The sequence below is a fragment of the Anser cygnoides genome, chromosome 3 (assembly GCF_040182565.1).
Source record: "Anser cygnoides isolate HZ-2024a breed goose chromosome 3, Taihu_goose_T2T_genome, whole genome shotgun sequence".
NCBI classification, from domain to species: Eukaryota; Metazoa; Chordata; class Aves; order Anseriformes; family Anatidae; genus Anser; species Anser cygnoides.
In genome coordinates, this window is record NC_089875.1 from 108,093,688 (window position 1) to 108,237,866 (window position 144,179).

Sequence of the window (144,179 nt, forward strand, 5' to 3'; positions counted from 1 at the left end):
CTTGAAAATCAAATTATTTTTTCCTTCCAAAGTATTCTTAATATTTAAAAAAACTGAAAACCAAGTGAAATGTCAACTTTTTTTTTTTTTTTTTAGTCAAAACAGTTAAAGCGATTTCAGTGTCTTTTAAATTGCTTTATTTTTTCCCTTTGTTTTTGCTTTAGTTCTTTTTGATGGGAGAAAAAGAAAAAAAAAAAAAAAAGGAAATCATTCTATTTCCCATGAAATAGAAAATCTGGTGTCTGCCCTGCTTTACTCCCATGGGAACAGCATAGCAGATGTACAAAAAGGATTAATGTTATATAACAGAAAAGTTTAACCAACACTAGACTACTAAGCTGTTCAGTAACTACCCTCATCTTAACTATCCCGTGCCATACAGCAGGGAGATGAGCCTGAAATATAAGCTGTCAGCCTAAGCATCTTTGAACAGGGGGTTCCAGAGTGCTGAAGCATGGTCTGGCAGTGGTATGTCTCTGTCAATAGATTAATACTGGGAAACTGGACAGCAATTGAGCTGTTATGTGCTGATGCATGAAAGTATGATTTTGTGCTGGAAATCAGATATTGGAGAAGATTGTCTTCATGTCCTTATCAATTAATGCCTAAAACAACCACAACAAAACGCATGAAAAGACTGAAGCCATGCAAATTCAATCAATTTATTTTTTCATAGAAATAAAACAGTAAATTGTTCAATGTAATGCACTCTGACTCCATCGTATTAATAATGTGTAGTTCCTGCATTGCCATTGAGCAGCTGGATCTGGGGATGTGCTTACTCTCAGCTTCGTAAACAGAGAAAAAAAAATAAGAAAAAAAAAAAAAAAGAAGAAGAAGAAGAAGAAAGATGGATTTAGGCATTTTTTTCCATCCCTCATTACTTGAATTACTGTTGCCCTGGGATTGGAAGGTGGGAGAGGACAGACTAAGATTTCAGAGACAAAGAAGTGAGTGCACTTGGCAGTGTAGAGTAGAGCAGGGGAATTTTTCTGTACAAATTCTGTTCCTTTCTTCCATCTTCTTGCAGGTCTGCTGTTTTCATCTGCAGGAGGATGTGTGCCTCCTCTGCTCTCACAGGCTGGATGTCGTTAAGCTCTGGTCAGTCCAGAGAATAAATGATTCTTTTGGTCTAGATTTTCACAAGAACAGCCAGGAGGTCTTTCAGGTTGAGGGGGAATGAAGTTGTTAAATCTGCTGCTGGTCACAAGTGCATTATTGATTTATCTGACTAATGCAATTCACCCTTTATTGTGTGAATAGGCACAGTGTGAATATTGTAGAATTCCCTCCTTTGACCTTGACATTAGATTGTGCAAGATTGTTTTGTCTCTTCACCCAGTTAACTTTTCTGTTTTCTTGGTGAGTTGTGAAGGCTGCCCATTAGCAACAAATGTGTTTGTATTTATGAAGAAGTTACTTGGGGACTCAGGTAACTCAGTAAGAAAAGTCCAGTACAGTTCATCAGCAAGACACCATTTTATAAATGTCTCCTTTTATGCCCTTACTGTATTCAAAAATGGCTGTACCATGAAAAGCTTTGTTATCTATTACCAGTGACCTGAGCCATCTTTCTCTGGTTCTGGCTGTAAGGTGTCCCTGGAAGAAATACAATCAGTAAAACTCTGTATCTTCCAGAGCAAGTCCATTTTCCTTGGAAGCAGGTTTCTAGTTTGTAAATAAAACTTCCTTCCCTAAAGGATGCATGTCTCTTCAGCCCTGGCTTGGAGGTGAATAGTCTCTCATAAATACAAAAGACAGATTCTTTTCTTATGTATCACTGGTCAATTTATCATTAAGTTCCTGTAGATGAAGCTAGTTTGAATCTCCAAGCTGTTTCCTGTAAAGCAAGAGGTAGGTTCGGTCACTGCCTGAAGTCTGTCATGGGAATTGAAGCTGAGCCAACAAGCAACCTTCACAGTGTTCTCGTCCTGGGAAAGTAAAACATGTCAGCGGAGGAGTTTAACAGATTTGTTGTCACAAACATCATTTTGAAACAGAAGGCGAGCTTGTCTCATAGTGCAGTTTGGGAGCCCCACGATTAATACTGCTGTTCAGCCAGCATGGGTGCTTATCCTCATGTACTACAGCATTTGATTGCTGGGCTGACACCAGGGGCCCTTGGTTAAAGGAGCAGTGTGCCTGGTCTTGGATAGGGCTGTTTGTGCAGTGCCTGCCACACGCACACTGTTTAAGCTGCTGTAACTCTGACCTCTGGAAAAGACCAAAAGCAAGAATCTCCTGTCCTCAGGTAGTACTCTGCAGCTCCCTTCAGCCTTCTCTGCAACATGAAGCATCTTCATACACTTTCATTGTGTCCTCTTCTGCAGCAGTTTCTCCCACCCCTGCACTGACTTCTCTCTGTCTACTTCAAGTGGCCTTTTTTGTTTTCTTTGCTCTGCCATAGGGGATTTCTATGTGGTTTGAATTTTCAGTGAGAACAGTTGGCTGTGGTGATGCTGGTTACTAATTTTCTTTCTTTCTTTCTTTCTTTCTTTCTTTCTTTCTTTCTTTCTTTCTTTCTTTCTTTCTTTCTTTCTTTCTTTCTTTCTTTTTCTTTTTTCTTTCTTTCTTTCTTTCTTTCTTTCTTTCTTTCTTTCTTTCTTTCTTTCTTCTTTCTTTCTTTCTTTCTTTCTTTCTCTTTCTTTCTTTCTTTCTTTCTTTCTTTCTTTCTTTCTTTCTTTCTTTCTCTTTCTTATTCTTTCTTATTCTCTCTCTCTCTTTTTTTTCCCCTCCAAATACAGTATTTCTATGAGGGGTTTATAAAATTAATAATTACTGGTGAGAAGTGAGGCCAAAAGGCAATGTATTGCATAAAGAATTTTTAAATTTAATTGAGTTGGTACACTAAGTATCTAAGTCATATAATTCCTTTTACCAGAGAAAGCAGTGATGGATGCTATAAAGGCATTAAGGAGGACTTTGGAGAAACTGACATAGTTAGAAAAAACCCTCAGGAGCATGGGAGAATTTAGGGAAGTCTTTGGGCCTCATATAGAGTGATGTGGGAACAAAAGGCTGAGAAGGAAATTAAATGATATGACATTAACACAGAGTAAGGAAAATTTACTTATATCAAGGTTGGAAAAGAAAGAAAGAAAAAGAAGGAAGGAAGGAAGGAAGGAAGGAAGGAAGGAAGGAAGGAAGGAAGGAAGGAAGGAAGGAAGGAAGGAAGGAAGGAAGGAAAGAAAAAAGAAAGAAAGAAAGAAAGAAAGAAAGAAAGAAAGAAAGAAAGAAAGAAAGAGAAAGAAAGAAAGAAAGAAAGAAAGAAAGAAAGAAAGAAAGAAAGAAAGAAAGAAAGAAAGAAAGAAAGAAAGAGAAAGAAAAAGAAAGGAAGAAAGGAAGAAAAAGAAAAAGAAAGAAAGAAAGGAAGAAAGGAAGAAAGGAAGAAAGGAAGAAAGGAAGAAAGGAAGAAAGGAAGAAAGGAAGGAAGGAAGGAAGGAAGGAAGAAAGAAAGAAAGAAAGAAAGAAAGAAAGAAAGAAAGAAAGAAAGAAAGAAAAAGAAAGGAAGAAAGAAAGGAAGAAAAAGAAAAAGAAAGAAAGAAAGAAAGAAAGAAAGAAAGAAAGAAAGAAAGAAAAAGAAAGAAAGAAAGAGAAAGAAAGAAAGAAAGAAAGAAAAAGAAAGAAAGAAAGAAAGAAAGAAAAAAGAAAAAGAAAGAAAGAAAGAAAGAAAGAAAGAAAGAAAGAAAGAAAGAAAGAAAGAAAGAAAGAAAGAAAGAAAGAAAGAAAGAAAGAAGAAAGAAAGAACTGCTAACAAAAGAGGAAATGTAGAGTGTAGGAGGGAACCTCTTTATCTTACCTTCTTGCATTCACAATTTGTTGAGGTTTGGAAGAGATGCCCAGGTCACTGATTTCCTACTCAGCATGTGATAGTTATATCATGGAGTTCTCTTCTCATTGTTCTTTCAATATTTGCTCTGTTCCTTAAGTCCACCAGAGCTATTGCTTCACATGAGAAATTAATAGATTAATTCTTGAAAGCTTAGTGACAAAAATGGTGAAAACTACAAGGAGATGTTCTCACTCTCATGAAGAAGACCTATTCTTTGCAGAATCCTTTCATCACTCTTTCACTTATTTTCAATTCACTGGGCCAATAATACTCATCATCCTCATTGCAAAAGACAATCACTATATTGTTAAAATAAGTATAATAATGGTTGTGTCATAAAAAAGACAGCATGAGGGAGGTGTATAGAAAATGCTCAAATTGTAGTTAGCAATAGCAATAAACACATGAAAAAATGGCAGCATTATTTCAAATTTAGGAGAGTTAGTATCCCCATTAAAAAGAGTCAGTCAAACCTAAAGCATTAGTAACCTGTATATTAGAGGTATGCCATTTTTGTTTTTCATATATATGTTCTTTTCCTAATACATTATTAAGAAACCAAATTCTGAAGTCCTTAACTCATTTTTTATTCACTTATCATTCAGACAAAACTCTAATCAACTTCAGTCAAGACCTTTCCCCAGCATGGTAGATGGGCTGTGTCATGTTTTACTGCCATCAGATGATAATAAAAAGTTACCACTGTAAAATATAATGAGGTAAAGGACATTTTATGCTCAATGATTTAATAACACTTTGAGCTTATATTGTGCCAGCCAGGCAAGGCTTCCAAAGTGTTTTACAAATGCTAGTGAATGCATTTGAAGAATGAGGTCTGTGATGAAGTAAATGAAAGGTTATTGCAGCTTTCCTGATAAACAGGCACTGTCAGGTTTAATAGACAAAACACTAGTCTCTTTTAAAGAAAGGCACACAAGGCCCAGGCATTTCTAGGTGTGCTGTGGTTCTGTTTCAATGTGGGCACATGATTACAAGCTTTGCACAGATTTCCTAATGCCCAGTCCTCTTCTACATTGATTGAGAAGCTATTATGTCTTAGAATGGTCTCTTATGCAGAATTTTCCTCCGTCTCCCACATTCCTTCAAGCTGTCTTTCTTGGTTCATTCGTTCATTCTTATCACTGATACACAGGGAGCAAAAACCCATTTCCAGCAATACAGGATGACCATCCGCTTAGTTTGAGGTAATGTTGGTCTCCTTTTCAGAACTACCAAATTATTTTTACTGTGTTTCAGCAAATTAAATTCAAGCAAAAATTAAAACATAAGGAAATATAGCACAGATATTGAGTTATTTCTACCCAAACTTGTTGATTTATTCTTATTATTTTTTATAGTTCTTTGAACAGAAGATGAAAATATCTGAGTCAGGAGCCTTCTGCTCACAGTGGAAGTGTTCAAAATGTAATCATAAAATTCTATTACACTGTCATTGTCTTTTCAGACCTTCTAGTCAGAGTAGCTTGCTTACCGTCAGAGATCAGAGATCACAGCCTGGTACAGCCACAGACTTACAATGAATGAAAGAACACATTAGTATTTGTTGAAGGCTAAAGCCAAGGCTTTTCTTTATTATGTATTACAGCAAGGTGCTTTAGGTGCACAGCTGCAATTGTAATAAGAAACTATCAGAGATGTGGTATCAGTTCTGAGTAATACAGAGATACCAAGCCCTACACAGTATGTTTGAGATGGAAAAGATCTACTATTTCAGAGAATCTATATCCATGCTGTGGTGAGATAATATATTTTTTCTGCCTAATCTTTTGTGGTGTCAACTTCCATTAAGGTGATTGTTAATCTCTTTGACTCCTACTCATTCACTCTCATGGCTTCATGGGACCTCCAGTCCCAACCAGCACAGATAGATCCCTTACATTCCAAAAACCTTTACCAAGAAAGACCCACGTACAATGCTCACTTTTGTCTTATAATCAAAGCATAGCCTAATATATCACACCAGATTTCATCTAATGTAGCCTGCCCATTTGTCTTTTCTGTGGCCTCCAGGCAATAGATGCCTGTGACTTCATTGTGTTTTTTTCCTTTTAGTCCTCTCTTTTGTTTCACCTCCAGGTCTTCCAGAGTTAATGTGTCACACCTCTTCTCCCCAGTGCCTTCCCTTTACTGAATTTCTTGCAGCAGTTGGTCTTTCCTGCTTACCCCTGGATCTGCCACGCTCAGAACTTTGTTTCCTCTGTTATCTGATCCTGAGGGTCTCCAGAGAAAATGTATTCAGTCTGTATTCTGTGTGTCACTGTCTTTTTCACAAAGCATTTTAACTTCTTCCTCACTGATTTCCAAGTTCACAGCCTTTGGCATCCACTTGTCTCTACATTTTGATTAGATGAGCTATGCTAAAAATCACGTTAATGTATGTATAAATTATATAAATAACTGTGCAGAAGCCCAAAGCTGTTCTGCTTCCTGTAAAAGACAGTATTTCAGTGAGTAGTAGGACATAAATGATAAAATTCACAATAGGTTTAAATTAAATTAAGACTGTTGTTAGTGAAATAAAATTATCTGTACAAGCAAAATCTAAAATCACAGCTCTTATTTTTCTAGAAATTCTGTAACAGTTTAGTTAAAAGTTTACTAGTTTACTGTTTTGTTGTTGTTGTATTTTTCTTATGTTTGTTTTTGTGTGCATGTACTGTTAATATTTTATAGTGATATTTCATTTATTTTATGTAAAAATATGTATTTTAAATTCCTTTTAGCAGTTGAGAGTATTTTATTGTGAGGCAGGAACTGATACACTCTCTGTTTCCTGAAAGGAACCTTCCAGTCCCAGAGTGACCCTTTGGTAGCTATTCTCAGCATTGGTGAGTCATTCATTAGAGCTTTTGAGTCATAGATGGTATCAGTTTCACATAGGCAACAGAATCACAACTGTACTTGCTATGTAAGAAATGAAAGTAGCAGTGGGAGATAAATTACTTCAGCAAAACTTCTCCCTTTTCTTGCTTTTCCACATCCTAATTTCATATCATCTTGAAGCCTGTGGACATTCATTATTGAAATGTATTTTGTCACCTGCAAGCTTTATTTTGATCAGCTTGATAGGAAAAAATCAAATTTATTGGGCTTGGTTATTCTGTAGCTGGAACAGATTTCTCCAGGCAAAGGGTATTTTACCATGACATTGAATGAGACCCTATTCCTTTGAGAGATTATAGTGAATAGTCAAAGGGTAAGTGAAGTGCTCTTTTTGGTAGAACTGATTCTGGGACAAAGTTCTGTCTATTCACGAGTCATAAAAGAGGTTAAGGTAAATCTATTTGTTAGATGAATCTTAAGCAATGAATGAATGACATTTTTATTAATTTCACTTCATTTATAGATTTGCCTGCAAGTGGCAACCTTTTCTACTTTTATTTAATGAAATGCACAGAAAAGATTCAGTATAAGTGAAATGAAATGTACAAATCCTCCTTTGGAAACAAATTTTGCTGTTCTTCAGTGCCAACCGCATTTCATGTTCAGAGTCTGTTACCTGTAAAGATGTCACCTTTTGCTCTTTTAGAATGAAAAACTCTTTTCTTTTTTTTTTTTTTTTTCAGAAACATCTCCTGGTTTCTGTGATGAACATAGTACCTACATTGAAGAAGAACTCTCCTACGTTTATTTATTTATTTTTTTTTTTTTTAAAGATTTCATCTTTAGTCTCCTCAAACAGAGATTCTGGTTTTAGTAAGCATAATTTTCATTTTAAAAGGATAGCCTATTAGCCTGTTGGGGGGATAAAAAGGATTGAAGTACATGATTGTTGCAGATCTGCAACAGTGAAACATAACGGCTGATGGACAGGTGCTTGCTTTTATGGTTTCTGGTACAGTGTCTGTACTTGGGCTCACTCTGCTGGGTTTGCAGGTGGCTGTGGTTTCAAAGGGGCTGTGGGAACAGGACTGAAATAATAAAGCACTCTTTTAGTGGGTGTTGCTCTCTGTAGACTGCTTACAGCAAGAAATTTGCCATTGTGTCCAGGTCTCAACAACACCTGGAATTTTCCAGAGAATATTTTTCCAAGAAAGTGCAGTTTCTACAAAAATCAGCATATTCTAGAAAATATTGTATATATGTTTTATTTATTTATTTATTTCCACCAGAGAAAATTGTGTTAAATATTAAATATTGTGTTTGGTTTAGCTTGTCCAAGGTGAATCAGAATTCACAATTTCTTGTTTTTTTTTTTTTTATTGGATACTCCTTTTCCAATAATATCAATAGTTGCACAAATAGGTGAACAAATAAAAATAGTTAAAATGCTTAATATGACGTTTGCTCAGGTGACAAAATTTTGGGGTCACCAATTTGTGTCTTCATTTTGGTTCCCTTTTGACATTATTTACAAGATCAAAACAAAGTCCATAGAGTTAGGAGCTTTGTAACCCTGTTTTCTCTGAGGATTTCCTTAGCTTGCTGAACACCTCTGCAGTAGTCCATGAAACTTGAGAGATTTCAAAAATATTTACAAGCCTATTGCAATGCTGGGAATGATATTGCTATTTTTCAGAGGAAAAAAATCCTATGATTGTGAGGAAAATGTGGAGAAAGACTAGCTGCTGCTGAAAATTTATGTCTGCAGCTTTACCTTTACTCTACTGCCTTTAGTTATGCAGTAGCAGTAACACTGCTTAGAAAATAGAGCAGCCATCTAAAATATGTCCATCTTTAACTTCTACACTGCTGTTAGGAGCATCTGCTTTGCTGTAGTGTGAATGAAGATAAATCATTAATTTAAATGGACCCTTAGACTCTAAACTTAATCTTTCTTATTGGCTCCTCAGAATATTTTCCCCCAGCCTAAAGCTTGCCTTCAGAAAACAAAAGCAGCCTCTCTTTGCAAATTCAACACTGGAACATCGCATTGGCTGGATCAAGGTTAGGCTGAAGAGAAACAAAGGTTTAACTGAGCACCTGATAAAGACTGTTCTTTGAAAAGCAGCTCACAATGGGGAAAAATAGGGAGCAGTAGATTATTTGTATGCCAGATGCAGTCTCTTTATGGACTTGATAGGAGCTGCACGCAGTTGTGTTTAAGCAAAGTTGAAGGGAGCTGTTCAGAGGGGATTTAATTGTGCTTCTTGAAAACTGGAAAGTGAAGAAAGAGCAGGGTTTACCAAGCGAGGGACAAATTCTGCCTTAACCAGCTCACATATAACCCTGTTGATGTTTAACAGCCACTCGTTCAAACTATTTCATTGAAACTGATGCAGATCTACTCTGTCTGAAAGCAAACTTATAAACATTTATCATTCAAATACATATTTTATACTTGATTCAAAAACCTCTGTAGTGAATGAAAACTTTTCCACTGATTATGAAGGACTATTTTTTTCAGGCTCTAAATGATAATTTCAACCCAGCAAATGATGGCTCCAGCTTTCTGTCCCATGTAGAGAGGATCAAGAAGGTCAATTTTGTTTCCCCTCTGAAAAAGAATTTTAATTAATTAACCAGAGTTTTAAAATATGGGAATGCTTTATAAAGTTCTGATTCAGAAGGCTTGTTCAGGTTTATCATGATGGAAAAAGCAACAACTAATGACACTAACAGGAGCTAGAGGTAGGCAAGTTGAAACAAAGAGAATGTAAAATTATTGCTAAGCAAGATGCACTTCTCAGCTGTGATGAGAACAGCCAGATTAGACATAATTCATATCTATGAATATTCCTTAATAAGTGAAGATGCAGAGATATTTTGAGAGCTGAAAAAGGCAAAAAGACCTGAGGTCCAGCTTTTCTAAAACACGCACACAGAAAGTCACAGTGTCAATCCATCTCTTCAGAAACAGAAAGGAGATCTAAAAACTATTCTGTAAACAGACTTACTTTCTGCCAATTTATTATTACTAAAATTGTTCTGTATCCAATCCATCTGTCTTAACTTCATGACAGAGAATAAAATAATCTTGAAGTTTAGAATCACTAAGTAGTCTATAATCACTCTACCTTTTGAACTTCCAGGTTTAAATCCTAACAGGATTTATATAAATATATAATCGCATTTAACAAAAAATAGAACTTGCTTCATGACGCAATGAGCATAGCTTTCATTTAAGAAAGCAGATTTTGTAGCCTACTAGATTCATTGTTATCAACACAATTAATGATTCAGAAACACATTAAAATCTTAGCCTGTATTGCCTTCATTGTACATAATTTAAAGTCTAATCTGTACTTGCTTTATGGAAGGTCAAAGATGCTCTGAAATAAAAAGTAAACTTTCAAAATTCCTGTATTTACTAAGAGAATGAAGAAAAAAATATTAAAAGAAAATTTTAAATAATTGAAAAAATGTTTCTGTTTGTTAACAGATAAAAATAATGCACTCAAAATGAACTCATCCTAAAGCATATCATCTTCATTTCCCCTGTCCTGATGGGGGTGATTCTGTCTATAGTAAACAAGATAATCCACCCTCTGTTGTTTGACTCTCCTTGGACTGGATGTACCATTTATCATGATGGAGATACCTGAGATACCACAGGTAAAGTTATGGAAGATGTTTTCAGTTAAACAGGTGTTATAAGCCTACTTTTTCTTAAAATAAACAAATGAAAGAATAACACAGAAACAAAACCCTAGGACTTAACAGTTTAGTAATATTTGCTTTCTCTCCTGTTTTGCAAAATGGCAGGTTAATACAGTAAAATAATCCCTCTTCCCCTCCCAAGCTTTTGTACTTGCATGCAATATATTGCATTTTTCTGCTAACTTGTAGCTACAACTTTGGACGCCTAATGAAGAAATTCTTGTAAGGGAAATCCCTGAATTACTTATATATGCAAGAAAGACTGTTTAAAGACAAGCAAAATGAATCTGTCTCCTGAGCTGTCTGTTTTTCTTTATTAAAGGTAAAAAAAAAAAAATGTAAAAAAAAAAGTAAAAAAAAAAAGTAGGCTTCTATTTGAAGAGAACTATTTCATTAGACATTTAAGAACAAGTTAAGGTACTTAAAAGTGACAGATTAGATTTTTTATTATTTTATTTTATTTTATATCACTATTTTGGAAGAAAAATTCTGGAATCTCCACCTTATCCATATCCTCTTCACCTGTTCTTCAAGACTCAGACATCTATAACTTTTATATAGATAAAGATTGTCTATATTATGGTTTGATATTTTTTTCCAGAAGGAAAAGAAATGCATAAACCAGTGTAGGATAGAAAAACAATCCTGCCTTGTTCAGGGTGAGGGGACTCCCTCCTTATTTAAATGTGCTATGCGACTTGAGAGGTCCAAGCCACATAGGAAAGCCAAGGCTCTTGAGTGAGTGGTACCTCCTGAGGGTAGCAGACACAGAACTGCTTTTAGATGGCTTTTTTGCTTAGTTGATTTGGGCTAGGCTGTAGAGCACTATGTGAGTGTGTAAAGATATTGGGCTGTCAACAGAGCAATACAATATTTATTAGGGAATCCTAATTCTCTGCAGCAGAAAAGAAGAAAGGCAGTACTACCTACTCACTTCTTCACGAGGGGAAAACTCCTTGAGCTACAAAAAAGGAGACCATGGATTTATATTAGTCAGATCTACTGACTTCGGCTTTTATTTTCATGCACTTAGCCACTTATACTAAATAAATCCATGCTTGCCTTCTTAGCTAGGAACATTCAAGTATGAACTGCTATCATATTTTATAAATAAGCTAAAGGAAAGGTCATGGATTGCCTCAGGAACAGAACCCAAGACCTAATGCAATAAGTTTTAATCTTAACAAATCATCCGTATGGCCTCAGATTGAATATGCTTTTCACAATAAATCTCTAGCTACTAATCCACACTTTTATTCTGCAGTCAAGGATAACTACCAAGACTCCTGATCTCTAGAATGACAATTAGGCAGGAGTTACATGATCTAGGCTGAATACCTGTACTGAGATCTCTTCTCACAACTGAGGGTGATAGAATAAAAGGTCTTCAAATAAATTTACCTTGTGAATAAAAACATCATAATTGCGTGGAAGTGTTTTTTTTTTTATATTTTCTTCTATTACATTTTATTTATTTTTGGTCACGTCATGAGAAATTATGCCAGAATACATAGTTCTGATACAAGAAATATTAGCGTCCAAAAATTACCAAAAAGCTAGTATTAAGGTACTTAATCTCCCTTCCTTGACCTGGCAATTTACTCACTGGTGTTTACTAAACTCATAAAGAAGAGAAAAAAAATCACTAACAAAAATATTTAGTGACACTAAAAGGTGCACGAGACACATCCTATGAACTCAGAACCTGAGAAATCAGATGTTGAAAAAGAAGTTTCCTGAACTCCTTGTCACTTTTTCATTGCCTGAAATGCTGTCAGCAACATTCCCTGAAAACACATGAACTTTCTACTTTCATCTACAACAAACAGAAAAAGAAACTTATTCCAGCTCACAGATTGGTTTATACAGTTCCTCAGGGTCTCAGGCTTGCTAAGGCATGATGCTTCTCAAGTACATAGAATAAGTGTGAGTCAGATAGACCCATCTGTTGATAAAAAGAGCATCTGAGGTCAGCCTTAAGACTTTGGAGTGTGTGTTAGATCAAGTTTTTGTTTATGTTACCAGAAGCTTTCTGGTAAATGATACAAATACCATATCAGACCATTTGCCAACGCATATTTGCTCATTGCAATATACCTTCTGGAGAAATATCCATTTTAAAATAACCTGAATCTATATATATATATATATTTTTTCCTTTTCCTGAATCTACTAATTCATTTTTAAATATGACAGGTGCCACACGAAGTGCTAGAGGTAGATGAGATAGTTGATGTTCCTGACAAAATTGGCTACATATAAGACTTCGGTAGAGTAATGATGTAAAAAGCGATGATTTGGCTAAACAAACAAACAATAAAAAAATAGACCAGAGATTCTGTGTGCATTTTAAACAAGTTAAATATTAGCATAAACATCTGTTGCTGTTCCTGTATTTATGCCTAAACACCTAAACAAAACTGGCTGAAGCAATGCAGTTTCAGAAAATATTGAAATGCCATGAGTGTGAGAAGAATGATTATCTCAAGCTATAAAACTGTCAGACAATTCTGGCAATGTAAGAAACTTAAAAAGATAGCCATTGGTTAAATCCTCAATAAGGTACAACTGCATCAACGTGCAATATGAAGAAATTGATTTTATTTTATGTTACGTCATATATAGTTCCTGAGGATTCAGTCTTAGAGTCAGTAAATGCTTTGGCTGAAGACAAGCATAGTCATATGAAGCTTTTGCGTTGTGTTATGTAAAAATAGGACAAAAAATGTATTAGCTGTTTTTGCAAAACAAAACAAAACAAAACAAAACTACCAATAATACAGAACTATAGTATTAATATAGTATTAATAAAAAAAGAAGAGGCAAAGAGGTTGATAGAGATGGAGAATTCTTTCCATGTGTAGGGAGACTAAACTGAATGCACCTCTTCTGTTTGGAAAGGGTAACTTAAAGGAACGTGAGATTTTCACAAGTTTATGAATATTATGGGGAACTGGGAAGACCTATAGGATTCCTTTCAGTACAGAAGCTCAGAACGACACACACACACAATAAAGTTATAAGGTAGCAAGTTTAAAATAAACAGAAGGAAATGCTTTTCCATATTGTTGCATAACCACACTGTGAGGTCATTTCCACAAGATGCTGTGGATGCCAAAAATATAAATGAATTTAAACAGGGTTTAGAGAAATGCATGGGAATGAATCCATAAGTAACCCAGATGCAATGTCTGGCTCAGGAAATATTTAAACTGATCACTGCTAGAGCTGAGGATAGATGGAGAGTTGGGCAGTTTATACATGCCTTGTTTTTTTCCACTTTTTCCTGTGTATTCACTATTTGCCAGAGTCTCTCTCAAATTCATTTCACCCTAGGAGGGGGAAGTGCCATGACTAAAAAAATTAAAGATATTGTCATGTGACTGTAGATATCTGAAGCGGACTTTGAATATTTTTATTCACAGAATCTATAGAAAATACACCGTTCGCGCATAAAGTAGAACTTACAAGCTTTTCCCTTCTATCTAGATAAATAGAAAAGCTGATTTTTCTCCCAGATCTGCTTCATACATGTCCCCTGTCGGTACCATAGGAGCAGTCTTTCTCCCTTTCATAGTCCGGTGACCAAGATGCTCAGGGTCACTGCAGGTATGGGCACAATAAGGCTCAGTGTTGTCCAGTGGGTACTGCTCCAGGACAATTCCAGTATCCTATGAAAGGGAATGTGACCAAAGGCCATTTGAGGAAGAATGGCATTTCATGAAAAGAAACTACGGTATCAATTACTGCTAAGATTAGCCAATGAAACTTATGTGGCTAGTCCAACACTCAGTTATAACCTACAGAAAATAACCATTTAGGCTCTTTCTGTAGCTGATAAAGAGACAAATGTGTTAAGGTTAGAAAGAGTGGTTTATTTCTTTTTCTCTGTTGATTATAGAAGGATCATAAATAATTAGTTTACAACTGGTTCACAGCATTTTATATAGCTAAAGTTAGACAGGATAAATGCAATCTGTAAGGTCTGACTTCTCAAGTGAACTCTCTTGTCAATGCAAAGGAATTTTCATCTCTGAATTCTGTGACAAATCCCAGGGGTGAATCTCCCTAAACATTTTGAATTCTTTTTTTTTTTTTTTTTCCTAAATGTGATTTTCTTTCTGAAGTGAATTAAGCTTTAGCCAAAGATAGTGGATTTCCAGCCCTACTAAGCCTTTTATTAATTCATGAACTAGATATAAAATAAACAGTAGCAATTTAATTCTTATCCGCTTATTGCTTCTTCAGGATCTCTTTGTGTACACGCCATCATCATCCTAATAGTTGTTCGGTCAGTGTGATGCATTCTTGCATTTGCATAAATGCTGAGGCTGACAATAAAGTTTAGTGCCAAGTGAGTTGGTGTTCTTGTAGTGTTAAACACTTCTCCAGTGATCTGAGACCACGCATTTCATTTCATGTGGGATATTGAACAATTAACATCTTTCAGTTGTTTAACCACCAGGACTGAGTATGAAGTGACAACTTAACGTCCCTTCATGAGCGAGTCATGATCTACTCAGCCCCCCAGTATATGCATTTTTAACATAACTGAATGTAATTATAACTGAGGATTTTGCATAAGAAGAAACTGTTTAGTATTCTACAATATGCCTCAGTTACAAATCTGATACTGAGTAGGGTATTTCACTCTCGAAACTCTACCTTACTCTCTATATGTATGTATATATATATATAATATATACAGTAAATATACAACATTTTAAATGGAGAAGTTAAGACTATAAATTGGAAGGACTACTGAAATCTGAAAAAGTTACTGAAAATTATTGTTTTATATGAGAAGAGATTGTAGGTCAAATCTCTCTTTACAAACTATTCAATATAGGAAGTTATCACATAAATTCATTCAACAAAGGAAAGAGAATGTATTGTCATTGCTTTCAGTCTCCACCCATACGTTTTCCCTATAAAGGTGATCAGATAAGCCTTTCAGACTTTCTAGAAATCTGGAGACCGTGTTACAAAAGTCTCAGATAATACTTATTGCCATTTTATGAATTCCAGAAGGTAAACAAAATTCTCTCTATATATGCAAAAGCTAGATGGACTAATAATATCTATATCATCACCAAGTTAGGTGCGTGTGTCGATCTGCTCGAGGGTAGGAAGGCTCTGCAGGAGGATCTGGATGGGCTGGACCGATGGGCTGAGGCCAACTGTATGAAGTTCAACAAGGCCAAGTGCCGGGTCCTGCACCTGGGGCGCAACAACCCCAAGCAGCGCTACAGGCTGGGAGATGAGTGGCTGTAAAGCTGCCTGGCAGAGAAGGACCTGGGAGTACTGGTTGATAGTCGGCTGAATATGAGGCAGCAGTGTGCTCAGGTGGCCAAGAAGGCCAACAGCATCCTGGCTTGCATAAGAAGCAGTGTGGCCAGCAGGGCTAGGGAAGTGATTGTCCCCCTGTACTCGGCTCTGGTGAGGCCGTGCCTCGAGTACTGTGTTCAGTTTTGGGCCCCTCACTACAAGAAGGACATGGAGGTGCTCGAGAGAGTCCAGAGAAGGGCAATGAAGCTGGTGAGGGGTCTGGAGAACAAGTCTTACGAGGAGCAGCTGAGGGAGCTGGGATTGTTCAGCCTGGAGAAGAGGAGGCTCAGGGGCAACCTTATCGCACTCTACAGGAACCTTAAAGGAGGCTGTAGCGAGGTGGGGATTGGTCTATTCTCCCACGTGCCTGGTGACAGGACGAGGGGGAATGGGTTAAAGTTGCACCAGGGGAGGTTTAAGTTGGATATTAGAAGGAACTTCCTTACTGAAAGGGTTGTTAGGCATTGGAATGGGCTGCCCAGGGAAGTGGTTGAGTCACCATCCCTGGAGGTCTTTAAGAGACATTTAGATGTTGAGCTTAGTGATATGGTTTAGTAAAGGACTTGTTAGCGTTAGATCAGAGGTTGGACTAGGTGATCTTGGAGGTCTCTTCCAACCTCGACAATTCTGTGATTCTGTGATCCTTTGAAAATTCTGTCCCCTTTTGTTGATTCACCACCTTCTCTCATTGCAAGATATTTATTTTTTATTTAATTATGTATTTTTAATTAACTCTTGATTTTGGTGTCGTGGCAGGAAAGGAGGCAGAAAGGGAAGATTTATCTGTTGAGAGTATCTCTCTTATGGGCACAAATACAGCATATCCTGAAGAAATCTTGCTGTCTTCCTCTGTTACTGTACTTAATAGGAGATACACTTAGAGAATAATATAGCTGAGGCACTAAGAGAATAATATATATTTATGTATATTGTATAATTCTTTTATGTAACTGTTTTTGTTGGCTGTCAGAATAATCTATAACGGAGAAACCAAGGCACTTTTTCGAGAAGTGACTTTCTCAAGATCCCACAGTGGCCCTTTGCGTAAACCAAAGTTGGAATTCCTCCTCAGAGCCAACCTTGTCTTCTCTCAACTGAAGACTTCTTACTTCTTGTCTTCAAAATATTTTTTCTTATTCTAACACATATATGTAAAGCATGCTTATTTGTTCTTTGTATTTTGAATCCTGATTTAGAGTTGTTGTTGCACAAAGGAGGTGCTGGTAATTTTCTCTGTTATTTCAAAGACAAGACCCTATTTTCTTCTGTTGTTGGCTGAAGCTTCACAATCAAACATTTCTTCCTTCAGCTTTTGAAGGAAAATTAAAAGAAGCTCTTGCCCTGCAGTTATTGGCAGCTGCTGCAGTGGTTAATTACCCGTGTTTCAGGCTCAGATTTACTGTACAGCTTAATCAGCATTTCTCCGGACTTGTGTAATCTAGGAATGGTTTTATGAAGAATGGCAAAAGTATACATACAGGGTCACAAAAAACCACTGTGTGGATGAATGTGATGTCACTGTCACCATTCTAAAGCTCTGAGTGGAAACGGAGATCCCCATTGTCCACTGTGACAAAGACACAGATTCTTTCAAACTTTTTGTTTTAATTTAGCCTGGAATTGCAATGAGTGAGCTGTGCCAAGGTGAGTACTGGAAAACTATTTGCCTCTCCTTTTGCTCCTAGGTAGAGGTTTGGGCTATGAAGACCCTCATTGTGCGTGAGTTATTTCACTCTGATTATCTTTGTGCAGTGAATGAAATATTAGCTCTGTGATGAAACATACATGTGGTTTCAGCAATGTTTTTGTCCATAGGTTGCTTCTGATGGGTAGCCCAAACCACATAAACACCAGGTTTGCTCCCTCAAACATTTTGACCCCTCCAGCCCATCAGTATTCCTTCAGGACCGCAACATATCTGTGGCCAACTTCACACATATATACAAATATAAAAGTATACAAAACTCACTCGGGTTAGTTGTGACACAGCCCTCACATTGTTGTAGGCATTTTGAAGTTAAATATAAGAAAACAAATTAGTAGTTCTGTCTCAGGGTTACAGATTTAATTTTGTGCTAGTAAAGTCAATAACACAGAGATAAGTCCAGATATCATCTATACTGTTAAAGTAGTAGAATTAGTCACCTCCACAATTTCATTTAGGCCAGCTAGTGCTATTCAGACTCAATTCCCAGTACCTAGTCTGGATGATCTCACAGTATTTTATAGCAGAAAAGCTTTGAAAATTAAAGATTTGGTCATCCCTCAAGGTCAAGGAATGGAATTTGGGACTGTTTGGGTTACTGAGCTGTATCCAGAGGTGCAACATGAGATGCACAGAAGAATCTGGTCAAAGGTCTGGTCTGATCCAGAGAGCCCATGTGGACACAAGACACCCTGAGCCAACAGGAATGGGCACCAGGCATCATTGTGTGAAGCAAATGACTTCAGCACTGTACATAGTTGTCCAGGGTGCTTAGGCCTATCTTCAGAACAGCCTGGATGAGATTTTCAAGGGGATGAGATTTTCAAGGGGAAGTCATGGATTATAGTGAATTAGGTGCTCCAAGGACAGGCTTTGGAAGTTTGTGCAGTCTCTGTTTATCCTGCCCGCGCTTTACAGTACTCAGGTGTGTGCCAGAAGGAGATGTGGATCTTGCCTGCAGCAGGGGAAACAGAGGTCTGCAGGAGGCCTGAAAAACAGGGTGTGGTGACTTACTGCAGTGCTGAGGTGTGTATCATTAACTACAGCTGGGAGATTTAAACAGGTCTCACATTGTTGTGGGTCTGGAGAAAGAGATTCTCTTTCAGGGGAGTGTTAATAGCTCCACATCCCTGGATTAAATGGCATAGGATAGCATCGTGTGGAGGCAAAACACCCTCTAAACACATCAGTGCAAGCAAGAAAGCCTTGCTTGCATGGGTACTGTAGTCATGAGGCAGCTTTCTCTGTGCATTTAATCTGTATGTGAAAAATATCAACTGAAAACTGTGGCAACAGGAATGTGTAGTGTATAATTTCACCCAAGCAAAGCTGGAAAACTACAGATCAGGTTATATAGGGTTTGGTTTAGTATTGAAAGCCTAACATTGTACATGAATATGTAATTAAATATGTAATTAGGTTTTCTTTTTAAAAAATACCAACATTTTGATGTTTTCTAGAGAGGAGGAATTAATTTTTGTTCAATTACTAACACAGTTTTCTTTCATTTTGTCAAAATGTTGTGTTTTCATAATTTAAATTAATCTCTTTCCGTGTACTAGATATGATGCACTGTGCTTTGTTTTAATTATAATGCAGCTGGCTGACTTTAATAGTTAGCTACAATATGCAATTCACAATGAAAAGCAACAAAATGATAAATTCAAATTAAATATAAAATAATTTAATCCTTTTTTACCAAAAGTTGGATGTTGTTATTCAAATTTTTTATTCTGATAAAACTGTAGTTTGATAGTAAATCATTCTATTATTTTTTCCCATTCTTATTGCAAATATAATGGATTTAAAGTGAACTAGTAGGAATCTACAGCATATAAAACATTCTTTACAATTTCTCAACCAATTTGTTCTTTTTTAGATCTGTGGAGAGGAACTATTTCATCCATAATTCTGAAGAGACATTTGGAGGTAAAATGACTTACCATAAAGTAGCATAGAACCATAGAACTGGAAGAAGACAGTAGCAATGACAGATACTTTCCCTCCCGCTTGTTTAACTCAGAGCTCAAGAGCAGGTACACGATGTTCCGAGGTATTGCAAAAACTCATTAGTTCTCTATAAGAAAAGTTTGCCCTGGAGTTCAGAGTTATTATCCTTGAAGCTAACGATGTGAGTTGAAATTCTATGCAGCTTCAGTGCAGCATGTCTCTACATTTACTGTGTCACCTCAGCTGAACCCTTTTGGCTCTGAGAGCCTTGCTGTAGCCCGTCAGCAAAATTACAGGTTATGGTGAACAAATGCTTCAAGTTCTTGGGTAATTTCTGGATTAATCAATGGAAATTTTTACAGCTCTAGTATTTTCCTGATGAAAGGATGATTATTTTTCCAATTTTGCTTGAACAAATGGATAGCACAGACTCCAAGATCAGAGTGTAAACACACTTATATTTCTATAGCTCAAAATTTTATTCATTCACAGGAGTGCTGTCCATTGAATTCCACAATCTCTCACCAAACCTTCAATTACTACTGGCATTGGACAGCAGGTAATATGCTCTTTGCTTGCAGGTGCAATATGCTGACTGCCATTTATAACACTTTACCCCACAAGAATCATTTATTTGGACGGTAATGCCCTCATCTTGTTCCAGTTACCCATTTGTGCTAGAGATCTGTGAAACCTAGATGTATATAATGTAATTATTGATAAAAGAGGCAGATGCATATGCAATGGACCACATTTTGTGAGGCTCATTCTTGTCTGTGAAGCAGCTGAGAGATATTAAATGGCCTCCATCCGATGTTGCCGGCTAGTGCTAAAGTCTTTTATTCACTGCAAAGCACTAGAAGCGCGTGATAGAGATGGCTTAGATTAATCTCTTTGGCTAGTCCTGTAGGGCAGAGCATCTCCCTGAGGAAATGATTTTCCTGGGAGGCACATGATCCCTTCACCATTCATTCAGGGGTAGCACAGTTTCATATTGCCCCAAGCATAAAGTTGATCCCATTGAGACCAATATGACTCCTATCTAAGTAGCCATGTACATTCCTCATGATGAAACCAACACCCAGTTAAAACACTTCCATACAAAAACCCACTCATATCACTACAAAATTCAGAGCTAGACTGATATTTAAAATGTCCCTGTAGGAATTATATTAATTGTTTTCAACTTCCCTACATAAGAGAAGAATCCAGATATGAAATTCAGACTCAGATCCTTCACCACATTATAAATCCACAGTTTGGTTATAAATCAAATCTCTCAATAATTTAGCATCTTTGTATTTAGATTAAGTGCTACTCCTATTCTGTTGTATGGGTGACTCAAAACTGGGAAATAGTCAGATGATATTGTGTACCAGAATAAAATCAAAGTCTTATAGGATACATTTGATCAAAATCCAAGATTTCTAAACCTTGTTATAAACTTAATCAAGGTCAACTGCATGTATACAATCTGCAATTTCAATTTGAAATTTAATTCATAGCCTGAACAGAAGTTGTCATTTTATATTAGGAACTAGGCTATTTATGTTATTTTGTATGTAAAAGTACTAATGGAAGAAATCCAAATTTATGGCTTGAGATAGGAATATAGTATATGGATTTATGATGGTAATGTCAGGGGGAACATCCTGGGCTTAGTGGTAATTTCTGAGCCATGTAACGGGCTCTAAAGTGATCTGCAGTCCACACCGCAAGCTCTTGCCTGAAAGCATGCTTGCTACTTGAATCCAATTTTCATACTTCTAAATTATACAAAATATAGTGAATCTTCAGACAAAGTGCAATGAATTTAGCAATGACAGATAGACTGTTAAATAGGCTCATATGAAATGCAGAGGACCTTACTTCATCTTTCCCATTCCTGAAATGGCCTTGGAAGCATGAATAACTAAATCTAAAACTGTGTATTTCCTCCAAATTCTCATTGAAATGTAGGAACAGGTTGGAGGGCTGTGGAAACCCAGGGACTTCACATGAACTTAGGAAATTAAGGGCAAAGCTACTGCTTGTGCTGTGCTTCAGTTTTGTCACTGTAAAGGGCTGAGGAACTGGGCCCTACCTTGTATGTAAGCACTGTTGGGGTGGCCATGTCAGATGTAGTTTTGTTAGCTACACAAACTGAGGAAGAAAGGTGGAAGAGGGGGAAGAGTATTAGCTGAATTTCACAGAACGTCCATTGCAGCAGCCTCATGTTCTGTCTGAGAGTGCTTATCTTCCCCAGTGGGTTTAGTGTCCTGAATAGTGTATGAATGGAAGTTCCCACTAAGCCAAGTTCCTCTTCTAGCACATCTCTGTACTTGGTGTTTCCTGTTCTTTGGCTCTACAGGATTCCTAGTACACAGAACAGAAATACTGGCTAACTTCAGAGAAGCTTAGATTCTCTGTGCAGTCCAAAGCCTAGCATTCTCTGCATTGTTCAGGAGAGCTTCATTTTCTGCATCGATTGCACAGGGAGTTCAGATCACTAGTCTCAGCTTTTTCTTTTGTTGTGCTGGAGCTAAGCACCTATCTGGTGAAATTACATACCTAAAACAAGCAGGCTGCTTATGGCCTTGGTTTCTGCACTGCTTTGAATAACTTTCTTTTTCCTTATAAATAATATATTAAACTTTGAAAAATTTAGTCTAGTTACTTGAAGCATCATTTCCTTTACCTCAGAGAAAAAGACATTTTTGTATGCTTTGAGAAAGAACCAATCTCAGATATGGGAGAGAAGAGCTGTTGCTGAATGATAGCACTGTTCCAGGTGTAAAGCTAAGCTCTAAGACACAGAATGCTCACTTGTATCACACCCCATATCAACTTTTATGAGTCCCAGAGGAATGTACAAGAACACACAGATGATCTATACAATTCCCAGGTTACAGAATAAAAACATGCATATTGCTGTCATCCTAAAAAGCATGTCAGACAGAACTACTCCAAGGAAGATAACTACGTGGGGTGAAGACGTGAAGCAGCACTGCAACAGACTCCTGATCTCTGTTGGCAGATGCTTCATAAAATCTTCCCTTTTTGGCATGATCCAGTGAAAGGGGATCTTCCTTTTACCTGTGGGCTGTAAGCATTCCCCTTCTTTAAGAAATACATTTACTAAAGTAGCAGACTTGTGCAGTGTCTCAGGAACGTGGACAATAAATCAAGAGGATTGGAAGCATTGCCAATTTAGGAAATTATCAAAAGGAAGTATCAGAAGCTAATGTAATTGGTTATAATCCTTTTGTCATGGTCAACACATAAATCTCACAGCAGAGGTCATAACTAGTGTTAAGTACACTGTCAAAGAAGGAACACAGTGGGGGAGAGTTTGTGATTTTATCCAACTGCCACCTGCTGAGGAGATAAATCCCAAAGTGCGGGAGACTAATGTGAAGACTGAATGTCAGCTATAACAAATTTTGACTGAGTTATTAAAATAAGCTGTCTTATACATAGACCAAGACTGTCACTGTAATCTTGCCATGTCACCTAAGGTGTTGAAGCCTACAACCACTGTATGTATTGTTTTTTCTTGGTCAACATTGTTTGCAATTCCTTTGTTTCCGCCCTTGTAAACTTCTTCTACCAAAAGAGCTGTAAAATTGGAACCAGACTGAAGTAGAGGGTCTTCTCAAGTACCAGTGTCTTGAATGCTGATCTTATTTTGATCCTTAAGATTAGACTGCTGTTGAGGACAACCAACAAGATGTTAAACCTTCCAGTGTTAGGCTTCTTTTTGGTGCCTGTGTTTCATGAGTATGCAGCAAAATTGTTCTTACAGTGACCTGACTGATCCACAACTTTGTTTCATGTCATGTTGTCTCCAGGGAAACTAAAGGGAATGAAGCATTGTAGCAAAAGCTTCTAAGCAAATAGACATATTTCTTTAGCATCCTTCAGCACTGGCTCTGAAATTAGCAGATACTGGGTAATTTTCCTTCACAGAAATAAAAACTGATGCATTTCTTGTAATTTAGTTTCAGAAGCTGTTGGATAGCTGTGATGAAGGCACTAATTTGGTCCAGACTAACAATTTGACAGGTGTATGCTGTTTCCCATCTAATGACAAGAGCCACTAGCTGTAGTTGTCCATCTGACAGAGCCAGTGAATCAACTCAGTTATGTATTCAAAGTGTGAAAGCAGACTAGTGTTAACTCAACTGTTGAACCAGCAGCTGCCTCATGACTTTTATGTATTAGTCTCTGATGATAGGAAGCAGTGATAATGATTGGCCACAGACCTGATGACCTCCCTGGAAAGAAGAAAACTGTACTGTACATTTATCATTTACAAGGACAAAGTTTTCTGTTCCATGATAGAGTTCCTCTAACTTTGCAACAAAATAAGATGACACATCAGTTTCCTTTCAATAATGCAAAGCAGACAAAACGTCAGCTCACTGACTTCTCTAGATAAATGGAGAAAGTCCAGCATGGTGCATATATAGAATTTGGTTCACACTTTTCATTTTTGGTACCATCAATGTTGTGAGATAACCATATATCCAGCTTCTGTTATTGTTATTGCCTCATCAGTCAATGCTTTAGTTACTTATGTCATTCCAGTAACTTCACCAGAACTTTGATTACATTTAAATTACTTGGCAGTGTATATCATGCATATGCAAAAATTTCCGATTGCTCATAGACACACTAAAATGAGCTGGCACCATGGAAAGTGACAGTTGTAGGGACCATATTTCACAAAAGATTTTATATATCAAGCAAAAAAAAGCAGAGGCTGTCTAATTAAATAGTTTAAGTCGAATAAATCATTTAAACGTATTAATAGGGAATCAGATTAAGTTTCTATGAATTTGCAGATTCATAACAGTTTCCATACTAGGGGAGTCATGTAGAAAATACGATAGAGAAGATCATGTTATTCTTTATATTTTAATCTTGTCAAAATTTCATATAAAATTAAAACAAAAGGAGTTTACACTTTGTGAAATTAGATGGCAATGGTGTTCAGTAACTCGTTAAACCAGCAAGACCAGCCACTTGGGTACAAACTACAATATGCAGCTATTCATGCTCAAGTTTTTAAAATTAATTTAAATTTCTTGTAATATACTGACAACAATTGAATTACATGATGGAGATTTTTCTTGCTTTGAACTACAAAAGCTCTTTTGGGTTGTGTGCATATTCAGTTGGGGGTGGTGGAAGATGAGTGAAAAACATTGTAGAAACACAGAAAAAATATGTAAATTTGCATTTTCCCATAAGGATTGAGGATCCAAACCATGAGACATTCCAATGCCACACACTGGGGTGGTGGCACAGGAGGAGTCATAGTTTGATCCTTAGCCATAGTCATTCTGATCTGGCTCTGTTAGCTCTTTAATTGAGGCATTGTCTCAGGTTAAAACAGATTGTAATAGCTATACCCAAATGCTATAGGACTGTCAAAGTTAAAAGGGTGGGTACTATTTCCCTCTCAGCTTCATCACGCATTCATAAAACACATTTTGTAAGTCTGCTATATCATTAAAGAGCATGCAACTGTATCAGTAGCAGGAAAAGGATAGAGATTCAGCCCCTAACGGGATACTTTAACTAAGTAAAGACTACGCAGGGTTTATTTTTATAATGAACATCTGTTTGTCATTCACTTATTGTTTTCCCCCAACCCCAGTATGATCAGACTTTTGCAAATGGGACAATAAGGCATTTTTTATTTTTTTTTCAACCAAGGTCTTTTCCCAGACAGCCTCAGAAAGGATAAGGGGCAGTCTCAGTAGCTGTCACATTAACTTGGGGTACTTCTGGACCATTTTAGCTGAGATGATCTGTAGTCTTTCTTTAGAGAGAATGTGTTCAAATAAAAGTCCAGTTCTACTTCTCCCTTGCTTCTCCCCCACCATTAAAATGAAAATAAATAAAATTAAATAATAAAATAGCATAACCTGTGGATAATCCATGGGGTGGAGTATTTTGTGCTTATGCAGTATATAAGGACAGCACCCATGGGACCTGTTCAGAATGGGATTGAGCTTTTTGCTGATTTATATTCCACTATACATTTCCTCATCACAAGGTGATGCCAAAATAGCTCAAGTACCTGAAATACTGTGGGCATCTGATTATATACAGGAGTCTCTTTGCCTGTGGTCACTTCTACATGACCCACTAATGCAGTGAAAGCACAGTGTTACTTTCTGTAAAGCACAGAAAGGCTTATATCTTCTGTATGTTTATTCTATTTTTTCTTTTGCTGTTTATTCATGACAGTGGCTCGGAAATTATGCAGTATTCTAATTATCACAATTGTGTCCAAAAGAAGCATTTCTATTACCAGTACCTCAATTTCAGTATTTGGACCACAGGATACCATTTAACTGCAGCTGTTGAAATTGGCTGAATTTTTACAATACCAACTGCTGAAGCTATAGTATGACTATGTTAATCCTACCATTTATATTAGCACAAAAGTAATTGAATACTAAAGCTGCTCAATTTGCATTACAAAATCATTTCAGTAAAATAATAGCAAGTATGAATCTTTATTCTTATGACATCAAATAAAACTGGCCTTTTGTGCATAAGATTTATTTCAAAATAGAATTAACCATGAAGAGTTCTACAGGGAATTCTTGCCTTTTTTCATATGAGTTTTAAGCAGCATTTTCCGAGGCAGGAATCAATATGGATAATATTACAATTCAGATGGGCAAAATAAACAAGTATAATTTCCTTTAATCACCTATGAATATGCATAAACAAAATATCTCCTGTGTGGTTTAGATATCAGAGGCTTATTGCTCGTGTAAGAAAGCTTTAAAAAAAAAAAAAAACAAAACACAAAAGCAAAACATACACACACACACACAAAAAAATGAGGGAAAGTCAGTGGGTTGAGAATAGACAAATCCTTCATCCCAAGTATATTAAATGGCAAGAAAATTTAGGTACCATGCAAATATTCCATGAAGCCCACAAGATTTGTTAATTTTTTTTTTTCAACATCAGTCAAGACAGCATCCTGGACAACTGTTACAATAGTCCAGAACAAACAAGGAAACACAGAGAATGGCATGTTTATTTTCCAATATTTATAGAATGACTTGGATAACTTTGGCCGAGGAAGAACAAATCCATCTCAATAACTATTACACAGCAAATAAAACTGCACAAGCAACTCCTTGGTGTAAAGGCTAATTGCAAGCACTGTTCTACAAGGAAAAGGAAACAAGCCACCTCAAAAGCAGTGGGATAAGAAAGGCTCACAATAATGCTTAGGTCATATAGTTAGCAAATGTTAACAGATGCATCTATTATTAAGAAGAGTCTGATTCTCAACTGGACATCGGTTTCCTTATTCTACCAGAGTAACAAGAGAAGCTTTATTTGAAATAAGATTGAGCTCCTGAATGGTATAAGGGTCTGTTTACTTACATGGGCAAATTGCCATCTCAAGAACAGGCAGCTCATCTAAGCTGCAGTACCTGCCTACATGTGCTCATCAAAAACAAATTCACCCAACTTAACCAGGGACAGATGTGAAGGCTGACATATGACAACGTTACCCCCATTTGCTGAGAAAATGCATAAATCCTGATGTGAGTATTCAGCCAACAAGAGGTAACTCATAAGTGGTGCCCAATGACAGGAGAAGAGGCAATGGGCATAAACTGGGACACAGAAGGTTCTGTCTGAACACCAGGAAGCACTTTCTTTACTGTGAAGGTGATGGAGCACTAACACAGGTTGCTCAGAGAGGTTGCAAAGATTCCATCCTTGGAGATCTTCAAAAGCTGCCTGGACATGGTCCTGAGCACCCAGCTCTGAGTTGCCCTGCTTGAGCAGGGGGCTGGACCAGGTGACTTCCAAAGGTCCCTTCCAATCTTAACCATTCTGTGATTCTTTAAAGGAGAATATATATATATTTGCTCCTCTGTGGGAGGTGTGCCCAGGTTGAAGAGCTGCTCAGCCAGGCAGCGGAGCTTCAGGAGGAGGTGAGCAGGCTCAGGAGCATCAGGGAGTCAGAGAGGGAAATCGACTGGTGGAGGTGTACTCTACCCTCTCTGAGACAGACTCACAAGCCTGCCACAGCACAAGTGTCTACTGCTACACAGAAGACAAAAGTTCCCTCATCCCGCCAGGCAGTAGGAGGAGACCTAGGCCAAGGGGGGGAATGGAGGCAGGTTCCTGTTCGGGGTGGTAGGCGAGCCTTGTCCCTGCCCAACTCACCTCCACATCTACCCTTATATAACAGATATGAGGGTCTAGAACACGACATTCAGAACAACGAAGTAGACGAAAGCCCGTCCCAGTTGGAGAGGGTGCCTAAGGCAAGGCACCTACCCCCCGCATTGCTACATCATCTGTCAGAAAAGAAAGAAGGGTTATTGTCATGGGGGACTCCGTTTTGAAAGGGACAGAGGGTCCAATATGGCAACCAAACCCAACCCACAGGGAAGTCTGTTGCCTCCCTGGGGCTCAGGTGAGAGACTTTGCTAAGAAAGTCAAGCGCCTGGTACGGCCCACTGACTGCTACCTGCTACTGGTCTTTCAGGCTGGTAATGAAGAGGTAGCAACGAGAAGTCCGAGAGCAATCAAAAGGCACTTTAGGGCTTTGGGGTGACTACTTAAAGGATCACGGGCACAGGTTGTGTTTGCCTCTGTCCTTCCGATAGGGGGGATCGATGTTGACACCCTTTCTACATGCTTACACCCTTTCTACACCAAATACCCTGTCAACTGCTAGGAAATTATGATTTTTTGAGCTTAGAAAAAGCTAATTTCGAACAAAAGAAAAGGGGGGGAAATCTCAGCTATAGACATATTTCTGAATCATTTTAAAGTGGAATAGAACTGGCTTGAAATATGAACCTGCTTGGAACAGTGAGCCAACTAGGAAAGGTGCCCTCCTAGATCTGTTGCTGGAGAACAGAGAGGGTCTTGTGGGAGACGTGGCAATTGGTGGCCACCTTGGTCATAGTGATGCAGTGATGAGTCTGCTTGTCAGCATTGTAGGTCATAGTGACCATGAAGTGGTTGAGTTTAGAATTTATGGTGACAGAAGGAAAACTGTCAGCAAAAATTCAGCCCTGGATATGGGGAAAGCAGACTTCAGGCTGCTCAGGGAACTAGTCAGCAAGGTCCCCTGGGAAACTGCTTTTGAAGGCATTGGCGTCCATCAGTGCTGGTCAACCTTTAAGCACTGCCTCCTAAAAGCACAAGATCAGGCGATTCCTGCAGTCACTGGTCCCAGCCAGCATGGGTTCATGAGGGGTAGGTCCTGCCTAACAAATTTGATTTCCTTTTCCAATAAGATCACCCATCTAGTCAATCAAGGGAATCCAGCTGATGTGATCTTTTTGGACTTCAGCAAAGCTTTTGACACGGTTTCCCATAGGATCCTACTGGACAAAATGTCCAACATACAACTTAACAAGAACATCATATGATGGGTGAGCAATTGGCTGACGGGCAGGACTCAAAGGGTTTTGGTAAATGGGGCCACACCTGGCTGGCGGATGGTCACTAGTGGGGTCCCTCAAGGTTCCATTTTAGGGCCAGTCCTCTTCAATGTTTTTATAAATGGTTTGGATGTAAGACTAGAAGGTGTTTTGAGCAAATTTGCCGACGACACCAAACTTGGAGGAGTTGTGGACTCAGATGAGGGTGGAAAGGCCTTGCAGAGAGATCTGGAGAGATTGGAGAGCTGGGCGATCACCAACCACATGAAGTTTAACAAAAGCAAGTGCCGGGTCCTGCACCTGGGATGGGGCAACCCTGGCTATACGTACAGACTGGGTGACGAGATGCTGGAGAGCAGCCCCGCAGAGAGGGATCTGGGTGTTGTGGTTGACAGCAAGTTGAGTATGAGCCAGCAGTGTGCCCTGGCAGCCAGGAGGGCCAACCGTATCCTGGGATGCATCAAGCACGGCATTGCTAGTCGGTCGAGGGAAGTGATTGTCCCGCTCTACTCTGCGCTGGTGCGGTCTCACCTCGAGTACTGTGTGCAGTTCTGGGCACCACAGTACAAAAAGGACATTAAACTGTTGGAGAGTGTCCAGAGGAGGGCGACGAAGATGGTGAAGGGCCTAGAGGGGAAGACGTGAGGAGCGGCTGAGGTCACTGGGCCTGTTCAGCCTGGAGAAGAGGAGGCTGAGAGGGGACCTCATCGCAGTCTACAACTTCCTCGTGAGGGGGAGTGGAGAGGCAGGTTACCTGTTCTCCGTAATCACCAGTGATAGGACCCACGGGAACGGTGTTAAGCTGAGGCAGGGGAAGTTTAGGCTAGACATCAGGAAGAGGTTCTTCACCGAGAGCGTGGTTGCACACTGGAACAGGCTCCCCAGTGAAGTAGTCACTGCACCGAGCCTGTCTGAATTTAAGAAGAGATTGGACCGTGCACTTAGTCACATGGTCTAAACTTTTGGGTAGACCTGTGCAGTGCCAGGATTTGGACTTGATGATCCTTATGTGCCCCTTCCAACTCAGGATATTCTATGATTCTATGATTCTATGATATTGAACTCATGTTTGAATATTAAGATAATCTTGTACGGAATGTACAGGAAAAGAAGCAAAGTCAATGGGTTTCATAAAGAAGAACTAGGAAGATATTCTGTGTGTCAGGTAGAAGGCTCCTAGATCCAAGGAAAATGGTGTTATTGCTAGAGCAGAGGTTTCCCATAATAAAGGCTAAGGTGTTTAGCAGACATGGACATGCTCTTCATGGTAACTTCTCACTTAGGACAGGGAGAGGCAACAAAGGAATTAAGAGAGCATTATGTTGTTTATTTGTCACTGGTCTACATTGACTTTTTGGAAGTCATGAAGTAATCAGCAGTTACACAAAACCAATATAAATAGTTGTCCAAAATATCATAATAATACATTTATGTATATAATTTTATACTAAAATCTATTACTATCCAAGAATAAAGTGATGAGGAATCAGGCTTAGAGTTCATAAATGGCAATCTTCAGAAGAAAGGGAATGTAAAATTACACACATTTGGTAGTAAAAATCATTTATGACTCTTTGTCTTTTTCCTTCTCTCCAGTGTTACTACCCGTAGGATAAAATTGGAGATAAAATGCTAGTCCATGCCCTCTTTGCATTTTTAAACGCAGCCTATCCCTGTTACTTCTTTTCATCTAGACTTCACATATGAGATGAGAAACAGTAATTTTATTTGGCATGTGTGATATTGTCCAGCTATTTTAACAAGAATGCTGAACACAGCTGTAAGTTTCAGACTCATAATGCATTTCTTGCTTGGTTACACGATACAGTTATTTCATATTCAGTGCTGTTAAAAGCAGCTAGGGTCACTTGCTTCCCATCTAACATTTCTGGCTCATGGAATTTTTCAAATTGACAAATAGGTTCAGTGTGGGTTCACCACCATTTTGAAGTCTTGCTTTTTGCTGATACTTCTTAAAATTCCAGCTCCTTCTCCCTCGTTCTCCCCAGGCACTGCAGATTAGACGCAAACAGGCAGCATTCTTATTCATGTCAGTAGTGGTTATGATTGCCTTATGACTCCTGAACTGCTGGGAAAGTATACATTTTCCATAAAATTTTGCCTTCAGTATTTACCTGCCAGTCAATTTAGCTTTCATTTTTCTGATGCCAAGACATATAATTCTACTGAGATTCCAGCTTGTATTTTTCTTCCAGTGGTTCAGAAAAAAGTAAAAGGAAACTTAACAGAAATATGCATTTTTATGGAATTTTATTTTTCTGCTTATAGGATTCTGCTTTTCTCCCCAATATTAATATATGTCACCATGTGAAAACTTCATCAGGTGCAAATGACTAAGACCTTGTTTAGCTGAATAAAAGATGCTAATGTTGAGCAAATGAGGGTCCCAAGGTTAGATTACAATATTGCTTTAGCAGCTTTTTTCTCTAATGTAGTTCTGACTGTTTCATTACTTTATTAGTTTCCACAGCAAAGAATATAAGTATTTGCTTTACAATAGGACAGGATGACTCATATTACATATTTTTATCTTTGTCTAATGTAGCATACCTGAATGGGTAAATAGAAACCCAATAGTAATTACCTCAGGCCTGCTAAGCAACAGATGCACAGTACAGATAGTTGAAATATTCTAATCAAAATCTACAATTTAACAAAATGTAATTCTATACTTGCAGTCACATTGTAATGATTATTATGATTATTATTATCATTTTTTATTTTTTATTTTATTTTTTTTTAGAGAGAAGTATTTTCTAATAATTTATAGTTACTACTAACATTTTTCTACAATCTTTCTTTACCTTCCGTTCTATATCTCCTGCACTATCTTCTTCACAAAAGCAATGGCATAGATCACCTTTTCTGATCCTTGTTATGTACAGCATTCATTATTTCATTGTGATGTTTTGCTTCTTTTGAATGTAGCCTCTTTAAGCTGTCTTTCTGAAGATATTCTCCCAGATCTAAGGGCAAAGTCAGATCAATCACACTGTTCTGAGATTGTTTTATCTTGATTGTTTTTACAGAGATACTGCACGTCTTGATTTAATCTTACATATCTGGATCTGTTAAAATGTGCAAGCTGAATTTACCCTATTAAAGAGGATGCATTGTGTTCACATTTGGCTTTGATTCATGATGTATCAGTACGTATTAACTGTTCTGATAGATGATATTATACAAAACTTTACAGTGTGAAGAGTGGTTTGGTGTGCCTTAAAATTCTGAAAACTCATTATGAAGTTGAAACTACGTATCAGATTGAATATTTTTAGCCTTCCCACCTAAAACAGCTCTACTCTTTCTGAAAATGCCTTGTCTTGTTCATCTAAAGGTTATCCTTATGGCTGCTTCAAGGTGAAGCTCTACCATCTTAATGTGCATTTAGATAGGAACTTGGAATCTTTCTAGGGGGAGGAAGGACATGACCAAACTAATTTGAGAAATTTGTTTTCTGCCATGTTTTTAAAATTGCTTAAACATGGCCAGCTGGTTAGACGGGGGGTTCAGAAAATTGGAGTTGACAAACTTTAAGGATTGAAGGCCAAAAATATGCTAGTTTATTTCCTCAAGGAAATTTTTGTCATTGTTAGCAAAGACAGGCACAGTAAGGAAGATTAGAAGTCATGTTTTGGGAGAGAAGACAGTTTGGAGAAGGCACAGAAGAAGAGTGTTACAGGAGTGACAAAGATGGAGGAAGGGATATTGGCAAGGGAATTGATGAAAAGCATGAGGGAAGCAGAATGAACACGGTTATCACTGCTAGAATAAATGTCTTCCACAACCCAGAATGGTACTTCATATTCTTTTATTGTCTAGCAAATGTCTGTAATATGTACAGGAAATGGAGGGTTATTTTCCCTGTGGAGACTGGGAAACATAAAAAGAACAGATGTCTGATCATCCTATGTGATTTTTTTTCCCCATAGGACTTCTCTTCTATTCAATCTGAAAGTGAAATTAAAGCACTGACCAGATACCTACTGCAATTTTGTTTTTATCCTCATACCTGAGTTCATATGGGTTCCCACATAATTAATACAAATATTGTCTGGATTAAGAGAAGTGAAGATTTCTTTCCCTATTACACTGCAATATCCAAGTCCTTTCAATGTTGTGGAAAAAGAAAACAATTCTCTTTCTATCATCTCCCCCCAGTCTGAAATTTTGACTCACTCCAGAATAGCTTGGAGAGTATAATTTAGGGCAATCACCCACAATGTGAGACATCATATTTCCAGTCCTGCTTTAAACCAAGATGAGCAGGACTTGAATGTCTTCTGTATTGTTGGTGAGCTCATCATCATCAGAGTGTTATAAAAAAAAAATTCCTCACAAATACTGAGCAGTAAAAGTTTCACTGAAACTGATATCCTTCTGGGGAGGTGTTTCGATGTCACTGAACACAAAAAAGCCATTACACCTAGAAATTAACCCTAAGTCCTACTTTGGAAAGCCACTAGAAATGACAATGGAGGGAAGAAGAGACTATAAGTCACCTTACAATGTTAAAAAGATGACAAAAAATAAATCAGCACAGAAGAGAATTTCAAATAAGTCTGTTTCTCTCTCATATTAACCTTAACATTCTTAACATTCATATAACATTATTATATTTTGGTTTTATTTTAGAACATAGAACCCTCATTGTGCAAGCCTAGTATGAACAATGACCTAAAGAAAGTACATTCTAAATTGAGACAAGACACAATTAAATACAAGTTGCAATCAAGGGAGCAAACTGAAGTTGTAAGGATAAGGTTATTGTGTCACACAGGCAAGAAAATATGCTTCCATAGGTGAGTGAACAGCTCAGCTAAAGGCCTTCAAGTCAAATTAACTACATCAATTAGCGTTAGTGGACTTCTGTACTTAGCTATTGCAGAATTTTCTGTATAAAACTAAAATAGATTCAATATAATGAAACAACAAGTACATTTCCTTGCATGCTTATTTCCATCTACAGTTAATGCCTTTCTACATATTCATATTGACTCTGCAGAATAGTGAAGTGTCTTATATAGTTTTTTTTTATTATTTTTTATTTTGTTGTATTGATGTTAACTGGAGAACATATCACAGAATCACAGAATCACAGAATCGTCGAGGTTGGAAGAGACCTCCAAGATCATCTAGTCCAACCTCTGATCTAACGCTAACAAGTCCTTCACTAAACCATATCACTAAGCTCAACATCTAAATGTCTCTTAAAGACCTCCAGGGATGGTGACTCAACCACTTCTCTGGGCAGCCCATTCCAATGCCTAACAACCCTTTCAGTAAAGAAGTTCTTCCTATTATCCAACTTAAACCTCCCCTGGTGTAACTTTCACCCATTCCCCCTCGTCCTGTCGCCAGGCACGTGGGAGAATAGACCAACCCCCACCTCGCTACAGCCTCCTTTAAGGTACCTGTAGAGAGCGATGAGGTCACCCCTGAGCCTCCTCTTCTCCAGGCTGAACAATCCCAGCTCCCTCAGCTGCTCCTCATTAAGACTTGTTCTCCAGACCCCTCACCAGCCTCATCGCCCTTCTCTGGACGTGCTTGAGCACCTCCATGTCCTTCTTGTTGCAAGGGGCCCAAAACTGAACACAGTACTCGAGGTGCGGCCTCACCAGAGCCCAGTACAGGGGGACAATCACTTCCCTAGCCCTGCTGGCCACACTGCTTCTTATGCAAGCCAGGATGCTGTTGGCCTTCTTGGCCACCTGAGCACACTGCTGCCTCATATTCAGCCGACTATCAACCAGTACTCCCAGGTCCTTCTCTGCCAGGCAGCTTTACAACCACTCATCTCCCAGCCTGTAGCGCTGCTTGGGGTTGTTGCGCCCCAGGTGCAGGACCCGGCACTTGGCCTTGTTGAACTTCATACAGTTGACCTCAGCCCATCGGTCCAGCCCATTCAGATCCTCCTGCAGAGCCTTCCTACCCTCGAGCAGATCGACACACGCACCTTAACTTGGTGTCGTCTGCAAACTTACTGAGGGTGCACTCGATCCCCTCATCCAGATCATCAATAAAGGTATTACAGAGGACTGGCCCCAGTACTGAGCCCTGGGGGACTCCACTAGTGACCGGCCTCCAACTGGATTTGACTCCATTCACCACAACTCTTTGGGCCCGGCTATCCAGCCAGTTTTTAACCCAATGAAGCGTACATCAGTCCAAGCCATGAGCAGCCAGTTTCTTGAGGAGAATGTTGTGGGAAACGGTGTCGAAAGCCTTACTGAAATCAAGGTAGACCACATCCACAGCCTTTCCCTCATCCACTAAACGTGTCACTTGGTCATAGGAGATCAGGTTTATCACGCAGGACCTGCCTTTCATAAACCCATGCTGACTGGGCCTGATCGCCTGGTTGCCCTGTAAGTGCCGTGTGATGACACTCCAGATAATCTGCTCCATTAGCTTCCCTTGCACTGAGGTCAAGCTAACAGGCCTATAGTTCCCCAGGTCTACCCTCCAGCCCTTCCTGTAGATGGGTGTCATGTTTGCTAGTCGCCAGACGACTGGGACCTCCCCTGATAGCCAGGACTGCCGATAAATGATGGAAAGCGGCTTGGCCAGCTCCTCCACCAATTCTCTCAGTACCCTCGGGTGAATCCCATCCGGCCCCATCGACTTGCATAAACATCAGTTATGAAGCGTTGACTTTGACAGGACAAATTATCTGCAATTTTACTTAAAAAAGAGAAAACTTATGGAAAAATGAGCACTAAGATTCTAAGATTGTTGGGAAATGTGTATTCCAAAAAAAAAAAAAAAAAAGAGCAAGGGAGAGGGAAGTATAGTGTTCTTCTTCCATTATTGAAAGTAATTAGTGTTGCAGAATTTTTAGTGATATTATATTGATTTTTCAATTATTAAATAGATCTTCAACTATTGTTGAGTAAAATCATATTTATCCAAACTGTGCAGATCTAAATTACGTATAGGTCTTTTTTAGTAACCTTATATTTCTTCACGGGACAAATTCATCTGTATCTGATTTAGAATTTAAGATTGTTAGATCTTGAAATCTTCAAATTTAATGGAAATATGCTGGTCAGCCTAGGATTTTAACTTTGTTTTACAAGGCACACACTTGCTATGGAAGGCAAGCAAATATACGGAGGAAAAAAGCAAACTAGTTTATACTATGCTATTGACCTAACATAAATTTAATGTATTTTATTCATGGAAGAATGGTGCTCCAGATTTTGCCCCCTCTTTATATATGTGCAAATGAGGAAGCTGGATCAACATGTACTCTAGGATTCTTTCACATGCTAACAACTTATAGACAGGTTATTTATTACCACAATTCAGTGGAAAGAGAGAGAGTTTTTGTTTTGTTTTGTTTTGTTTTAATGCATTTGCCAGTGAACAAAATGAGGAAATAAATCTAAGCACCTGATATTCTTTTATGTCATAAAACATATTTTCTACAACATACTATATGGTCTTCCTGCCACTGATGCAACTCTATAATATACAGCAGAGGTATATCTGCAGTAAAACTGGGTTAGAATAAAAATAATCTATCCCCCACATTTTTGAAGGGAAGAATGGGAGTTATTTCACCCACACAGAAGCATTTCCCTGCTCTCTTGTCTTTTCAAGTTACTCTGAGTTATTCAACCAGATATGCTTCTCATCTTAAAATATAGTAATGTCTGCTTTGCAGCAGAGAGAATCATTAAATACATTTATATTTCTAACAAATAGGATTAATACATAGTTATTCCCCTAGATTTCTGACAGGATAGAGAACAATTTCATCCAAAATCAACACCTGAATTTCCAAACTAGATACTTGGATTTATAAATTGCTTTGCTATAATGGTGCATTATACACACAGAAGTTAATTCATATGTAAGTAAAGTGTGATTATAAAATCATTGTTGCTCATCCTTCTTCTCACTGTGAAAAATAGATGAAACTAAACTGAATTAGAGGCTTTTACCCTATTTAAATAGCTGTAGTGTTACTAAAGAAGAGCTATTCTAGAATAACTATCCTTGCATGACACACCATATAAAAAAAATCCTTCTTTTGTCACGTCACCAGCTAACACTGAAAACCTTCATAAGAACCGAGTTTCTTTCATACAGAAAAAATGAAAAATAAAACTAAACAAAAACACACATTGTATTTCAGATACCACTGAATGAACAAAGACTAGCTATTTGAAGATGACAACCAAGTGTGAACTCAGAATGATGCTGACATTGACCTTGGATTTTTGTTCCATTCTAATAATTATTTTAAAATAAATATGCCTTATTTTTTGAATGTATAATAGGCAACAAATAAACTTGCAGACGTTTCTGAGTATTCATCGTTATAAAAACACCTTTCTTTTCATAGCCTTATTCCAGCATGGAATTTCCCTTTGACTTACTAGCAAGCTTTCATAACTGCAATTTGTAGGAGAAAAGAAAAACAAACAAACAAACAAACAAAAACAGGAAAACAGGAAAACTCTATAAGCAGTTTTCAGCTGTGATCTTACACTGCTCAAGACCTAAAAATTTACTGTTGGATATACAGTAGCAAATGTTTTTGTCATTATTTTATTACATTTCATAGCAAAGAAAAGGAATAGTGCATCAATGCTTTATGTTTTCTTTAAGGAAAAGCTAACCTGGGTCACAGAAGACCAATGGGAATATATGCTATAGGATTCATATTTATTCTGTTTGCAAGAGCCGAGTGATTGAACATCTGTGAACCCATATTTAAAGAAAAACTTTCCCAGACTGTTTGATAGCTTTTACATCTGTAGCAATGTACTGTAGGTCATATTAATAACTCTGCCCAAGTTAGACAAAAAGCATTTCTGTTAGTATTTCTTTCCTGGGCTAACCCTTATAAGAAATATATTCAGAATTTCCAAAATAATAATTATAATTCTAAATTTATGATCTGTTTTATTTTTGTGCTTCTACAAAACAATTCTAGATTTGCATGTAAAATACTGCTTCAAGGTTTTGGATCATTCAGAGGTCTCTTAAGTTAGAAAAACACAGCATCTTTGTTTGATTTTCATTTTTGTGTAAGAATATATTTCTCAATTTCTTAATATCTGTGCAACTCTGTGCAGTAATGTGGTGGATTTTTTTGACTGGAGTCTTTTGTACTTCAAGTGAAGAGTAAAGCGATTGAGCTTTATTTGGCTATGTTCCACATTTTGCATATTCCTTCCTGCATGTTCTGTGTTGCAATTTTAGACAGACTCCAGTGGGAGTTTAGAACACACTGGGTGCTTTTGTAAGGTACAGAAATGATTAGAACACTTCTTCGAATATTAGGCAGTAACACTTTCATTTGAGGTCATCACAAAAATTATTGTTTTACTTTGAATAATTAAAATGTTTTTCTTAATGCACGTAGTTGCTTTCTAAAATACCAGAATCTCTCCCCCCCCCCCCCCCCCCCCCCCCCCGGGGGGAGAAGTTTCTATTATAAAAATATAGTAGCAACTATATCATTTTTTGTCTTACAAGGGCACATATTTCTTTCTTGCCTCTAATTTTCAGGTAATTTGACAAAAAAAAAATAAAAGGAAAAAAGTGAGAATAAAAATGTAAATAATGGGCTCCCTCTTGGTGGCTATAGCCTGTACACCTGTGCAAGGGTACAGAATCCTAAAGAAATTGTTATATTTGCAAGGCTTTGTCAGCATGAAGAACTACTTGAGCCACACCAAACACTAAGTATCACTGGGAAGAACAGGAAAGTTCTTTTGTTTTGTTTTTAAACTCTATACTGCACATCTGCTTATCCTTGACACACAGGACAGCTTTTGCAGTGTCTGGACTACTTATTTTGCAGGTCATAAAGCTTTATACATGAATTTCGTCATCAAAATCAATGATCTGTGAAGGAGCGCTAACTTACTGACTCAACCAAGCTTGGTTTCAAGACTAAAAACTGCTGCTGCCTTGATCCTGATAAGGATCTTTTCACTTCAGTTTCCACTCATGTTTTTCAAAAAATATGTTATTAATGATAATTTTTATATCACTTTTTTTTTTTTTCTTAAACAACAACAACAACAAGGTGTATTACATTCAGTTAAAGGAAGAAGAGTGTGGAAGAAGAGTGTTTTCACTGACTGGTCTTTGATGGATTTGCAAAGGTATTTTTCTTGGAGACAAAAAAAAAAAAAAAAAGGATGAATATAGCAAAGAACATTTTCCATATGGACCTCTCTCTTAAAGACGCTTGTCGGATCCACTATCACTTCTGCCAAAGACAAATTATATTCTCCAAATTCTCCCTCCTCTGCTCCCTAATAAACCTGGAAGTATAAAATAAAGTAATCCAAACATCCATTTTCTCTAGAAAGTATTATTTCTATTAGAGGTGAAATGTGGTTGGGCTAAAATACATAGCATTCTCACTGATGACTTGAATATTTTCTATCTATTTTTCCGATATATTATTGGACATGTAATCTAATATTTAGATTAGATTTATTATCCATAATTTTCTCAGTATAACTCAGTCATTCTTGTATTCCTATGCAGGCAACATAGATATGTAACTAAAACACAAAAAGTCCCCAAGCTGTCTACCTGTTTCCATTGGCTGTAGTCTCTGTAAACTTTGATCAGCTTAGTCACTTTGGCACTCAGGCACTTTGATTAAATGTTTAAAATCAAGTATGAGGAACCCTTGCCGTAACAACAGGAAAAAATGTCAGTCTAGATGCTATGGTTTTATTCCAGCTGGATTAAAAAATAATCATGCTCATTGACTGCCTTGAAGGCCCACTATATTTTCCATATATTAGCAGATACAAAGGCCGCTTTCCCTGAATTTTATGAAAGTAGAACGCATGCGCTTTTTTCTACTGCTTTGATGTAGAAATTGAGAAGAAAGTTAAGGATGATGTAATTGTGAATTGAAACAAGCAATTATAGTAAAGCCCCTTGAAGTCAGAATGATATTTAAATAGAATTAATTTATAATTCAGTTGTTAGAAATCTCTTTGAGGATTTAACTTTTCAAAAATTACCAAAATAGAATGCAAATAACTAGTTGTTATAAAACAAGCATTAATCAATTGATATTGTCCAGTAAGTGGTACTGTCTTCTTCAACACAGCAAAAATACCAAGATCTCTTTTTACTAGCAAACATTATTAGCAAGAGAGCTGCTTTCTTCTTCATACATACATAGTTTCTGCTGAGTTAATATTTCCTATAATATAGGTAAAAAAAAGATGTTATGTTTTATAAAGCCAACAAAACCCACTTTTGTAATTATCTGAAAATGAAACAAAGGATGCATTCTATTGCTTTGAAAGAGTTTTATTTTATTTATTTATATTTTTATTAATGTTTATGGCAAAATAAATCTTTTTTTTTTTCTTTTTTAAGTCAAACTATTATGTGTCACAATTACTTTTTTTTTCTTTTTTCTTTTTTTTTTCCAATTATTTTTAGATATTTTAGTAGATTAATCCAAGAATTCATCACCTTTTGTTGGTTCGCTGTTTAGGGTCATTGAGAAAAAAGCTTATTTGTTTTTATTTGTAATTTTTAGTGGAAAAGAGCTCTCTTCATGTCTTACAACAACCATAAGAAATTGACGTGAATCAGCAGGCTTCTCCTTTCAGGCAATCCTAGGTCAGTAGATCAAAGTAATAAGCATACCTTTCAAATTTATTGAAGGCTCTGGGAAATAATGAAAAATTGTGTTAGCTTAGTTACAAAACAATATGCCCTCTGAAGATTGCCTGAAACAATTGAATGAACTTTTAAGACTTGAGAGTGTCATTCTGCCAGTAGGCTAGGTGTTTTACATATCCATCCCAAAGCACAACGTGTCATTGTCTTTATCAGTGCCATTGGCTCTCTTGTGTGACATCTGCCGTATTTATAGATAAATATAAAATCAAGCCTCCTCTCTCAATTAAATAAACCACGCACTTAGGAAATACATAAAAGGGGGACAGAATTTACCTGTATCTGTTCTAGTATGGCAGATGCTGCTATGCTTTGGTTGAACCCAAACTTACTAACTTCACAAAATATTTACCACATTACATTACCAAAACTGCTCTTAGATCATGGAGAAATTTCCTGGAACTGGAAAAAAGCTACCGGTACAACGTACCTCACTCAGAACCAGGAGACCCATAACTCATAAAGTTGTTATTGTCAGTTTATTTACTTGTAAGGTCACTGTACACGTTCTGTCTGGATTCTAGGTGATTATCTCTTCCAAGAGTCAGCATTAAAGAAAAGAATCATCTTGCATTCACTCCATTTGAGTGTATTTCCGGTAAGTAAAGATCACTAGTGGCCTCACTGGATATGATCTTCTGCAAGTGTAAGAAACTAGGCTAAAATTTACATCTCACAGTCTGTCTCAAATAAGATTTAATTATCACACCATTCTAGGTAAAAGTCCATGTACAATACAATTAAATATACTGGAAATAAAGTTAGGTCTTTCACAGCATTTTATCTAAAATTCTGGATCACCAACTACTATGCATTGAAATTATATCACAGTTCAAAGAGGTTAAAATAATTATATTTTTCTTGTGGGCTTTATGTCTAAAAGCTACCCACTGCTGTCTTACTTCATGACTACAGTGAACGGTGGTGGATTCCAGTACTTAAGATGCATGGCTATGTTATTTCTCCTTCCTTCCTTTGGTATTTTCAAATCACAAGCTCCAGCCATGTTTTCAAGTGAACGTTGTTATATACAAGAAATTTCTTGATGAATTTAATGCCACAGGTGGACAAAAAGGATTAGATATGAAACTGGGTCAGAAACAGTCAGCTTTCCTGGGAGAGTCACTGCTCTGGAAAGAATCGGAGTCAAGAAATCTTTCTGGTAAGACATGAGGTACTTACTGTTTTTCAGATGACTATGAGAACATATATGTGTTTTGAGTGTCATACAGGGATACTTAGACCCCTAAATATCTACCAGAGTTTTACATTAGTTTTTTAAAACCTTCTGTCAGCTTCAGCCTTAGTGCCTTGAATATTTATTGAGCTATAGCAAAATCAGCAGATCACATCAAACAATCTGGCCAGTGCTGTCTGCAGCTAATCTCTACTTGTTTTTGCAGAAAGCTATTTCCAGTATTATTAGTCTGTATTATCAGTGATGGAATATTATTTGAAACTAATAATTCACTTCACTTTGGACTGTCAAATATAGCAAAGTATAGGAAAACTTGATACAAAGGAAATGAACTATCAGCATCAATTTATATTAAAGGACTCAAGATTTCCATCAGAAAATAGAAAATTAGATCCTAGATTTTTGCTTGACTGATACATATTAATGAAATTTATGCATACAGTGAATAGCGATAAAAATGGAGGAAGACTGCATGAAGAGACTCCTTTGTGTCTTTGGTTTTCCTCACTTAGATTTGGTGTAGGGTTCTACTTAGATGTTAAACACTAGCAGATGTTCAGGAATGCAAACCAAATCTGGGTCAAACTATTTGGAAAGCTCCGAAACCTACTTCCCACTCATGTGTTAGCTCCTTTGTATCCATGGGAGGGTAAATCTGTCTCATTTGCTCTTTTGGTCTCACAGTTTTGCAACTTCACAGAATGATTTGGGTTAGAAGGGACCTCAAAGGTCACCTAATCATCACCCCCCCCCCCCCCCCACCCGAGGGGGCAAGTGGGCAGAGACACTTGCCACCAAAGCAGGTTGCCCAAATCTGGCCTTGAACACTTACAGGGATGGGACATCCACAACATCTCTGGGCAAGCTGTTCCAGTGCCTCACCACCTTCAGAGTAAAGAATTTCTTCCAAATATAAAATCTAAATCTCTCCTCTTTTAGTTTAAGACTTTAAATCATTAGTTTAGGACTTAAGACCATTGCTCCTTGTCCTATCAGTACACGGTCTGACAAAGAGTCCCTCCCCAGCTTTCTTGTACGTCCTCTTTAGGTACTGGAAGGCCTCTATAAGGTCTCCCCAGACCCTTCTCTTCTCCAGACTGAACAACCCCAGCTATCTCAGCCAAGAGAGATTCTGTGATTCGTAACTACTACCATACAATGGGGCAATATATCTACCATTTTAAATCTAAAGTGTACCAGAGAGAGAATTTTTAGAGGAGAACTTTGCTGAATCACCTGTTCTAGACAGAAGAATGGAAATGGCACTATCCCATTTCCGTGTTGATCTGTTTGTTCAGAAAAGGTTCACTGGCACTCCCCAGACTATATTGCAGACCAGGAATTGGGAAACAAAGTGATGTGAATAGGTATTTCCCACATATAACATAAGAAACATCTTGTTTTTGTAACCTGCATGAAATATCATGGAACAGAAGTTTGGGGAGGGAGAACAAGGTATTCTTGGGAAGAAGCAAGATGCTCATTCATAGATTTTATTACTGGAAGGGAAAATTCTGATCATCTTTCCATATCTGCTTAAAGAAAGCTACTCATGTCTTCTAAACAATTAAGCAACATATTAAATATGGAACTAGCAACTTGACCATGTAAATGCATACCACAGAGAGAGACAAAACATCTACGAAACAATAAATTCCTACATTTGAAAAAACCTGCCAGTAGGAGGAAGCTATTAGACTGGTATATAAAAAGATTAAATGATTTTTAAATGATTTTTTCTGCTTGCAAATTACAGTTTTTTTTTTTTCAATTAAATGATTTTTATTGTAATAAAATGAAATACTTATGTGTATGAACACAATAACAATGTGTTAAAACTGAAATGTATGGATCTACCTCAACTCAGAGTCGGTAAGGCAGAGTGAGGTGTGACTCTGAAAACATGACTACACAGTTAACTTTCCCAGTTCTACTCTTTTAAGGTAAAGCTCTGAAATACTTTATCTTTATTACCAAATAATTACCTGATTGTAAACAATACCCTTACCTGCTTACTTATGTTCCTGCAGAAAGTTTTATTCTGATACGACAGGAAATACTCTGCCTTTTGCTTGATTAACACCAAAATTTTTGGTGCTTTTGTCCTCCCTAGGCACCTAATTCAACAAGTGTCTAAACTTTCTAACAGCATATGTAGAAATATATCCATCTCTCTGTATATATAGATATGCATGAGCCTCTTTTCAGTCAAACAACTTGGTTAAATTTAAAGGGAGTCCTCCAAAACTGGCCTATGATGAGGGGAAGTTTGATCTGGAGTAAAAATACATCTTTAGTAAATTCAATTTTCTTTTACTTGAAACGTCACTAGTACACAATTTAATTTTAACACTACATGCACCCTTCATAGGAGTCCTTTTTGAGTGGAAGGCTATTGCTCAGTGTAATCATGTCCAATCAGGTCAGCTGTGTTGGTATCTTTACTACCATGTATGAATAAGATTATATTTTTCTGACATTGTTGCTTGAGTTTATACCTGAAGAATATGCAAGGACTGGGACATCATAGATTTTGCTTTGCTGGTATAAGGCGGTATTAGTTACATTTTTTGGGGGGGTTGTTATGTCATTAGGATAAGATTAGATTGTCTCCCAGTTTCCAAACAGTGTTCATAATGCACTAGTTAGTGCATAACTAGTTAGTGAACTTAGTTTAAGCATTAAAAGTGAAGCATGTGCCATTAAATTCAATTTTAAATTTTAGAGATTCTTCATAAAATCTAACACTATGCAAAATGATAATGAGCAAAGCAGCAATGCAAAGGGGAGAAAGAGAAAAATGTCAGAATACTGGAAATGACAGCTTCTATCTCAAAATTGTATTTCCTGTTCTAGAAGACCAGAAGCATAGCATGCAATGTAATTGCCATTATTAGACCCAGACTTTACTCCTTTGCCTCTGGAAAACATCTGTCTACATTCTAATGTTTTTTTCTGCAATGAATTCAACCCTGATACCTAGCCAGAGGCCCTGGAAACCTTCCCCTGAAATCAAGTGTCTCAAATAGCATTATCACTTTTCAAAACTCTGGTAAGATGAGTTTTGCCCTAGAAAAGAGGCATCTTCTGTCCTCCAGACAGATGAAAAGGGGACAAAAGAATCAAAATGGAGATGGAACAGTATTGTTATATGGGGAAGGGATAGAAGCAACATAGTCACATCTTAAATTTTAGATTAGTTTTGCTGACTGCTTCTTGGAATGAGATTTTGAATCATATTGGTGTTTGAATTGAAAAATAAAATAGAAAGGAAGGTAGGAAATCAGTCAGTAATCTTCCTATCTGTTAAGTCATTCAAACAGCTATTTTCAACTTTGAAAGACTTTTTTTTTTGAGCAAAACGATATGTTTTGTTTTACTTTCAAGTATTAAACTTATTTTAAATAGTTAGATTTACATGGGCAGTGTTCACAAGATCAAAGTGTAGATGACGTTTTCCTTACATTGTAGGGTTATGGTATTCACCCAGGAGAAAAAGCCCTGTTTATCTTCTAATTCAGGCAGTGGGATTTGACCTGGATTTCAGGCTTTGCCAGTAACTTCTCTATTTCACTGCTTTAAGGATTTTTTCAAAACTCAAGCTCTCATTCTTCTATCTGAAGCTTTCTGTTTAGCCTAAATATTTATTTAGAACTGAATCTTAAGGTAGTCTTTATTTCTCCTTCACCAAAAGATGACATAACCACTACTCGATAGTGTAACTAGTGCTCTTTCTCTATTCTGATTAACATTGGATTAGTTAAGAAGGGAGAAGAGACCAGTTCCCACATAGTCTATAGTACTGAGCGTATGGCATTTAGCTGAAAAGGAGATGGAAGCTTCAAATTAACAACCATGATCTAAATCAGGAGGCATCCTAATTGAGGGAATTCTTCCACATCACTGAAAAGTGTCATATCCCATGTAATTACTTCAACCTGTTTTTCTTAACTTTAAGTTTCATTTGGGTAGTCTGGGAAAAAAAAAAAAAAGTACTTTTAGGAACATTGTAATGAACTTTCTGACCTTTTATACATTTATGTTGATCTTCTGTGTGTTTGTGACAGTATCACCATCAACTTTCACCAAAGTCACTGGGTTTTCCAATATTTTTGCATACTTCAAAATACTTTTTCTTTTTGTAAATATTTGCTCAATTTTTTTTTTTTTTTTTGTGAACTTCAAGTGGTCAACATTTCCCAAAGCAAGTGTCCTGAGGTGCTCACACCAAGAATGTTCTACTGAATGTGAAGCTGCTGGCATTCTTCACAAGGCCCAGTATTTTACCTATGTATGAATAACTGTGTATAAATATGTGCTGGAGGGTAAACATTGGGAGACTCCATCCACAGACAAAAAAAAGGAGGAAGTGCAAGTAGGTATACAGTTATTACAAGATCAAAAAAAAAAAAAAAGGAAAAAAAAACACAACACCAAGCCCATACAAAAATAACAGATGGACTATAGTGAGCTTTCTTGTGGAAAATATTTCCATGGTGAAAAACTATAATAGCTTCTCTTCTTTGGGGCGTTAAAAATAATAATAATAATAAATCATTTTTCTATTGCCTGTTAATAAGGTAGATGCTTTACTCTTGTAGCATATTATCATTACTAAACTTGTGAATAAATCTACTTTACAATCTAATACATTACAAAATCTCTTTTGGTTATTTGTATTACTAGCATAGACTTCCTGAGAGTACATTATGCACATTTAGATATTAAACACCAACTGAAATTTATGTGTTTTGACGAAACCACAAATTAGGGGAGTAGCAGATTTAGATATTTCCTATCAATCAATCAATGGTATTATACAACAAACTATAGTACATCTAGTATATAACAAAATAGAAACCATCAAATATCACAGAGGTCAGTCCTTCAATAAACTCTGTACCAGTGTGGGCATGTAACCCTCTGTGTGATGAATCAGACCAAAATGACATGGATGTACTTCCACAATAAACTGCTTGCATGATCAACATCCATGTGAGGACAAATGTCATTCTCTTCTCTTCCCTTCTTGTAAATCCATACAACTTTCTGTGACTTTCAACAAATCAAAGATAAAAGACTCACATAGAAGTTTTTACTACTTTACTATTCATATGCATCAGATTACATTATAATTTCATGCTGATAACTTTAGAGAAATCTTTGTTAAATTGGATGTAGTCCTTTCAGGTAGTGGACATCCAACCAGATTTTCTGAAGGTAATTAGTGAATCAAATAAAATGGTAATGGAAACAGGTAATTACTTGAGAGCCCCTGGGTAATAGCAGGAGGTAATTATTTCAATATCTGCATGCTCTACCTCAAATTGCAGATGGATTGCCACAGCCTTGCTCTGGGAAAGCCCGCAGTTTCACTATGTCATTTTTAAAAGGATGGGAAAGAATCATTGCTTAAGTGAGGGTGTATTTCATACCATAAAAGGATATCCAGTCACATAAACACTTTAATTTGATAAGATAATCTGTAATTTTGACAGGCCAAAGTAGTGCAGTGTAAAGAAAATGTAGCGCTTCGTAAAAGCATATTTTTACTCTGTACAAAGTTGATTAGAAAAATAAGATTCATTAAAACATGGATGGAAAACATCTGGTTATATGGCAGATGGCAATTCAGCTATCAACACATCCAACTGTTAAATGAATGGACTGATTTAATACAAAAAGTATGGCTTTCCCTTCTCTATGGCTCATTCATTTGCAGATTGTTGAAATATTTTTTTCATATTAAAGTGAGCTCTTCAACAATTCAAAATGATTCAAGTCCTCCTTCTCCTCCTTGCCTCTGGCATACACCTTCTCAATTCTTTGTTTTAGCTTTGCTGCTAAAACAAAGAAAAATGATTCATCCTTAATGCAGAAAAGTGGAAAATTTGTATGTCTTTTCCAGGCATTATAACACCCTGGACCAAATTTTTGGCTGCTGTAATATTGATTTCTAGGGAGTCGAACTGACTTTATCTGTTTTCCCCTATATAGTGGAGCAGGATGTCATGATGCTTCCTGAATTCCTAAAATAATTTTATAACCAGAAATATTGCAATAAAGATCCCTTTAGATGCTGTTGTCAGAATCAGTGTTTCCTAAAATGATTGCAGTGATTCCCACCCTTAAAAACACAACAGTTATAAAGATCTTCACACAGTGCCTTTGATGATTGTGGAGGCTAGCAAAAACTGTCATTACACATGGATCAGAAGGCATTTCTTGGCTCTTGATTATTCATTGCAGAAGACTGTGTTCTGCCTTGCATTATACTTGTGCAACATCATTGCAGTCAAGAGGGTTGCGAAACTGAGACCTGCAGATAGAATTTCAGATGTGTTTGCCCTGCATTTATATTGCTCAATTGCTGTTCATTGATTTCCTTGTTTTGTTCTTCAATGTCAATATGTGCAGCAAAAGTCCTTTTAAATACCTAGGATTGGGCACTTTCGATTCCTTAATTAACGCAGCCATTTTGTGTTTGATCCTGCAATTCTTAGGAAGTAAAATTTCCAGCCTTGGAGTAGCAGGTAGAACTTCAAAGGGATACTGCCGCTTAGTGAGTGCATGACAAGTAGCTGGGTCTTGGCCAAAAAAAATAAGATGCTTGGTAAAGGTATTACTTTAAGCATAGATTCTTTTATTAGAGGGAAGGCATAAGGACCTCAAGAAAGGGCTCCTTTGGAACATCTGTTAGAGAGTAACTAACAGTCCTAGATGTATTTCAAATAGAATACTAGCTTCAGCTATTATTTATTACTATTAAATTTATGACACTTGTAGAATATAATGAATTCATTGACTGTGCTGTTAACCTGGATTAATGAACATCATAAATATACTTGTAACAAACTAAGAGTGTAAAGGAGTAGAAACAGAGAATGATCAGCAACAAATCTGTATCATGGAGTTGAGAAAGTAATGGAAAATGATACAAATGATAAAAGTAAGCTTATTTATACCTCGCAATAGAAATTAAAATATACAATAAAGGAGAAATGTAGAAATATAAACAAAGCATAAGTATTATAAAAATGTATGCACAGAAAATAAAAACAAGTGTTTTTTTGTTCATACTGACAAAATGAGGAAAAACAACAACAAAAAAAAACAAAACAACAACAACAACAACAAGGAAAGGTAAAGCTACTGTGAAGATAGGATCAAAATCCTATCTTTAAAAAAACCTATTCACTGGAACAGGCTGCCCAGAGAAGCTGTGGATACCCCATCCCTGGAGGTGTTCAAGACCAGGTTGGACGAGGCCCTGGGCAACCTGATCTGCTGGGTGGCATTCCTGCCCATGGCAGGGGGGTTGGAACTAGATGATCTTTACAGTCCCTTTCAACCTGAGCTATCTATAATTATATGAAAATGAAATATAAGGGAGTATGGGATTAAAGAAAATCTTTAGTTCTTTTCTAAGGAAGAGTGATTTTCAGCGCAGCTGATGATCTTTGTTAGGACACAGAATGTTCTTTGAAAGTTTAGCAGCTTGTTTAGCAGCACTAAGCAAGCACTGTTCTGACTTTGGATCTGAGTCCAGGAAGCTTCCCACCCATATCAGTAATATCTCAGCGACTTACCCTTGGACTTTCCCTCTAGATTGCTTGATGTTTATATGCAGCGCTTTTCAGTAATACATGTCATCCTCAACTATACTTTCTGATGGCTTGAAAATTCATGAAATTGACATAGCCAAATATATAATCACAATAAACCATATCAGAGAAATGAGAATATCTTCTCTTAAAGTTAAATGGCTCATCTAGTGTAAAAGTATAGTGGAATGAATGTACTGCTACTTGAATATGGTTCATTTGTCTTCTGCTATCATAGCAATATCATTATATCTAACAAAAAAAGTTTTCAAGGTTTTAAAAATTTCTGCTATGGGACTGTGCAGCAAAAGAACTGAGCAAAATCATCTCCATCCATATCTCCTCAAGAAGTGTTTCATTATCTGTTCAAACTTTGAAGTCTGTGTCAAACAGGCTTATCAATGAAGAAGGCCTCTGTCCCACTAGGGGAAAAAAACATTCTGACTTGCAACGTATTCCCAAACTGTGTCAAGAATTTAACATATTGAGAGAACAAGTCTTACGAGGAACGGCTGAGGGAGCTGGGGTTGTTCAGCCTTGAGAAGGGGAGGCTCAGGGGAGACCTCATCGCTCTCTATAGGTACCTTAAAGGAGGCTGTAGAGAGGTGGGGGTTGGTCTATTCTCCCACGTGCCTGGTGACAGGACAAGGGGGAATGGGCTAAAGTTGCACCAGGGGAGGTTTAGGTTGGATAATAGGAAGAACTTCTTTACTGAAAGGGTTGTTAGGCATTGGAATGGACTGCCCAGGGAGGTGGTTGAGTCACCATCCCTGGAGGTCTTTAAAAGACGTTTAGACGTAGCCCTTAGTGATATGGTTTAGTGTAAGACTTGTTAGTGTTAGGGCTGAGGTTGGACTAGATGATCTTGGAGGTCTCTTCCAACCTAGACGATTCTGTGATTCTGTGATTCTGTGATATTAAATGTTTGACTATATTTATGGAATTACCTGTGGTACATGTGTAGAATTCATGTACGTATAGGCATCCTGAAGCAGCATCCAGAACAGCCAGTCTGGGTCTGTAAGTTGTTGAATGACAGGTTTCTACCATCTCTCATCCTAGTTTAGGAAGAGTTCCCTGTTTATGCATGGATTTGAGCACAACCATTACTTTTAGCATGTGTTCCTCCCCAGGAAAAAAAGCAAGGTGTAAATTGGCTTGCAATAATAGCACTGGACAGACTTTCTTGGTTCATCCCCCAAAGCAATTCAAAAACTGTTTTTCAAAATAGTGTTAGGTAGGTGGAAATTTGTAACAAACTGTTACAGTTGGTATAACTGTGCATAAACAAATGAACCTTTCAGGTAGAAGAGTTTCATTCCTCTTCTGAAGTCTGATCATGTTCGGGGTACACTTCTTTGGAACACGGTGCTTGAGAATAATTTCCCTTGAAGTGAATAAGTGACTTGTCAAGAGAAATGTTTTGACCAGGAATTTATATTTATTGGCATGTTTCAGAGCTGGGATCAATGAGTGGGCACAGCTTGAAAAGCCAATCAACCCTTAGAGAGAGAAGAGCCTGAAAAAATTGCCACCGTGTTGCTGCAAGTGTAGAACAGTAGGAATCTGTTTCCACTTATAGTAAGAAGGGGGACAGACTGTTCAGCAGATCATTATGAAACCAATTGGTTCTGTGTTTTTTGTTTGTTTGTTTGTTTGTTTCGTATATATATATATTTATCATGGTTTCATCCATTTTTACAGTGAAATGTTAAATGGTTTTCTGTTTCCTTCAAGATATTCCCTTATTTACATCTTTTGCAAATTGCCACAGAAGTTTTGTGTAGATATTTTTAAAAGTCTACTCATGCAAGAAAAAAAAAAAAAGTATTTTATAATATCTTTTCTGTTTTCCAAAGTATTTCTAAGAATTTTTGTTACTAATGCAGCTAGGCTTACTAATAATAGAACAAAACTAGAAAAGGACATTCTGAGGCAGGGCTAAATCACAAGTGAAGAATGCAAAAACAAGAGATCTGTAAGCAATGGTAAAACTTTAAAAGGCACACTGATATAAAGAGTCCTGATTTACTCTATAAACTGAATTAACAATAAAATGGTAGCACTGAACTCATGTTGAACTTCATGTGCCTGTGATATAGACATCTGACCTGGGGATCCAGATCTCCTTTGCAGAGAGTGAACAGAAAAAAGAATTTATGGCATGCTTTTGATCTAATCTGTAAAATGCCTTTACTATACATGAGATGAGATGAACTTCACAACTTCCAGTTCTCTCCATTGGCCATACAGGTAGGATAGGCACTTGTCTTATATGTGGATAATTCCACCGTACAGTCTAGATTTTGTCAAATTATGTATATTACTTTTTTTTTTTTCCAACACAAATAAAAGAAGGAAATATTGTTGACAATTTTGTTTTCTGTTTGGTGGAAAAACACAGCCTATTCCAGTTTAGTGTTTGGTGGAAAAATTTAAGGTTAATATTTGATCTTTCTTCCACCCACCAAAGTGGCTCAGCTGTGACTCCAGAATACTTTATTGAGTAGATCTTGATTTATTATTAGTCAGATAAGATTATAGTGTAGTTTTAAGCACTAGGAAAATATGATGCTCATTCAAGTTTGGAAGTTCATTATGTTCATTAAATCTGGAACTTATTTAAGTTTTGTTGTTCTAGTTTGTTTGTTTGTTTTAACTGACTATTCAAAATTATGCAAAATTAATTTCTTCAACTTGGAGTGAATAACCTAATCAACTATTTTATTTTTCACATTTTGGTCTCAACTGAACTACATCCACTTCGTTATTGTTTTGTAACATGGTTTTAAAATCACTCACTTTGGAAACCCTCAGCCAGCACCCAGTTAGTCTCTTCTGAATAAATCCACCTTACAATGCAAAGCCTACTTAAACCAGATCTCAGAGTACACCTTGTCCACTGAGTCGAATGGGTACACGTGAAAGAAGCACACTTCTTTTCGCAATCAATGTTATCAATTTTCAAAAGCTTATAATATTACATTGAAGCCAATCATGCACTCAGGAAAAATCACATACCATAGAATCATAGAATCATAGAATATCCCGAGTTGGAAGGGACACATAAGGATCATCAAGTCCAAATCCTGGCATTGCACAGGTCTACCCAAAAGTTTAGACCATGTGACTAAGTGCACGGTCCAATCTCTTCTTAAATTCAGACAGGCTCGGTGCAGTGACTACTTCACTGGGGAGCCTGTTCCAGTGTGCAACCACGCTCTCGGTGAAGAACCTCTTCCTGATGTCTAGCCTAAACTTCCCCTGCCTCAGCTTAACACCGTTCCCGTGGGTCCTATCACTGGTGATTACGGAGAACAGGTAACCTGCCTCTCCACTCCCCCTCGCGAGGAAGTTGTAGACTGCGATGAGGTCCCCTCTCAGCCTCCTCTTCTCCAGGCTGAACAGGCCCAGTGACCTCAGCCGCTCCTCACGTCTTCCCCTCTAGGCCCTTCACCATCTTCGTTGCCCTCCTCTGGACACTCTCCAACAGTTTAATGTCCTTTTTGTACTGTGGTGCCCAGAACTGCACACAGTACTCGAGGTGAGGCCGCACCAGCGCAGAGTAGAGCGGGACAATCACTTCCCTCGACCGACTAGCAATGCCGTGCTTGATGCATCCCAGGATACGGTTGGCCCTCCTGGCTGCCAGGGCACACTGCTGGCTCATACTCAACTTGCTGTCAACCACAACACCCAGATCCCTCTCTGCGGGGCTGCTCTCCAGCATCTTGTCACCCAGTCTGTACGTATAGCCAGGGTTGCCCCATCCCAGGTGCAGGACCCGGCACTTGCTTTTGTTAAACTTCATGTGGTTGGTGATCGCCCAGCTCTCCAATCTCTCCAGATCTCTCTGCAAGGCCTTTCCACCCTCATCTGAGTCCACAACTCCTCCAAGTTTGGTGTCGTCGGCAAATTTGCTCAAAACACCTTCTAGTCTTACATCCAAACCATTTATAAAAACATTGAAGAGGACTGGCCCTAAAATGGAACCTTGAGGGACCCCACTAGTGACCATCCGCCAGCCAGGTGTGGCCCCATTTACCAAAACCCTTTGAGTCCTGCCCGTCAGCCAATTGCTCACCCATCATATGATGTTCTTGTTAAGTTGTATGTTGGACATTTTGTCCAGTAGGATCCTATGGGAAACCGTGTCAAAAGCTTTGCTGAAGTCCAAAAAGATCACATCAGCTGGATTCCCTTGATTGACTAGATGGGTGATCTTATTGGGAAAGGAAATCAAATTTGTTAGGCAGGACCTACCCCTCATGAACCCATGTTGGCTGGGACCAGTGACTACCTTGTCCCCCAGGTGCGCTTCAGTAACCTCAAGGATCATCTTCTCCATAATTTTACCAGGCACTGACGTGAGTCTGACAGGCCTGTAATTGCTAGGGTCTTCTTTCTTACCCTTCTTGAAAACTGGCACAATGTTTGCCAGCTTCCAGTCCAGTGGGACTTCTCCAGATTCCCAAGATTGTTGAAAAATAATTGAGAGAGGTCCCACAATGACGTCAGCCAGCTCTTTAAGCACCCTGGGATGAATCCCATCCAGACCCACGGACTTGTATGGATCCAGGTGGAGCAGCAAATCCCGCACACGTTCAGGGTCGGTTGGGAGTTTGTCATTCCCACCGTCATGGTCCTCCAGCTCAGAGCACCCTATGTCCCGAAGCCCATCATCGGTGTTGAAGACAGAGGCAAAGAAGGCGTTAAACGTCTCTGCTTTGCCTGTGTCATTGTCTGTGAGGAGACCTTCACCATCAAGTATCGGACCTATGTTTTCTTTGGTTATCCTTTTTCTGTTCATATATCTAAAAAAAACTTTGTTTTGTCTCCCACAGACACGGCCAGCTTCAACTCTAGTTGGACTTTGACCACACGAATTTTCTCCCTACAAACATGAACAGCATCCCTGTATTCCTTCCTCGTCGCCTGACCCTCCTTCCAGCAGCCGTACACTTTCTTTTTTCGCCTAAGCTCCAATAGAAGATCCCTGGTCAGCCAGGTCAGCCTTCTGCCCCACTTGCCTGACTTCTGATATTTTGGAATCGCCTGATCTTGTGCTTTTAGGAGGCAGTGCTTAAAGGCTGACCAGCACTGATGGACGCCAATGCCTTCAAAAGCAGTTTCCCAGGGGACCTTGCTGACTAGTTCCCTGAGCAGCCTGAAGTCTGCTTTCCCCATATCCAGGGCTGAATTTTTGCTGACAGTTTTCCTTCTGTCACCATAAATTCTAAACTCAACCACTTCATGGTCACTATGACCTACAATGCTGACAAGCAGACTCATCACTGCATCACTATGACCAAGGTGGCCACCAATTGCCACGTCTCCCACAAGACCCTCTCTGTTCTCCAGCAACAGATCTAGGAGGGCACCTTTCCTAGTTGGCTCACTGTTCCAAGCAGGTTCATATTTCAAGCCAGTTCTATTCCACTTTAAAATGATTCAGAAATATGTCTATAGCTGAGATTTCCCCCCCTTTTCTTTTGTTCGAAATTAGCTTTTTCTAAGCTCAAAAAATCATATTTTCCTAGCAGTTGGCAAAGAGGAAATGTAAGCCTTTGATTATTCAAAGACATAAGCAAATGTAAAAACAGTTTACATGTACAAATGAATAGAAATTAAATTACAAGAATAGATATGATAGATAACAATTGTTGTATAATGTTACAGTAAATATACATCAGAACAAAAGCTATAAAATGTGGTCAAATCATTGGGCAGATGAAATGAAACTAGAACAAATTCATCCAGACAGTCAAGACTGTAATTTTCCAGTTTCTGGCTGAGTAAAGTGCTGAAAGGAAGCACGTAGTTTTTACATCCACAGCCTCGTGTCCTAAATGTCCACAAAGGAAATCAAAAGAATGTTGGTGTGAACATCCAGCATGTGGTGGAATAAATTAAGAAAAAAAAAAAAAAACCACAATCCAAAAGAAACTAGGAACACCAATTTCTGTCAGGAACATTTTTTTTGAGCTCTTATTATTATATCATTTTCTCTTGAATGCAGAAGTAAAAGTAATGTAATTAAATTTTCAGATTTTTAAAAAATATCTCCCCTCTCAGAGCATTTGTTATACAAAAAATAAACATACATGAACTTTCATGCATGGATATATTTCTTGTGTTGTGCCTTCCCACCACACCTCCCCCATCCTATGCCATCCCAAGTCAACAGCATACTCCAACCTCTTGGGAAGAGGTTTGAGAAAAGAGATGGTTTTCACTCTGCATTCAGTGTTTAGTGTTGTGACGCCTATCACTTCAAGTTGTTTCTGCAGGCAGAGTGCAGATAGGGAAGGATGAAACATAACAGTGCTTTGTCCCGTGGGGAGATGTCTCTCACAAGAGCTGAAATTTATTTCAGCACACAATCTATTTCTTCTGTCATCCACTTGCCCATGGGGACGGAATGGGAAACAAAGAAACAGTTTGGGTGAATATGTAAAAGATTCATACCACAATTAACTAATAAAAAAGAGAAAGAGAGAAAAGGGCCTTCTTTCAAAACCTGTATATAGACTAGAATTATAGGTTAAAGAAAAACAATAGATTTAAAGGAAAAATTAACTTGCCTACACCTTCTTGTCAATCAGCTCTATTTTGCAGGACATCTTAAACAACGCACGGAAACAAAGTAATTGAACACTCAGGATGGAAAACAGCCAGCAAGATTCTCCTGATTCTGCTAGATGCTAGTGATTTTTCATGTCTAATGTACCAAAACTTGGTCATCACAGAAACCAGAAGGTAAGAACTGTAGCTGCCCTGAGAAGAGTAAACTTGAAGGCCCAGGAACAAGAAAAATTCAACTGAAGATGACCAGCATGGACCTAAGAACAGGCAGTTTGGCAAACAAAGAGATGGAGCAAGGTGTAACAGCTTGGAATGTCCTAGAGCAGGACATGATTGCCCAGAAGGTGAAAGCAAGAGCTCACTTTGTTTTCAGGTTTCTTCCTTTGGTCAAAAGGGTAAGAACTGATATGGGTCCGCCATGGGGTGATGAGAAAAGCAAAAACAATGTTTGATTTTGTGAAGACAATGAAAAAGAGCAGCTGTGTGACAGTCTAATGATCAAAATGATGCTTGTTTGGCAAAATTAAAATAGTTTATCTGGTTTAAAGATAGAGTAGGCTCAAAAGGTTGTGACTAGAAACTAGTAAACCAAGAATCTGTGCTGGGACAATTAACTGTACAATTATCTTAAAAAACTAAGGAGTCTTACAAGAAACATTTCATACTAATACTTTTTAGCCTTACTATTTGCACTTTGGATAGTTAAAGATATATTTACAAAATCTAGTTTTTCATTTTTTAGATGATAGGCTTAAAAGAGATAGAGAAGGGGACTTTAGTACATGGTCTATCTGCTTAAATATAATGTCCCAAACGTGGCCATCTTCCTCTCCTAAGGGTCTTGCCTAGTAGGAAGGTGCAGTTCAACACTTTCAGAGGGATACTCAAACCACCTGCAGCTTCTGTCCCATATAATTTTCAGGATACATCTTCTGCCACAACAATAACTCTTACTGGGCTCAATAAACAACACATGCAAAACTATGGCTACCAAGTTTGGTATTCATAGAACAATTAAACCTCATCAGCCCTGAGATACTGAGCAGAAGTAGTGAGAGACAAAGAAAACAATTAGATCTGCTGAAAGCTAAAACACTTTTGAGTCATATTATTTCTCCTACTGTAAATGTTATTAGTAGGTATTGATTCATTTCACCAGTAACTATGCAGCAAATCAAAAGCTTTAAAGCCTTCTACTTGGGTGGGAGGTTTGATGCCACAGTGTAGTGGCAGTAAATGGGCCTGATTCTTTGTGTTAGTATAATTAAGCTAAATTGTCATAGAAATGAAATATTCTGGCAAAAAATAGATATATTTTCTAGCATGAACAGCATATTAAAACATGGGTTTCTATGGGGAATAGCATGTATGCAAAGCATTGCTGAATATTAATCCATATTTAAATTTATTTTTACAACACTCAAAAGCAGAGAAAGATTTTTGGAGAGCACAGCATGACTACCTCAGTGTAGCAGCCCTTACAAACCTCAGCTGGACATAGCAAGCTGAAATATTGCAGGAGCAAAGAAGTATGACTGAAAGGAATACAAGTGAGCCAAGGTCAACTTAGGCCTATTCTCTGCTCTAGTCATATTCATATTTACATTTTGCCATATATTCATAATAAATGCAATACATGGATTTGCTTTATACTGTAACAGGAACTCCACTATATGCAATGCACAAGCACATAATGAGGAAGGTGGGAACCCTCAGGGTGGCTGTGGTGCTCTGGCACAGTGTTCACCTGATGGAAGGATGTGGTCTGGTGCCTTACATCACCTCTACTGAGCTGGTTCATCAGGGACTTGGGGCAGCGAGGGTGGTTTGAGAAGGACGTGGCAGGATTTATGCAAGAGTAAGACATGGCAAGAATAAGTATATTGTAGAAAGTCAAAGCACACTTTCATTTCTGGTCACTTGTAGGGAAAATACGTATTAAATAGCTTTGGAAATGTGAAGTTTGTTCTCAGACCAAATAGCTCAGATACAATGTGGATGCAACCGGAGAGATCAACAGCCAAAGCTGCTTCAAATTCTACCATGCGTATAACTTTTTCTGTACTGACAGAGTCAGAGGAATTCAAATGTTTCAAAGTTTATATTAAGTAGGGATTTTTCCATCTAGAATCTGAAGGAAACCTAATTCAGCTTTTTTGTCACTACTTCGGCAAATCCTGCCTGAGGACCACCCCAGTTCTGGCCAGATCTTGGCAGATGGTGGCTGCTAAATGGAGCGATGAAGCTGCAATTAATGTAGAGGATTTGGCCTACTTTGTTACTGGCAACTATTTTTGCAGCTTCTCAGAGAAGGCTGCCTAAAAGTAGAGGCTTGGGACTAAATGTCATAAAAATTAGGCATGAAAATTAAGAGAGAAACCATCCTTTACTGCAGGGCTGCTAAATTGGACTGTGTAAGGATGCATAATGCTGTCTTGTATTTATGCTGACAAGTTAACAAAAGCCTGCATTTCAACTCAATCAAGTTGGGTTACAGATAACCTTGTAAATCAAGTTGGATTACAGTTAACTGATTCAAAAGATCTTTGGGCACTCAGTCCAGCTCCAAACATTGCTAGGGTGTGTATGACAAACACATCCCTGGATACTGATTTTCATGTATAAAGTATATGAATATTATTCATTACCCATTGACAAGCTTGAAAGGTAAATTGTGCATACTCTTTCTACAAGGGCAAATCTGTATAGGATATGTTGAGTTTAAGTTGTTGGTTAGACAGATCCCATTATTGTACAGCCAGTAATACATTAATGTTGGACTGCCTGTATACAGAAATTGATCCAAAATCAAATGGAGCTCATGGTCAGAGATGGCCACAGCTACTGATGTTTGAAGTGGCAGACTGAAAAAGAAAACACATACAAAGGTACTCCTCATTTATGTATGTTTAGATCTTATAGCAAATAAAACAGTAAAATTCTTTCCCTTCTTGGTTATGCACATAACTAAAAACACTTTCTTACCCAAAATCATAGGTGTACAAGCTTTATCTGAAATCATTTCAAACTATTCTGCTTTTGGTATAAACTAGAATGTTTTAAGTGTGTTTCTTTGTGTTTTTGGTCCAAAAGGATCTCAGAAAAAAATCCCACTTGAAATAAATGTATCCTGTGGGATTTTTTCTTTTCTGCTCTCTTTTATCCACCTATTATTTTCTTCAACATTTATTTTATTTTGTCAGTGTCTGAAACTTGCTCTTACATCTAATTTTCCATTGCTGTGAAGAATGCTTTGGAAAAAAAAAAAAAAAGAAGGATTTTTTATTATTATTTTCTGACATAAGGACTAGGAAAAAATGCCTGATGGAGCTATTACCTTCAAGTACTTTGCCAGTCTAATGATAATGAAAGTTATTTCCTCCTGTAGTTAAAAATATGCTTTTCAAAGTAATCACTTCACTCCTCCAGCCACTTCTGATGACTCATTGCCCCAAGGCAGGGATCCACAATATTGTTTGTGAAGTTTGCACCTAAAAGAATATTAAAAATATACCATTCTGTAAATCAATGTTTCCCCGAGCGTGAAAAATGATTAAATCCAGATGGAGGTGTGAATCTGAAACTCTGAAACAAATTATATCCAAAGACCAACATGCTAAATAACAGATTCAACCACTTGATTTTTGAATTTTGGAGGTGTTTATAAACTACCTGACATGGCAGATAAAGCAAAGAAAGGGAAATTCAGTGTTCTGAGAAACACCTGGATGCCTAACTTAAGCTGATAACAGTTTTGCAACTCCCACTTATTCCAATCTAGATCTCTAGGTTCTTAAAATCTCTATATAGTTTAGGTGTTAGAATATTTCCACTATGCTTCATGGACTTTGGCTCATGGACTTTTGGACTTGTGGATCCTGCACTTTTGGTTAATCATCTCAAGTTCTTTTAAAGCATTTAGTGGGTCTCAAAAGAGTTATAGTTAATGAATTAAGACTGATGCTCTGTAAGAACACAAGCTCAACAGAGTTCTGAAAGACTTCTGACCAGTCATCCCACTGCTGCAGAAACAAATTTATCATTTTCCCAAGAATAAGCAACCCTAACATTAAAGCAAAGGCAGTTCAGGTTGACATTTGCCTGGAAAGTTGACTGCTTTACACACACAGGTGAAAGACTATGGGAAGCTGGTCTGAAGCAGGATATGTGGATGTTTAAAGACAAAATAAAAAGACATAACGTAGACCTTCATGCAGCAGCGTCATCCCCATGTGCTGAAACTTCCAGCAGAATCCCTCAGCATAACTGAAGTACTACTCTATTATACAGCAAACTTCTGAAGCAGCCTTTCTAGTTGCAAAATACCCTACATTGTGTAGGAGGAGGTGCAACTTTTATTATAACTGTGGTTTGTTCACCTTCTGCTAAGGAAATCTCTGAAGAAGTCATGCATTGTAGGGAAGAGAACAAGAATCTTTATAAAGTTCATTCTACCACCAAACAGTGATGCATATGCAAGCCCTGTTCATTGCTGTTCCTTCACACTTTTAATCACTGAAACAGGCTGCTGTGATTGTGGAGGTGGTATGTTGGGTCTGCACGAAACAAATCAGCCAGCACATGTGTAGGCAGTCGCCTTATTGTAGTTAAGGGAGGTTTGTCAGCAAGTTGTAGGATGGGTGGTTGGAATAGGGGCAGAAGCAGCTTGCGGCTGTGTGGGAGCAGAACTGGCAGCCCTGCATATGCTCTGCCTGCAGGTGAGAGAAACGGTGAAATTCCAGTAAAACATAAAAGTTAAAAATAACAGGCTGGCTTTTGGGCTGTGGTAAATCAGCAAGGATGAGTTCAATCACTGGATGTACCTCACCTGAGGATGTCACCCTGTATATCTCTCCCTTCTCTTGCACTGCTCTGCCAGCCTTCAGGGGATGATTGGAGCATTTGACTTAACCAAATCCAGCACAAGGCTGGGCAGAAGGAGAATTTGTTATCATAAGAATTTTTACTGTCAACTCTTATGCATTCAGTGCACTTCATATTTATATTTCATTCCAAGTGAATTTGTTGCTATAGAATGAAATTTTCATGTATGAGAAAGGATTGCTCTTTTTTTTTTTTTCCCTACTATAGCACAATGGTTTAAAAAATAGCAGCATAGTTGAAATCAAGAGAAACAGTTCAGACAAAACAAAACAAAACCAAAACTAGTACAGTGAGAAAACACTGGTGCAATCTGGTCTGAGAAACCTCGAACCTCTAAAACAACCAGTTACTGGAACCTGCAAAGCTCGTATGGACAACTTCCATGTATTTCAGTAAACATGCAAGTTTGCATGGAGGAAATTTTCATTTGTTCTGCAGAAAGCACTGTCTAGCCCAAGAAAAAATATGAATATTTCACCTGGAAGAAGAGCGTGTTCCTGGTTTGAAGTTAATTTAAATAAATGAGAAATTTCCATCCACTGCTGAAATTAATTAATTGTCAAGGCCTTCTTGCATCAGAGTTTTATGTTTGTTTGTTTTTTTTCTTGAGGAGAGAGTAAGAGAAGTATACCTTCCTCTGGAAACTTTGAAAGAAAAACATGTTTCAAACCCACAAAAAATAAACTCCTTGTCTGTAACCCAGTTGCGCAAATTAAAAACACTTTTTGGTTGAAATCAGTAACATTTATTTGGACTGACTTTAAGCACCTAGAATCTAATAAGCTCATTCCTATGTTTATAGTAGTATAAAAGTAACATGTCTGTCTGCAGGACTGGGGCTTCTGTGTGTAGAAAAGATGATTTTTTTTTTTTTTTTTTTTTTGTGTGAGATGGCTTTTGCAACCTCTTGGTTGTTCTGTGTGAATTCCATGGAAGACTGGGGTGTGATCATCCCAATGGATTAACACAGGCAGGCAGGATTGCATTGTACCACCTTGTCCAAGCTCTCCTAACAAATTGCACCATATAATCTTATCTTGCCATATTTGCGATCTTATCATTTACAAGTACTTAGCCTCATGCTGTTCCCAAGGAATTCATGGGTGAATTGTTCCTCTCTGGAACAAGCTGTTCTAGATCATTCCCCTTAGCACTAGAAAATTCCAGTAATCAGCCCAAGTTTAATATCACTTTACATGGCAATAAAGATCAGCTCTCTATACTTAAAACCTTATCATAATGTTTCTAAGAATCATACCAACCTGACATTTCTCAGTCTGAGCTTGCTCCAGTTCCAGTTCATCTCCTCTGTTTCTTATTGCCATTCATACCGTTGTTTAAAATAGCAGTCTCCATCAATTTTATTTCCCTGTCATCAATTATTCCTCCCAGCCTTGAGCCATATTAAACCAAAGCTTTCATACTTTCCATCCATTGTCATCTGTCTCATGCTTTCATTAGTGCTTACAGAGCTCTTAGCAAGAAAAAAAGTCAGTGCTATGCAATCAAAATGTGGTTATGAACCTATCCTTTATCCTGTTACTTTAAGACTAAAATATAAGCATTAGAGGTAACTGAGTAATTTGTAATGAAAAGTAAATAAGAGAAAATTGTTAGTGACTGTTGTGGTTTATCTGCAAAAGTTAGCAAATTTATTATATTTGGAACATGCTATAAAGTAATACAATATGAGCTGTTACGATTAAAGAATCCATGCATATTAAATAAAGTCAAAATATAATGGAATATTAGGTCATCAACTTGTCAGTGTACTTTATAACCCTGAGCTGTTTATAAATAGGTAGCAGCACTGGAAGATTCATCATTTCAGGAGATTTCTAAATAGGTATGTGATCTTTCTCCTTACATGAATAACACATTTTCAGTGTTTCATATTACAGTTTGAAAATCATGTCATAGTCATTATTGTACATTAAGCCACATGGCTTTTTTTTTTCTTTTCTGAGTTAATTAGTGACAAAAAATAAATAAGCACTTAACATACCATAGTACTTTAGAGATGGTGAAAAACGAAGAGGCAAGGAAATACACAGAGAAAACTCATTTTCAGTTACTGCATTGAGTTCCATATAGTAAGCACATGCACAAGTATATTCATACAGTTTTTACTGTTAATTTGGCTGTAACAGAGAACATTTTCCAAAGTAATTTTTAGGCAGTGACTTTTAGTTGACTTGTGAGTATATTCAATTCACTTACAGTGTATTCAGATCTTACACAAAGTCCTGTCTTGTAAGGTCCCCAGGTTGCACCAAAAGGCTTTTTTCTTGCCTCCCAATGGAAGATCTTCACCCTTGGAACCATCATTTGTCTTGACAGACCCCTGTACTCATTAGAACACACAGGGCTGTGTTGGATGTCTGGCCATCCTTTTCTGACCACCTGAATGCACTGAGTGAATGAAAGTTGATTTAGACCTTAATATCCTGTTGTATGGTAATACTGATGAAAGTATGCATCATGGTATAAAAGGGCTCAGTTCTTCTGGAAGGCCATAAAAAATCACAACCTGATATTCTGTCATTAAAAAAAAATGAAAAACATCACCCAGAGACATCTAGCTGCAAACAAAACAGGAGATTACAGGAACCTGAGTGAAAGAAAAGAACAGAGAGAAATGGATCTTTCTTTCTAATACTCTGTAAAACTATTATATTAATATCTTCAGACTTCTGAGCAATTCAGCATATTAGGGACTGCATTTCCTCTTATGGAAGCAAACACAAAGCAACATTGACTTAAATCTCAGCTGGCTTGAGTTTTCTCTATGGGTATCACAGCTCCTTGGTGTTGCTTGGAGGTTGTGGTTTTACTTTGAAAATAGGGTACATGCTGGCTGAGGATCCAACTGTGACTTTCTTGCTTGAACAGGGATGTGAAATGATTGCAGTGAGTCAGGCTATGCTTTATACAAGGGCGTTTTCCCACTGAGGCTGATTTGCTTTAATGGTTATTGATTCAACAAACTTTTACTTGGAAGAAAGGAGGTGCAATGGATGGAGCGGGGCTGGAGGAATTAAATTACCCTAATGCAACTTCTAATGGACCTACCAGGAGTGTCCACTCCTTCCAGAAGGCCCCTGCAACTGCTCTGTCTCTATTTTCAGCCATTATCACAGGCAGTTGCATTGTTAATGCTATGTATTGATGAAAGGATAAATTCTATTTTTGCTCTTGGTGTCAGGAGGGCTGGGTATCAAGTTAAAGGCACAGATCACTGAATTTCTGTCCTTGAAATAGTCATAGCTTTCAATTTCTTTCTCAGCATGTGTTTAAGTATTCCCAAGAGCCCCAAACTGCCTCCAGTTGCTTCCTGTTTAAATAAAAGATGATTCCTCTTTTTATTCTGTGGAATCCATTCAAAGGAAAAGGTCATGCCCAAAGGGAAAAAGCAATTTCCTTATTCTTCATTTCAGACCTCTAGAGAGTTGTAATTTCAGTTTCCCAGAACAGTCCCCACTTTTTAATTGATATTCTTTGTTAATTCTGGGGGGAGGAGAGTCATGTTTGTCTAGTCCCAAAGCAAAACCTTATATTGTTTATAGTTGTTAAACCTGTGGCAGCTTGGAAATGCAGCATGCCTGAGATATCCTCAGATTAAATAAAAATATAATCAAAAGAACTTTTTATCATGATTATTTTTAACTTTCTTTGTTTCATTTTATACCTGACACCAGTGATTCTAAATTTACTTTTCTTTTTCACTTAATAAGGAGAGGCCATGAAGTATTTCACAGGAAGAGATTTATGTTTAATAATAAACATTTACTCAGTGATGACTACAGGGCTCTGCTTTTTCAGAAGGTTTCACAACATTTTTGTATGAAAAATGAGGTGACCGGACTGATGGAGGACAATTATTCCAGCAGTCTCCAATGATGCTTGAAAACAGATTTGTTTTCCAGATGATGTAATAAAAAATACTGATTTGAAAAATTCTATTTGTATCTTTTTTTTCCCCTAATTTTAATATTTTGTTTCTTACATCAATGAAACTAGATTAATGAATTATAGAAATAGGACAAAATCTTCAGGGTTAAGTCCTTGTGGACATAGTAAGCACCAATTTATATGGGTCTAAGTCTATAGATTTCTGTAGAAGTCTAATGTTGGGAATCAACAATAACATCTCAAAACTACTAGATTCAGTTGCTAGGAATAAATAAATAAAATATATATATATATAAGAATGAATGTTAAATAGATCTGCTCTTGTATGATGCAGACTGCCAGAATAAAATATGGTAAATAAATATATATTTAATTTTTTAATCTAATATTCAGAACTGTTCAACTGTCTCAAAAATCAGTCAGGAAACATTTATCTTTGGCTGGGATCTGAATTCTTAGTTTACTTGCATTTTCTCTGCTTATTAGTTAGGAAAGAGAAGCTATTTTCTAAATTGCTGAACTCTGCCAAACCAACAAGTATGCAGAATATTTTCTATTGTTATGATTTTAGACTTCTTTAAATTTCTTTACAGCCTCTTTTTCCTCCTTCCTCCATTCTTACACAAAATTTGTTTAGCTAGATGTCTGGAAATATGCTGTTCATTAAGATGAGATGCGTCGTTTGGGCTCCCTTTCACCTACTTGACTGAAATCACTTGGCTTTGGGCTTTGTTTAACTTTCCTTTCCCTCATAGAATGGTTGAAGTTGGAAGGGGCTGCTGAAGGCTACTTAGTCTAATCACCCTGCCCAAGCAGGGACACTCAGAGTATGTTGCCAAGGACTATGTCCAGGCAGCTTTTGAGGATTTCCAAGGTTGGAAATCACACTTCAACTCCACATCATCTCTGGGTAGGCCTCATTTCTCCCTGACTTACCCTTTCCATGTATTCTTCCTACCCTGATCTTCCCATTACTTTCTGGACCTAGAATAAGAGCAAGACAAGAGAAAGGGAGGCAAAGTGTGGAAAAGATATTTCCCAGCTGAAGCAGAAATGAAGTTGCCTAAAGAAGTATGAGATGAGAGTTTGTATTTAGTTGAAGGCACTTAAGCTCATCACTGCATGTCTTGTAGTGGCCCACAGCAGTCTTCAGTTTGGACGGTCTCTAAAGGGATTAATTTTTACTGACTACCCAATGTTGCAAAGGTTTATCTTTGTTAGGCACAGAGAATTGTAAGTGCAGAAGTAAATCTCACATGATGATGGGAGGAACTGCAAGGCAAACTGATCAAACTGTTTCAAAACAACAGTCATTAAAAGCTGGGGCTTCAAGCTTACATAAGTGAGCAAACTTAATGAATATTTACACACAAAAATTTCTTTTAGAACTCTCTAGATAAGCTCATGTATAATTCAATAATCAAATATGAGAACTAAAGGCCTGCAATCTACTTTCCTTAATGTAACATTAAGGATATACATTTTTATATGTAGGCCGTCACCTATTCCTATCACATACAAGTCCAGACTGATTTCTTTCTACTTGTGCATTTATTATTCATAAGTATATGAAAACTATAGATTACTCATTTTAAGGGCATGGTTCATATGTGAACTTTCTGCCTAGCTTTCTACTTTTCTGTTTGTTTGTTTTTGTTTGTTTTGTGATGATCATTCTGTGAGTGGATAACTGAAACACTGTAACTGTAAAGCTAATAATGGAGCATGACACTATGATATGACTTTCCTTATAAATAATAGTGGGGGCCAAAGAAATCATCATGAATGTTAAAAACCCTACATCTTTTTGGCATAACAAATACGTTATGTACTTGAGAGTGTTCATGGATAGTGAATAATGTGAGCACACAACCATAGCAAACCAAACAGATAGTCTCTATTCATGGAGATGCGACAGATCAGACTTTCACTATGTGACTGATTCTGACTGAAGCCATGGATGAGAAATTGTTCTGTTAAGGTGAATGAAATTTCACAGAGGTGCCATCACAACGATGTAATATTCTTAATCTGACTGTGATTATTTCTGCTTGGCTTGAATGGATAAGGTCTGGGAACAGCATGTGTGTGTGTGTGTTTATGAGAAAGATAACAGGAAGGATGACAAGTGACAAAATATGTTAGAAAGAAAAAAAGGACTGTTGCTGTTCCATCCAAAATACTGGAAGTAATCACTCCAGCAAATGAAAGAAACTGAATTTTCACCTAGTTTTTCTAAATTTGCATTTAATGAATCCACAGTTGTGTGCAATTACAAACCCATTTGTACACCTAGATGAGTAATCAAATGAATATGAAAAAATCTTCACATGCACATTTAGAGTTTGGTTTAAAAACCTGAATTAAATGTCACCATGTGAAGTAACCTCTTTCCAGCACTGACTAAACAAGTATATTCAGAAATGAAACTACACGTTTGACCCGTAAACCTAGGAGCAACTTTACAGTAAACTGCCAGCCTCAAACCGATCCGGATAGGATTGCTGGAAATCTATCAAGGATACACTTCCCTTCCCTACTTCTACCTTCTCTAATGAACAAATTGTTCAATGATACAAACCAAGCTGTTGTAAAACTTCAGACTAAAGAACGTGCAGCAGGTGGCAACATATGTGTCCAGTTAGTTCTAGCCAAAACAGTCTAATTTGCAGAAAAGGGTACAGAATTTCACTGTGACTCATCTGAGGGGGCGATCCAAAGAGAAAGTAGGCTCTAGCTCAAGTGCTAGTCCTTCTGAAAATAATAGTTATCATAGTTCATTTAATGGTATTTCTTGACTATCCTGGCCTATTGGGTTTAGAGAAATTAATTTTATACTGTAAATTTTGTCAACTACTGGGGACTCATAGTTTCATTTGGGATCTGGTCTTCTTCTGTTGCAACCTTTCTGGAAAAATAAATAAATAAATAAAATTAATACTATTTCTATAGGTTAGGGCTTAGGAAAAAACAAACAAACAATGGATTCTCTGACATTCTATTGGTTTCTGATAAACAGAATTGAATGTTTTATTATTTTTTAAAGTTCAGTCACCCTCTCGTGGTGATTTAGTCATTGCTTGAGCCAGTCAGCACTTTTCCTAGTCTGCAATGGGCTCAGTACTGGGGCCAGTTCTCTGTAATACCTTTATTGATGATCTGGATGAGGAGATCGAGTGCACCCTCAGTAAGTTTGCAGACGACACCAAGTTAAGGTGCATGTGTCGATCTGCTCGAGGGTAGGAAGGCTCTGCAGGAGGATCTGGATGGGCTGGACCGATGGGCTGAGGCCAACTGTATGAAGTTCAACAAGGCCAAGTGCTGGGTCCTGCACCTGGGGCGCAACAACCCCAAGCAGCGCTACAGGCTGGGAGATGAGTGGTTGGAAAACTGTCTGGCAGAGAATGTCCTGGGACTACTGGTTGATAGTCGGCTGAATATGAGGCAGCAGTGTGCTCAGGTGGCCAAGAAGGCCAACAGCATCCTGGCTTGCATAAGAAGCAGTGTGGCCAGCAGGGCTAGGGAAGTGATTGTCCCCCTGTACTGGGCTCTGGTGAGGCCGCACCTCGAGTACTGTGTTCAGTTTTGGGCCCCTTGCAACAAGAAGGACATGGAGGTGCTCAAGCACGTCCAGAGAAGGGCGATGAGGCTGGTGAGGGGTCTGGAGAACAAGTCTTGTGAGGAGCGGCTGAGGGAGCTGGGATTGTTCAGCCTGGAGAAGAGGAGGCTCAGGGGCGACCTTATCGCACTCTACAGGTACCTTAAAGGAGGCTGTAGCGAGGTGGGGATTGGTCTATTCTCCCACGTGCCTGGTGACAGGACGAGGGGGAATGGGCTAAAGTTGCTCCAGGGGAGGTTTAGGTTGGATATTAGAAGGAACTTCTTTACTGAAAGGGTTGTTAGGCATTGGAATGGGCTGCCCAGGGAAGTGGTTGAGTCACCATCCCTGGAGGTCTTTAAAAGACATTTAGATGTTGAGCTTAGTGATATGGTTTAGTGAAGGACTTGTTAGCGTTAGATCAGAGGTTGGACTCGGTGATCTTGGAGGTCTCTTCCAAACTAGATGATTCTGCGATTCTGTGATTCTGTCTCGTCTGAATTAGCAATTTTTATGGGAGTATATCAAAGGCAGTTGTTCTGACCAATGATTAGTTGCGCACAAATGCTAAATAAAGAAAATATGAACTATACAGAGCATCATCCTCATGAAGGCATCAGCCAAAAATAACAAAAAAATATTAGAAGTCCACCAAAAGTAGCATATTAAGGCCCAACAGTATTTTAGCTAATGTAGATAGGCCTGATTATTGAAATTACATAATTCAAGCATGTTATTAGTTTTCATTAGGTGAAATACAACTGGAAGTTGAGCATGTACTTAATGCTGAAAAAGGATATTTTCCTATATCAGGTCATCAATGATTCAGGAAATTGTATTTCCTTCTGAATTTTCACAGAATTTACATTTTGAAAGACAATTTTGAGTAGATGTCCATTCAAAGAGCTTTTCATTCTGACACTTGACATCACAGGTACTTTGGCTGGCTGTAATAATAATGGATAGCTCTTATATAAGCACTTCAAATCACTAGATTCTGAAGAACTTTATGAAAGTGATCAAAATAATTAATTTTGATGTTCATCTGGGATGATAAAAAGCAATGAGAAGCAATTTACCAACAGATCTCCTAGCTGACTGGGAACAAAATTCAGGATTGTTAACAGACAAACTTTGTTTGTTTGTTTGTTTTGTTTTTTTTTTTAAACATCTTCAAGTAAAGTAAAATAATAAAAATGCAGGCTTATTTACATCATTTTGATTCACTAGTTCTAAAATTTTAAAATTATATAAAATAATAGGATAACTAAGCCTCCTTCACTAAAAATGTCAGAACAAAATCTTTGTTTTTTGACTTTAAATGTGGCAAGAAAACATTGATAAAAATAATAATAATAAAAATCTTTTAGAACAATTCAGAACAAATTTTCCTTTCTGACTTTTCAGAAATAGGAAATTATGCTTGTACATTTCCTTTAAATTTTTCCCCTTTTTTTTTTTTTTTCAAAAGTGTTCCTGTAAAGTAAGTATATAGGCATGTGTACCATCTTTTCCACTTTATAAAGTTACTTTTGTCTGGGGTTGGGTTTCTTCCTTCCTTCCTTCCTTCCTTCCTTCCTTCCTTCCTTCCTTCCTTCCTTCCTTCCTTCCTTCCTTCCTTCCTTCCTTCCTTCCTTCCTTCCTTCCTTCCTTCCTTCCTTCCTTCCTTCCTTCCTTCCTTCCTTCCTTCCTTCCTTCCTTCCTTCCTTCCTTCCTTCCTTCCTTCCTTCCTTCCTTCCTTCTTCCTTCTTTCTTTCTTTCTTTCTTTCTTTCTTTCTTTCTTTCTTTCTTTCTTTCTTTCTTTCTTTCTTTCTTTCTTTCTTTCTTTCTTTCTTTCTTTCAAGGTAATCTTTAAGAAGGACAGGCTTCAGTTTGCACTATTGTATGCATCTTTTTAATTGTTTCTCAGGAAAGAAGATGAGGGGCAGAGATGTAAGACATTCTATTTCACTCCAGTGAGTATATTTTAGCTTGATAGATTGTGGTTTTGAAACTGAATATTTAAACAATTAAAATATATATATAATGGTTTCTGAAACAAACAAACAAACAAAAAACCACATTGACGTCTTAATAAATTAAAATTCAGTGTTAAAAAAAAAAAAAAAGTAACATCATTACCTAAGTAATATGAAACCATTGATTAAAAATATGAGACAGTTAAGAACTGGAAAAAGCTTTAAACTTTGTATCATACATTTACCAGCTTTTTCACACTTGTCCGATCACCTTTTTCTTTTGAAATAAGTAATGTGTTGCCCCAAACAGTCTTGGACCCTGGCCTTCAACGTAGCAGTAAGATGCCTTGCGTACTTGTTAAGAATACAAAGTAAGCAAGTAAAAATTAGGTACTGTACTTCCTGCTGCCATTCTGCATATTAAGAAAGTAACAAATACTGCATTTTCTGAGAGCCCCTATCATGGAAAATATAATGGTTAAGCTAGCATTATTGTTCTTTTTGTATACTGAAAATAGTGCAAAGGGACTAGTATGGAGAAACAAATCCTGCCTAAGAAGGGGCATATAAAACATGTCTTCCCTGACTGACCTTTCATCCCATTCTAATCATGTTTTTCCCTTTTCCTCCCTACTTCTTTGTGCTGAACACTGATAAAAGAGAATTCAACCCAGAGCTAATATGTCATTTTTAAGATAATGATTTTGAGTATCAAATGTTTGGCCTGCACTTTTGGAATAGCAGACACATTAGATCACTCATTTTGTGGTGCCCTTGTTTATTGGAAAGCAACTAGTATTTTATCTTCTCGGCCACAATCATTTATAATATTTTGGGTAGCAGAATCTAGTTTTGATTATTAAATTATATATTTAGAACTGCATTCTTATTGAATTTGCAGGTTAACTTTTTTGTTGTGACTGCCTATTTTAGTTATGACTGCAGTAGGTAACTGAATGTATCTGTCTTGAAAATGTCATGTGTAAATAGGGAAATTAAGAAGGAACTCCTTTTGCACAAAATAATAACTTTACCCTAGCATGTTATATTTTGAAAAGACTATGATATTATCAAAGCAGAATCTGAAGCTTAGTTACTAGCAATGCATCATTCATTCCTGCCCAAGACATTTTTTCCTGAGAAAATCCTACCATCAGTCTTTTTGCATAATGGAACATCAAAAATAAAGCAACATATTGCAATTCAATGGTCAATCTTTGCAGGTTCACTGACAAGTAACATTATCAAGTATCTGACTGTCTGCAGTGGGAGTTGTTGAAAAAGCATAAACTGGAATGCAGTGAAGAAGTATGGAGACATAACATTAAGAAACACTTCAAAATAATAGTGTATAAATTCTGTATGACTCAACAGCTGTACAGGTAGAGAAAGCCCAGCATGACATTGGCTGATTTAAGAAAATTTGAAGGCAGAATTAATCATTGATGTGGCTATTTCTGGAAATGAAAGAGATTTTGAAAGGGAGGAAAATGTGAAAACTGTACAGATTGAGTGACTGTACCATAAAATAAGATTTCTCTTGGTAATTTAGCAGTAAAAATAAAATGTGGCCAGCTCTAACATCTAACAGGAATGTGTTGGACACAGAAATTGTCTGGATTTACATATGATGCTTGCCAAGTCTACCATTCTTGGAAATCCCTCCTGCATTCCTGTTTCTCTAAAGGGAATTCATGGTTCATTTGTTTGCTTCCAAGAGTGAATATGAACAAAAATCATATCCTTATGGGAGGATGCACACTGTAGACCAAAGTTCTCTAAACTATCAATGCAAGTGACTTCTGGTACCTTTCCTCAAAAAGTCAAAGAGTAGAGAATGTCATGAGCAAACATGATATGAAATATCAGCAGTGTTTAAATCACTGACAACAAGATCTTCAGTATCCCAGGTAGGGATTACAGTGATATAAAAAATGAAATAAATTAAGAAGAAATTATGAATAAATTATAAATAAATAGACAGATAAGGCAAAGCAATTAATAGAAAAGAAAAAGAGAAGGAAAAATTGACAGTATGTGTGGTGATTTGGACGGGAACTACCCAGGAGCATGAAACGTGGGGTGGGGTACAGAGGTAAAGGAAGCCTCCCACCAAAAAGCCGAGGCAAAGTTTTGAAATACTGGACTCAGTGAAATCAATGAAAGGCCACCTTTTAGCTAAAAGATCTGCAAGAAAGAGGTTTGCCCATACCTTTTTATAGGTGAAGCAGATTTGATAGAGGTTTTATGAGAAAGAACCTGGACTGAGTTTCCAGGCTGTTTGATGAAGATATAGCAGATAACCAGCTGAGAAGGCCTTCTTTAATGACTTGAAGAAGCACACAACTACCAACTCCTAATAACTTGCATAAATCCTACAAAATACCAGGAGGACCTGATTCTGGTCAGAGTCTGCCCATATTGTACAGCCAGAAATTTCTGCTGCCTTTGCAAATGTTATGGACCTCAGCAAACAAGTTTCTTTTCAGCACTGCCCTCTCAAACTAAGCTGCTAGTCCTGCTTGGTGGTAGCACTGTGTATTATGAAAGCTGGTGGGAGAGCACCACTTCATGAAGTATGTGGAGAAACAGGTTTTAAATTCATAGAAAGCTGAGAGCCTAATCTGCTAGTTTTCCACCTTTCTCTTTGCTTACAGGTTGAACAGGTTTAATGTTGATCAGAGGTATCTAAGGAGATACCTGGGTGAAGTTAAACACACACACATACAAAAGACCAAACCCTCAGACAACCTTTCTCCCTCCGTAGCTTTTCAGCAGGTTGCTGTGTTTTTCCTGAACCAATGCCCCCGCATACGAATAGGCTGCTGCTGGAGCCATCTCTTTCAGAGTGTGAAATGGAATGCCATTAAGTTCTGGCTGCTGTGACTCATCTTTGTTTGTCCTCATACAGCTCAGATTTCCTGCTGGCATCCTAGAGTGCAAGAACATATGCATGGCGCATACATGGAGCAATGCCTGCTTCCTCAGACAAAGAACTGAACATTGTGTGATGGCAAGCCCACCCCTCTGGAGATCGGAGAGTGCAAATCTGTTCTGATGACAAAATGCATGGATGATTTCATGGGAGAGGACGATGAAAGGAAACATTTTAGCAATCCCACAGTAAAGCACTGTAGCACTCTTTCTAGAACAGAGTCTGTGAATGAAAAACGAATATGTATGTAAGTAATTTCTGACAATGCATATTCAAGTCACAGCTACAGTTGCTGACCTTTTTATAATGTTTCACAATAGACATATATTTTTATCTTCAAATTCTTGTTAATGAAAAGTTACGGAAAAATGCTACAAAAGAATACTTTTTAAAAGTCTTTTGAAGACTTCCTATGTAAAAGCAATTCTTTTTGGCCTGTTGCTCTGAAAGTGTCGACACAAGTTTGTTTTCTTCATCAAATTGTTCTCTCAGTAAAACTACAACTTCCCACAACATGCAGGGCTCTGTGGCTCCTTTCCTGTACTGCCCACTCATCACCCTGACCACTGCAGATCACTGTAGTACAATATAAACTGCATTTTCTTGCCATTGCATTTGAGAAATCTGCCAGTTCCACATCATTTACACATGTATGAGAAAAAATGCAAATATGGATCAGCTGAAACCAAGAACATAATCCAAAATTATATCCTGGTCTTTGTCATTTGAACGTCGTCAGTCACACTGGCAGATCTGGATTGAAGAAACTGAGCAGACAACAGAAATGTGCACCACTGATTTGTGATCTGCAATGCCCAGCCTAAAGTGATTGCTTTCTGCTGGGATCAAGAGAGCAGAATTGCTGGTTTCTTTTTGCTCAAAATACTAAAAATGTTTAAAAAGGTATGGAAGAATTAATCCTTTTTATAATACTAAATTTATACAGTCATAGAATTGTTGCCTTGCACAAGGCTGAAAAGAATTCTTTCTGCTTGCAACAGCAGGTTTCCAGTCCCAGATACTGCTGAATCCAGATCTCACTGGGATCTGGAAGTCCCCAACATGAGGACTGGTTAGCTAAAGCTGCTTTTTGATTGCTGTATGAGGCAGATGTCTTTTTTTTTTTTTTTTTACCAAGTTTGTCACCCAGAGATCCAATATTCTTGTTTTCTTTATAGAATTGACGTCCTGCTTCTGTGCAAGACAATAACTCCCATAATAGCAGGAACCAGATGATAGTGTAGCTATTGACTAAAATGCAGTTATAGTTTGTTTTTCAAATTATTTAAAAATAAAAATAAAAACAGTGTAATTTTGTTGATACACACTATCTTTCAAATCACCATGTAGACAGTTGTAGTTGTTTTGTTGTTTTGTTGTTGTTCTGTTTTGTTTTTTTTCTGAATAAGTTTAGAACTAAAACTTTAAAATGGCACTTGTATTCTGGAAAGTGTTAGGAACTTATTTATATTTGAATCTTTTACCAGTCTCTTAAATGTAGTTGAAATTGACTAGTGGGTTCAATTTGTTTTTATTTTTTATTTTTTAAATGAGGAGTTAGAGCAGACAGCAGACCAGCAGCTCAATAGGCAGACAGCATGATCACATAATCACTGTTTTCTTAGGAAATAGAACTATACTGGAGCACCAGGAGACTAGTTGTCTGAGATCTCTCATCTATGACTCTGGGATAAAAGTAATGTTGACTAGTTGTTATTAAAGGCCTATTTTTAATAAAACTTTGATTAGTAACTTCCCTGATCACTACTGGAACACCAGAGTATTTCAACATCTTCTGAGAATCTAGTATGCTCTGGAAACTGCATTTCTGAATAGTTATTAACAATATTACAATTTCCATTTCACCAACTACCCCGTAATACTATGACAAAAATACAGTGGGCTCTTGGCCAAATTCTTCTTTCTTGACTGTGGAGCAGTGGCTTTTTGGCTTCTAATAATCTCTTCAAGTTCTCTCAGTTTTTATTTGCTTTTCCCTCCCACTCGCTATTACTCATACTTACCCTCAGCTTCGGGAAATTAGTTGTTTAGAAGAACCATGTATGCAACTGATTAGGACTGTCCTCTGTTTAATTACCTATTGAATATAACCAGGTAATAGTCACTGCTTTATAGGCAATCACCTACTTGTTTTTATAGGGAAATAATTTATCTTTGTTCAACTTAATGGCAAATAAAATAAGCCACTGCTGGGTACCAGACCTTTTGTATAAGAAATCATAGTCTATAACTTCTAGAAATTGTGATGCCTGTGCCCTATAGCCAACACTTCCCCGCCCCCAGGAAAAAAAAAAAAAATTCTATACATGACAAGAAGATATGGTTGACTTAATTTTCTGCTTTAATTCTTCGACCTGCCGTACACCTCCCATGATCACCATCTCCTAAGCTAAGTTGCCCAATGCATTCAAAGTCACATTGAATTGAGTTCTGGATATGCACGCATTGTCTATATCTTCATGCTTTCTCCCACTTTATCCTCAGCTCTTACAGTCAAAGATTTAAAAATTCCAGTCACATAAAACGTGCTTGCTATAACCTGCTTTGCCAAGTACACCACACTTTCCAAGAATTTTCTGTTGTTACTTGTCATCCAGATTTTTAGCATAAATATGTGGAAAACAAAGTCATTTCTTTACCTTATCTCTCCTCTAGTTCAATAAATTTGCAACCTGAGTCTATAATGCACACAGTTCTATCAACTCTATTGATAAAACTACTGTTATTATCATCAATGTTAACAAAGTCTTCTAGACTACTTCAATTTACCATTGACCAGGAAGACTAGTCTTTATCCCTTATTTACAAGCCTCTGCCAATGTGATTATTTATTTATTTATTTATTTATTTATTTTCCACAGAACTGTTGCAGAAAACTCCCCAAAGCCCAAATCCTTGCTTTCATACCATTTATATACTCAGCAGTCCACTGCTTGGTCGCTCATGAAGTGAACATATCTCCAGAGAAGTAAGTTGAATCCAGTTTTTCTTTAACAACCTGAGAACTATAATTTACATAATTCCATATGGTAATTTCTTATAGAAGAATGACACAATTACTGTATGAGCTTCACAACTTATTGTTACAGATTTATTTTTACTCCAGTGAAACAGTGCAGAATCCTACTGTCCATGTGAATTTTGCCCTAAGAGCCTGAGGTAATAAGGGCTTCAATGGTTATCAAGCAATGTTCACTGCTAACACTAAAAATGATCAAACTTCACGGCCAAATACAAAAGACTGATGTCCTTTCACTAACTTTATTGAGAAACTATTTCAGAAAATTACTCCTCAGACAGTTACAGTCTAATTTTCAGCTGTATTCTTGGTGAGTTTACAGCATTTGTTATTCTCCATTTTTCCCAGTATGTAGTGATAAATGACATTTTCTTTCTCTTTCTCTCTCTCTCTCAAGGAGACTGAAACACCTCTCTTGGATGCTGCTTGCTTTGTTCCATCAGGATTATTATCACGTACAGACTTTGTAGCTTTCTGTTCCTTCAGGGGCTTGTTGTTTAGTATCTGACTCACAGAGTGGCTGGTACTGCTGCTGCACTTAAAGTAAAACGGAATGCTTCCTAATTTTCATTCTCTTTTGGTCACCAGGACTTTTACACAGTCCCCATCAGGTGTTTTTCCCCACAAAACCTCTGTTTATGTGGATGTGAAATGGTATTAAATAACTGTTCTTAGATCATACATTTTTTCCTATGATACGTTGGTCAGATTATGTTGAATGCACTGATAAGAAAAATACATGAAATGGTGTATCTCTGTAGTTACACAGAAAGAAAGAGATGCCCATGCATTTACTGGAGTTTGCCTAGTTATACACCTGCAAGAACACACAGTTAAAGTTGTTTTCTCAAGTGCAGTGAAGGATTTACCACAATAGATGAAATTTATATTACTTGACTTTAGCCATCTAAACCTTGGGCTTTTATTTTTGTTAATTGCCTATGTCATTTATATAAAATTGCATGGAAAGAGAGCTTTCCACCTATCATAAGTGCTTTTCTTTTTTTCTTTAGCATAGAACAATCAACTTTCTGAAAGTGCTTTTTCCACATTTTACTACTCAATGAGCCTACTCAACCAGCTTTAATTAAGTGCCCAAATTTTAAATGTTTCTTAGATAAATCTCTCCTTACACGACTCTAGGTACTGCCAAAAAAATTGACTTCTTAGTTACCATAGTTGATATTTCACACTTGTATTTTCTGGGGACAAAAACACCACTGACACAAAAAATATGCAAGTCCCATGTGGTCTGCGAACTGGTTTTGAACTAAAGGGTTTTGCAAGGGAGAGGACCCAGATTGCCAACAAAGATTGAGCTGAAAGCAAGAGGGCAGAAATCCTAACTGAGAGAACAAAGCTGCTTCTTCTCAACAAGACATATTAATTAGCATATTACCTATGGTTTCTAGATCTGGAGTTGCTGCTTCCTTGGTCTTGACACCTACTTGAAATTAAAAAGCCTTACATACATTTAAAGAAACAGACTGTGTTACTCACTGTTCCTCTAAGGTACCACTGATTTCCTTAGATTTACTTGTGTCAGGAGAGTACAGACTATGTAGTGTGAATAACGTTCCAGAGTTCATTGTGAATTTTCTAAATTCCCTCAATTCTGTGTCACGAAGTTTTTCCTTAGGAAAAATCTGACACAACACAGCCTCACAATCTACTTTTCTTCAGCAATGGGGCAATGACATATATAGAATAGTTAGTGTAAGAGTAATTAAAAAATCCAGATTATTCAAAGAGAAAGCATTTTTCTTAAACTTACCAAAATATTAGCAATAACATTTGTGACTAGTTAAAATCCCTTTCTGTGTATGACCTTAAGCAGTTGATCTCTCTAATGCTCAGATACTCCATTTATAAAAGGGGGACAATAATATTTCCTTTGTAATATGCTTCAAGCCATACAGATGAAAAATATTAGATAAACAGCAGCTATTATCTTCACTGTTATTAAAACCTTGCTGACAAGACACAGCTAACACTGTAATTCCTGTAAGACCTGAAGACAGTTTTGTGCGTTTTACAGACGTGATTCTGTACTTGATGTCCTAACTCACTTAGCATAAAAAATAAACATTATAATATAATTGTTCTCTGCTTTACCTGGTCTGACTTTTAATAACAAGACAGCTCCTAGGGACAACAGCTTGCTGTATTCTAATAAAAATTTGGAACAGCTGCACGTACTCCATTCCAAGCTCTCCGCCTTGTATAGTTTATCTTCAAAACCACCTTAGAGCAAACCCCACTTGTTTACTTCAGTGGAAGTTTTTCCACTAGGTATGTAAACTCATCCAACCTATCTCTCCCTTGTGTTTATATATAAAAATACCTAATATATCTCTGCCAGAAATTTCAAGGAAGAGAGTAAGTATAGGCTATCCAAGGCTAAGCAAACAAAAGTCATCAAGGTTTTGGAAAAACTTGTGAGTTCATTTTCTTCAGAAGAACAAGTTATTTGGTAAGCAAAGCAGTGAGTGAAACTTGCTTCTCTAGGTTTGTGTCCCTTGTTCTCTAAGCATACCTCTGTCTCCAGCTAAACACCTCTTTACTGCAATAACTTCTCCCCTTAAATCTGAATGGGAAAGAGGCTACAGTGCTGGGGCTATTCTGGATACAGGGTAAGGAAATATTTGGGTTTCAGGAGGACAGTGAACTGACAGACAAAACAATAGTTGAATATTTTTGTTTCCTGAGAAAATCAAGCTAAAAACAGCAACAGATCCTCACTAAATCACATCAAGCACAGCCCCAAAGGCCAGGTTCTTCAGGAGAGCAAAGATTTAGCTTCAATATCTGTGTGTTTTAACAGTGGACCTCTGTTCAATCTCCTGCATGGCCTGGAAATCCTCAATTCAAAGACAAGTCTTTGCCACCTAGAGCCCATGATCCCTATTGATCACAAAACTATTGTATATTTGTGCAATGTTCAGGGAAAGGATTAAGTTGCTTTTTTTTTTTTTCTTTTTTTTTTTTTCCTCAATTCCTCTATCTCCAAACTAAAATTTACCCAGACCCAGCCTATTTACTAATACTGTACTCCTAGAAACATACTGATCAGAAATACTATGCAGTAATAGTGTAGCTGCTGGTAGAATGCTGTTAAGGAAAGATGATGCTGATATAAAATATTTCTCTTCTCATTCAAAAGAATAACTTTTACTGACATATGTACATATATAAAGAATCAGTCTTTTATCTGTATTACATAGACTGCAAACTTTTAACAGACTCATATAAAGTGGTTCAGCTTCAATGCTTAGATGTTAACATGTTCGATTGAAGTGCACCTGGTTTTACAGCTAGTCAGCCTGACTGCTGCTTCCCCGAAGGGAAAGAAGTGACACGGGATCCCCAGAGTATAGCTGAAATATTAGTCAAAGGCTGACAAGTATCTGAACAATTTGCTGATGCATGTTGAGACGGCCTCCTCTCGGGGGAGTAGCTGTGACCTCAGCCCTTGCACTGTATCTGCATTAGTACAAATTAGGAATATTCAAGAAAATTGGAAGACTTCAAGCTTCCTGAGTGTAATGAACAAGTAAACCCAGCCCAGTCAAGGAACAGGCTTCAAAAATAATCATCTTGTGCACAACCTCCCATGACAGACAGGGTAAACAAGAAATTAGATTGGAGTTGCTACTGATCATTGAAGCCTATTGTCAATATCACATCCCTCACAGTTAGATTTTAAATCAGACCTTTTAGCCACATTCAGACTTCAGGGTATGTCTGTCACAAGCTGTACCCTTGGCTATTACACAGCACTGTTTGCCTCAGGGTTGTTACAAATGTCTGTGGGAAAAAATTTAAACAAAACCAACTGCATTGCTCCAGTTCTTTCTTTCAGGATGTTTCTGGAGTGTGCTGACAGGTGATGTTTCTTGCAAGTCTCCAGAATATTGTTTGTTTATATTAATGAATGAGTGGTCACAAACAGTAGGAAAAAGGACTCTGAATTAAAAATAGTAAAGGGAGATCCTGAACTGAATGCTTTCAGTCATTGCAATCCCTCAAAATCTGGTAATATAGACTTCGGTTTAGGTTCATCCTCACAACATACTACGTATAACTGAAGTCATGTGAATGAACAGACTGTTCTCAGAAGGTACACCGTGAGTGTAAGAGAGGTTGGAAACTAAAGATTTCTGTCTTGTGAATCAGTAATGACATCCAGTAAAGATGTAGTTAGAAGATCCATTTTAGTTCATGGCTTCTCACACGTGGAGCAATAAAATCCCCCCAGCTATCAGTCTAATATTGACTGATATCAATATCTTACCATACTCAACTATGGGAGCACAGGTCTGAAGAGACAACGTGGGTGATGACATCCAAGCCCTGATATCACAAGCACCCATACAATATAATAAAATCATAAATCTTCAACTTCAAATTAGAAATTAAGCAGCATCCTTTCAGAATCTCACTTCTTTGCTAGTTAGGAAATAATTTTAATTTTGTAATGCTTTTGGGGTTTAACATAAGTTTTTTGATTCAATAAGAAAAATAAGTTGGATGGTTAATAATATTTCTCTTTATCATATTTTTGTCTTGTGGTATAGACTGAAGGCCTCCAGTGGAAACAGATGCCTAGGAAAGATCTTCTGGTTATATTCTTATTCTTGGAACTGTCTGCAGGATTTGATACCACTAACTTCTGGAGAGTTGTCTGTGCTGGGACATGGAGTCTGTTCCTCTGGTGTTCAAGGCTCCATGTCTTATTGTCCCATGCATCAAAGCACTGGATTTTGTCTGAAAAACAGCTAAAGTTTCTGCCTCTATTTTGACTGGAAGGCTGTTTTAAAACATTATTGTTCCGACTGTTTTAATTTCCAGAACAATTTATTCATGAACAGCTTATATTAGGCTTCTGTAATGCCAGCATTGTTCTTTAGCTTAAAATAGCTCTTCTGAATCTCTGCTTGCCCCTATATAGCAAATACATTCCCTCTCAACTTTTCTTTTCTTACACTAAAGAAGCCGAACTCTTGAGCATCCTGTCAGACAGACCCTCTACTCCCTTACTACTCCTGACAGTCCTTCTCTAAGTCTGCTCCAGGCCGAGTTCATCTTTTGTGAAAACATGATCATAATTGTCTCCTCAGTGAATTGAACAAAAACATTAACAATTTCTACTGTCTTTTAATGCTGGATTTCTCAATACTTCCTATGAACATATTATTTTGAGGTAGCTGCATTGCACTGGATCAAAACCATTATCTTTCCAAACTCAAGAACTCTAAAGACTTAGAGTTGTTTTGTTGGTGGTGGTGGTAGTGGTGGCTTTTCATTTGATTGTTTTTGTAGATGAACAACAGCCATCTACATGTCTATTCAACATCTAGTTTATTTTATTTGGATGTTTCTTTAAAATGGCATCATTTGGTAGTAAGGAAAAAGAGCTTAAAATATAAAGGTAGTGTTCCTGAGTGTCTAAGAGAGTGTCTTACTTGTCTTAGTATCTTTTGTGATCTAATAGTTAGGCATCTAAGTGAATTCTCTAGGCTCTTTTTATCATCAGTGGAGAGCGACAAGCACCTCTAGAGTGTGATTTAGCTCATCTTAAAATAGATATCTAAAACAAGAGGGAAGCATTGCTCTTTGGAAATTGCCTGTCTCTCCCTATAGATGATAAAGGGAAACTACACAACTGTCTCAGATGTTTTGTTTGACTTGCGTGTGGCTAAAGTAAGGAGAGATGAATCTTACCCCAAATAATTCAGGACAGAGAAAAGCTGTTTCAAAAGACATTCAGGTTTGTTAGTGTCTATATTTTACTGAAAGGCAATAAAATTTAGATTTTTAATGTAATGGGAAATATTGGCCATATTTATCTATTAACTGTAATAAGATTATGTACATACAGAACAGTTCTAGTGATTTAAGAAGTCCCCTCTTCAGAAAAGCACCTGAATATGTCAAAGGCTTTTATGCTTACTGGGTTGCGCTGACAACCCTGGAGATCCAGATTCACCAGACAGCTATGAATTCCAACCTAGATCCTACAACTATAAATATGCTTATTTATCTGGAAAAGACTGCTCACTCATAAAGAGCTTCTGGTGAATGCAAATACTTGCAACACCTGGGAAAATTCATGACACTGTTGAAAATATATTGTGCAGTTCTACAATAATATCCTTCCTACTAGTACATGATATGCCAGATAAGACCCATATATTTTACCACAGGTTTTTATATTATTATTTTTTTCTTGTGGATAAGGTTGACATATACATACATACTATCATTCTAAAAGGAGTGAGAAGGAGGTCAAAGGATTTATCTAAAACATATTAGAGTTTGATCTCATCATCTATAGGCATCTTTCAGTAAGAGGAACACCGTCTGGTAAAAAGTGCTCTGTTATATTTATTTTTAGTAGATAATGAAGAAACATACTTAACATTTTGTTCCTTGAATGTGAAGAGGTACTTCAAAATGACACCCCCTTTTGTCATGTTAAAATGAGACACACTTTCCATTTACCTACCCTAAACATGAAAAAAGAAACCACAACAACAACAACGAAGCTCAATGAACAATTCAGTTGTTTAAACCTGAAATCACTTTTTATCCTTCACTGAAAGGCACCCTAATCTTTCCACAAATAAGTGTAAAAATAAAATTGAGAGAGCTACTTCCATCTTTCTGTCACAGGAAATCTTGCTGAGACTAATCTGCATTTTAGAAGGTTTACTTTTAAATAGGATTTCCTTTCGCTGCATGTACACACACTGAGTCAGGAAGCTCCAGTCTGAGTCAATGCTAAATGCATTTGGTTTTCAACTTGAGTCGGCTTGCAAATGATGGAACCAATGATTCATAATTTCCATCCTGACCTTGTTTGCTTTATAGTCACACTGTGGCAGGTGAATTGTCATGTTCAAGATCATCAAATTATTTAGGGAGAAACTGATGCCATTCATTAGCCTGCCAAATGAAAGACACATTTGCATGTATCACAACAAGTTATAGGAAGGTGATATGCCACTCAGATATTTTGAAAGGTTCTCATTTTTCGTAAGGCTAGCACAATTTGCATATTCTAGTAATGCTGAACATGTTAATTGTCATCTATGCTCGTCCCAAGGTAAGTCTGTCTGATAATGGATCCACTATGTGGTATCCTATTCCCATGATTCTGGAAGTCTAGTTTTAAACTTATTTATGTAATGCTGTATTGCAGTCCATTTTGCTGGCATATAAAATATGTGAATGGCTTTTACTTACCTATTTACCTGTTCCTCTAATATCAAACAGGAAAAACAAAGCAGAATTAAGAATCAGATATTTAATTTTGTTACGGGCCAAATCTTCTGAAGTACTGATTTCCTGCCACTGTGATCTGTCCCTAAGAACTTATCAGAACAGATTTCTTCATTCATTTTTATTTATCACTATAATTTTAAGAACTGTGAGGTGGCATAAGAACACTAAAGAAAGATTCTTGTAAATTATCCATTTGAAGTAGAAAAAAACACAGTTTGAAGAGTCTGTCATATGTTTCATGTCATTTTTTTTCTAAGAACATAAGACCTATAGGCCAAATTCAGACCAGATGGCAGTGAGTGTTTTTAATCACTTACCAAATCTTAACAAAGCAACCAATATATACCTCTTGGGTCACAATATTTCTAAAGTCTATTGTCCTGAATGAGTAGTCTATGGGGAAGACTGGGGCTGCACAACTGTTAACCTTTCTCTTGCAGAGTGCCATTTTCCAGCCAGGAGAGAAAGCAAATGGACAAAAGAGTGCTTGGCCTACTGATGAAGGACACTCTTTTGTCATTTTTGAGCAACAGTTACAGGGTTATGACATTAGATCTGTGTTTAAACCTGCTCAAGCTGAAAAAGAACTTAGAGCTCTCTTTTCCTTTTGTGAAACTGCTTCAAAAGAAGGTTTAGGAATGTAGATCTGGACAGCAGCATCTAGATTTTCACAGTGCCTATCTCAAGGCAGCTCCTTGATCAATATGCACTGAGCAAGTCTACAAAAGCATTTAAGGCCTACGATTAATGGAGGCAGGAAAACACAGCCTAATGAATCATTCTTCAGAAGTGTTGATTTTTCACAGTATGCCTATATACACATCTATATATAGGATGACTAGCTTCCTCATTCCTATATTAAGGCTATCTGACTCATTATGTTAAGGGCAGGTGCTTATTTTGCAGACATTGGCCTAAAAAACTAGATAGTCTTGATGCAAACACCACAAGTGAGATTTTACTTAACTTCACACATCTATCAATTAACTGCTTAAGCCTAAACTATTCACCTTGTCTCCCTCTGTGGTCGAAGGACAGAGATAGGTACTCTCAAAGGTTATTATTCCCAATAATTTACAGACAGAAGCTTTAGGATGAGACATATTGCCATCCAGTGCTTCTTGTTTCTCATCAACTACTTAAAATTAGATACCTGACCATTAAAAGTAGGATGAATCCACTTTAGGTATTTTAAGACACATTAAGACAGATTTCGCAAAGTCTTGGTCAGAAACATTTAACCTAGTTGTAATGAGTGACTGGCTGGAGGGTAACAGTAATTCTGTGAAATAGTAGGAAAGATACAAAAAGGAAGTCACAATAAGACAAAAAGAAATGACTGGAAGAAATTTTGTCTAAGGAGGGTTAGTGGCAACAACATTATTTAGAAAGTCTCTAGCAGTCTGCTGTTTGGTGAATGATTATTTTCCATGTTCTGTCCCTCAGTCTGGCCATGCTTGATAGTCCCCAGCATGAACGCAGCACTTTCCATCAGGCGTACTCTCCCACTCAATATGTGAGAAGAAAATGTGACTCACCAGAGCTTGATAACGCTTGTTTAGCAGGGGGTTTTCACTTGTGGCTGTCACACATTGTAGGCATAATAAGAAAAAATCAGTAACCCAGATCTCTAGATAAGCAGCTAAGAAACTTCATTTTACTTTCCCGAGTCCAGCATGACCATGTTCCTTCACCTCTCACTGAATGAAACTGCAGTCACAGAAAAGAGCTTTGCAAGAAATGCCTGGATCATGGCCAAGTGAAGACCAAAGGATACCCCATTGCCACAGCTTTGTGATTTCAGCAAAGTTTTTATTCAGGTACAACAGAATTACGTATGCTGTGTTATCAGCTGCAGTACTGGAAGGACTTGTACATTTGTCTACCCACATCAGGTCTCAGCTATGCCACTGAAGAACAAACTGTAAATCTAGGGAATTGCATTATAAGAGGAACACTATAAAGTCTGCAATGTTCTCAGGTTGCCCAGAGAAGCTGTGGATGTCCCATCCCTGGAGATGTTCAAGGCTAGGTTGGACAGGGCTTTGAGTAACGTGGTCTAGTGGAAGGTGTCCCTGCCCATGGCAGGGGGGTTGGAATCGGATGATCTTTAAAATCCCTTTCAGCTCAGACCGTTCTATGATTCTATGTACATTTGCACAGCTCTATTATCAAATGCAGAGAGGAGAGCACACTATACACAGAATTTCTGTAAAGATGAGAGATTACATTCTTTGTATTTTGTTGAGAAAATGAAGCCTAATACTGCTGTAGTAATCAGAGAGCATGTAAGGACTGATTATAGAACTATTAAGGAGTAAACATATCAATGCAGTTTGGAAAACTGGCAAAGGTAAAGGTCCAAACCACAAAGAACAGTACTATTAATAAACAGAAAGTTTATTTTGAGGAAGTATGATGCCCTTTGAGATGACAAGAAAAAATTTTGTTGCAGAACTCTGTCCTTTAAAGTCTTTTCTATTTTCTGTGAGCTTAATACACTGGATTTCATTTTCTGTTTCCAACTCAGTCCCATTAAATTGCTCACCCTCATATTACTTGTATTATAATTCAAAAGGGAAAATCCCAATTACAGTTTCCCATGAGAGATATTTTTCTTGGATTATATCCCTCACCTATAAGATCTTATAAAATTTTTGAGACGTACCTGGGCAATAACCCACCTGCTTTCAGATAAACAACAGCAGGATGAGCGTATCTTGGCCTTGAGTTACTGCACAATCATTTTCTTGCTGAAGGTATTATAGTACTGGGAATGTATTTATTCATCTGTTAGAAGAAAACAAGCAGCTGGAAATTAGTTCCCTCACCGACTGCAAGAGAGCTACTGGGAACTTGTTTATTTATTATTAAAATATATGCACTTGGCAGGGCATCTGGTCACACATTATTTTATCAAGAGGAGTAGGTATCTTGGAGACAAGGTAGCCTGAGTAACCTGAGGACTGTTTAAGGTACACAACAATTGTGGATTAATGTCTGGATGTTTTCAGCTCTTGTACCATTTTTGTTTGAATATTTTAGCATTATATATTCTTCTTTTCAAGAAGTTTTTGAAGCACAAGCTACCAAAACCAGATAGTTTGTAAGAGGAATTTTCTTTGATTTGATTTATCTCTAGAATATTAATATATTTTAAAAAGAATTTGAACTCAATCTTTATATCCAAGTGATGAACCCACACTGTTCACAAAGCTATGCTAACACTACTAATGAAATAAACAGATATAAATAGTCAACATAACTGAAAATAACTTGCTACCTTTTTGGTGTAAAATAAGGAGACTTTATACAAACAAAGTCTTCAAGCCTTTAGCACTCTGAAAATGGAATTGACCCCATTTTTTCCTGTAACTAAATAAGCACAGGAATGCAACTGCTTTATCTGAGTCCCTATTAACTAAATTCTAAAAATACTTTGAATGCACGTCACGGGCACAGTACGTGTGTGCACCTAATGCTTCGTGCAACTGCCTGCTGAGAATCTGAGGGGTGGAGGGGATCTTGCACTTGCTGGCACTGGCACTGAGGAGAAGGGAAAAAAAGAAGACAGATATGCTGTCCCACCTTTGATAAAGGATAAATATGTGGAGGAAGAGGTAGCTTTTGGGAAAAGGAGATAGGTGAAAATAGGAGATTACTTTTTATTTCAGCATATCTAAAAATGTATATGCAGATTAGACAATAGTTTATCAGGAAAGGGAATTTAAATCCTGTAAAAGCAAGATAAACTAGATCGATTGATTACTTATTTATTTATTTATAAACAGAGAGGAGAATGGTCATTATTTCCCAGCCTAGGCTGGTGCAGATCTGAGAGCCCCCCTGCTGAACAGGCAGTGCTACCAGGCTCTTGGCTCCCTGTCAGCTAGCCACATGGATGACATACAGCAAGGAAGGTGAGCTGGCAGGAAATGAGGCAGATTTTGAAACTTCCTGATTTCTCTTGGCCTTTTGCTGATGCACAGAAAAAGACTCCCAAGTTCTTTTGTAAAATGCCTGACCAGCTTTAGTTTTCTAAAAAACTACCTTTCTTCCTCACTTCTGCAGAGAATCTTCCTGAAGATAATCATAGGAACAACACCTATGTGCTGTGAAAACTTTTTCTCTTGCACAAGGAAACATGATGTCAGCTGCTTTCTAAACCAAACAGTCTCGGAACGTCCCATGCCTTCTTTTGGGATTTCTAACCTGTGGGACAAAGCAAAGAAAAGAGAAAGAGTGAGAAGTGCACATCCGAACTGTGAAGGAGATTATTCACTATGCATGTGATGAAGGGCTGGAATGCCCAGTGGCAAGCGCAGAGCCGCTGTGAGGGAAGGCATCACCTTCAGAAAGAAAGGAATGGATGCTGTGGCTGAGTGATTTGCTTGAGTGTATGGGGTCCAAAGAATAGGACATAACTTTGTTTTGGCTTGGACACCCATCCACAGACAATTTTCCAGATGCTCTACAGTATACGTTTCTATACCATGAAGGTCAACCTAAAACTACAGCTGGTCTACACTGCCCTCTCTTCTTTCTCTCCTTCTGTTTCACCCACCACTTACTGCTCTGAAGAAGGGAGTATGATTACAGTCCCCCTCTTCAGTCCTTGCTATGCAAGACAGAAGGACTTCTGGGTGGGAACTTCAATAACAATTGGCAAGTCAGAGGCTATTCACCATTTCTAAGGAAAAAGCCAACTTTAAACTCAAATTTTATGCAACAGTATGTGTTTTAACAGATGACTCGGCATTTCACACATATGAAGGCTGTTATAGCCAGAAGCCCTTGTTTCATTATTACACAGGAACAGCAAGACTCTTTCATTCCCACACCTCCTCCATCACATGAAAGAAGGTTGGCTTCGACCTCTTTGGTAACTGGCTTTGAGCAGTACATCTACGGTTAGACTGAGACAAAAATACCAGCAGTGATCTGTGATTTTGTATTCCAACCTGGGTCACCTCAAAGGAGATCCATTTTCAGGAGCTGGGTAACATCAGTTTTTAAAATCAAGTGCTTTTGAAATATCTGAAGAATCCTTTAACAAATTCTGAATTTACATAATTTCTCAGGCTGAAAATGGTAGCACCATAGGGAATAAACACACCCAAGAAAAAGCTTTCAATTTGAGAAGTCATAGACAACATAACAGTTTTTTTTAAAGATCATATTACATCATTAATGGCTATGGAATAAAGGACATTTCACAGCAATATTTCTGTGGCAGCAATGCACTCTGCGAGATTTGTTCCACGGCTGAGAAAACCTAGAGTTAGAGATCACAAAGGCACACTTCATCTGTATTATGTAGCACAGCAATTGTTCCAATGTTGCAGATGGCCAGGAAGCAACTGAGAAGCCACTTTCTTAGCTTACAGGATGACATTTCTGGATCATTCACAGTAACACACATTAATATTTTACTCTGGCGACATTTATGCGTGGAAAGCATTGCAACTATTATGGCTGGATTCTATGACTGACACACAGAACCTACACTGTGCGCCCTAGTTTGCTCTATGGCTTGGGAAATGTGTTAGGAGAAGATATGAACAGTTTCCACCACATCTACAGGCCATGGCAGACAGTGGCAAGTCTTCACATCCTTTCTTTCTTCCATTGGATCAACCAGGAAGAGCTGAATGCAAGCTGCTTCTCTGTGCCCAGAGGGGAGGAGAGGAAAGAAAAACAGTCACTTATTTGGACTGCCTACAACCCACATATATATGTGCAGGGGTGTGTGACCTGGTATAGGGCGTAGGCATGCGTTTGTTTCACTAATGGCTGTAGCAAGATTTTTTCCCCACTGTAGACCACTTCTTTTGGCTGTAGGTTGCAGTGTCTGAACAAACTTCAACTGCTTCAGTGCAAAAACTGGTAGCATAAACTAAAGGTCACAGAACCTTAGCTTAAACTAAGTTCTGTTTTTTTTTTTTACTGAAATGTTTGATGAAGGTTCATACTTCGTTTCTCCTGCCAGAGTCAATGAGGTGTTATTCTCTGGTTGATGGGAACTAAAATATCAAACTGCTCCAGCTGCTTACTTCAGTGAGCATGCATCTAAGCCATAATTGAACAAGACCTGAAATACCCATATGAGACCGGAAAAATAATTTTGTGGTCAAGAGAAAAGATGACCTTGTGGTTAAGTTAGGAAACCAGGGTAAGTTGCTTAGAGCCTAGGATGAGAAATTCTGCCTTGTGCAAAGAGTAAATCATGTACTGCTTAATAGTTCAAATGGTCTTAAAATATCTGTGCATACAGCACTAAACCTTTGCATATTGCAAACCACTTATGAATAGTCTATGGTTAGCAGGATATGTTAGGTTATTAAGACAGACAGCTTGAGCCTAATATTTCTGTTGACCTAAAAGCTCCTGTTCGTGACCTTCACAGTGGCTAGTATTCATAATCTGCCCACAACTTTTCAGGATTATATTTATCAAACTTTCAGAGGAATTCCTGTGTACATTTTAAATCAGAATCAATAATTCACATGTTCCAATAGCATGACTTCATTGATTTTGCGATCTGCCCTTCATTTCTCTTTCTAGGAATATAACTTTCCACATACTTTTTAATCCTTTCTGTTTGCATGTCAAGATGATCTTTTACATTACACCACACAGTACAATGTATTACCCTGGTATATTCAACCCTATCTAGCATTATTTTCAATTTCTTTTCTACCCTAGGCTCAGCTGTTGAATGTCCTTGCTCCAGAATCTGTAACTATCATCTAGCAAGCACCCTGTTGAGAACTACAGGACTTTCAGAGAGTATTTTCAAAAATTAAATTTTCTTTTTCATGTAGTTATGACAGGGACTGGTTATTTGTAAATTGTTATAAATGTTATAAATTTGCTGCAACTCTCTTTTTGCACCAAGAATACTGTTATTAGTTTGAAAATAAGGCTTATAAACAAGTCAGTAGAGTCCCTAGTCTGATGGTGTTGCTGATAACCAGCACCTGGGGGTGCTGGTTGACAGCAGGTTGAACATGAGCCAGCAGCGTGCCCGGGTGTCTAAGAAGGCCAAAGGCATCCTGGCCTGCATTAGAAATAGTGTGGCCAGCTGGACTAGAGATGTGATTGTCCCCTTGTATATGGCACTGGTGAGACCTCATATCAAGAACTGTGTTTAGTTTTGGGCCCCTCATTACAAGAAGGTTACTGAGTTGCCTGACTATATGCAGAGAAGAGCGACAAACCAGGTGAACGAACTAGAAAACAAGTGTTATGAGAAACAGCTGAGGGAGTTGGGGTTGTTTAGTCTACGAAGAGGAGGCTGAGGGAAGACCTCACTGCTCTTTACAAATACTTGAAAGGAAGTTGTAACAAGGTGGGTGTTGTTCTCTTTTCTCAAGTGACAGTACAGGAGGAAATGGTCTCACATTGTTCTAGGGAAGTTTTATATAGGTTTGTATTGGACGTTAGGAAGAATTTCTTCATGGAGAGGGTGGTCAGCCATTGGAATGGGCTGCCCAGGGAAGTGGTGGAGTCTCCATTCCTGGAGGCATTTAAGAGATGTGTGGATGTGGTGCTAAGGGACATTGTTTAGAGATGGCACTTGTTAGGTCAGGTTGATGGTTGGACTTAAAGATTATGTCTTTACAATATTCGATGTGTACCTGGTATGATTCTGATAAAGCATTCATACTCAGAGAATGACTATGAATAAGAATAAAACTTTCAGGATTGAAAATGAAATTTTTCTCAAATCCAGAGCAGTGTAAAACTACGAGGGAGAGCAGAAGAGGAAGAGTGGGAGTAGCCAGACAAATAGTCAGGGCACTTACATAGGAGACCAGTATCTAAATCTGCTGGATAACCCCATCCCATATGAACCTATTAATAATACATTATTAACTAATTGTTAAAATGTTTCTTTCAAATTTTCTAACTTAATAAATTCTCTTTTTATTCTTAAGCCTCTGGTGGAAAAAAAACTTCTAATCCTAATTCTTTTTTTCTAAAGGAATTTCAATCTGTTTTGCCTTAAGCAAAAACTCCCCTTGATTGTTATGGAAAGTAGATCCTCATATATAGGTGAGAGACATCTTATTGTAATTAAATTGCCTTGATAAAACTGACTTTGTAGCTTCATTATAAGTACCATTTGATAGTCTGAATTTGCATCTTCTTCATTTTAGGTGGAAAAAAAAGCAATGAAACAAAAGTTTTCCTTTATTAAGGTAAAGAACATTGAGGGAAAATAAAATAACATGGAGAACACTATGTGCTATTTTTCTTCCATATGTTTCGAAGACAAGGTAGAATTTCTTGGAATATCTTCCTTTCTCTAGTGGAATGTGAACAAGCTTCCATTTCAAAACCCCTAGAACCCAGGAGGTATAAAATCAAGTATTGCCAAGCAAAACCCAAAGCATTTCTGATTCAGAGCTTTCAGCAATCACATTTGCCCTGTACTCAAAGATTTGCAGTATGACCATGACCACAGTCCAATTACTGTGATGATGCAGGAGGAAAAGTCTATTCTAAGCTTCACTGGCTATTCATTAGGCCATGTCAAGATAATCGTTTTCAGAAGAACCCACTCACAAGTCTCAAGTGGCTCTGCTTTTACTGGGGGACTTGTCTGATGAAAATGCTACAAAAGATTAAAAGTTCTCATCAAAGTTCAAGCTAGTTCAGAGCTTATGAAGACGCTTCCAGGACAGGTTCAGGAAAAGAGCAAGGGGAAGAAACATATATATATATATTTATATATAAAGTCTCAAAACCAGACCAGCTATTCTATGCTTTTCTTTTGGCTTTCCTAATTTGTTTGGCTTTATTCTTCACAATACAAAAATGAGCTGTCTAGATGTTGTGGTTTAACCCGGCTGGCAGCTAAACACCACACAGCCGTTCGCTCACCCTTCCCCCTCCCTCTCTGGGATGGGGGAGAGAAACGGGAAAGTGAAGCCTGTGAGTTGAGCTAAAGACAGTTTATTAAGACAGGAATATAATAATAACAATAATAATAATAATAGTGATAATGATAATAGTATTAATAATAATAATGTGTAAGAAAACAAGAGATGCACAATGCAATTGCTCACCACCCGCTGACCGATGCCCAGCCTATCCCCGAGCAGCCGGCCCCCCACCCCGGCCAGCCACCCCTATATATTGTTTAGCATGACGTCAGATGGTATGGAATACCCCTTTGGCCAGTTTGGGTCAGCTGTCCTGGGTCTGTCCCCTCCCAGCTCCTGCTGCACCCCCAGCCTGCTCGCTGGCAGGACAGAGCGAGAAGCCGAAAAGTCCTTGGCCTGGTGTAAACACTGCTCTGCAACAATTAAAACATCAGCATGTTATCAGCGCTCTTCTCATCCTAATCCAAAACATAGCACCCTACCAGCTACTATGAGGAAAATTAACTCTGTCCTAACTGGAACCAGGACACTAGAAAATTTCCAAGCCAAAAGAACAGAAACATCTTAGAAGGATCAAAGTAAGGAGCTCTTTGTGTTCACTCAGTATAAAGCAAAGTAAATTTAGGCCCAGCTTTGAAATTACTGTAATATCTGCAATCCCAACAAATTGTACCTGCTGCCAGGAATCCTACCATTAATTCTGCCATTTTAATATTGCTTTTGCTTATCTTTTAAACCAAGAAATAACCACTTATATTTCCTTTAAAGAAGCACTGCCACTGTGTATTGCAGAAGGTTTCAGGTGCCAGCCTGGTTATATAGACCTTTTCGTACATTAAAAATAATTTAAATAACATTAAATATAATTCGAATAGAGGAAAAATTAAAAATAATAATTAATTAAAAACTTAGTTTTGAAAAGTATTTCAGAGTGCAAAGTAATTCTAATTGGAAAGCCAGAAGTCATCTCCCACACACCTCAGAGACAAATGATTAGAACTATGTAAGAGTAATTTATCTGAATGCTTATTACAGAGTTAAAGAAAGGATATTTAGCTTAGGAAATAGAAAATTCCTCATTTCTGCATTTTGAGAGACCAGGTCATGTAATTTAAAGTTATTTTATAGTAAGTCATTCTTAGGAGTCTTCTAGCCAAGTGGGCCAGTCTCTATTATAACAATTATATTTAATAATTACACATAATGATTTAAGTAGTTTAATGGATTTTGCAGAAATCAGATCTGTCTCAGTACAATATCTCAACACCTCAACTTAATATATTTGTTTTAATAAATACCTAATTGAAATTTACCAGAGGGTATTATTGAAATTATTGATGTCAGTGACAAAAAGTCACTGACAGCAAATGAGTTACGTTATATTTTGAACCCTAAATGAAGACCAGATCTGACACTGAAACTTGGGTTACTCCAACATAGTACAGAATTCTTGTCCTGTCCCTCTGTACAACACAAAACCTTGGTACTAGGCTGTGAAAGTGACTGAAAGTAAGGAAGGATTTTTACTACCTAATTTTGTTCTGTTGTCAGTTGCATAAAGAATGGAATCAAGTACATTTCTGCATACAGTTGTGATCTTTATGTCCCTTTAATTGTGCCTTAGTGATAGGTGGTACATGAAATACTGAAATGAAAATAAAGGGAAATTCTAGAAATTTGATTTATTTATTTTATCAGAGACATTTTGCTTTCTGAGGTAAACTGAAGATGTAGGGTTCAATTTTCAAATGTATTCAATTGCCTAGAAATGCAGTCAGATGCTGACATTACTTTCAAGTGTATCTCAGAAAGTTAGGTAATAATTCATCTTTAATTCAATGCTTGAACGTAATAATGGGAATCTAACTCTGTTTTGATGCATTGAAGTCCGTTTGAAAATCTGGCTATTTACTTTGAGTTAAATCTAAATAAATCTAAAGTCTATATTGTATAAAGCTTTTAGGCACCTAAGGCAATATTTGAAATTTACCTGATAAAACACAGATGCATTACAGACATCTATTTAGGAGCTAATAATTTAAATTCCCTTTATAGTTATTGGAAGCAATTGCCATTTTTAGTTTGTAATTCATTTCGTCCTAAAGTATACATCTAATGCAAGATACATGCTGATATGGAAGCCAGATGAATGACACCATAATAAATCCCCGTTTCTCTATTAGTTATTACTCCCTTTGGCAGTCAATGAGGAGAGTGTAGGACCTGGCCCAGAAGAAGTGGTTGACATCTATGGATAGCTCAAGATTACTATCCTTCGTCAGCTAGCTCATCTTAATCCTCTTCCCAGAGCCATCCAGGTGTAAGCTAGATGCTGTGATGTTGATCCACAAGCCTATATAATCCAAAACTTTTAAGAGTCATTCTATTTAAGAATGACCAGAAACCTATTTAACCTATGGATAAATTACAGATATGTTCAATTACACAAACAAAAGAATTACACAGTCCTCCAAATGAACTCCCACCACCAAAAAATAAAAATAATAATAATAAAATCTTACAACCCCCAAGACTAAATATTTCTGATCCTGGGGGAATTCTTATACTGGATCTGAATCTTGAATCTTGAAATCAGAGAGTTTTCTTAGATCTTTTTTTTCATTTCTTGTTAATAAAATTTTTAATTCTTTTCTCAAACTGATGAAATTGATAAGCAGGAGAAGAGAATCAGGATACAGAGGGGCATTAAAGTGAAAGACAGCCACGTAGTAACAATAAAAAGTCATTACTAAGTCTACATCCTTTGGAAGATGGTTCTTACAACCGATTCAAAACACTGGATGGTTAAACACATTGTTATTGTGGATATCAATTAAAACAAAAATTCTACTAGTAAAAGTTAGTCCAAACCATTTACATCTATTCCATTTCTGTCTAATAAGCACACATCAAAAATCAAGCACCTGCACATGTACCTGAGGAGCTTTTAAATCTGATTGTTACAGATAAGCCATTTGTTCTGGTTGTTAAAGGTCAGTCAGTACTTCCATTAACACCTTACTTTCAAGGTGTTATATACAGTCTGTAAAAATTCATTTTAGGTTGAAAAAGGAGCCAACTTTTTTTTTTTTTTCAGGCAAGAAGAAAAGATTATTTCTTATAAGCAAATAAAATCTAAAAGATATCTCATTTTGAAATGCAGAATATCAAGTAGAACTACCCATTCACTTGATTCAATTATGTTTTTTGTGTTATACTTACATTGCTTTAGTCAGGGAAGGAGAATAACTTTTTTCTGTTCAGGAAGTTGACATTTTTGTAGGGCAGAGGAGGAATGATTCCTAGCAAGAAATCCCAATATTACCTTCATATAACACTGGAGAGTGGAAAGGCATCCTCTTTGGAAATATATTCCACTATCTTTATTTGTCATAAAGATTAAAATTTGATCCAGCATAAAATGCCTTCTGCACCAAGCAAGATTCTCTTTTGACATGGGTATACTTCATCAGTCCTGATAGGGATCTTTCTGCACCAACTTCACTTTCAATTCATGGGCATCAGAGACCTAGAGTTTAGTCCTGGTTTGACCTCTGGTCTACAGACCTCAGACATATCAAATCAAAGCTGATTTTCAGCAACGTTGAGGATGCTAACTAATTGCAGAGACTGGTTGAAGTGCTGGAGGGCTGGGCTGCCATTCAGAGGGCCCATGCAACTTTGGAGAGGAGAGCAGGCATGACTCCATGAAATTCATCATAGGCATGTGTCAAGCCCCGCACCTGGAGTGGAATAACCTCATGCACCTGTACAAGCTGGGGGAAGACTTTCTGGAAAGTAGTCCTGAAGCATAAGGCCTGGGGATCCCTGTCATCAAGTCTGAGCCTGGATCAGCAGTGAGGCCATGCAACATGGGTGGCCCATCCTACCCTGCATTAGCAAGAGTGTAGTCTGCGGTTTCAGGGAAGTGATACTTCTCTTCTGTTTGGCATCTGTGATACCACTTCTGAATACAATGTCCAGTCTGGGTCCGTTGTGGTTTAACCCTGGTAGGCAGTTCAGCATCACCCAGATGCTCAGTCACTCCCTGTCACTGGCAGGATGGGGGAGAGAATCAGAAAGGTAAAAGTGCAAGGACTCAGGGGTTGAGATAAAGATGGTTTACTAGGTAAAGCAAAAGCTGTGTGTACAAGCAAAGCAGAACAAGGAATTCACTCACTTCTTCCTATCAGCAAGCAGATATTAGTCCTTTGCCAGGAAAGCAGTGTTTGTCACACATAACAGTTTCTTGGGAAGAAAAACAACATTATTCTGAATATTCTCTTCTCTTCCCTCTTCTGTCCCAGCTTTTATTGTTCAGCATGATGCCTTATGGTATGAGACATCCCTTTGGCCAGTCTGGGTTGCCTGTCATGGCCACATCCCTTCCCAGCTCCTCGTGTACCACCAGCCTCCTCACTGCCAGGGCAGCATGAGAAGTGGAAGAGTCCTTGGCTCTGTGTGAGCACTCCTCTGCAACAACTAAAACATCAGTGTGTTATCAGCATTATTCTCATCCTCAATCCCAAACACAACACCATACCAGGTACTAGAAAGAAAACTTCATTCCAGCCAAAACCAGGACAATATTCTTTGTCAGTCAGAATAATCACTGCATTATTTTTTATTATTATTATTTTTTTAAAACTATGAAGGGACACACAAACATTTTTTATTATGCTATGTACAACGCTATTTAGTAGTGCAGAGTTTTGATATTCTGCTGCTGGGAGCTTCTGTTACTTGCAACATGTGAAACACCATTTGAAAATAAGAATACCTTCACTGTACCAGCTCTGGCCCTTGTTTTTTGGTTTTGTTTTTTTCTTAATCTGATCTTCTAAAATTAAGAATTTAAATTAAAGTCTTTAGAGAACATAGAAAGAGCCAAATGTTTGCATACATTAACTTATTTGGCTACAGAATCTATTTGAAACCCAATAAACAATGAAACTGTAGATATTAAAATGTGCCCTTTCAGACAGTGTATATTAAATTCTACTTTCAATTCCCCTGGGGCAGCCCAACTGCATGTAGAAGGAAGGATATAGCTGTATACAATTTAAGTTGCTCTTTAGAAAAAAATGCTCTGCTTTTGATATATCAGAATATGCCAAAATAACAAAACAAACAAACAAAGTAAAATATAAGCCAAGATTCAATACAAGTCATGTTTGAATTCTGGGACATTACTAGCTTTCCATCTGTCTAGAGAACAATACAATGCACTCATGTGACTATCCACTGAAACGAGTTTCAAAAATCATCAAGCCCTCTGCTCTCTCATTATGCAGGTGGTGTGCAATGCCAGATGCAAAATAATTGTTGTAGTTTCAAAGTTCCCTGAATCATGTCACAATTCATACATTTTAAAGTACATAAGAACTCACAATCTGTATGACAGTGTCTGCTAGTCTTTTTTTTTTTTTCATTTAGTTTGAAACCCTCTTGGTAATCAAAAGCTATTTTAAAATTCAAATGCTAATTCACATTCTGTAAAGTTATAAATACTTATTCCTGTACATAACTACTGGAATGTTAGAGAAATAATTATAATACATTTAAAAATAGTTTACAAATTAGTTGGAAGGTAAAGAATTCTAACACCAGGATTTCAAGAACATAACAAACAGAGTCATGGCGGTAACACAAAAGACATAACTTTCAAGAAACAGAGTTTTTTAGCAGTCTTTCCAGAGACATGTTCTTAATCTATGTACATGGTAATTGTGGTTTATTTATAGCACAGAAAAAATTAAAATGTTTCACCAATTTTATTCAGTCATTTAAAGGGGATCTGGAGTGGTTAGTACTATTAACACATCCAACTGTTGGGGTCATATGAAAATGGGGGATACACCTGCTGGGTTTGATTTACAGACACCTACTGAGAGGAAATAAAAAACACAGCCATTCCCCAATTTATAGCTATCTGGAGTGAGATAGTTTATAGCTGCAGGAGTGAGAAGCAGCAGCAAACTTGTCAGAGGCTTATGGCATAATGCTCTTCTATGAACTGCCTCGTAAGGCTACTTGTAAAACTGGGGCAGAGATGGCATCACCTTCCAGAGTTGCGGCACTCATTTTCTGGTCCCACCATTTAATTAAACTATTGAAGTAAAGCTGATGAACAGAAATACTATATCTGAAGGGATGTTGAGGGAGAGGGAATATGTTACCTTGGGGGCAATAATTTTCTGCTTGTGTACAACTCATTTCCTGTTGCCTGATTCTCTGAGATGTTAACAAAGAAGAAATAAACTAAAAAGCTATCCATACATTGTGTTTGAAACCTTTTGTTTTGTTTTGTTTTGTTTTCCAGAAATTTAGAAATTTAGATGCTTGTTGTTTTGGAATGATTTATCAATTCAGATTTTAACAACAGTAGTTTAGATTAGAGAAAACTCATTAGAAGTTAAAAGCCATAGAATTTTTCTCAAAAAGTCTTATATGTGGTAATCAGAAAATAGAGGGGAAGAGGATGTTACAGATATGACACCACTGGGTAGGAAAGATCAAGGAAGGAAGAAAAGCACTCATGCTGTACTTCAGCAAATCAATGACAGTGATGACAAGTGTTTTCCTTTGCGCTAACATTCGACTGCACACATTTCAGCAGAGACCTGGCTATGCACCTGCAGTGAGATGCTGCTTTTTACATTGGCCATGGCAACTTAAACACCAAGATCTCCTTCTTGCCTTTGCCAAAGAAGCAAAAATCTTACTAATTTAAGTGAAATATGATGCATGGGGAAGACAGCTCTATTCCAGTATTTCCAATACAGGCTTCAGAGTAACATGCCCTGGAATATTTGGATTCAAAACCTTCACCTGTGAGTTCCTACTATCCTTAGAGATTGTTCTTCCTCCCTCACCAACTACTTCTGCTATGCATTCATCTACCTGTTATAATAAAGAAGTGTAATTAAGAGTTTTAATTTAGAGTTCTCACTACTCATCAGATAAGAACTCTACAGTCATAGCTTCATCATTCACAAGAACATCTTGTGAATTCTCCAGGTTTACTCTAAAAGGTTTAAATCCGCCACACTTGCATTACTATCAATCCACTCTAAATTTCAAAACAATCATAACGGTACCTAGACACACATCATCCTGTGAAATACTGTATTGTCTTCTAAAATTCAGATGTCTATGACTGTGAACAACTTCAGCCTTATATCCATGTCTATGGAGTTTTCCCCCTGAAACAGAGCGTAAGCCATGCTCTGCATGGAGAGCAGAATTTGAAGGCTTCTGGTGCTTCAGTGTGAGAAGACTTGAAGATCTGCTGATCTTTTGTTTCACAGTTGGGAGGAATCCAGGAAGCTTGTTGCAAGGGACTTTGCAAGTAACACGTGGGCTGGAAAGAGCAATATGCTTATTATCCCAACCTGATATGTGAACTTATGCTAAAATTTTATGTTATTACTTTAAATTATAGTTGAACTTACCCATTGTGATGTTATGTTACTACAACCATGACAAAGTTTAAACTGATTAACTCCTACTGAAAGTGACATAGCTAAACTAACTCTGAAGGCACAACGTTGGAACAAGCTTGTACAGTCAAAATGCAGGAATGACTGATGCAGAGATAAAAATGTAGAGAAGATTAAAAAACAAGGAGGAAAAGACAAAGAAAAAAATGTGCCTTGATAACTTAGTAATACATTTCATGTCCAAGCATGAATTCTATCCATCTGCAAAGAAAAAATGTCATGTATCATAAACAACAGAAAGAATAATTTTGAATTGAATAAGCTATATTTTGGATGTAGGCTTGAATTAGATTAGTTTCATCCCTCTGTGAGTTTAAGGACTACAAATAAGGCAAGCAAATGAAGAAAGAAGATAGAGGTGGAAAGGGTTGTGAGAAAGTGAGTCCCTGGGGACAAAAATGGAGTGAGGGAAGATTAGGATGTGAATGGAAAACCAGTGAATGAATTAAAACATATGAATGTGGAATGACAGAAAGAAAACAGAAAAGATAACAGTAAACAAAAGAGTAGAAATTGATATGCATTGCATTACACGCAAAACTGACCATGTTGATTGTCCATTATAAAGAAGCCTGCTTTAGGTTGTGACCCAGAACTGTTGCTTTAATGTTATTATTTCCCTTCCCAGTAACCCCAAAGACTATCACAGACTAGAGGCTAACCTGTGCATCCATTAAGCTGCTGGAGCAGGTTGAGCTGGATGTAGCAGTCTGTTTCTCCTGCTGCACCTCTTCGCTGGGGTTCTTCTGGCTCCATTCCCAGGGAGGTGATTTGGACCACAGTGAGCAAGTATACAGTTTCCTTAGGGAGAAGGAGGGACTCCTCTATTCATCTGCTTGTTTTCTTTCTAGAATAACCTAATCTTTGTAAAATAGCTGAACGGTAGCAAAGATAATTGCTAAAATGTAACTACCTTTCAGTGAATGGGAGGCAGAAGCTAAATATAAATAATAAATGAAACTTAGAATGTAATAATTTTCATGTTGGGAAAAAAAAAAGACAAAAAAAAAAAAAAACAGGTAGGCTGCAGTTGTACCCAGAGACAAAGCTGGCCAAAATGATAAACAAATTTCTTTTTTTTTTTTTTCAAATACAAGAAATCACACACTCTATTAAATAACTCGGTTGTTTTTAAACATGTGTATTGTGAAGTAAATATAATTTTGGAAATGATATTTAGTGTGTAACTGATTCTGCCAAAATTTTCAATCAGCTGACTAATCTGGGCAGACTCCATATAAATACACCACAGCATTGATTTTATGTACTTGTTCAGCTGTTCCCAAATGCTTGACAGGCCTGACAACGTGATCGATCAGCGATCCCATTCACCCAGACCTGCAGGTGTCTTTTATGCTCTCCCTGCTGGAAGATGACAATCAGACTCATTAAAGGCAACACAAAGCATTACCAATGACATGTTTCTTGTCAGATGAACACAGCCAATGCCTATTATGATTTTATCTCAGAGAAATTGATTTAATCAGCAGTCTAAGATTTAACCTATTGTTAATAATGCAATTTAAAGCTTTTCTCTCATTGCTGATCAACCTAACTAGAATTTAAATGGGTAGAAGGGATATGAACAAGCTCATAAGGGGCAGAGTTTATCTCTTCTGTCTGTGCCAGCCTCTTTGATGTTTGATGCAAAGAACTAATCCTCATGATTCCAGAAACCACATTGTGAACAAGAAACAATTTACCAAAGCTATTATGTCACATACTGCTATCTTAATTTTGGCTTCACACAAGTTTCATATTCTTTGATTTTGATGCATATGGAAGATATATTTAAAAAGCTGTCAGGTTGCATAAAGCTAATGTTACATGTATTTGCTGTATCAATGATCTAATCATTCAAAGTTTGCTTTTAGTGTTGTTTTTCATCCACACTATTCAATTCATTACATACTACTTTAGCTTGTCATTTGTGAAAAAATATTTTTCAAAGTGATTATTTTTTAAATTTAATCTACTGAAGTTACAAGAGAAAACACACAAAATGAGACTGTAAAAGTGCTTTAAAAAGCATATTGACTTCTTGTAACACACCTATTCTTCTCTGTCATTGCCAGTTTGTAGTACAAATGTACTCTTAATGAAAGATCTGAACCAATCACCATAAATTCCGGTAATTACTTTCAAATATTGCTATCATTAAACATATCTTCTCTACAACTAGCTGAAAGGATGTTGTGGAGAGATGGGGGTCAGCCCCTTCTAGCAGATAACTAGCAATAGGACAAGATGGAATGGCCACAAGTTGTGCCAGAGGAGGTTAAATTTGGAGATGAGGACATATTTGTTCTCATAAAAAGTAGTCAGACATTGTAAAAGGGTTGCCTAGGGAGGTGGTGGAGTCACCGTCCCTGGGGGTGTTCAAGGAAAAGTTGGATGTGGTGCTTAGGAACATGGTTTAGTGGGTAATATTGGTGGTAGGGGGATGGTTGAACCAGATGATCTGGGAGGTCTTTTCCTGCCCTAATGATTCTATGATTATTAAAATGGTTCAAGTATTAAAGCTGTTTATATAATAAAACTTTCTTACTCAACACATGAGGTCCTCTTCAGTCTACAGCTATACATCTGCCTCCTTCATACCTAAACAGTATCTGACGGGTAATTTTTAGTCAAATGCCATTTTATAAGAGTGTTGCATATTTTGCCTATCTGTTATTTAAAAAAAAATAAATGGAGATAGCAGCACATTATTTTCTGGTTAAAACATCATTAGCTTGAAAGGAATGTACAGTGTGGTGTGCTCTGAGAAGTGGCAAAAATGTGGATTCACAGATCTGTTAGGGAGGACTTGCCATGCCCACAGGACAGCATGGCCAACCAAACCAAGAAGACACTTAGAGACAAATTCACAAATTGGAGACCATTCAGAGTGTTACAGCGAGCTTGAAATTCCTTTGTGAAATTGGAGTTTGTGTGGTGGACATACTAATTAATATAACTAAGTGACTTTGGGAACTGAGGTAATCTGAATGATTTGAGAAGTGAGGATGAAATAATCACTGTAACAAAGACTTCAGGAGACAAATATCTTGGGAACAAACAATTTCTGATTGCTTGACAGAAAATTGTGGTTTTGCTCCCAAGCAGCTGGGAGATGTATTTCATTTTCCCATTACTCCATGTTTTTCTCTGAGGACTGGGTTCTCTGGCTGGACAAATCAAGATTCCAGATTGGAAAGGCAGGCTTTTCATTTATCAGCAGAAGAATGGAAGGTGAAAATGTGCCATGGGTTGATTTTCCTCAGGGAGGCTATACAGGAAATGCATTATGTAACAAAGAGAGAACTATATGGACCTACTGAAGGAGCAATCGGAGAGATTAGAATGAGAGGAGAGAAGACAGTTGAGATTTGTGAAAACTACAAGAGAAAATGGCTTTGTGAGAGCATTACCATCAGTGACGGTGTCAAAACAAGGCTGAATTTCTTCAAGACAACTGAAGCTCACCAAAAAAGGGCAGAATGGCAGTTTCAGTACAGTGGAAGTCAAAATGGGAGAGGTTTAGCAAGCAGTGAGAAAAAGGAAATGGTTCTTAATCTCTAGATGACTTTAAAGGTGAAAAGAAACAGGAAAAAAATCTAGTGATGGATTGGGGGTATCAGCAGTGAGCTCTGAGGAATGAACTCAGTGATAGCTGCAGTTTAAAGGGAACTGAAGACCATACATAGAAAAGTACTGAAGAATATAAGGAAAATATCTATTAACTTGCAAAATAGAATTTCTCTCTCTCTTTTTTTTTTAAATTTTTTTTTCAGTATATAATTAGAGTTATACTTTAGAAATGTTTTCTGCTCACAGTGGAGTGAAGAGTAGATATCTATTTTCACTATGCTTTCAGTAATGCTTAGATACAAACATTTTAAGCAAAGCATTTTAAAGTCACTGTTTAGACAAGCACAAAATACCACTGAAAAAACAGTCAACCTGCATTATCCGAGCTGTGGGAATAGTCCCAGGGTCACTTATAACAGCAAATGCAAAGTCATATGAGTTAGTACAGTGCTTGTTCGTCACAGGCTAATTTAATTTGATTTGCCCTGTGCATGCTATAGATTTGAAGACACCTAAATGGATAGTTACCCTCTTGTAATGTGTTTGAAGTTGGAAGCTTTCAGTGAGAAATCATACAAGTAGATTAGAATAACTTTTAATTCAGTGTCACCTTTAATACCGTTGTCAATGTCACAGTGATCAGTTAAATGGTGGTGAAAATGAAGACTTCCTCCCTCTGCTACTACTGATTTTAATGAATTCTCCTTATACTTTTTGTGAAGTAGTAACCCATTTTTTTATTATCATATTACTTCTATCCTACATTGAATCTTAAAATAGTTTCTGCTTCCTCTTGAAAAATCTGGAAAGCTTATTCCCTAATTCTGTTAGAAATTCCCAATGATTTGTGCATATTAAATCCAAACAAACCACCTGGTTTTGATTGTTTCCTAATCCTTAAAATCAGAGGCCCATTATCAGTGGCCTCTGCAAGAGAACTCTGCAATTAGAAATCCACACAAGCTTCCCTCTTTGTGATCAAGCTGTGTATGTCTGCTTACAGAAAATTGCTACAGCTGTCAGCTTAAGTGCAATGACAAATATGTTTCTCTGCATATTTGGTTTCAGCTAGTTTTGCTCAATTCTGTATGACTTGACTGGAATGACAAGTTACACAAGTGTTGCCAGAGAGTAAGAAAGACAAGCTGTAAGGTATTTACCTTAGGTTAACCCTGTGTGGTGTTACACTCTGTGCCTGTGCTTAGCCCTGTGGTCACTAGATAACATTAGCCTTTCCAACATCAGTGGCAGGTTGATGTGTAGCATGTTCCCATTTCTCCTTTTTTTTTTTTTTTTTTTTTTCCCAAGGTTATATAGAATAAGATTGTGTATGATTTGAGATAACGTTGATCTCCCTTTTTGTTTATCAGAGATGAAGAATTTTTCCCAAACTACCTGTGATTTGTAAGGTTTCCTCAACAACTGTTTCCCCTGTAAATTGCAAACCCCCAAGATTAAAAGCACCAGAGAAAGAAGTCTCTGAAGTGATTTAGTAACTTCTGCAAAAACAATTCTGAGAACGGAGGGGGACTGACATTCCCAGCTATCACAGCTTCTCCTCCAAGAAATCTGAGGGAGTTGGGCCAACTGTTATTAAGTCTGCTGTGAACTGATTGCTGACTTCAATTGAAAAGTTCAGTCTATGGCAACTATAATGACAGATTTTGGCATTTTCAGTGATGTTTAGCATCCTCAGAAAAAAACAAAATCAAATAATGGAAACTTCAAAGTGCCAAGCATATACAAAAAGGGGATGGAAGAGACTGGGCTTGTCAGCCAAAGGGCTGGGGGATGTTACTAAAACTGATAATTTGCAGAATAGAAGTTTCCTCTGTGCTTAGAGCTGTTACCTGTCTCTGATAAAGGCACGTCCAACTAAACGATACTGAATATTACTGCCATTACACATCAGGACAAATCATATTGAGAACCTTATGGAATTCAGTGCATCGCATATGCCTTAACCATGACTTCCTAACTGATCCTGAAAAGGAAAGTCTGTCTGCATCACTCATTAAATTTAGTTTGATTGTTACTTTAGCAATGGGTATGTTGTTTTCATTGACAGACAACAGGGGTTCTTGCAGAATACTATTACACAGCTCAAAAGAAATAATGAGTTCTTAAAGAACCTCGTTCTGACATCTCCAATCCATCATATCCGTATTATAATCTCTTGTCTTTTAATCAGTGATATTTGGGAGAAGGAGGGGAAACCTGTGAATGTGTGAATGTATGGATGAATCACCATCTGATTAGCTATCTTCACAGAATCTATTTTGTGTTTATTCAGAGAATGCAAAATTCAAAACTTTGAGTGATAATGATTATTGATGTATATATATGGTGTATATGTATATATATACATATATTATTTTATTTTTTCCTAAGAGAAACACTCATTTATTTATTTTTTTATTTATTCTACAGTTCTATGTTTTAATCCAGCAAAGACACAGATGAAGGAAAACACTTTAGGAATCCAGTTCGTAAGAAGTTACATTGTAAGATGTTACATCTGCAGCTGTAAAATGGAAATGTAAGTTGCTATCCACATGGTTCTGTATCTGTTGAATGTCCACAAAACAAAAAACAAATAATCTAGAAAAAAAAGTTATTATTTGTTCAGAAGCTCTTGTTACTGTTGTCTACCTCATTTTTCTTTTTCCACCTGCCTTTCATTAGACACATTATTGGTTGGATCTGGTTAAACTTTTGCAGATTGCAGCATCTTGTTTGCAACTCACTTCTATCCAACGGTGGCTTCTAACACTTTTGGAGTAAATATCATGCTGGTTTTTTATGAGTTCCTGCATCTACTTTTGCCTTTTCCTTTCTTCTGCGTATGGGACTGCCTGCTTTCCTGTCTGGTCTTCTGCTACGCCTTCTTCAATGTCCCCATGTCACTGTGAACACTGCAGCTTCTTTTAAGTTCTTCCTCTCGACCACCCGACATGAGTTACTAGCTTGAGCTCAGCACCACGTCACTTTAAGTGGTTCCTCCAAGAAGGAGATATGTTACCAGTTATGAGCTAATCTTCAAAAAGCAATGACTTATTCTCCCTAAGCAGGCCATGGCCTCCTTGAATGGAGAGCTCTGGTGGGTGCCTGTTTGGGTTCAGCTGTTTGGGGTATATACTCTGTTGATCTCCTAGAGAGGATAGCTACTAGTCAGCCAGCCCATTACACCTTGCTATTATTACTACCTTCAATTTTAAGCAGTTACAGCTCTGTTCACCCCTATCTTATTACCAGTCTCCCTTTGATGTTTCAAAAGCAGGAGAGGACATCTGTCATTTGTGAGCACAAATTAGATGCAGTTACACACACACAAAGTAAATTATGGAAATACTGGTTGGAACAAATAACCTCAGTCTTCTGAGTGTTAGAATCCCACCATGTTACATCAGCCTCTCCCTGGATACAAAATCTTAGTGTATGAAAATTGATAGTCTGGCAGCCACCCGGCATTGTGTATTCCAGAGGAAATCCTCTATATCACCATGTTTTATTCCCATTCTACACTAGCATCTGGTTACTCATAAGATAGAACTTGATCAGATAGACCTGAGTAATTATGAATGTGATCAACTCATTATATGGAGGCTTTGTAACACATTTATATATACATATGTACACATTTGAATGTATATATTCATAAACTAATTTCTATCAGCCCGCTGCACTTGGCAGTCACTCTCTCAGCTGCTTTTTCCCTCTGATACCATCAACTCCAGCCAGGCAAGCTGTTCTTTCCTTCAATAAGTCCCTGTTAAACAGTTCAAGAAAAAAATATAACTTGATGGAACACATTATTTTTCTACCTTCACTATTCCTCCTGCATGAATCCATGTGGATGCCAAGGTGGTGTGTACACAGAAAATCACTCCCCATTTCTCCGGAGGTGCAGGTGGGAGTATGTTTGATCACTGAAGAGGCATTCATTTGTCTTACTGATCCCTCCATTTGAATGCTGTCAGTCTTCCCCTATAAAACTGACAGAATAATCCTTTTTCTCAGTGCTGACCCTGTCTCACATGACACTACATGAAGATACAAGGATGCAGGTGACATTTGCTGGTCACGTCTGCCTTGTTGTCATGTTGGTCACCGTGACTTTAGTGACGTGGAAGGCTGCTGACAGATGAAGATTTAACCAAATAAAGGAAAAGCCTTGTGCTGACACACTTGTTATTTCCACTTGGTATATAATTGTACTCTTTCTCACTGCCATAGTCAATAATTATACAGCCATGAATACAAATACCGATCTAGTCTGAGGAATGTATATGCATTGAAGGAGAGATGTGCATATGAAAGTATCAACTACTGGATCAGCAACTCAAAATTTGTATAGTACACATCTGCAGCTGCTAAACTAGTGCAGTCCGATGTTTCTTATTTGACTTTAACCTCACCAGAAGAAAAATATTTTGGCAAGATTTGTTTTAGAAAAACAAAGTAAAAGAATATCATTTATAATAATATGATGTAATATTTTCTGTTGCTGTGGACACAGAACAATGAAGGCATACATCAGTTTTCAGGGAAACTGTCTAAATTACCAAAAGCTTTAATAAACAAGCTAACAATTGATGTTTGAGGGCAAATGGCCTTGCAAATGAAAATAATGATCCCACATTCAAATCTGTGCACTAAATTGCAGGTTCAAATGTTTTAGCTTCTAGACCTCCGACTGCTTGTTTTGTTGACTACCATCAAAATATTAATATTTGTGTCTGTAATAAATTGTGCCCACAAAACTGTAGTGTCTCCTTTTCTCTCTCATTTTTAAAGCAAACATAAAATGTAATTATATGTTCTGAATCCCAGTATCACATCAGTAACTAGCAGTTTTTGAACTCATGGATGTGAAAAGTCATTTTCATTTCTCTGTCTTCCTATTAAGTGGTTGCATATCCTTTGCTCAATCCATGTACCGAATAATCATTTTGTTCAACACTAGCTCTCAATTCAGTGGTAACACTTTAATTTTCTTTTTTTATTATACACATACAATTGTAGGCTGGATTAATTAAAATCCCAAACTACTAATACTTCTGTTTAATAAGAACGGCTGCACATACCTTCACTAGTCAACTTCATTTCTCAATGGCTAGTGGAAAGCAAAACTTGAAAAATAAAACTGGCTGAAAATTTTGGAGTTGTGCTGTTTTTTGAAATTAGTGAGTGGCTGGGTCATGGCTGAGTATTATTCTCTGACATACTTGTGCAAACTCAGTGACAAATCAATTCTTTATCAGTTTTTCTGTTACAAAATGCAGACAGAAAGTGAAGCCAGAAGGGATACTCTAGCCTGAATGAAATTTAATCTTCAAACAATTGCTTCTATTTCTACAGATTTGGAGAGGTTCTCTCTATACGTCTTCCTTCCCTAGATGAATAAGATGGTAAGATCCTTTACCTCTCTAGATTTCAGCAAGCATAGAAGAGAAACAGTGAAAAGAATTATGGATAAAATCTGTGGGAAAGTCCATGTTAGTTGACTTACCACAAAAAGATAAATCCGAAGGGAATGGATGAGGGTAATGAGTACTGTCTGTGCTCAGCTGCCTTTGAAGACCTCTAAAATGAAAGTATGACCAAATATCTGGTTCACAAATGCAACAGAAAGTAACAGTGTGTCAAACCTTAAGAATAGATGTGTATACAGTTTCTGACTTGAAAGTGAATTATTTAATCCAAAAACAAACATACCCAGGTTTTGCTATTACTGAATAAGAACAAAAGAAGAAACTGTAGCCTTGGGACACCTGATTAAACCATCATACTGTAAGACTAGACATGGTCATACAATTACCTGTATCTCACCTACCCTACAGATTCTGCCCAATGGAAGAAAATTGGTTTTATTTCATGTGGTATAGAGTAGTCCCCGGTAGAAATGTCCATTTGAGATTCCAACGTTACAAGACTTCACTATCAGGTTATCTGTGCATGCATTTACTCTCACTTGTCCCTTTCCTACCAGCACAGGTGGAGACATTTAATCCATAGTATGTGTAGATTAATTTTAAGCTATGCAGGCAGCTGATTTTATAGGTTATCATTAAATATAACCTATTGAAATGATGAACTGAAATTTCAGGTGCATAAATCTGCAAAGCTTCATCAGTTATACTGGCTAACACCAGCTGAGGACCTAATTTATCTTAACTGGAAGGAGAAATTGAGTTAATAAAAATCTGAGAAAAAAAAAAAGAATTTCTAATGGCACTTGGAAAGTGGAAGGATTATTTTAAACCCATATCTGTTAATAAGAAAATATTACACAAACTAGATAATATTTGCTGAATTAACTGTATTATAAGAAAATACAGACTTCATGCATACAATAAATATTACAAAATGAGGAAAATGGAATATGAACAGATAGTGAATAAACTATTGGAAGAGATTAAAATCTACTAGATTGATGTATACCTGTCCTGAATCAGTCTTCTTAGAAGTGTCCTTCTTCTTACAAATACAGAGGTCTGTACACATTTTTATTCTTATGTATTATAGCTGCACAAATATATCTTAAAGTTAGAAGTGCTTTGGTGAATGCAGTGTTGTACAGAGGGGAAAAAAAAAAAAAAGAAAAGGAAATGAAAAAAAAAAAAGAAAGAAGGGAAAAATGACAAGCATTCATTGCTTCAAACTTTCCTCACCTAAAAAGTTGGGAAGTATAATGTATAATGAAAACTTTAAAAATTGGGTCCTAATTTGTCATAGCATCTAATCAATAGTCTTGTACTGTGCAATAAAACTAGCTTACAGGAAAACAGCAAGGTATTTAAAAATGTGTCATATTGTAACATAGACTTTTTTATTATTATTATCAAGCATATTTTCTCAAAAAGCATTAACCAGCTATTTTAACAGAAACTAATATTCTCATATGCTCCAGAAACTGTGGCTTTAGGAATAAAATTAAGGAATAATATCAAAGATGTATGTTAAATGTCGAAAGAATGATTGTATTAGAAAAAAAAGGCACAAGACAGGTGGGTAGTCTGAGCAGTTAAGATATAGAGGTCTTCAGATCTCTTCATATCATCTTATACTTTAAAATCATCATGGAGCTGCATGTCCAAATTCCTAACTTTAGGTTAAAGACAGTAGTAGTAGACACAGTAGTGTCACCTACTGCTGTGTCGTCTTAAAATGCTCTTATTTAGATAACGGTTTTGATATTTTTTCTGTTTTCCAGAAGCAAGTTTCTAGGAAGGAGGGAAGGAAGGAGGGAGGGAAGGAGGGCGGGAGGGAAGGAAGGAGGGAAGGAGGGAGGGAAGGAAGGAAGGAGGGAAGGAAGGAAGGAGGGAAGGAAGGAAGGAAGGAGGGAAGGAAGGAAGGAAGGAAGGAAGGAAGGAAGGAAAGGAAGGAAGGAAGGTAGGAAGGAAGGAAGGAAGGAAGGAAGGAAGGAAGGAAGGAAGGAAGGAAGGAAGGAAGGAAAGAAGGAAGGAAGGAAGGAAGGAAGGAAGGAAGGAAGGAAGGAAGGAAGGAAGGAAGGAAGGAAGGAAGGAAGGAAGGAAGGAAGGAAGGAATCTTAAAACAAAATATAATTCTCATGATCTGATGGCTGAGCTAAACCTTAAGCACTCTCAGAACCTTAATCATGATTTTGGCAACACGAAGACAGTTTTCCAATTCCTTTATCATCAGTATCTTTGGGTATGGAGCATTGCATTTTGTTCTGGACAAGTAGAAGATCTAATATTCCTCCATATTCAGAAAGGCTTTCCAAAACTCTGTTTCTCCTTGCAGGAGAACACTATGGGATCTTGCTGTAGCTTCCCTGAGGCATCCAATCACTGCTGAGACATGTTTGATCCTGTTCTTAACTACCTATAGAAGGGGATTCTCAGACCTTAGAAAGTTTTATGTAGCAATTATGTAACCTAAAAAAAAAAAAAAATCCCCCTAAAAAAGACGTTTCTCTGTTATTTCATGCAATATTAGTTTCGGGAATATCAGACAGCGGGCATAATTCAGACTCATTGATTTCTATGGGAACTAGATTGATTCTCTTAGGCCAAAACCCTGGAAGAGTGAATGCAGCTATTTCAACAAATTATTTGTTCTGGCAAAGAGGCCTTCGGCCTTCAGATAATCACAAATACATAATCTGTCTCACAAAGTAAAATGCACTACGAAGCTGCCGGAAAGAGGTCTCTGTTCTTGTATACTTGTGTTCCCTGTATAGATATGTGCTGCTCAGAATTCAGAATCAGTTTCCCATGAATATACTTTAGATTTAAATTAGGTTTACTGTTTCTGTTACCTTGTTTTCTAGAATATTCATAGAAAGAGAACAAAACCCATAATAAACACAAAGGAAATCTTTTCATTTATTTTCTTTCTGTCCCAACAGAATTTTGTGCAGTAGTTTCTCAGTTCAGGAAAACAGCATAATTCAAATCCTTTCTCTTTAACCCACAATTGCAGAATGTCAATCTAAGAATTTTTAGGCAATTTTAAATGAATGCTATTGAAGCGACTATTCAGTAGATGAAGAATAGACAGTTTAATTTCAGTTTTAGTAGGAGTGGAGCATAAACAAGGGTTGCTTTCATTATTTTCCAACAATATTCTTTTAATCTGTATTGCATTAATATTGTGTGAGCTAGTAGTCTAGACTAGGCGGCAGTATATAAAAAAGACTAAATTGTGCTGTGGCTACAATCAAACCTGATTAAGTAATGCTTCTGCATAGCATAATTTTACCACAGTTGGAAGGAACAGCTAAAAATATGGCTGTTAAGAGAAACTTTCTATTGTAACTCTTTAGATGATTTGACATTTAGTACTGGTGGCTCCAGTTTCCAAAGATAACTTTTGTTCCTCATAGGAGAGTCCCCAGCAGATCAGTGGTGAAACTGTCCCTTCCTAATATCCAGAATGTACACTGGGACAGAAAAATAAAGTGTCCAGGTGCCAAGTACTCTGTCATCACCAGGCAGTATGTCCTTTGGAGACCACTCCACTGATCCAAGTTAAAGCTCAGATATTCTGCCACTTTGGCAACATGGAGCAGGAACATTGAATCAGAAACCTGTATGGCCTCCTCAGCAGCTCCAGCCTGTAGTCTGTTTCCAGCAAACACTGTGTGGAATAATCTGCACAGAACAAAAACATCTGTAGAGATCAGTTTCCCTCATCTTCTCCCCCGCGCCTGAACCCACAAAGGATATGATCCTATTACTGTACCAGTGAAAGAGCCTACAGTTTTGAGCTCAAGCCATAGAAGCTTATTCTTTTCATTTGGGAGATACTCAGTTCAAACTCAATATATCAACTAAAATTACACAGACGTTGAGTGAATCTGGAATAAATGTACATTTCTTATCCACATAATTTACAATTTATCTTGTATTCTTTACTTTCTGTATTTTCTTGCCATGTTCCATTTAATCTCTTCCACCACCCACTTTGAAAATGTCTGACTTTCAGAAATGTATGAAAACATCTATACAAAATCCATAAAGTACATATGCCCAAGATTTCTTCTCGGGATGGGCATAAAAGCTCACTGAAAAAATCAAACAAGATATCAATTAGAGAAATGTTTGGAGAGCAAGAATTGTTCTTTGTTTGAGATATACTTAAAAGGAATTGTTCCTGTCTTGGTATTTGGCCTGCAGCACTTAATCAGCATTTAAACAATTCTGCGTTCCAACAGAATTAAATGCATATTTAACCATTAATTATAGTAACAATGATTGATTTTATGCCTCCACTGCCTGTGGGAACACTCCTAGGTAATTTTACAGGATGTTGGACCAGTGCTCATGTCCACTGTTCAGCTAAATGACCAGATCCAGAGTCATGATTAGTCAATTCCAGTAATGTCAGTATATATCACTGAAATTAAGGTAACTTCCTACTGCCTATGAAAAAGGGCAGGATGAAGAAACTTTGTGCTTTCGTACCTCACAGAACAACAACAGCAACAACAAAAACATATTAAACATATGTAACCATTCCTACACATTTCTATGCATTCCTATGCACCAGAAAGGGCCAGCTCTGGCTTTGATAAATGCAGTTTCACAGCTGCAAGTAAAACAAGGCCAATTTAGAGGTTGTTAGAGCCTCCTTTGAAAATGCATTTCATAACAATGCTTCAGTCCCTGAGGCCAAATTTTGTTGCCCTTCTTAAAGAACAGTAATTTTCCATGAGTAGCACCATGGGACAACAAAGTAAGACACCACGGTATGTTATAACCAAGGGTAAACACAGACATCCTCTTCCAATCTGGGCCCTGTAGCAAGACAGGTAAGCTTGTTTTACAGATACATTTACCTCTTCTATTATTCACCATAGTACCACTATTCATAATTAACAGAATTGCAGTTTGGCCTTTTGTGCTGACAGCTTTTACAAAACAAAATAGAACAAAACAAACAAGCAAACAAACAAACAAAAAACCCTCAGCAGACATTTGATGGAGAATTATAACAGAATATTGATGTCAAGAAAATTATTTGAAAATCAATCAGAAAACAGAATGAATTATTCATTGTTATAACTTTGCTTTTCAGGCAAATGCTACCTTTTTTAAAAAAAATGGTATTAATAATTGTCATATTAAGATGGTGTTAGAAATAATACATTTCTGTGGTATAATAGTAATATGTACTAAAATATTTTCCTTTGATTCTCTAAACTTCAACAGCTCAATGAGCAAGAAACCTAAAAGTGACAGCTCTCTAAATCTATCAAGTTACTGTTTTGAAATTTTCATAATGTTCAGTCCACCATAATAATAACCCGAGTCCACTTCCATTCTTAAATATTTACACCAAGACATTACACAATGGGTTTTCTGTGAAATTTTAATTATTGTATTTGTTACAGGCATTCAGAAGCCTAAACAAACAAGACGGTCTCTAGTAGGATTTTTGAAAGCACTTCGATTTGAAAAACACATACGTTTAAAAAGGAAGCTAGATATTTCTATTAGAAAACTAAGTAGGCATTGACCTCTTTATACTTTGGATAAGTATTACCTTGTACTTGGTACTGTGAGTTTAAGTGGAAATTAAGTTCTCGATAGGAGGCCATAACCGTTACTGCAGGGTATTAATTTTAACACAAAGAAGTGATATCTTTTGATAAATATCTAGGTTATACCTAAATCATCAACATTCTATTTCATGCTCTTTTTCTGTGTACAACAGACTTACTTCAATATGGAAACTACTGACTGCTTCCAAAGAACAGCAGGGAAATCCCATGAAAACTGCAATTATAATAACTATAAAGAATTAAAATAGCTCTTGGGCACTTTTTATTATTTTTGTTTTCGGTTGTCAAGAGGAAAAAATGAACAAAGAAAAAGAAAGATGTGCTCCCAGCACTAGGGAAAGCATTTTAAAGGATCTTGTAAACAAGCTGGCAACAATTCATTCATGGCTATATGTTTATCAGGGAAAAACAAAAAAAAAAAAAAAAAAAGGAGAAAAAAAAGTGAAACAATGCAGTAAGAGGCCTCCAATAGAGAGCATCCTGTAGGGACTGCGAAGTGACTTGTAGCAGTAGAACTGTGCTATGATTAACTAACAGCAGCTGGAAAGAGACATTTAGAGATGGTAGAAAAGTAGGTACTCTCCTATTAACAGCCACAAAGGCACCTAAAGAGAGAATATGTTTTTCTTGTCATTAAAAGATCTACAACTGCTGGATTATTTCAAGTTGAATAGGATTGATGGATTTTCTTTCCACAGACTCTGCCAGTTGCTTCTTATTCCGCTGAAAATTACTAGAAGCAGTGAGACCAACAATTAAAGACCTGTTGTGGCTCCTTTATCTGGCCAGTAATCTCCAACAAACCCTGAGGTTATTTAATCGTTTTACACAAACCACTAATACTCATTGGTCATTGCTGTACTGAGCCAGGTTTAGACAGTCCTGAGAGGTTAAAGGTTCCCTATCAGTCCTGTCAGATATGCAATCTCCTCTCTAGACCCATAATGAAAAGAAATAACTTTAAATGGTCTGTTTTGAAAAGACTGATCAGCAAAGAGTTCTAACACTGCATGCAAGACAGGCGTTAGATAAGATAGAGAACAGAGGGTCTGCTTTCTCTATAGAAATACCTGTTGCTACAGTTGTCACTGAATACTGTATTTGCTTTGTATTTGGTTTGATATCATTGAACAGCAACTGGAAAGCTGAACTTTTGGGGATCATTCAGAGGAACTTTCACCACAGAGACACTTTTCCCTCCAAGGTGATTCTCCTGAGCTGGGAGTGTGTTTCTCCTTTGCCAAGTCACGTGGGGAGAGCATGATGAGTTCAGTTTAAACCCAAATGAAAACAAACAGTATGATTCTTTCCCTCAAAATCATTACCAGACCAGAATCCCTCCCTAAGGATGTACTTGTATTTTCCATTACATAATACGCACTCCTCACCAGGTTATTTCCCTTTCCAGGCCCTCTGGCTGATGGGCTGGGGGGTCCCACCACCACCATCACCTGCTGTCAGGCCAGTAGGTCCCCAGGAGGAGCACCTGTCCCTCAGGCTCCACTGCTAAGTGATTTTGCCATGTGACCAACTTCCAACAATGTTTCTTTGAACTTCTGCCTTGCACTCATTCCAGCTAATGCTTGCAAAACCTTTTTCAAACCTTGTGCTTCACCCCAGGCTCCTTCAAAACTTGTAATGTAGCCACCATCTCAGCTAGCATGTGTCTGCCAGATACTTCATCCTTCCACACAGTGCTCTAGAGGGAGTTTCACCACAACTCTGAAAATAGTTGTATCTAACCCAGGTCAATGTGTATTGATTTGGGGCTAGATTTATATTGCTTAGATTCATGCCAAGACAGGATTCAGGTATGCCTGAGCCTTTGTATCCAGATTTCTGTAAAGGGTAGGAGCAGAAAGGGTAATGTGATGCTCTTCAGAAAGATTTTTTGTCCAGATGGTGGGGTAATCAGGGCTATGTGTTGCTGTGGTGCTGTGCACTTAAGTGCACAGTGAAATGAAACACACTTTGACTATGAACAGGGAAAATGTTTCACAATGAGAGTGGTTAAGGGTTGGAACAGGTAGCCAAGAAAGGTTATCAAGTCTCTGTCCTTGGAGATCTTTAAAACCTAACAGGACAATGCCCTGAGCATTTTGATCAACTTTAAGGTTAATTCTGCTCTAAGAGGTTGCCCTTTGTGAACTTCAGAAAGTCACGTCCCTTTTTTTCAGTCTGAATTATTTCTATGACTCTACAACTTTACAGATGATTCCCATTTCTTCAATGAACTAATGTTCCCAGCTAGTGCTGGGTGTAATTCCCAGAATTACTATTCCTGGCAGATGTCCTTTAGCAAGGCAGAAGTAGAGAAAAGTCATGTGAAATAAAAAGTAAAGAATACAACTTGTCATCACTACTGGAATCACTGGCAAAATGAAGGCACACAAAGAGTTGCCTTTGTTTTTAGCAAGATATTACTAATTGTACTTCACAAGTGTTAGAATTATGAAATAAACAGAGAGTGGAAATATTAAATTATCCTTTTACTCAGACTGAAGGTGCTGCCTAACTTTGTAAAGTTTTGATAGGGGCAGATTTGACTGGGTGGAAAGTGACTGTAAAAGTAGTCTTTTATTATGGTTACACAGTGACACTGCTGCTGTTCAAGTACAGACAGCTGACAAGCAAAAAAGATGTCTTTCTCTTCCTAAATGCCAGCTCTACCAGCTCTTATTGTATCTCAGGTGTCTTCCCAGTATAATGTTACAAATAGTAAAGATTCTGGCTGAGGATTTCAATGCAATGTGGTGGTTCCATTTAACTCTCCTTGATTCCAGCAGATAACAACCTTCATAGGAGAGAAGTGTTTTTACCTGCTTTAACTCATTTAACTGTTTCTTTCATACCACATCAGGCAAAATTGAATCCATCTGTCTAACAGAAGCAGTAGCTTTGTGGTACCACATGAAACACAAACCTATTTTTTTCCAGTAGTCAGCATGCTTTTATCACTATGCATTTAATCAGCAACAACAATATCATCCTTTAGCATCTTCTCTATTCTCTGTTGTTGAAATCTGGCACTGTCTTGATTTTCAAAGACCAAACTGAAAGACATATTAAGGATTTAACCCAACACATCCAGGAACTTTAAAATTGATATGCTTACATACATTTCTGACTACCTTACAGGTAGAATTAATTCAGTGCCAGTAAGCATGTAATTCAGCATAAAGACAAGGAGCAAATAAACTGAGAAATTATCACATTTTTCCATGTAATCTTTATGAGAACTGCATTTAAGCTAACAGTTGAATCACTTTTTACGATCATTCCCTTAATTCTTAAATAATTCAGGGATTCAGTTGGCACAAGAAACCAAGAGACACACAATTAAATTTGAGTGATGGCACCTTCTTACATCAACATAGCTCATTATTTAATACTATCAAAACACTAGGCTTAATTACATCTGAGTATCTAAAAATAAATGTCATAGATTTTGTTGTCTTCCAACTATGTCTGTTAAGGGCTCATTCTTTTTCAAACACATACATGCATTGGCTGAACAATGCAGTTTCTCTGACCATGCCTAAAACCTCATTGAGATACAATTATGCTTTATATCATCTGGGGAAAAAAAGAAAAATAGTAAACCTAGTTGTGAAATTGTACATGTGAATATTGGAATTATCTGAATGGTTAGCAAACTTCCTTGTACACAGCTGGCAATGTTATTTGAACAGGATAGAGAAAGTATAGGCTTGCCAAGGCAGAGTTTTTGCTGTTGTTCAGTGTAATTAGCAGAAGGTAGAGACATTGTCCTACACTATGGGATGCAATAATTATACATAGTTTTAATTGGCAGATCCCTTTTCTGCTGGACAGCTCAGATCTCACTAACAAACTCTAGGATATATTTGAGGTAGCTTTAATCATCTAAAGTTGTCTGGACCAAGACAGGAATCTAGTTTTCATCTACAAAGTAGGAAAGAAAAATCAGCCATCTCCAAGGGAAAATTCAGATTATTGTAGTGTGAGTGACTGAGAAACATGGAATGATTACGGCATTGCGGATAGCAGTTGGAGGAGCCTACCTCACTTTAGCAACTGTAGAAGGAGCTACAGAACCACAGTCGATTGGTCCCCTATCTTCTACTTAACTCAGAGTAAGAGAGAAAATCTTGTTCTTAGAATATAGCTGGTGCATGCATAGCCAAGGCAAGATTCCTTTTTCAGGACAGTGCTCTTCCTCCTCTGCTATACAACTTGGAAAAAGAAAAAGGAAGTGTACACTTTTCATACTGTCACTGGTCACCTCAGATCAATTATTTTGGACTACAAATAATGAATAGTTAGAGGCAAGAGACTTCCTCTCACTAATTACTATTTTCTTGTACCTCGTTCAGTCAAATGGAATTGAACAGAGGGTCTCATTCTTCTCTATTCCCTATGAAGACTGAAAGATGGTGATAACACTTCAAAATTAGAAGTCTCAATACCATTCCTGCCCTGTAAGATATTAATCATCTCTTTCAAGAGTCCATTAGCTTCCACAGAATAGCACAACCTCCAAGATTTACTGTACAGACCTATCCCTCAGCAGGAAACTAGCTACCCTAAAAGTCTGGGGGGGGAGGAAAAGGAGAAGAAGAAGAAGAAGAAAAAAGCCTGAGTTCCTGTATTCTGTCTTAAGCTGCAAAAGAGTGGTGACAATTTGTGACAAGGGGCAGTACTCTGTGTAAGTTGCTATAGTCTATATTAAAAACGGTTACATTACCACCATAATTCTACAGAGTCTAGAGAATTATGTTAAACTAAATCTACAATGTTTACACAATTAAGTTAACTGAGATAAATCTCATGTTAGAAACAGACTTACACTGATGAGAGGTTCTCACCATTTTTGGTACAAATTTTCACTTTCCATGCTGAATTCTAGTTGCTATGTACAAGCAGCTTGTCAGATGTTGAAGGGCATGCAGGTGAACAGTAGATGATTGTGGTTCTTCTCAAAAATTTATGTAAGTGTGCAAGAAATGTGCTGGTGACAGTGTAGCTGAGAATACTGTTTAATTTATCCTCAAACATTTTTGCATGGTGGAATATAAATGAGCTGCTGCCAGACAAATATTTGCAAAAAAATATTCATATTGCTTCATTGTCAGCCAAAAGAGGGATTACTAAGTTGTTGAAATCAGGAAAAACTCCCACTCATAACTCTTGGCTGAAAAATATATATAGATTTGCTCCACTGAAAAAGGCTTGCTGTCAAATCAGCAGATGAACACAAGATCTCAATAAGATGTGGCACACACCTTTCTGGAGCTTTTTCTAGTGATATATTGACAGTATTATCAATGAGCCTGATATTTCCTGCATTGCAGTTAATCTCTGAACTTGTTGAATTCCTGATTAAACTGGTAAATTCTCCATCAAGGGTTAGGCTCAGGCTCTGGAATTCCACTCCAGTGAGCAGACAGCAGCAAAATGAATAAAAACAACCTAACCTGTCCCCAGCAAACCTCAGATTGCAAGAAATTAACCTCTGGTGATTTACAGAAAACTTTCTGCCATCTAGACTCTGCTATCAACCAACATGAGGTGAGCAATGACATCTTTCTGCCTAACTTGGTGTGCAGGAAAAAATGTTGATTTAGGACAGGACATACACGTTTGTCTTTTGCTGTCTCTCAGAAGTGTTACCCAAAAGGCTACTCCAAGTAATAGTTAGTAACAAATATAAATGACACTTTTACTTCTCCCTCTGTTTTTAACTTTGTTACCCCTTTACACATCACACATATTAGTAGCCTGTTATTTTAGAAATTATCACATAAGAAAGAATGAAGTACGTCATGTGTTATGTGTTCAGTGCTTTTGAGACAATAAAAGGGCTCTGTTTGCTTTGGCAACTGCAGCTCAAGTAATTTGTCTGAACAGGAGATGGAAATCTAGCAGCATATGGTTGCAGATATAAATACAGATCTAGAATTATATACAGACATACTATACATTAAAATGAAAAGCATTTCATCGGCAGTTGGTCACAGTGATAATTCCAAAATGCAGGATTTAGTTACCATTCTCAAGCATTTATCCCTTGCTATACATAGCATCTTGTACTCTCAATCCTTATTGTAATCTAAATTTAGTTAGACAGCAGATGACCAGATTTACCCCAAACCACTAAAAGACATGCCATCAGATGCATCTTAATATATTATACATACAGCAGAATGAGCCAAAATCATTTGGTATGTTTCAAATATATGTATGATTTATCTATATCATTAGTTTTATGATAGAGAGAAAAGAGGGAAAAGTTAAGAGTCTCCATTAACTCCCATGGGAAAGTTATGGTTTGAAGAGAATTATTTAAAGTTCTTCATAATCTGAGCCCTTGCTTCCAAAAAAGCAGATCTTTTTTTCCTATGTACTGTGTAATCAGCAAGACCAATGGAGGTGCTTCAGTTTAAATATTCTGGAGTCAGAAGTTTTTTGATGAAGGATGACAATGTGAGGAATAATTCTGAGGCTGCTATATATATTTCTAATTTAGCTTTTCTCATCTAAATTCATATATATAAGAAACAAATTTGTCCTGAGTATTTTCCAGCCTTTGAAATGGATGGTAACTTTCCACAATCCTTCAGTTTTGCTGATTGCTTATCTATGAGTTTAGTTCTGTTTTTCAGGCTACTGCTAAGTTACCACATGATTATGTGGATTAACCTACACAATGGTGAATGTGGCTTAAAAAGAAAGGCAACATAGCGAAACAAAAATGACTGATTCTCAGTTTTACTGGTGAAAGTGAAATCTTCCTTTCTTACATATGGCAAACTATGGTCATTGATTGTGTGTGCTCTGCTTCAGAGAAGTAAATAGAAGTGCTATATGGAGAGGGAAAAAGAAACAACAAATTCAAACTTGCTTGGAACGAGAAGCTGGGGTAAGGGGTATGGGGGAGTATGTTTAATTTGTTACCAGAAACAAATTAATACAAAACTAGAAGTGGATTTCCCATTTGGATTCCTCAAATTATTAACAGGGCTGTAACTGGGGTTCTTGATGCTGTTTACTTGTTGCTGCACTTGGTCAATTTGGCACAAGAATGCAGTAATGAAGATGTCCCTACAAGTGTAAAAATGCATTCCTGATGCTCTGTGAAACTCGTAAAAAAAAAACTAAATTTATCATTATCTGAAATACTACTGATATATATATATATGTATTATTTCAAGCGTGCTGGAGGGGCAGGGTGGAAACCTGGATTTTTACAGAATGCATTATAATCCTCATGCACCATTAAAAGTAAATAAATAAATACATAAATAAATAAACAAATGTTTTCAATGGCTTTGCTTCTTGAACAGGAAAAGTGTCTATAGACGCCATCAGCAATTGTTGTTTTACCAGGTACTGTCTTACTGACCAGTTTCAATTCTGAACTGAGAACCACCTCTACATTCAGTAGGAACTATAAGGAGTAAAAAGATGCAGTAATTCAAATTATTGTGATCATACAGAAAATAGAAAGGAAAAGATATACCAAGTTAAAATCTTTTCCTATTACACCAGCACCTTGTTAAAACACCTAAACTGATCCTGAAGTAGAATAGTTTATAATTTGTTATAAAGGGATTTTTGTATCCTGCAATATTCTGTGGATTAAGTTAGTCTCTAAATATACGAAGAGTAGGAATTAGTTTTCAAAGCTGTGATGCGTGTCAGAGTGCTCTGTCATTATTATTATTTTGAATCAAGTGGTTTTAAGTGAAAGAAGCAAACTCTTGAGTTCCAGTTCTTGTTTTATCATTGCTGAAGCATGAGGAGACTTTTTAAAAGCCTGATTTGCCAATGTAGCTTGAAAACAATATTCTTTAACCCTCTGTTGACAAGAGACACTGTTCTGGTAGGAAGGCAAGTCTTAGCTTTTCTTTAAACGAAGAAAAGAATAAGGAATTTGCAATAACTTTATACTCATACTTTAAATTTTAACTCATAGTTTAAACTGAGTCCAAGTGAATGCAGTAGAAAAACATTGCAAAAGATGTTTTTCAGGTACTAGAAATTGATAGCAAAAGCTCATTCTGGATGAATTTCCATTGATTTAGTAAAGATGAGGACTGTGTTCATATAAAGTTAAGACATGGCACACAGGTACACTGTATTCTCTGTATAGCTTTCCCTTGACTGTCATTACAGTCTAAGCACTTCTAAATCCAGAAAATCATGGAATTGAGAAAGACCTATGTACAGTGCTTGGGTAAGTCCAGTGTTTTAGTTTAAGTGAGAAAGTCAAAATATCACCGACTAGTCTCAATTTTGTTTTATAAAAGGCTACACTGGTATGCCCACTACACACTTTGCTTTCTATGCTTTCATACAGAGAAAGACAATATCTAAATATTTACTACTTCTCCTATTTATATAAAGCAACAAATAAATATTAAAATGTCATAATGTACCATCAGTAGATACCCAGGTTAGCTGTTACATACTAAATAGGTGCTTTTTTGTTTGGTGAGACTGTGACATTCATCATAATATCCAGGTGCCTTGCAGCTGCTCAGAGAAACATTTGGTAAAAACTGGTGAGTTCAAACAAATTGTTTCAGAGTAGAGAACATCCCTGGCAATGCCAGAATCCTCCCTTGAAAATTAACCCATGTGGACTCATGAATTAAACGTAAGCAAAAATGAATATATACTAGGAGATAAAAATATTAAAACTAAAATTGATCTGGTTGGATGCTATTAGACAACAAAAACTAGCAAACCCCAGACAAAAAGGCTTCTCCTAAGAAGAGCACATTCCTTGCTGGAATCCAGCCTTTCGGACCAGCAGTGAAGCTGCAGTGAAAGAAGGAATGAAGCAGTGCTGGAGACCACCAGGAACTGAGAGAGCCATGTCTTTTAACTTACAGCCAATACCTTGATTTTCATCCAAGGTACACTGAGAGCCAGTACAGAGATATGTGTTCAAAGAGTTGTGTGTTCGTATTGGCTTAGCCCACCTAAGCTCTTCTTTCTGCCAGTATTCCACACTTATCTTCTTTTCTTCACTGGCTTGACTAAAAAGGACCCTCCACATCTCCCTCTTCAGCTGCTCCTGTGAGAGCTTCTTCTTTTGTTTCATCTCTTCTGTCTTCTGGTCCTGACCACCTGGGAATTGGAGTCAGGCCATAAACTAGCTCTACTTTTTTTTCAAAACAGCTTTAACTGTAAAGTTATTTCCAAAGGCAGAATTTAAATGATGCTGAAGTGTGTCATCTCATTCTGCAGCTTTCTCCACCCAGCCCAAAATAGATGACCCTTGACAGAACCACACGACCACATTGCTTCTGACATAAGAATGAACTCAGCTACATTTTTTTGGCATTCACTTATGATTGCTCCCACCTGTCTCTATTATTTATGCAATGCTGTTTTGGAGACCAGGTCAACATCAGGAAAAGTTTACCAATATAACCGTCCTGGCAAGCCCTCCTTGTGTGGGTGCAGAAAGAAAAGAAAAGAAAAAGAAAAGAAGAAGAAAAAAGAGAAAAGAAAAGAAGAGAAAAGAAGAGAAAAGAAAAAAGAAAAGAAAAAAGAAAAAAGAAAGAAAACATTTTTTTTTTTGCTGGTACAGAGAATACTGGTTCCTGAGTGGAATAATTTATACTAGCAAAAGCACTTTCCATCCTAGTGTAACCATATCTACACCAAGCTTTTGACTATATATATATATATATATATATACAAATACATATATATATATATAAAAGTTACAATAAAAATAACTTTAGTTGGTATTGCTGTGCTGGAAAATGTGCCAGCTGTAGACCTGAACAAATTCTATGAAATAAAAGCCATTTATATGGACAAATGAAATGCTATCTTCTCTAGAGAGAAGAGGGTGGGGAGGGAAGGGACCAACAATGAATTTGTAAATATGAAACATTCATTATTTTTGACAGTATTGTTTGCTGTGAAAATTTATAAATAGGGTAGAGCAATGAATCTAACTATCTCAGCCTTTTATTGGGCAGTTAGAGCAGTAGAACGGAAAGCACAGTAAAAAAAAATATTTCAGTTTTACCATGGGAAACGGGTTAGAAGTGGGACTTTCCAAGGAGGGTCCTATTTTGTAAAAGTGCATTCTGAGTCATCCAAATAGAATCATTTAGGCTAAGGGGAAACTGGAAAGTAGATGGAAAGTAGATGCTTCTCCACCTTCTGTTTCGTTCTTTCTTAGGGTTAAACCTGTCAGTTAAAACCTGTCATTAAGAAAGAATGCAAAAAAAAAAGAATAAAAAAGAAAAAGAAAACATCATTGATGACCATGGGACTTACAGGTTGTTTTCTGTTTGTTTGCTTTGTTTCCCTCCAGAGTCTTCCAAAGAAGAGCTGTTTTAGTTTTTCTTGCTGACTCAAAGGGTTCTGACATTGCAGAAAATGCTTAAGATTTTTTAATTGTTATTATTGCACAAAGCAATTTCTGTGTTATTATTCCCCTTATAACTACTATTAGCACTGTTGAGCAATCTGTTTTCAAAGAGGTCTGGCAGGATGAACATTGCCATTTCTGACTTGCTGCTGCTGAGAGCAGTGGGTGACGGTAACATCTTTTGTTGTTCTGGCTTCCAAAAGGTAGGACTCATGCTTTCAAAGCGTGAGAAAAAACTCATTTTGTCTTTGTTTTATTGTACAATTGTCATGATGTCAATGGGAGTTGTTCATCAGCAGTACTTCACAGCCCTTATTGCAAAACTACTCTGTCCCCTGGCAATGAAAGACCATGTATATGACTGGCAGGCACAAAAACTTTCTAAAAGCATGAAGGCAGTGGCTAAACTGAACTTTTTGCATCACTAGGAATACCTTTGGCTTCACGTGAAATGATTGTACTGAGCGCAGGCCACTGAGGAAAGCCTCTTGTTATACACTAAAGCTTAAGAGGTGATATTATGGGTGTGAATATGGTCTTGCTGCAAGAGGACACCCAAGGAGGAGGCCATGTAGATTGGGTGCTTTCGTACAAAGCTGAAAACAAAAAGAAACAGGGAACAATAAAGGAATGCTAGGTTTGAGTTTCAGGCTTGTTCTGGGGTGGTTGTAGAAGTATTTGTTTTAATTTAATTTCATTGGAAATACAAGGAACCTCTCTAACACTGGGTAAAGACACCTAAAACATTTTGTTTCTGAAAAGGAAAAGTTGATTTACTAGACCTGAGTTCCATGCCACACTGTGCCAATGACTAACTGGACACATCTCCGTGATTTGCAGCAGGATAGTTAATGTCTGTACAGGGTCTTCCAGCTTTATGACAGAGAGGGTATTCCATTACACAGGAGTAGTCCTATTCAGGTCAATGAATCTCCTCAAGGGAGCCAAGTTTCATCGGTGCCTTGATGTTTGTAGGAAAATGTATTTAGGATTTAAAGATAATATTTAAAGAACTTAAGGTACAGAGTGGTCGCTGCTTTGACTACACTGCAGGGAAGAAGAACTTGCCAATAGCTCTTTATAAAACCTTGCTTCATCTCCCCATCGTAAAGCTTCATTTTCATATTTCAGGGCCGGTTGCTGCTGCATCACTGCCATTACTTGCACACACTCCTAATTGCACTCAAGTCAGACTTTGATTAATTTTATGCCATGGTACTTTATAACAGTGAATGTAAGACTAGCAGGCAGAAGACTGTTAATCAATCATGGAACCACAGAAATTAGACAAGGGAAAAGACATGTTATTAAGTCATTTACTCCATCCCAGTGCCAAATGATTGTTTTCTAGAGTACATAGTTGAGCTCTTTGTCCAGTTATTTTACAAATGGCATTAGCCACACAACGACTTGCAAAACACAGCTGTTTCATATTCTCATGGACCTCACTACAGCTTTTTCCAAAAGTCCATTCTAAAATTATTTTGTCTTGTATCAGCCATTCTGACTCTTCTCTTCAAATATAATGAAAATAATTCCCTTCCTCCACTTCCAGAACTTCCAGCCTTCTGACTTCTCTACTGTATAATGATTATCAGAATAGGCCCCTCCTGCTGTAGCTTTTCTCTTGTGTAAAACTATAGCTCTGGGGGGACCGAACACACATGCAGAGAGGTATTTGTTTTCTTCCTGTCTATCAGCTACCAGTACTGGCCAGCTGTGACAGGAGGAAGGCAGACACCAAGTTACAACAGCAAAAAAAATGTTCCAGTGTTAGCACTTCAATCCCTAAAATATTTGGTCAGTGCTAGAGTGCCACAATTTTTATTATAGTAGCTAAAGTAATGCATATTTCTTTTTCTTTATAAGACCAGACAGGAGAGTAGTTATTCACAAAAGATATCTACAAGAACATCTATATACACATGCATATGTACATACATATACAAAATAACGTCACTGAAGACAAGTGAGTTTAGATGGCTAAATGCTGAGCGATGGAGTACTATATAGAGAAGATCTAACTGTGAAACTTTCAGGGGAAGAAGCATTCATAATCTCAGAGCTGAAACTTGCTGCTCTAAAACAAAGAATGGCCTGGGGATATCTGTCCTTTGCAATATTCTGGAAGTTCAGGTCTTTTTCCATTTTTTTATGTCTGTCTCTAGCAGTTGACAACTTGTCTTCCGACTGTGCAGATCCATACCAGGCTAAGCAGTCACCTGTCACACACTGCTTTAAAAAGTGTAACTCCATACAGCAGGAGACTTTAAAGCAGCATGTGTAGAGAGTTTTATACATTAAGACGTGTGATGAATTTTCTGTGAGGAAAGAGGAGGAACAACAAAAGAAAGGAGAGGAGAACACTAAAAATGTGGTGGACAAAGAGCAGAGGGCTCCTGGAGTATAAAGTGCTAAATCTTAGACCATTTTCTCCTTTTCTTCATATAGTAGCCAAGGGATGGCTGATATTTTACTGCAACAGCAGCTGATGCTTAAACTAAGTGTTGGAAAGGGCAATTAGACCTTCTCCTCTTGAAAAATAATTTCAGATATCTTTATGTGGACACATTTGTTCCTGACGTTCACAATGAAATAAGGGTGGCAGCCAATGAGTCCCCAGCCCTTCTCTCAAAATATCAGACCTGCCTTTTCTCTTTGTTAATTCCCAATAGGTTTTCTTATGAAAACAGACAAGCACCTTTCTTTCAGTTTGTGCTTTCCCCATCCACTGACTCATACTCTGTCTTTCCTCACCTCACCTGTACAGAAGCCTTGTGCTCCTGTCAACATCACAGCAATTCCAATCCTGCTCACTCCCAGGAAACTCCTTCAAACTTCTTTCTTAAAATCTTTTTTTGTCCCAGTTCCTGTAAGTAATGTCTCAACACCCATGGGAGGAAAAGCAGTGTGTCAGTTGTATGATGTGAAAATTGTGTCTGGATTGGATCATAAATGGAAGATTTCCTATCTGCATGGTACCAAGAGCAGCCTGTGGGTGGATTTCAAGGGGTGCACGGCAGAGCTAGCACACAGAAGCCACTGGGGAGCCACAACACACTGCAGCACCTCTGAGAGAAAACAGTTTCCAGATCCTTCATCCCACAGCACCTGAGCATGGGTGCTGAACCTCACATAGAGGTGGGATGCTGCAAGGAGGTGATCATCAGCATCCTCTCACTTCCTGGTTTTGAGATTCCTGGGAGCTGGAACTCTCACTGCCTCCCACAGTGGCAGCCTTTCCTGGCTTACACTATGGCTCTGACAATACCATTTTTCTTTTGTTTAAGAAAGAAAAATGCACTCTGGCTAACCACAGTAGAAAAATTGCTAACCTCAGGGTTCAGTGCAAGCTCACATATTTTGTCCACCTTCTCCACTGAAGGCAGCTATGGCTGCACTCTCTGGTTCTGATTTCTTTCTTGTCTTAATATTACCAGTCAGTTGGATTCTGATCCCATATATGTCTGTGCTTACTCATAGCCAGTCCACTGGCTAGAAAGTGTTGACTTCCTGGAGAATTCTGAGTGCATGGAGAATACAGCATCACCCGTGCCATCTTTCATGCTAAAAGTGAACAAAATACATATAGGATGAAACATTCTGTGAAGGTATTTAAACAACAAAAATAGGTGAGATAATAAGAAAAATAGCAACTACATCATTGCTTTTAGTCAAAATAAATATTTTACATTGAAAGAGCAGAGGCCGTCAGACTGTAAAGTATGAAAATTGCCTGAGAGCTGTGGTACAGGATACAGACTTTTGTTTTCCAGAACACATAAACTGACTAAAAGTAGAAATTGATGCAAATTCTTTTCATCTCCACATTTTGTCCATGATGTAATTATCTTGGCAGTTTGTAAGACATTCAGGGTCATACCTCCATCTTTCTTAGCTTGATACAGCTAACAGATAAGACAATCTACCCCAACAACTCAAGCCCTAGCTATGAGTCACTGTCTCTGATGAAGATGTGTCACTCTATGTTATCTTGAGCACAAGAAGCTTTTTTGTTTTGAAACTTTTTCACTGGGAATTAGGATTTCCTGTTGTGTTAATTCAACTTGTTTGTATTAAGCACTAAACCAAAGAGTTGCTGACCTGTCTGTTCTCAGGCACTAAACTCTTTGGAGACACAATTTCATGGCAGATAAATGGGAAGAGATTGGATTAGTGGAGTTAAGGAGGAATCAAAGACAAAACAATAAGACTATTTGTCTTTCTCTCTCAGACACCTACTTACAAACACTTAATTCCTTTCCCTTATTTTCACAGCAGTCTGAAGAATTTCTCTAAAGAAGGGCAGAAGATGCCTTCAAAATCCTAACTCTTCCCATGGCAATAAACCCATTTCCTGAAGTTCAAGGCATATTGACTAAAACTTTGTAAATTAAATTTTCATGTAAATATTTTGCAGTGGTTTATTATATTATTTTTCATTCTATTTCATGTACAAGTATTATGTTCCCTGAATGACTACAAAAAGAACCAGTTTTATGGACTTAACAAGTTGATTCCCAGGCAGCAGCAAGACACAAGGATCAGAGAGACCATGGGTATATCTGTAATACTGTCTGACTTCTTCTAGCTAAGAAATGAATGACGAATGGTTATTTAATGTAATGTTGATGTGCAATCAGACAGGGTGGAGGAAAAAGTTGTCTGCTGATCTTCCCAAACTGTTTTTGTTAGTTACTAAGAGCATATCTCATGTTGTCTCAAGAATGGGAACTAGCAGCTTAAAAACATTCTAAAAAAGGGACTTAAAAAATAGGAAGAGATGATTTGGAAGCATGGTTAATGAATACAAGTCAGAATGTTCCATTATTGATCTCTCCTATTATTTCTTTCTGCTAGAAAGTTGAAATACTTTTTCTGTTTTCTGGAGGGGACATTTTAAAACAAGACTCTCAGGAATTCCGTTTCTAGCCCTTTGTAAATGACACCAAATATCTGCCCCCCATACCACATGAGTACTGTAAGCCTCAGAGATTTCCTCAACGATCACAGAGGTTACATTTGAATTAACAATGTCAGGAAATCCTCCTGAGCAAGAAAACTCAAATATTTATAGTATTAATTGCTAAAATTGCTACTGCCATGTTTTTATCCCCATTAACCATTGCCTATTGAACAAAACACTCTTACTCTGGGCATCTCACCCACTCTGCAAACCCTCATAATAACTACCTATGGTTCTGTTTAACCTGGCTTAAACTAATTTATTTCCACAGTGCACAGTCTTGCTACTCATTGCACCCCCGTACATAAAGTGCCTTGCCTTCTGTCATGTCCTGGTAGCCTTGCAGGTTGCAGACCCTTCAGGCCTTAGTCTTGTAACTGCTGCTTGTAGGGCTCAGGTAGAGAGAAATAAGTACCTAGAATCTGTATTCAGAACCACACAGGGAAAGAAACACTATCAGCAGTGATTCACTGCAGGGCATATGGTTCTTCTGAACAGTTGGGATGTCCTGATTAATGCTTGAACTGTAGATCCAAACTGCTGAAAATCGTTGAAGTCACCATCGTGGTTCTGAACAGTATCTGCAAGGACAGTATCGTTACCTTGCACCTGTAAGCTGTAGTGGGTCCTTACTTCAAGCCTTCACAGCCTTGTGTGAAGAGTTAATATTAGTTCTGAAGAAGTAGTGCAGCTGTATCCAAGACTTCAGTTAAAGAAGCAAGAAGCTACCATCCTCTCAAAGATGCCATGACAGATTCCTTTTGATCTGTATCTGTGCTGTTTAACACTGATGAGTTCAATTCAGCCCATGGTCGTGGAGGTTTCTGAGGTTAACTGCTATGTTCAGTTGGTAGCAGGGAGAAAACCATGAGACCATTTTACAGTTACTGTATGGAGAAAGCATGAGATGAGCTTGTTCCTCCTAGGTGCATTGGTCCATGTTCTCTGTTTGAGTGAAGGATACAGCAGGCTGCTGGGCTAGATGTATTTACCTATGTATTCTAATCTCTGTGCATATGTTGCAAATTCTATGAACTGAAGGATGTATCCTCAAAGTTGGAGACTGGAAGTTGCTCCTCTTTTCCTTGACTACAGCCGGAAGTTGTCAACCTCAGCCATGAAGAACCATATTTTTTTCCTTGTGGTAATGGTGTTTCTTATTTATTTAGTTATTTTCCTTCTTCTATTTTGTCCTCTTTTTATTTAACATGTACTTAGTAGCCATCATACTGGTGCCACATCAAAACTGAGATGCCATATATGCTCTTATGATATGGCCAGAAGTGGTTGGGTCTCCTCTGGGAAAGAGGCTGTGCAGTTCTGAGGACTCATACCAACTGTGGGCAACTTTGGTTGTATGTGCAGCCTATGTGATAATATCCGAAGGGCTGTGTACATGATAGAGCCATGGGGGCCCGCATGCCATTTTTGAATCTGTATTGGAAAACACAGGCTTCTTTAGGCTGGAGCAATCATAAATGTAGGGTTAATGTAACCACAAATGGAAGTGACTTATACCATCCTGTAAGGTTAGGACTGTGTGGATGTTTCTGAGGACTGCAAAGGCCATTGTGAATACAGCAGGGGAGCAGTTGTTACGAATTTTGTGAGCCAGGTATATCTTCACTCTCAGGTTCTGGGATGCAGAAACCTGCTGGTCCCTTGAAGATTGCTGCAAATTCTACATAACTCCATGCAAGTCTGTTGCTGGCTATACCTGTGGAACAAGACGAGCAGGAATGCTACTGACTTCATGTCATCTGGATGTCTTGAATAATGGTGTGTTTGAAATGCATAGAATCTCCAGGCACCACCCAAGTTATATACCCTTAACCTCTTTCCTTTCTCCTTGAACACTGAGTGCTCTTAAAGGCTTTCATCTTGCAAACAGCAATTTTTAGGATGACTATCCTAACACAGGTAGCAACTAGACTTTTGAATTAATCAGATCCCGTAAAAACAATACTCTGACCTTGCCTTACAGCAACATTGGTTGAAGGGGCCTTTAGTGGCATCACTGAAACTACCATAAAAGTACAAAATGGCACAGAAATAGTGAAGTCTCTATTTCTCACCATACCAGAAGGGGCATCCAGTGAAATGTTGGGCAGCTGGCTGAACACAAGAGCTTTTTCTCTTAAGATGTATTGGAGTTATAGAGTTCACTGCACTGGGATGTTGTGGGGCCCAAAAACACACATAGATTTAAGAAGGGATTAGATCATAGAGCAGAGGTCTATTTGTGGCTATTAAACTCTATCATCAACTACAGTGTCTGGCCCTGTTTAATCAGCATTCAGTTCAGAGGCTACAGCAGAAGAAAATCCCTTTATCTGCCTTATTCTTCTCTTAGGCTTCTGCTTTTGCACACTGTTGAAGCCAGAACTGAGCTAAAAGGACTTTCACGCTCACCCAGGACAGCAGGTTTTATGTTCTTATTCTGGATTTACAACTCTGTCACTGAGGCTGGAACCTGGCCCATTATATGCGGTCATTTTTCACTCTGTTCATTTAGATCTTGTACTACTCTTAAGGCTGTGGGGGCAGGAAAAGACAAACAGCACAACGAACTCTGTCTGCTTGTTTGTCTGTTGAACTCATTTACACTAATTGCTTCAATGTACTGACTGATTTCTTTTTAATTTATAAAATATGCCTGTCTCTGGCTCCGAATGCTTGCACAACAGTGGGCGGGGGGGAAATGAACCTCACTGAAATTTGTACCATGCTGAGATAGGTACACCATGAAAACCTCCGCAGAGAACAGAAACAGCTCCACAGGGGCTTTAAAAATTTGCCCTTTCTCTGCAGCATGAAAAAAAAAAATAAAAACACACACACACAAAAAAAAAAAAACACTATGTTAGTGCCAAGGAGAAGGCAAGTTACAGATACAAGAAATTCAAAAATAAGATGCTGTGCTTCTGGGCTAAGGCATTACAAGTATATTCTAAAATTACATATGTTAATATATATGTAAATATATAGAGAGAAAAGGAGCAAACATGAAACAAAGAGGAACTGTTACTGTTAGGTGGGTCAAGCAACTGGTGAAAAGGAATGGCAGCTCAGGCACCAGAGTAGTTTGGGGGAGGCAGCTCTGGGACAGCTGAAGCTCAGGCTATAATTGGACAGAACAGATAGACACAGAGCCAAACCAAAAGCTGACAGTCTGAGGAGTGAAGATATAACCGGCAAGGCTTGCGGGAAGGCGAGCCAACAGACAGGTGCTTTCTTAATGTAATGTAATCCCATTGCTCAGGGCAGCAATACTATCTATGCACACATTAATAAAGATGCTCTACATCTCTCTTCAAGATACAATCTACTCTCTGGATTCCAATTCTTTAAGGAATTATTAAATATAATTCTTTATTATATCATTGCTTTTGTTGAAGATTAGAACTAAAAATTTTAAAATTTCATAAGTATGAGCCACTCTCAGATATTAGTGCTCCAGCAAGTACTCCTTTACTGCTTCTAAGTACTTTCAATTAATTTCCTAAAATGTTGTGGAAAGAAAGATAAATCCAGCAAAGAAAAACTTTCTCTTTTCCATAATGTAGACAATAGAAACTAAAATATCTGGTAAAAAGAAAAAAAGAACTTCTCCAAATTTGTGCTTGTGATTTGTCCTTTATGCAATAAGGTCTGATGGAAAAAGAAAAAAACAAAACAAACAGCGACAGCAACAAACAAAAAAAATACAGACTGGGAGTCAAGAAACCTAGTTCTATTAGTAGTTGTCTTTGTTCTACAGAATATAATTCATACAGTCTTGATTTCTGAGTCTGGATATCCCCAAAGTATGATGGTGATAATAGTACTTGTTTTTATTTGTAAAAATAGCATGTTACTCAAGTAAAAAACAAACAAAAAAACTCTATATAAGTCAAATATAAATCCAGTGCTCCACCCTAGCTATGATACTCATTCTTTTGATTCCAAATCCTAGCCCTTAATTAAACATAATTTAATGCACTATCAGTCTTTCTGATATTTCTGAGTTATTTAAAGACTCTTTCTTCCCAAATCTTTTTTCTACTTAAACTAACCTTGCATTAGCCTATGTAATTTATATACATTGAAATTTTCAAAAGATCTTTCCTGTTTTGTTCCATTTTCACTATTTTTTCTGTAACTCTACTGAGATTTAAAGCTATCTCCAGGAATTCTGAAATTCTTCATCGGAACAGGTGAATCTCACAAGAGCAGGTGGAACAGAATCATCACCTCCACAGCGTTCCATGGGAGGTGACATGTTGGGAGGTTCAAAGACAGTGAGTATGTTATTTTACATTTGCCACGTCTTTAAAAAAAATCCTTCTCACTTATCAGTAACATAGTGGTAAATCAATAGTGCAGCGTTTTAAACCCCTTAGTCTAGCGCAGGCTGGTGAGAATGAGTCATAGTTCATAGAAGTCAGAGTTATGGAAACAGAGCAGGTGATATTTGGTACGCAAAGCTCTGCAAACGCTTGAGGTGTGCCCGCATACAGCAGTTCTCTCAATATGCCACCTTCCACCTCTATGCTCAAAGGTCACTGTTACCTTCTCTTTTAAGAAAATGAGAGAACCCAAAAGATATAGGGAGTGGATCCAGTGCTGGTCTGAATGCGTGGTCTGTCAGCTGTACATGCAGCTCAGAGATGAGCTTCCACAGACAGTGTGAAAAGGAGGTGGAAACTATCCAAGTCCCCTGCACCCTTGCCCCCTATACCACTTCCAATTGGGGTTAATGCTTTGTTAAGAGCTGACAGAATCCAGGAGTGAAATCAATGACAGTAACTAGGCTACATAAACCAGGTTACAGACGAACCTCAGTTGTCATAACAGCCAACAACTGAAGTCTAAACTAAAGCCATACAGTACAAATTAGAAATAAAACACACATTTTTAACTGTGGAGAATACAATGGCTGTTCAAGTAGACTACTGAGGGAAAAGCTGGACCCTTTACTTCAGGACTTTCTCAAATCGTGACTGGGTGACCTGTTGGAAATAGAGTAAGCAATGTACCTTTCTCAGCTCAGGAGGAATCAGAAGCAGTTTGATGGCTGTGTAACACAGGAAGTCTGATGAATTGAATGAGTTCTTAGACTAAGTGCAGGAGCAGTGAATACTTGATTGAATTTGGTCATTTAGAAACAGCCTAGAAATTGAAAACAAATTGCCCAGGTTATTCCTAGAACACAGTTAAGACTGAAATGAAGTTAAGTTAGTTAAGTTAGTTAAGACTAAATGAAAGCAAAGGGAAATTAAAAGGGTATATTTTGACAAATATGACAAGGCAGAGTATTCCTAAAATATTCTTCAATATTGATTATAGTGGAAGAAACTGGGGGATAGATTTCCTAAGTTTCCATCTTCTTACTGTCTGTTACATTTCTTAAAGCAGCATAACAGCAACCTGACACCCAGTGAGACATTTGTTAAAGAAATCCAGGATATGTAAAAAGATTGTGCCAGATCATTTCAGAGTATATATGATGACTGTGACTGCAGCTGACTGGCTATCTTTAGCAACAATGCTGTATCAATAATAAAACCTTTCTATGGACTAAATATTTTGGCAGCCACTCGAGACACCGCTACTTTAGATTTTATGTAAGAAGACTTTCAGTTTTAGGAACTTAAGCTATTAATAAATTTCATTTCACACTGTTCTGATGAAAACAAAGATGGACAAGGAAAAGTAATATCAAAATACTCCATTATGAAGTTTCTCAAATATGGGATAATTGTTGTCAATCTGACTTTACAAGAATAACCTCACATTTCTTAATGCAATATTAATGAAAACTAAAGCAGTGGTATTTGTGGTTTTAAAGGTTTTTTTGAGAACATAGAAATCACAGGCTTATATGAGATATTAATGCCATAGTGTAATTTACAAATAATCAACTGAAAATGTTTAAAGAAACATGCAAAGTGAGAAAGATATATAAGGCAGTGAATTCTTTGTGCAACTTTGATATAACAGACTTTTGGAAACAATAGCTGGAGCTGTGACCTATACTGAAATACTGCAGTGATTTGTGCCATGGAAAACAGCCTGAAGACTCAAACAGGGGTCCAATTTACTGATTTCTAGTGCTTTAGGATTTTATATTCCTGAAAACACTCTCTACTTAGCCTGACAAATTCTCAAGTGGTTAACTTAGTCAACTGCGCTTGCTCAGAAGGGGAGATGGGGACTAGTCTGTCATGCAAGAGTCCCACTGCCATGCAGGTAAGGCAAGCAGCCAGCTAACCCTGCCATTCACTGGAAGAGAACGTGATAATGGAGAATCACTGAAGGGATGGAGACCCCAGGAACACCCACTGTCTTCCTTGCTCCTTGTTTGATTGACATCTGACTTAGATCACCTTGGGGGCTTGCGTCAGTGGAGAGAAGGAGGTACCTGTTATCCATGTCTTCAGCAAATGAGATCACTCTACTGAATTCGCTGAAAACTTACTAGGCATTTACTTGAGAAGAACTGGTTCATCTGCAGCCAAATTTAGATACAATTTAGGAAGAATAGTTTCAGAGCTTAATAAAAGCATTATATGTCAAAAAGAAAGCTAATATTCCTCCCCTTCCCCCCAGAAACTTGCTTTCTTAGATGTATTTTTTTTTGTCTTCCCACATGCAGACATTTCTGTCTGCTGTGAGACACGTTAGCAAAGACTGCTGCTTCTCTGACAAAGTCATAAAGACAAAAGCACATACATACTGAATTCAGGGGAAGCAAATGTACTCTTTTAATTGCTTGTTTGTTCCTTCCCGACCAGCTGTACCACCTTTGCATAGGTTATTAGATATGATAAAAATGTTAACATTGCATTGTCAGTCACTGCCTGAATCAGGTAATGTCAATTGTAACTTAGCAGTGGGTGATCCGGGATGCATGACATGCCTTCACCTATTTGGATAGTTTCTGATCTAGTTATCTGGATTCCTTTTAGTCAGTGGAAAAAAAAAAAAAAAAACAACCAACCAACCAACAACAACAACAACAACCACAACTACAAAAACAGGCACTTCCAGGCCTTCATTTTTCTCTTCCTAGTGTAGTTATCTAAAATAGGTCACATGAATCACTCTTTAAAAACATCTATTTCTCTCTATTCAGCCTAAAGTCACTAGTTCCAGTATAGACACCAAGACTGTAGATTGTGACAGTCAGGATAGATGGATTGCATGAACTGCATGCTATTTAGCCACAGGCAGCAGACTTTTAGAGGTATTTGTCTTCCAAAATTGGGTATGAACCTAATCTCGGCAATACTTTCTTCCTAACAAGTGCAGTACAGCATCTCTGGATGCTTAACTCTTTACAAAATTCTGTTCTCTCTGAGCACAGAAAAGTGTGAGTTGGGAAGCTTGCAGCCAACAGCTACACTTATTCTGGAAGACAGATATGACCTTGGGTATGAGCGTGAGATGGGAGTTGCCAGCCCTTACCATTCCTTGCCTTTCTCAGTATTCAGGAGACTGGGCAGGGAAAACCTGGGCTTCCTTTCTCTGTAGTGTCTTCTCCAGGATATACTGAGCTCTGTGCCTGACACAGAAGATTTCATTGTTCCATCTGCTCCTTAAAAACAAGAGGGCAGACAATTTAGAGTCTTTCCCAGCATTGTCTGCTGTGAGAGGGTAGGAGTTGCTTGCAGTCTGAATAGAAGCTAAGCCAAGGCAGTCTACGGGGAGAAGATCAGTAACTTTGTCTCCTCAGACCAGCCAGTGAAGTGTAGTTACATCTCCTTTGACTAACTGGTTTTGGTTGCCCAAAGCAGAGGAAGACTCAGGTTGTGCTATTCAGTGAGGGACACAAGGAATCACAGAATGATGAAGGTTGGAAGGGATCTCTGGATGTCATCTGGTCCAACCACCCTGCTCAAGCAGGGACACCTCCAGAAGGTTGCCAAGGACCATGTCCAGATGGCTTTTGAATATCTCCAAGGAGGAAACTCCACAACCTCTCTGGGCAATCTGTGTCAGTGCACAGTGACCCACACAGTAAAGAAGTGCTTCCTGATATTTAATCAGAACCTCCTGTGCTCCAGTTTGTGACCTTGCCTCTCATCCTGTCATAAGGAATCATTGCATCTTCCACACAAATCCTGTGTAAGAGTAAGAAGTGCCTTCTTACTCTTCTGCTCCCGTGTAAGTAAACTCCTTAAACATAGTCTCCTCGACACCAGCCATAGCATGACTACAAATAGATGATAGGTAGTTGCTGCTCTGATCTGTTTTCTATATGCATTGTATGTCAGACATATGATCTCTTCCTGTTGGACTCCAGGGCTCAGTCTGAGACTTGAGAGATGTTAATAAGCCATTTTCTTGTGGATTTCTTTGAACATCATCACTGCTTGGGCAATTATTAATCTAATCCTCCCAGGTTTATGTACTATATACATCATGTTGTTTTTAGGATGTGTCTGAGAAGCATATTGAAGCATATTAAGTAGCATTTGCTTCATTTCACCGTAACATTTTACTTTAGTTTTATTTTAAATCTAACCATTGATGACATGTATCTGTTTAGTGCTAAAGACAAGGTCAAGAGTATCATGTGTCTGTACAGCTGTTCTGGCAGCCACTCCATAGGATGCAAGAAGAGAAAGTTTCTTATTCTGGTTTTGAGGCCTCCCTAGAGCACCTACCGAGGTCTAAAAGTGAAAGGTTTCAAACACCGCCCTAATACAAAACAATGTGACTTTGAGGTAATACATTAATCCTCTGTTCATTACGAAATATAAGCAAAGTTTTTTATTTCTTTCCTCCTGACTGTTTGGTGTCTTGCTAAATTGCTGTCCAAGGGCAAATTCTTTTTGTCATCCGGACCTGTAAGGTTGCTAAGCGCACATAAGGATAAAGATACATTCTGATTACTCAATACTTGTTTTACAAAGTCTGCTGCTGAAAACAGTATTGCATCATATAGGCTGCTTTTGCAATACAGGGTGGATACTTAAAATCCCAAATTAAACAAGTTTCAGCCTTAGGTGTGTGTTTTGGAATCATTTAGTTGTAGAGAAATGGAAAACTCCAGTGTTCAGCATGTAAAAGAGAGAGGTTAATTAAGGCTGTCTATCTAAAGGCTAGCAAAATGCTAAATCATTAAAGAGTGGGATAATGACTGCTTTAAATGCATCAAGTTTCCTGAAAAGTTTGGATAAGGTAATGTCTTCCGTTTTAGAGCATATTCACAGCACTGACGATGTCAGAGGAATTCAAGAGCTAACATTCATTTAAGTCAAAGGACATTTTCAGATGTTGCTAATGGATTTTAGACTAACATGTTGACCAGTATGCCATGAATAAAACTTCACCACAAGGTTATCAAAGAAGTAAAGAACACCGCTGGTTCAATTTTATTTATTTATTTATTTTTATATATTAGGAGTTGCTTCAGCTCATGTGGTTCAATGCTATACATGCAAGCCTGGTGTTTGACTGGAGAGGTAACTGTAAGCACCTGACAGCTTAGTGAATACGCAGCTTGGGGAAGTGAATATTCAGAACACAACAAAGTGGTGCAGAATCAATAAAGAGGTTTGGTTTGATTCATGAAAAAGCAAAACATAAAGATGACAAGTCAGGTGTATAAATTATGTTAGGAGGAGACTAACTTCTATGTAATTGGCATTTGGATTCCCAAACATTCATTAATCTTGGCAATCATCCATGCAATAGGTTCTCTTTTCACAATGTTCCCCAGAACAGCAAACTGGATAAACACTTTGAAATGATTTGTGTATATAGGCAGGTAGATAAGCAGGCTTTAAACTTTAAATTTGAGATGAAACAGCATTCTTGTTTCCTGGCCAGCAGTGCCATGAATTCAGGTGGAGAGGAAATAGTCTGAGAATCAAACTTTACATCCCTGAAAATCTGACAGATATAAAGCTTGTGATTATGATTCACAGAAAGACTATTACAGCCCCAAAAACACATTCTTGTAGCAATGACTGTAATTTCAAAAGGAGAGAATACGGAAACATTCTTGTCTGTGAAACTAAGCAGGAAACTAAAGTCTTTGGCCTTTGAGAAGTAATCTGCACCAGATGAATTATTATTTGAAAACAAACCCAAAAGCATTGGACTCCAATGCAAAGTTATAGGTAACTTGTAGTAGATCTGTAAGTTGTGAATAAGGATCCTTACTCCAAAGAAGGTCATCAAATATTTGTTGAACCAATTAACTGAGTTTGCTGCAGCCATGCTTGCTTTTGCTTCCAATGACTTTTCCTGTGACAGAGTTTTAGTACCATACTCCCCAAAACAACTGTAAAATTCACACGATTGAAACTTTTCATGGAAGAACTATTAAATTACTTTCTGTGGAATCCTAGCTGAAAAGGCTGCAATAATATAATCATGAAAAAAGAAAAAATACTACTTGACTTTTTTTTACAAGTCTACTTTTAAACTTTTTGTTACCTGCTCAAGGGGGAAGGAAAGATCATTAAAAAAAAAAAAAAAAGATACATACAGTAACATTTTTGTGTGAAAGGCTGAAGAAAGCAAGCTATCAAACATCAGAAAAAGTAAAAGCGCCCCAAACCCAGACTCCAATAAAGCATTGTTAAAATGACTCCCACAACATGTAAGAGAACAGCAGTCTGAATTATTGGTAATGTATCTAGTAAAACATCCCACACAAAGTTTGTGAAATGCTTAGAGAACAAAACGTGTACCACTGCATAGTGATCAGCCACAATCTGTGGTAAAAAGAACAGAACAGAAGTCATTGTAATTTAATAGATAATTTAGCACTGGTGCAGACCTTAAATCTTAGCTTCTGGAAATGTGTTAGGAAGAAAGTAGAAAATGTTGGTGCCACCTATTGGTGAGAATTGAGATTTGGAAATTATTCACTCTAATTTGCATAAATCAAAAGAAAGGAGAAATTAAACTGGTCATGTTTTACTTCATGCTTAAGGAGTTTTGAATGTGATGTGAAGACTGAACTCATTACTTTGGCTTCTATTCTGGGGAGGCTTACATGTGTGTTTAACAATGAATCACAAATGATCTGAACTTGCTGTTAAGAAGAGGATGGAGGATTTAGGCTGTATTTTTCTTCAATTTGCTTGCAGTAACAGTTAATTGAAACACCCAGCTCACTAGGAAATGCTGAACAGGATGATGGGTTAGCAGACTCAAAATATACAGCTTTTCCAACCCGATTTCATTGGGTAGTACATTCCCTACAGAAATCCAGGAGGTGGTATGTCTGGCGCAGAGCGTTGACACTGTTGCTATTCAGTGGTCTGAAAAGAGGGTTCTTTTTGACACGGCACACCCCATTTACCAGGTATCCTGGTGAGATATACTGAGTTAGAGCAAAAGCAATCCTTCTTACTATATGGAAGTGACCTTTATTACATTATGGCAGTGTACCAAGTTCTGCTTTAGTTAACCACAGTTCCTGTCTCAGTCTGTTATTTAATAGCCCTGGAGTTGCAGGGGACACACTCAAGGCACATACGCTGTTCCTCAATGTCTTCTGTTGGAATCTGGTTCTGCAGATACATAAGACAATTTGGTATATTGCGATCTTGACTGTAGCTGTGGTTGAAAACACTTTTTATACACAGGGAGTCAAGTATCTGCCATCACTATTGGAAGAAGGCTGACTTGTAGCATCTTACAATGTCTGACCAGTGGTACTGGGATTCATCAAGGAAAACTGGGCACATTTACAAGATGTCAGTGCAGCAGTTCGAAATTTTTAACATGTCCAGTCATCTCCTAACATCTGGTTCTTTCATCAGCATTATCTGCAGTCCAAAAATTAGGAGATGTGAATAAAAGTTTCTTTGCCAAATATCAGTCAAATTGGAAGACAAAAGGGGGCTTTAGGTAGTCATTTGCAGATTTAATTTCAGGGTTATTTTACAGATAGAGCCCATTACAACAAGATATTAAGAATTCTTCTCGCAGGTCACCTTTGTTGCTGTCAGCTACATATATTATGCAGGTATAAATCCTGCTTGAACATAGCTGAATGAAAAACTAGAATGAAACTGGACCAGAAGGAAGACTTGTAAGAGCACTGAGATAAGACTTAACTGTTTCCCATGTTAAATATGCTGTTACTGCCTGCATTGTTAGTCACGTTTGCACTGGCAAACATTTCTAATATTCTTTGTCCTGCCTACTTAGACTGAGACAAAGACCATCTCTGATATCATGTGGATACAACATGTAATGCAATGTCACCTCTTCGCTCATGAGATTTCTGAGCATTAAAATCTTATGGAACATAGACAAAAGATTATATAATATAGCCAGCTGTGGGTCACTTCATATCTTGCTAGTTCCCAGTTACAGTTGACCATCTTAGAGAAATTTTGCACTGGGAAAATACATTCAAATTTAGCCCTAGCACTCACTGTTGGAAGCTGAAAAAGTCTGTGTAATTTCCAGGGCACAAAACATGTCATGTTACAGAGGCACAGTCACTGATAGTGATGCTCCCAAAATAGGCTGCCTGCAACTGCAGCACAGACCTGTTGAAGCAGCTAATTTTGTACAGGTAGTTGTTGATGGGAATAGAATCATAGAACCATAGAATGGATTGGGTTGGAAGGGACCTTAAAGATCATCCCACCCTCCTGTCATGGGCAGGGACACCTCCCACTAAATCAGGTTGCTCAAAGCCCCATCCAACCTGACCTTGAACACTTCCAGGGATGGGGAAATGCAGTGTGCGCAAGAAGGTTGTTAGAGAAAAATCTTTGGGAAGGAAAAATAAAATTGTGTGTTCAAAGATGACATGACCTAGCAGGAGGTTGGAGGGTTAGTGAAATTCTAAGAACTATTGGTTTCTTAATTTGTTCCTCATCCTCACACCTGCTTCATCCTGGACCCTCTGATAAAAGACAACTTGGGCAGCACACAGAGCAGCGAACAAGGAGCCTGAGTAGCCTAGAACAGCCCATGGAGGAAAAAGCAGCCAGGGCCAGCTCACATATACCAGTCAAACCATGGTTGCCTAAGGCAGCAAAATATTTAGTGGCTGTTTGTTGTGCAAGTCACTGCAGGCTGTGAGCAGCACTCATTTCACAGATTGCCCATAAGGCAGCAAAAACTCAGCAACTGTAACTGCGCAAGTAAGGGAAATGTGTTGGATCTTCATTTACCAAAGAAGCAGACCACAGCGTGGGTTTCCTATATGGCAAGTACACATTTTTTCCACAAAGAAGCTTTGGGAAAGATCCAGTGCTGCAGTTGTCCTTATCCTGGAAGCTGCTGTGAATACAGAGTTCCCAGAGGTGCAAAGTCAGAAGGGAGAAAAGCTGCAAAGCTAAATGCTGCTGCTCACTCTCCTCTTTCAGCAGCCAACAAAATCCCAACCATAATCTCCTGTGAAATCATGAGTAGCCCTCCCAGAGGTGGTAAAGAGGAGGTTGTTCTGGGTCAGCCCACTACGTAAAACAGGCAGAGGAACTGTAACAGAACAAGAGGCTAGGCTGAACATCTAACTCTGAAGATACATGATTTTATTAGCACTTTACCCTGATTGCCATAGCAGAAACACTGTAAGCACAAATTGCACCTGCTGGAAGGATGCCTCAGTGCTCTGGCTCTGGATCTTTGCCAAGTGAACAGCCAGGGAGCTGAACAGTACCAAGGGACTGGGAGGTCATTGCTGTCCTTATTCCCACAGAATTTCACTGCGGTGCAATATGCCAAAGTTCATCCTGGTTAAGGACCTTTTTTTTTTTTTTTCCCTGAACCTTGACATTCTGCATAGTAGTGAAATTCATTTCCCAGTCAGCTTTAAATGAGAACTTTAGTGATTTAATCAGGTTCTCACAGAAAATCTGCAGCAACTCTGGGAATCAAACCTGTATCTCCCCCTCACAATTTATATATATATTTTTTGTTTTGTTTTGTTTTTTCTTCTTGTCCTAACTCTCAGATATCCCTCAGCTGCATAACAAAGGAAGCAAACAGTAGGTAAACCCACTCATCCATTTCTAGCGAAAGATTTCTCTCTCTACTGAAAGCTTTTCCATTCTGTAGCAAAGTGATTCAGCTGATATGGTTTCCACTGACTTCCCCAGAAGAGTATTTCTAGTTTAATATAGCTCACTAGTAGCAAGAGTTCCTATTTTTTTAATGTTTTCTTTTTCTTAGTTTTGTCCCATTTTGTCCCACTGACCCATACTGAATAATGTTTTTACCTCCTTGCTATTTACCTACTATCTGATCATTTCTACTTAGACCAGTATTCACTCAACTTACTTTTTGCTGTTTTCTCTTATTTCTGCCTCTCACATGCATTTCTACTCTACAGTAACTGAAAGTCATGAATTTG

General features: G+C 37.6%; 1 long non-coding RNA gene across 1 annotated transcript; it reads right to left on the bottom strand.

Moving 5' to 3' along the window:
• Window positions 1-984: 984 nt before the first annotated feature.
• LOC125183641 (uncharacterized) lies at window positions 985-93,080 on the bottom strand. Its single transcript, XR_010830626.1, has 4 exons — window positions 92,586-93,080; window positions 87,562-87,723; window positions 3,800-3,945; window positions 985-1,931 (listed from the first exon to the last, which is right to left on the bottom strand). It is a non-coding gene; the product is annotated as an uncharacterized lncRNA (long non-coding RNA).
• Window positions 93,081-144,179: the final 51,099 nt, after the last annotated feature.